The sequence below is a fragment of the Uloborus diversus genome, chromosome 3, assembly GCF_026930045.1.
Source record: "Uloborus diversus isolate 005 chromosome 3, Udiv.v.3.1, whole genome shotgun sequence".
NCBI lineage: Eukaryota > Metazoa > Arthropoda > Arachnida > Araneae > Uloboridae > Uloborus > Uloborus diversus.
In genome coordinates, this window is record NC_072733.1 from 184,394,179 (window position 1) to 184,512,260 (window position 118,082).

Sequence of the window (118,082 nt, forward strand, 5' to 3'; positions counted from 1 at the left end):
CATCTTGTTGATACCAAGTTCACAACTACTTTCATAAAAATATAGCTCTTCAAAAAGATACAATAATTCCTAAAATTAATTTAATTCAATAGACAATACCCAAAGAAAACAGACTGTCAAATTTAAACCAAAAATTATTATTATTCAATAACATTCAAAAACAGAACAATGAAATGTAACAAAGGTTTTTTTTTTTTTTAATGCAAATACATGTTAGTTATAATTGAGGGGGAAAACACTAATGATAGAGGGGAAAATTGGTGTCTCAGACTTTAAAGCATTGTTGAAAGCAATGTAATGATTTTAGATTTAATAACTATTTTAAAGAAACCTCACTTATGTTTTACTCAAACTAATTGAATGCATTCTAACTTCATACCTTAAAATTAAAACAAATCAATAAAGAAACTTGAAGTTTTTTGGTTTAAAGATGCTTTTATTTTATTGCATACATTTAGATTATCTTTATACATACATAAACACTTTATAGAATATACATACAAACACATGTGTGAGTGTATATATATGTATACATTACAGTCCTAAATCTATCATTACAAGATACTTTGTACTATTTATCTTATCTTACTTCATTCACATCAACAATATAGGCACTGACTACATGTGTTACTTTAAAATGCACAAATAAAACATTAGATGAAAAAGTTTTATAAAACAAACATAACATGTAGAGGCCTCAACAATGTAATAGAATGTAAAAAATTCAACAATAGACAACACTACACTCAAATATGAGTGACTCTTGAAAACATAACTATTATATGCATATAAACATTCACAATAAAACAAAATCAGATCCACCATCACCTAAACCATCCTGCAATCAGCTCAGATTTAATGGAGCTATTATTTGGTATTCAAAAATTATATTTGAGCAACAACACAATAATTTACAATATTTCAAAGATTTTGAATTTTTCAACTTAAAACATGAAATTCTGATATGTATGAACCTGTGTATTGAAAAATAAAACTGTTTTTTTTTTTTTTAAAGTAGCATAACAAACTTGCAAGTTGGTGGTGAAAATGGACTGATTATAAAATGTTTTGATTAAAAATAGAGCATATCTAAGCAAATATTATATTTTTGTACATATTCTATGCAACTTCATTTTTGCCTAACAAGTCTACTCTCAAAATAATACTAGGCATATATCACTAAACTATTTCACAAATTGTTTCATTTTTCCTAAAATACAGTTAAGTTCTAGCACATGAGTGGGCAATTAGTAGAACTTGTTCTTGAACAACGAAGGAACTCTGTAAAACTTCTGGTAGTAAAAGAATTAGTTCAGAAGCAAAAATATATCTTACAATGAAATAAATTGTATTTAAGCTTATAGCCCAGTCAATAAAGGTTTCGTGTCACAACTAATTTAGGGAAGGCTGAATTTTTGCAGGATGTTAACACATAAAGTATACACTAAAAAAACACAAAGTCCCAACCCCCACCCCTCTTGCTTTTCTCTCCACCCCCTCCGAAACATTGCAATGTTACAGAGGTGTTCCTTTTTTTATTTCACTCCTAACAATATGAGAAACCAGTGGTGCCCAACTTATGACCCACGGGCTACATTCAGCCCGCGAAGCTGATCCAAGTAACCTGTTTTGTGAAATGTTACAATGCGAAGAGTACGATTAATGACAATGTTCCGAATTTGGAGCCAAATATTTAGAAATTGGTTTATGAAAAACAGGTTGCATTTAACAAAAGAAGCATCAAGTAATGATAAGAAAAATTTGTTTGCAATTTTCCTTCCTTTTTCATATTTTCCCATATCATTTGGAAAAGAGTAAAATATTTTGAAATTTTATATGGGCTCCATCCCGCGAGAACGATTTTAGTATGATCTGCGGCCTTTATGGGAAGAAAAAGATTGGGGACCATGCTGTTATAAACAAATTATGTTACATGCACTTTTTGTGTAGATAACTCAGTTTCACCGTTTCACTAACTTAATCACATACAGAAAACTCACTACAAAAAACAAAAAAATAAATTCAACAAACAACAGCTTTTTATCACTACGTCTTGGGAAGAAATGTAATCTGCAATAGTCATTTAGTTGAAATGGAGCATCAATGTAATTACATTCACTTTAAGGTTTTACAATGAAATGCAATATTTTGTTACAAAAGTTTATAGTTCGTTTGTGTCGCTGATAGTTTTCACCTACAGAATAATGTTTGGTCCAAAAATATTGTTACAGTGCATTGCACTACAGTGTTCACAAATAGACGTGCAATCGAACCCATCTTTACGACAGCTACTGTTTGTAACACACAATGTTTTACAATTGCAAGATTATTAGTGGGAGAAGTTTATTTGGAGTAGGGGGTAATTGTCATGGGCTTAGGTATCAGTCAGTTGCTTGAAGTGTATTGCCAACCCCATTCTTCTGCTGGAAGTTTAAAACCTAACCAAGTGTTAATAAAAGTTTGTGTATAAGCAAGTAACAGCAAAAATGTCCTTAAAGTCAAATTTTGATTTAGCAAAACTTCCACCAACTTCAGACGCAGCTCGTAACATCTTTTCAGGGTTTACCACCAGATTCAAACTTGATTAGGTTTTAAACTTCCCCCAGAACAGTCGGGTTGTCAATATACTTCAAGCAACAGACTGATTCCTAAGCTCATGGCGATTACCTCTGCTCAACCAATATCTTGCAATTGTAAAACATTATGAGTTACAAACAGTATCTGTCATAAAGCTTGGTTTGATTGCTCATCAATGTGTGGACACGGTAGTGGAATGCACTGTAACAATATTTCTGGACCAAACCAACGAAATATTAGAAGATGACCCCTTATAAAAGACTAAAAAATAATAACCAAAAGTTATATTAAACATTAATAATATCCGCTGCGAGAAAATAATCAGTTGAAATATACTATTCCTGAGTTATTTAATGCAAGACTTAAATAGTTAGCCAAACATTGACATTATTTTGTAGACTACTATCGGCGACACAAACGAACTATTAACTTTTGTGACAAAAAATTGCGTTATGGTGGTAAAACTTAAAGTGAACGTCATTATATTGTTGCTCTATTTCAACTAAATGATTATCAATATATTATTACCTATAAATTTTGTTCAAACATTTCTTCCCAAGATGTATAAAAAGCTATAATTTGTTGAAGTTACTTTTTGTAGTGAGTTTTCTCTTAATGATTAAGTTATTAAAATGATGAAACTGAGCTATCTACATCAAAAGTGTATGTAATATAATTTGTTTATAAGAGTGGTCCCCAACATTTTCTTCCCGAGGGCCGCAGATCATACTAAAATCGTTCTCACAGGATAAAGCACATATAAAATATCAAAATTGTTTTACTTTTTTCTAAATGAAATGGGAAAATATGGAAAAGGAAAGAAAATTGCAAATCAATAAAAGTTGTTATCATTATTTGATGCTTATTTTGTTAAATGCAACCTGTTTTCAGAAACTTACTTCTAAATATTTGACTCCTAATTTGTAACATTTTCATTAATTGCATTCTTTGAGTTGTAACATTTTAAAATAACGGGCCACACGGATCAGTTTCGCGGGCCGGATGTGTCCTGCGTGCCGTAGGTTGGGCACCACTGGTATATAATATTGTTAGGGTTGAAATAAAAAAAGGAACTCCCAGGTAACATCATTATAATTTTTGAGCTGTAATCATAGTACTGCTTTTGCAATGCTTCTGAAGGGTTGGGGGGGGGGGAGCAAGAGGGGGGGGTCGGGGCTTAGTGTTTTTTTTTGTATATATTGGGAGTGCTAACATCCTGCAAAAATTCAGCTTTCTCTTAATTTGTTGCGACACGAAAATGTTATAATCATAGCACTGCTCTTGTAATGTTTCGGAGGGGGTGGGGAGGAAAGCAAGAGGGGTGGGGGTCGGGACTTTGTGTTTTTTTAATGTATACTTGGTGTGCTAACATCCTGCCAAAATTCAGCTTTCCCTAAATTAGTTGCGACAAAGCCTATTTTTTTACCTTCATTGACTGGGCTATTAGAGATGACGATATAAACTTAACGCTACAATGTCTTCAATGTACTTGCCATAAAGTAAAAATAGCAACTCATATAATATGTAATTTCATAAAAAATCACATATTTAACATCCTTTATACCACATATTTTAAAACTTTTTTTTAATCAATTGATTCATTAACGATAGATTAACAGCACTTAAAGCAAATAGTCTGATTTAAAAAATCAAATCTTTCTCTAAAAATAGACATCTAAAGCTTGGCAAATATAAGCAAGGCAATTTGATTACATTTAATACAACTATAGTTTTAACATATAGATATCTATTTTATGCAATAATAGTATGAAAGGAATGAATCATGCACCAAAATATGGTTAATCTACTAACACTACTAATATTTACATCATGATGATGGTACTGTTGTTATTACTTCATTTTTTACTCCAATTTTTTTATTAATAGCTTTAGGATATGAAACTTAATCAATAATGATTGGAAACTTAACAAAATAAAAAGTTCAGACAAATGCTAAATATTTCACTTAGATGTAAAAATTTAAGTGAAAGAAGATACATACAATAAAAAGAAAGAAAAAATAAACACTACCAAAAAAAAACTTTATCAAAACAATGCAAAAAATGCACATCAATAAAGCTCAATTGCAGATTTTAACAATATAATTATACTATAACAAAGTAAAATGTGAATGAGATTCAAATAAATCACTGCATAGCTGCTTCTGTGTCATAAAAATGTGGTAAAAATATGTATAATCTCAAAATTGCAAACATATAAGATAATAAAACAGGAAATCTGGGGGGGGGGGGGGATGAGATGCCTATAACTTAATACATGATTTTAATTCAAGCAAAAGGAAAAAAAATCTTTAAATCAAAATAGAATTTTAATAGTACAATTTCATACAGTCAAACCTTCTTCACATAAGAATTCTTGACTTTCTTAAAGCTCAAAACACTGTGCTTCTGTTGTTTTGTCCTCTCCTCCTCCATTTTTTTTCCAGTAATACACACAAAATGATTTTTTTTTTCTTTTTTCATTATTTTTGTCTGAGTGCTTATGTAAAAAAGTTTCATCAAATCATATTTGAAGCAAAAGTGAAAATGCATTAGTAGCTAAGAAAATGACTAGAAAAGCTTTAGATAAAAGAACATATTTAATACAACACACAAAGGAATTGAATAGGAAGAAAATGACTAGATAAGATGAAAATGCAACTTCATTTAATTAATTATTTTTTTAAAATGTACAGTGCAATGTTTAACACGAAAAAACTTAACTGAGTTAACATTAAATTATACAGTGGTCCAAACAATATAATGTACAATTGAGTGCAAAACTTTCAACAAGAAAGTCTGTAAACATACAAAAAAATTGGACTCCTCAGTTTTGTGTCAAACGTTTTTCACTGTTGCAACTGTGTTGCTCATTAATGGGAAATGGAAGAATATTGTACAAGCCATTGTGTACTACCGGAACTTTTTTTTTCAGTGTTAGGAGGAACACAATGCACATAGTTTTCACCTTTTAAATTTCCAAACTGTGCCACATTTGCAAAGTAATGTTAGCCAATTTCAACAAACTAACTGAAGAATGATTTTCAAACAGCACAATGAATTATGAAAAGAAGTTTATAAAACATGGTGTGAGTTGATGAAATAATTTAACAGCTGTTTTGCTCTGGAAAGGCACTTAAAAAACGCCTCTGATTTAATGCTGAAAATAAGTGCACTGTATTCTTATCCCATATTCATGTTACAACTAAACAAAGATTCTCCGAAAAATTGGATTTTAGTGTTCTCCTGTATTTGTATAAATATTTCAGCTTTTCACATGTTTGAAAAAATTGCATAAAGGCTTTCTTAAGTTGTACATACTAGTATTTAAGTGATGTTGGAACCCGTAAATGTTAAAAAGTGAAGTCTCAAAATTTTGTTTTAAATGAATCATGATGCTATATTTTTAGATGAAATTGTTGAGCTATAAAAAAGCAGTTTTCTCAAAATATGGTTTTTGAAGGTTTTATTATTCTTTTCTCAGAAATTATTGTGCATGTATCCATAAAAAATTTTACAACACGTATTTTATGCGTTCTAGTATTTAACAAATGAGCATTAAGTTAAACCATGTATGTTTATTTTTTCAACAATTTTTGAAAGTATGTCTGACTTATAAAAAAAAAAGGCTTGAGAGGATATTTTTAGCAAATTTCCAGAAAAGGTACACTGAAAGTGATCTATTTAACATTACCCATACAGAGGGTTCCAAATTCCCTTAATTTATGTGCTACCCACATTTTATACTTATTTCTTAAATGCCAAAACATTTAAATACATTTTAAAAACATTACCAATGGAGAAACTATGGTACCACCTGATAAATGTTTTCTACAACATTTCTTAATCTGTTGAAAGATGCCTTTTTGTTCCAGAGTTTTGTGTCTCTCTAACCAAAAAGCATAGAGAAGTACCACAGTAAATTATTTTTTAATTGATGGAGAAGTAACAAAATTTTGAGCTCCAAACATTTTTTAGCATATAATAAAAGTTATAGCTGAGATCTTAATAAATTTGTTTAAATATTATAAGTGAATATTAAATAAATTATGCCGTACAATAGAAAAATACATAGGAAAAAGGATAAAGCATAGGAGGGCTTTTCAACTGATAAAAAATATATTACGACTAGACATCTAAATGGCAGCAACAAAGCATAATTTCCTTTTGATTATCAACTTATGTATCATATAGATCTAATGCTGATTGGAGTTTCTCGGCAACCTGTTAAAAGGAAAAAATATTAGATTAAAACCATGCATATTTATCAGTCTTGCTCAAAATTTGCTGACATTAAGATTTAATTTTTTTTTTAATTGGATGAATTTTGTCAAAATTACTGAGGCATAAATGATGAATAGTAAATGTTGTTGTCTCAGAGCAAGAGAGAGACATCTGATCTCAGTAATAACAGTAAAATATCTTACTGTTGCTTTGTGTTTGATAATATGAAAGATAATAAGTTCAAGTCATGGTTTTCGTATAGACATTGTCCATTTGGCAAAGACTATTCAAGAGAAGTTTTTAATGGAATTGAGAGAAAGACAAAACGGTTAGACTTGTTATTAACTAGGATGCAATATGAAATATATAGAAATTTTATGTTGTATTACATTTTTACTCTAAAGTTATATCCTATTCATTTAAAGCTATCTGAATTCCTAGTTTCCTTCAGTCAGAACTAAATGAGAATAATGAATTTGAACCAAAAACTAAGATGAGTATTGCTTCTGCTAATAATGGTCTAAGAAATATTTTAAATATATCATCATTCTGTCACCAGAATGACAGTCAAGATTCCCAACATTTTCCAACTAATGCTTCATTCTGGCTACTGAACCACATATTTCTTTATTATATGATTCAATTTAAGTTAGAGCTTTCTTTTTCCCTTATTTAACTATAAGATAACCACACTATATATTTTCCCTCCGTCAGCATAAGATATTTTTTCCACCTCAAGTTTTTTTCAATCATGTACTTGTGCAAACTAGATTTTCCTTACTAATCATGCATGTTTACTGTTAAAATGAATTAAGTTGTCTGATAAAAGGAGATATTCATAAAAACGATTTTACAAGCTCCAAATATTAGTTAAAAAATAATGAAAAATAAAGAGTAAACGGTGGACATTTTTCTTTTATTAACTCCTCATTTTTTCTAGATCTCTCAGCAGTTGGACCAGTATTGATTTTTAAATAAGGATGAAATTCATTATATTCTTTAAAAAAAAAATTGATTTTCTAGATCCATTCTAAGTAATGAAATATTTAAATATCAGAAATATATAAATATAAATGGTAGGAGCGCATCTTTTACATCTAGTAAATTATAATCAAAATAACTTTAACTCAACTACATTTATTAATATTTAAAAAAAAAAAAAAACAAGGAAACACAAATGCTCTGAAGCAATGACACCTACTTACATAACATAAAACCACAAAGTTTGAAGGGAAAAAGAAGAAGGTTCTTACTTAAAGAACCGCTAATAAAATCTGTGGAAAGATATAGTTACAAAATCACTTCAGAAAAACAATTATTAGACAGACATTTTATCGCATCTTCATTACTTTGACTACTTCAGGGAAATATTGCAATTAGTGTCTTAATAACTCATTCAATTGATAAAATTATACTTGGATTTTTAATCAATGAGATGTTGATCAACATAATGTTGATCACTTGTTGGTAGGGAGTAAAAAAACATTATAAAACAACAAGAAAAAAAAATTTTAAAATTAGTTTTTTTTAAATTTAAATCAGATTTTTTGGATTTTTTGAAAATGCTTTCGGAAGCTACATTAAATAAATGACTCATAATTATTACCACAACTACATTTAAAATTGTTATTTTTTTCATTTCATTTTTTTCATGACCATCATATTTCAGGCAAGTTCACCGAAAACATTTATAATGTGATGTAAACCAATTTAAAATGAATACATATAATTCAAATTAAATTTACTACAGACAACCTAGTACCATACCATTAATAGGGGTACCCCTCCCCCAAGAACAATGACACACTCCCTCCTCTCCCAAATATCAGACCCCAAGAATCATCCCCAAGAGTGGGAGTCACCAATAGAGAGGAAAATACCTCTAAAAACACCTGCCCAAGAAATTTCAAAGGCTCAGTCTGAGCCAGGCACCCTCCCCCCTCTTTTATTTGGAACCTTTTCTATAATAAGGAAAAATAGTGAAGAATAAACACATTAGATTATGCTATATGTGATAAAAATCAAGTGACAGTTTGATGAAGAAGTAACAAAAATTGTTTTTGTTTTGATTAACATCAGTTTATTCATTAATTTTTTTAAGAGCCATCATATAGATTTAAAAAATAACAATACCTTTCAATGTATAGAAATAGTATCTTCAAATCAGACAGCTACCCATTTTTATTTGCCTACTTAGTTGGAAATGTACATAAAATCGATTTATTCACTGTTTATGTGTATAATTACAGTTAAAAAAATATATAAGGGTGATTCTTCAAAAACCGGACATTTTCCACTCACAATTTAAAAAAAAAAATAAAAATGCTTTAAAAAAATCTGAAAAAAAAAAAACCCCTCTTAGTGAGGAACTTATAAAGAGAAAAATAGAGGGAACTCTCTTTAACTATGCTACACCCCTGAAAACAGGGGTTTAAATTTTCACACACCAGGAGAGTTGCAAAATGAGTTTCATCAAAGGTTATCAAAAATTTAACTATAGTAATAAAGAAATAACAGTAACCAAATCAAAAAGTATGTTATTGCACACAAAGCAAATCTATGTAAAACTTCCCTTAACCAACACTCTCCAATAGCAAACATGTCATCAAGTCCTACTACTTTCATATAGGTTATTACATATTATTCACTCTGTATAACTTACACTTCGAATAACGGAGTTATTTTAACCAAAAAAAATTACATTGCTATACTGAAAATTCTAAATTAACAAATTAATGACAATTTTCGTATTAAGTTCTACTGTTTGCTATTTCTAATTCTCTAATTTAGAAAAGGATTTACCTAATTCTAGAAAGTTGTGCTCTAATTTATCTAAGTCAGAAATTTAAAGCATCTTCATTTACCTATTCGAGCGACATTAAAATAACAGAATGTATAACCAACAAATCTTTTTTTGAAAGATTCCTCTGAAGAAAAAAGGGAAAAAATAAATAAACAGAATTTTTCTACTGCTACATTTTTAATTACTGTTTTTGCCAAATTCAGCTTTTTTTAAAAAGTCATAATCTTATTTTCTAACTAATGTATTGGAAATAAATTCCATTCTACTAAATGTATTACCAGTCTGTTATAAATAATGCTAGGAGAGGGATCTTTTTTGCATCAAGAGCATGACATTTTGCGCCAGGAGAACGATTTTTTTTTTTTTTTTTTGCGCCAGTAGAATGATATTTTTCTTACAACTTGCCTGTTACGTAGGTCCAGGGTTATAACTAAGGTAAAGAATGTTATTTTTCTATTCTAACCTCTTAATTCAACAACACACTATGAGCAGGATTATTCTTGTTCTTTTAATTAAAGAAAAAATGTTGTCCAGGAGAATGACATCAAAATTGTTACATACCCATTTTTTAACTTCAAAATTTTAATAAAAATAGCAGACAAATCACATTATCAAAATACTCGAGGAATCCAATAAAATGGCAATAATGAACTGCGTTATAGTACAGCAGATCAAAAATTCCCTTTTTTAATCTATAATAATTGAACTTATTCCCAGGACAGGAGAATGACATGAAAACCTGGGGACAGATTTTAAAATGATATTCCTTGATTTTTTTAGCAATTACATTTCTTTAAAGTTATGTTATTTTATACCTTCAAAGGATGCATAATTTAACAGTAGATATTAAATTTGTGGAATGTTGACTTAAAAATTTAAAATGATTTCAGTATATTTCAGAAACGAATTGGGACATGTCAAAAGCTTTCTGGCTTTTTAAAAAATTTTGGTGGAAAAAATAAATAAAGTATTGTTTTAATAAGAATGGAATAATATTGGAAAAATTATTTCTAACTATTAAAAATAAAAAAAAAATTTCTAGATCAAACAAGTCTTGTGTTAGGCTCCAGGGACATAATATTGTTAGGATTTTGGAGAATCACGCATACACAAACTTCTATCTTTTCAAATAAATAATCTTTATGTTTGATTTAAATTCATATGATCATGCTTTAACTTTATTTATGAACTCATGGTTGAAATAATATCAATTTTAAGCTTCCTCTGTCTATTTTGTACAAATATGCTTACTGTAGCTACAGGCCTCATTTGCCAGGACTTTTTTTCACACAGGGATCAAAGTGACCAACTGACAAACTATAGGGCATTTTTTGAAAAAAATATAGGACACATTTTGAAAAAAAAATGGGATTTATAGGACACCGAAAAAAAGGATATATAATGAATAAAGTTTGCACAAACATCAATAAAAAGTTACTTTTTAGTGCCATTGATGAAAAAATATACATACATAAAAAATTTTTTATACATGTCTTATTGATTCTTTACTGTTACAATATAAAAATTTAAATTTCTCACACAAATAAATAAACAAATAAAAATTGTGAAGTCTGAATGTCAGTCACACATTTGCGTTTAAGGCAATAATTTTAATTTAGTATTCCCCTCATCTATCATTGTCTGAGCTGAATTAATGATTTCCTTAAATCCTTTCAGTTTATTTCAAAAAGATTTTTTTGTTACATCATTCGATTTAGTTTCCACATTTCTCTCCCTTCTTATTTCATCTTTTGAATTTTTTTTCTTTTTGGGTTTAGTTCCCAAGCACTCTTGGACTGAGTTCGGAAATAATCCACCGGTTACACCACGTGGTTAGTCCAGTGTGGTTATGACATATCTGGAATTTCTCTAGGTAGCCTCGTAGAACAGCTGTGTTTCCGAACGCTCGTGGTTACACCGCGATAGTTCTAGTTCAGCAGCAAGCAACGCTCCAATCAAAGCGTAACTTTCGAGATGGGGAAAGTCACGTGCATTACGATCAAAACATGAGATACGACCGGATTGGCCAACAGACTTTCTGACATTTAAGACCTCGCTAACCGCTTCCAGACAGTGGTGCAACAGGCTGCCACCAAGTCACCTGCCAAAAAACGACTGCAGCGTTTCCGAACGCGGTTAAATGACGTCACTAGTTCAACCGTAAACATTTCCGAACGCTTGCGGTGGCACTGAGGCGACCTATCCTTGTTTCCAAATTCACCCTTGGTGTACTCATTTAATCGACCCACTGAAGGAATGATGGGTGATGCGACCCAGTGGCGTAGCTAGGGGGGCGGAGGGGGCGGTCCGCCCCGGGCGGCACTTTTCTAGGGGCGGCAAATTGACCCTTTTGATATGGAAAAAATAAATGTATTTTCCAGATAAGGAAATTATGGTTTTAATCTGTTACTGCAGGCAAAAAGGATTTAAAAGCACTCAAAAGGACAAAATAACTTTTCTGGGGCATAAGTATTCCTGTAGTTTTCAATTATTCCAAGAAAGTGGCACCACAAACGAAGAAAAGTGCGGCTCAAGTCATTTCGAACCAAACTTTCCCAGAAAAATATGCATGTTTGAACACTCAAATCTATGAATGAAAGCTTGATAATAATAAGAAATTCTCTACCTGAATTGAGCCATACTTTTCTTCGTTTGTGGTGTCATTTTATTGGAAGAATTGAAAACTAGAGGAATACTTAAATATTCCATTCTAACCCAGAAAAGTTATTTTGTCTCTTTGAGTGCATTATGAAAAGTGCATAGTATTTTTTAAAAAATCTGTTACTTAGACTGTTGTAGAGGTTAACTTCAGGAAGACGAAAACAATGAACTTTTCCAATTTTTGTTATAAGAAAAAGCTAAAACAGGATTTTAAGAGAGTTTCTTGAAAGCCTACTAGTAAAACAAAAACTTTTTTTTTTTACTTCAGAAAAATGATGACAAGAGTAAGAAAAAGAGGGGGAGGTATAAAATGTTACACTATACAATTTATTGCTCATCACACTTTATATGTTTTAGAGTTTGCTTTAATTTCCCACTCTTTACAAGAAATCTCTTCTTCAAACGAAGTATAAGGGATTTCCGTTTTCTCGCTTTTTAGAGTAGATAATCTGTCCGACAATTTTGGATATGGAAGGTAAGCGAATTTTATTTCTTAATGTTTGGTTTGGACCCTCTACTTATACAAACATAGTCCAAAATGCGTTTTAAAGAATTCAGTTTCAAATAATTCTGGTTGGAAACCTCTCCCACCCCCACTCTGCAGTCTTATAGTACAAAAATGTTTTTAGGTGGTAGAGCACTTTATATCTCATCCCTTTTCCTTATACAGTAAAACCTGTAAAGTTGACCACCCTTGTAAGTTGACCACCTGTTTAAGTTGACCGCTATTTTCAGGCACGGAATTAGATCTATATCATATAATTGAACCTCTATATGTTGACCTCCTGTTTAAGTTGACCACTAAAGTAGTGCACCACAAGTGGTCAACTTACACAGGTTTCACTGTATCTCCAAAGATAGTTTGGAAATACGTTTTTAGACCTCAATGTTGAAAAATTTCTCGACAGAGTCCATTCCCCTGCCGTTTCCTCTAACGTAGCAAACACAGCCAAAAAGTATATATTTAGGACGTCAATTTAGGCCTTTAATTCTGAAAACTTTCCTGGAAAAAACTCCCACTCTCACTTCTTAAGTCTCAACATCTAGCCTAAAATTACGTTTTTAAAGCTTCGATACTTCAATATCAATTTCTGAAAACAGCATTTGAACCCTGAGTGTCTTTGATCCCCTAAAGTGATCAAATATAGCCTAAAATACGTTTTTAGGACTTTAATTTTGGAAATTTTCCGAGCGAGATATCTTAATCTCCTTTCCCCTCTCACCTAACGCCTCCAAAAATTAAAACTGCGTTTTGAAAACTTCAATTTTGAAAAATTTCCTAGGGAAGAACTCTTCACTCCTTTTCCTAACTTCCCCAAAGGTAGCCCAAAATTTTCTTTCTTAGAAATTTGCGTGAGTAGGAGAGCTCGCTAACCCTTCTTTCTGACAGAAAGTCTAAAATGAACTTCAGCTTTAAAAATGATTTTGAGAGGGAAACTTCCCTCTGTCCTCTCTTCCCTCCTAACATTATAAAACAAAGCCCAAAGTCGGACGTCAATTACGGAAATTTTTCAGGAGAGAAATGCCTGGCTTCACAACATTTTTTATGCCCATTAGGGAACCCCTCAACGACGACACCAAAAAACAGCCTAGAATTGCGTTTTCGAGACTTCGGTGCCGAAAAATTTCCAAAGAAAGAACCCGAACCTTCCCTTTCAACCAAACCAGCAAAGATACCCCAAAATTTATTTCAATTTTAAAAACATTTCAGTAAGAAACCTCAGCACCCCTCTCTCTCCTAATGCCTACAACTGTGTTAGAATACGCATACCGCATTGAGTATCCGACCGTTTCCGATTTCCTCGACTTCTCCTAAGTAGCCTAAGCTGCATTTTAAAATTTCGTAAAATTTCCTTTCGTTGCCCACTGATCCCCTAACGTCAACAAAGAAACACTAAAAGAGACTAATTCTGAAAAAAAATTGGCAGCAAACCCAAAGCGCTCTTTCTAATAACTTTAGACTTTACTAAAATTGCAGTTTTTGACTTAAATTTAGCAGTTTTCTCCAAGTGTGGGCCCTTATCCCCCTTAACTTTTTTTTTCTTTTGAAAAACATAGAGAATAATTAAGTCTTATTTTTTCTTCAATTAAATTTCTAGTTTTAATTTAAATACCTTTGACAGTTTTATGTATTAGCTCTTTCACAACCAAAAGGGCGGCAAATTGAGGAACCGCCCCGGGCGGCAAACTATGTAGCTACGCCACTGATGCGAACATTCCCGACCCGGGAATAGATCCCGGGCCTGCAGCGTGGAAGCACTACCACTAAGCCACTGGGCTTCTTCAATGAATGATGAAAATAAAATTCTTTGGAATTGAACTTACATCTTTAAATTAAGATGAAATTCCAATACTTATCAACGGGGTCTAACTGGAATAATTTTTCACCTGTTTTCCCTTTAAGAGCTTCTTCTTTGGTGAAGCAGCACATAGCTTTCAATAAAAAGGTCACACAACTTGTTATGCAAAAGGTGTAGAATTCTGCCGTGTGCAGGTAAAGGGCAGTAACTGCAAATTTTACATTTTGCATTTTTGTCATCCATTGTATGTTATCTTTATTGTACAAGCTTGCTTATTTGGTTTCCGCTGAAAAAAGGGGCGGAAAAAACGCCAAATTCCAACATTTTAATATTTGTATTGAATTAGCCACACATTTCTACAAATATCTCGAAAACTCATTTCTGCAGATACTGCCGTTTACCTGCACACGGCAGAATTCCTCTGGGTACTTAAATAAAGGGAAAAGCTTTCTGCAAACACAAATCCTAGCTAGAAAATTTTCTGCAAATAATTATTTTGCCTAATTCATCCTTGAATGATGAATTAAATTTATTTTCAAATATGAAAGAAACAAAAAAAAGTGCTTCAAAATCATTTAAAAAAAATTTTGCAAAATTGTTTAAGCTTATTTTTCACCAACTGAAGAAAGCGACCTTAACCATTATTTTTTACCCAATATTGCAGTGGAAAGAGCGGTTCCACACAAGAAAAGAGCAAAGACAAGGCAAAAATGGCAGACAGGAAAATATTTGGAAGAAACAGAAATAAAAAATGTGGGATTTTTTTTTTGTTTCCTTCTCTTTTTTAAAAATACACTTAGAAGTTAAAAATTTCTGCAGAGTATCATTAATATAGGACGCTTTTTGACCGTTTTTGAAAAATATAGGATTTATAGGAAATATAGGACGACTTTGATCCCTGTTCACACCCATCTTTAGAATAGAAAATTAAAATTTCCTCATTGCTTTATTTTTTTTTTTTTGGAAATGAAAGCATTTTTTTTTAGAGAAGTCCTTAAAAAAGGGGCTACTAGTGGAAAAGTAATGACTAAGTTAAGGGTTCACTGGTCCATGACTAAAAATTTAAATTTTCAGGTAGAGTAAGTGGAGAGATTTGAGTCGATAAAAATAGTCAAGTGAAGATAAATCCCAGGGATAAAATTAATATAAAACAGAAAGATTGTACTGGAAAAAGAAAATCATAGAACAAGTAAAATTTAGAATTTAACAAGATTTCTAGGGATTTAGTTAAAAGAAAGATTTAAATTAATATTTTTAAAAAACCAATTTGTTGTCAAACCTGCCTGTTGGTACTAACAATTTATCTTTAACAATTTTTTAATGATACTTTTAATTTAGAATAATAGAGTAATGATGAGAAATATGAAGAATTGGAAGCTGAACAATGCTCAACATATCTTCTGGCTGGCTTTTGATGTGCAGAAAGAAATCAAACATTTTTCAAAACCAGGGGTGTAAAATGACAATGGTTTTAAGCCCTTTGGTATTATTTGAAAACAATAACAGAAAAATGAGACAATAAGACAGTTTGAAGCAAATTAACTAACTTCTTTGGTACAGTACAAAAATACCAATTTAATAAAGAGCAAGTATGAATGAATTTTTATGACTTTTTTACACAAACTCGTTTTTTATGAGGATTCAGTTATAAACGAGTAAATACCATGATCTCTTCTCGCTTTTCATAAGTAAGTTCAACTGCACCTAGAGTTTAATTTTTTAAGTGATTATTTTCAGAACTTTGTTTTTGTCAAAACTTTTCCACAAGGGGGGAAAATCTATTTACACATTTAAACTCCAAAATATAAAGTTTGAAAAGTTGACAGTAAAAAAATGAAAACATAACTAGATCATATAGCTAAAACAAATTAATTACCTTTAGATAAAATTGAACTTGTGCTTGCAGAAAATCTTGGATCATGCTTTTAAACTCTCCAACTTGTTCTTGTTGAAAATGAGTTATTTCAGCCAAAACAGCATATGAAATTATGTCCGTACGACGGTTAATGGCAAAGACATTTTCCTGAGAAAGTTTTCCTTCCTCTAATAACTTTTGATGTTCCCGCTTTTTATGTATTGCTCCCTATTTCAGAAAAGAAGCACAGTTAGTTTTCTGCTTACATGTGCAAGGCAGAACTGTTCTATTGACACAAAAATTAGTTCAACAGAATGTAACAGTAGAAAAGACATTTTTGCAAATATTAGACTTTTTTACCTTAAAGCAAAAACGCAATTTAAGTATTAAAAAATATTTGTATGCCATTTTTTTCTGTTTTTAATTATTCAGTAATTTTATTTTGATTAATTAGTCCTTTATTTTAAGGCAAATAAGCACAAAAGTGACAACCGGCAACAGGAACTGATCTCAGCTACATTGCTCTTTCAAATAATAAACCCTTATGAAGAACAACAGCACTCTTGAAACTGTTCACACGATTGCATAAAACAGTTATTTCCCATAAACATTTTAAAATGCCTACATCTCTACTGAAGTATCATTTTTCCTAATTTTGAGATTAGCTTCGGGTTTCAAAAGTTGAAAACAAGGGATTCTGACTCAGCAGTCTGTGCAAAAATTTAGCCTGGCAACATCTTCTGTGTTAATAAATTTAAAAATTGAATCAAGTCCCCTCTGACTCTCCTTTGCCCAAGACTAAACATATTAATGCTTTTAAGCCTGGAATCATAATCTATGCATCTATTGGCTAATCTACAAGCTCTCTTGTGAATCCTTTCCAACAAGGCAGTATTTTTCTAAAAAATAAAGAGATCAAAACAAACAGCATTCATCCTCAGGTGCAACTAAGTTTCTGTATATAGGCAGTAAAACTTGCTTTAAATTATGCAAAAAAACTACTGAAAACTAGTATTCTGCTAGTTTTGTTATTTTCTATGCTACACTTATGACAGTTTTAACTAATTATTGGGTTGTTCGGAAAGTAATTTCGTTTTTTTTCCCGTCAGAGGACTTAATTACGTTTTTTCGAAACCAACTTCACACTTAAGCCGCATAACCATTATATGTCTTGAGAGCTGATATTGCAAGGCTTGTGTGTGAAAAAGTTCTATTAATTCTACGCAGTAGTTTTTGGTTGGTGCCCTTTTAAATATGGAGAGCAATAAGCAGCAGTTTCGTCATATTTTACTTTTTTACTTCAGAAAAGGTAAAAATGCTGTCCAAGCGAGAAAAAAATTGACAGATGTGTATGGAGAAGGCGTGTTAACAGTACGCCAGTGCCAGAACTGGTTTGCAAAATTTCGATCCGGCAATTTTGATGTCGAAGATGCACCACGGTCTGGAAGGCCGGTCGAAGCTGACAAAGATGCGATAAAGGCATTAGTTGATGCAAATCGGCGAATAACCACACGAGAGATCGGTGAGAGATTAAATTTGTCGAATTCGACTGTTTATGGCCATTTGAAAGGCATGGGCTTAACCTCGAAGCTCGATGTGTGGGTGCCCCATGTCCTTACGGAGCGAAATTTGTGTCGTCGCGTTGACGCGTGTGATTCGCTCCTCAAACGTCAAGAAAATGATCCATTTTTGAAGCGGATTATTACTGGGGACGAAAAATGGGTTGTATACAACAATGTTAAACGCAAGAGGTCATGGAGCAGAAAAGATTAACCGGCTCAAAGCGCGTCAAAAGCCAACATTCACCAAAAAAAGGTGATGCTCTCCGTTTGGTGGGATGTCAAAGGAAACGTTTTTTTTTGAGCTTTTGCCGGACAATACAACGATTAATTCAGAAGTCTATTGTCATCAGCTGGACAAATTGAATGATTCACTTAAAGAGAAGAGGCCCGAATTAATCAACAGGAAGGGTGTAGTGTTCCACCAGGATAATGCGAGACCTCACACAAGTTTGGTCACTCGCCAAAAACTTTTACAGCTTGAATGGGACGTACTGCAACATCCACCATATTCTCCAGATCTGGCGCCTTCCGACTACTATTTGTTCCGGTCCCTGAAAAATTTTTTGGATGGCAAAACCTTTACCTCAAATGAAGATGTCAAAAACCACCTGAACCAGTTTTTTGCCAGCAAGGACCAAAACTTTTATGAGAGGGGAATTATGTTACTGCCAGAAAGATGGCAAAAGGTGTTGGACCAGAATGGCCAATATATAATTTAGTAAAATATTTATTCATTATACGAAAACTGTCTTTCATATTCCCCAAAAAAAAACGAAATGATTTTCCGAACAACCCAATAAAACATTCAGATGAACAACTTTTTCTGATTTACCAATAATCTAGCTCGGTAAATAATAGCTTAACACATTTATATCTATGACCAAAATGAAGCATTTGACATGTTCTAAAATTGAACAATATGTAGTTAAAAGGAGGTAACAAAAATAAATATCATATTGAAAAATGGTACCAAAAAGATTTTACATAAAATGTAAGGATTTTTTTTTTATAATTTGAAGCAAAACTTTCAAAAGCCTGAAATGCAAAATGCTCCATTTTGAGATCCATTAAATATAATGAACAAAAAAAAGTAAAAAATAAAGAAACTTATATAGTCATTGTAATTGATGTCTATTTGTTCTTAAGAATCTTATAAGTCAATAAGGTTTTTTTTTTTTTTTTCCCACACTAATGAATGCAAAAATTTATCTTATGGTAACATTTATTTTGATTTCCGCAAGAGAATCCGGAGCTGTTTGGAACAAAAAAAAAAAAAAAAAAAAAAGAAAGTGGAAAATCCTTTAAATAATTCATTTAGCATCAATCTTTTACAGGTTTTAAAAGGCCAAAGAATATTTCATATTGATTTTTTCTTCTGACAGAGAAATTTCTGTATCCACTTTAGTGAGAAAAATTATGAATAAATGGCCGTTGGAAGGTAAAGGGCTGTATCTGCAAATTTTCCATATTTCTTCTTGCATTTTTGTCATCTATTGAATTTGAGCTTTACTGTCAAGCTTGCTTATTTAGTTTCTACTGAAAATAAAACACGAAAAAAGTGCAAAATCTCCCTATTATTAGTATGAAATCGAAAAGGCGTTTCGTCAAATATCTCAAAAGCTCATTTCTGCAGATGTTGCCCTTTACCTTCTCATGGCAGTATATACAAGGGTTATTCCAAAAGTTTTAGGTCTTTTTTTTAAATACTGCCAAAAAATGTTTCAAAATAACCGTTAAGGTTACATTCCTTACATCTTTTTCTGGTTTTCTACGTAGTTTCAAGACAAACTGAAACATTTATTACATCATTCAAAAAGCTTTCGAATGCTTCAGTCAAAAAAATGGGCTGCCAGTGAGGATGACGAGTCTTTAACAGCTTCTTTCATTTATTTGTCTGTGACAAAATGCTTGCCGCTGGGAAACTCCTTTAGGTAGCAGAACAAGTGGAAATTGCTCGGCACCAAATCCAAACTGCACAATGGGTTGTCCATCTATTCCCATTCAAAAGACTAAATCAGAGTTTGGGTTTCATCGCAGTATGGGGACTGTCATTTTCAGAAATAATAACACTTGAGAGGTCAAAAGGCCACATTTTACCATTGAAACATTTCTTGCTGACAAAAACTGAATCACTCGCCTTTCTTCACAATCATTGTGCCAATAATGGAGGTGTTAGAGGCGCAAAGCATGCCAGGAATCGGCCCACATGCATGTTTTTTCCCCCGAGCGAAATTTCAACAATTACGGTGAAACAGACCTTACTTTTGAAATACTCATAGTATTTACGTATGTATTTAATACAGAGATCGAAACATCAATGGCGACAGACAACTAGCTCTCTTTTAGAATGAGAGAAAAAAAATCAGCATCAATATAATTTTTTAATTTTTATTCTACAAGTTATCGTTATCTCTGTCATCTTCAAAACTCCAAGTAAAGTGATATTTTACAAGCAAAAAAATAGTAACACTTGTAAAAATTTAGATTTTTCAAACATCAACATTTTCTACATTGTTTTTTTTTTTTAATGCATCTTTAACATCATCATATGAGTAAACTAGGGTAAAAGAATTAAATAAGTCAATAGTTTGAAATTTAATTCAGAATTGAAGAATTTAGTTTAGAGGACAATTAAAATCAGAAAGTTGGCAAATTTACAAGAAAACAGAATGGTGTTTTACACACATTTTTACAGTTGCATGCATTTATATCCTTCAAAAAACTGAATGGGGAGGTTTCCTTTGAAGTTTTATTTACGTATTTTTTAACATTTGAGGTTTTAGTAGAAATATGTCTTTAAAATAGTTCAAGAAAAAGAGTTTTTTTTCTGCTTCAGTTTTAATTTGTTGCAGTTTTAACTTTCATTGGACTCTGTGCATATTTGTATGTTTATATATAGATATCTATATTTATTTATACATATATTAAATAATTAGCCAAATTATTATGACCACTTGACACTTATATGTAGATTGGCTATAACTCCCAGTTTTTGTCAATGTAAGGCAAAATAGCAATATAGAGGGAATGCCTTTTAATGGTCTTTGAACCGGGGAAAACTTCAGTCTCTTGAAGTGTCCAATTCAGTATCAGCAAAATGGCAACACTTTTGATAATAACAGTTATTAAAGTTTACAAATAGGGAGCTACTAAGCAAGAAACCAGGTTTCAATGTTAGGTTTGTGGTCATAACTGGCCTAATTGGAACGAATTCTTTGCCTGAAAGGAGACTTGCTACAGTTGTTCAGTCCAAAAACACAGCAACAGTACTTCAAATTGTGGGGAAATTGAATTACCAAACAACTATGAAACTCTGTGAATGATATGTCTGCTGCACATAACATCCTTTAAGCTATAGCAACTGATGACCTGTTCGAAAGGCTAAACTATCTACCTTGAGTAAAAACAGACATCCTCAATTTGACAAAGAGTGCACCGATTGGACAGAAGATGATTAATAAGGGCCATCTGATCTGATGAATCACATTTTTTACAGCACCATGCAAGTGACAAGTTGGGAATATAAAAAAAAAAACAGCATGAAAACATTGATCCCTACAGCATTACCAAAGTTCTTTAAGCATATAGAGGATATATCATGATTTAGCACATGTTTCCATGGCATTCTATGGGTACTTTAATTCGTGTGAAACAAAATCTGAATGTCCAAGGATATTTAAAAGTTACTGCAGATCAAATATAGCCTTTCACGTTCATGGTATACCTTGTCAAAGATAGATACATCCAGCAGTACAATAAATTGTACAAAGCTGGCAAGGTTTGCAAATGACTTGAAAAACATGACAGACATTACCTTACTTAGTTGACTTGCACACGCACCAGATCTCAATCTAATTGAAAATCTGTGAGATGAGATAGAAAGGGTCGCCAAGCAGCTGGACCCAGAAGATTTAAATCTTAATTGAAAGTGCAATTTCTTGTATATGATCTCTAATTTCATGTATCCCCTAGCAATATCTCATCCAATCCACGTCAACCAACAGTATTATATTCATTCAGTATTCAGAGCATAAGATGACTCATACCTGAATAGAGGAGGTGGTCATAATTTATCTACTCAGTGTATAACGTGGTTGTAACAAACTTCAAGGGACTAAATTTTGTTCGTTGCATCGGAAATTTTGTTGCAATGGAATTCAAGCAATATAATAGAAATTAAATTAAGACTGAACATTTATTTTGATAAAACAGATATTTTGTTGCATTGTATCCATTATAACAGAATTTCACTGTGTATATTATTAATAGCATAGTACAAAATTTTTGCTTTAGTTTAGAGTTTTCCCTTCGTTCTTGTTTCGTATACAATAACATTTATGGTGACATTGATTTTTTTTTTCACTGAATATCTTCCTTAAAATATTATCACTTTTAGTACCTATTTGTATCAAAAGTTGAAGTGAAATCATGGATTTTGCCATGTTTGAACAAAATTTTGAGTTTGCTTTTAAAATTAAAATTATGAAACAAAACTATGCTACTATTTCTTTTTGATATTCAACAAGATACTGATGGGTAAATTTTCAAATTATGTGACAAAAATAAAAACAAATATCTAAAAAATTTAAAGAATAAAAATGATGTACGACGCATAAAAGATAAATTAGCATATGTATGATTTTTTTTAATAACATAATATCAGCATTCAGTTAAATAAACTTTGCCAATTTTTACCTTCTGTATTTGAATGATTTCAGGCCATGATGCTAAAATGCCTTTGTATTCATGTAAAACGTCCCCGAATGGCTCTAAGTCATTTCGTGGCTACATTCAAATAGAAGAAAAAGAAAATGTAATGAAAAAAACAGAGTAAAAATAACAAAAATGAAACATGTAGCATGCTTGTTTTTTGGATTCAAATTCAATGTTTCAAAATGTAAACAATACATAAAACTTTACAGATGTAAAAAATTATACACTTTTGTGAATTTACAGTCAACTCTTGGTAACTTGAAGTCCCAAGGGGCTGGCAAAACCGTTGGAGTTATTGGTAATTCAAGTTATGAGAAGTTTTCACAACAGTATCAAGAGTTTGGGAAATGATGAAAAATTCCAGATAAAGAAATATTCAAGTTATAAGCTTCGATTTATCGAGATTTGAATGTACTTAACATAACTTCATTCACAAAGTAAAAATTTTAACCAAACAAAATGTGTGAGTTTATCTAAAAATTTTTTAGAAAATCATTTCATTGGGAGGTGTAATGGTATAACTGCAAAAATTATTTTAGTATATCCTCAATGTAAAGTGCTGTGTATTTATTTTTCTTTACTATTATTTTTGCTCTTTGAATAATAATTGAAGAAAAGCTGGCTTTTATCTTTCTGAATGCTTTTAGGATACCTTCAGGCTGGGATTCATAGGAATGAATACAATGAAAGCCGTTTTTTAGCTTTTAAGTCACTGCTTCGGAGCAGGAAAATCACCATTTGACTGCAGGTAGAAGCAAAATAAAATCACCTATTTTGCCTAGGCTATAGCAAAAATGACCAATAATACTTTAAAAAGCGGGGAAAATGAGTGCAGGTTGAAGCAAAATAAAGCTATTTCAGAGCAGGAAAATTTAAGCATTTGTTAAGTTAAAGCAAAAAATACAAGTTTGGAGCTGTAGGCATGTGCAGAGCTTTAACATTTCAGATGCCACCATACTTTGGGTTTAGGAGTTTAGAACAGGGTTTCTTAAAGGGGCCATGGTAAAAACCAAAGGGGCCACAGTATATATTTTAAAAATAGGAGAGTCTTGCAAAGGAAGGAGGGGGGGGAGATTAACGTTTTTAAACTGGTAAACTGTTTTAGAAGAAGACAAAAAATTTCACCTAATTTTGACTTAATCTATAATGCATATATAAATGAAAAAAAAATATATATATATATGTATTTAAACAAAATCATAACACAAAGTACCAAATGCGCATGTCTTTTTTTTTTTTCTCAAACAATTCTTTAAAGTTATTTTGAAATAATAATACATGCAATTTGGAATTGCAAAAAAACATTTATCTGCAAGAAGGAACTTATAATGGGTCCTTAAAGGAAGACATTAAAACTTTACTTATAAGAGCTTACATGACTTGTTCTTCAGAGAAGAAAAATTTACAGAAGTGACTTTGTTAAAACTGCTTGCTTTAGAAAAAGTTCAATTAAAATTTGTCTTTTTTCATGTCACCATATTACTGAGTTGTGTTTTTGAAATATCTCTCTGAATAATTTATTTTGAATTTTACAAAAATATAACTTTTTATTTTTGAAATCATGTGGTGTACATTGCATTTTTAAACCAATTTTCCCTAAAGAGCTTTTTAGAAAAGAAAAAAGATAAAATAAGAGCATGAAAGAAGAGAACACCATCAAAAATATATCTCTGAAAATAAAAATTAGTGAAGAAATAAATTTAAAAAATAATTAATAGAATATAAGTTACAAAATGTTTAAAAAGTTTGAAAGTAGGATTTTGAGACATGAAAAACATTCCTATGAATGTATTTCTCCTAATACTCAATTTAAGGTTCTCCTGAAATTAAAGGCTCATGAAGCTGGAAGAGGCTCATTCACATGCTTTGCAGTTTGATCTAAGCAAAATTTGTTCATTTTTGTACAGTGAAACTTCAGACAATACTCTGGGGGACATTTTTTGAGTTTTGTGTAAAACCACATCTTGACAAAAAAAAAAAAAAAAAAAAAAAAAAAAAAGAAAGAAAAAAAAAGGAAAGGCTTTGAATATAAAACTTATATTATTGTTATTTTTTTAATCTACATTTTCAAGGCTACTTTCAACAGATGAATAGTGTATGTTTTGTAATGATAATATATGAAGGGGAAGTTAAAATATTTTAACTTATAAACCAATAACACCTGTAATAAAATATGTGTACCAAAAAATCAAAGACATTACACAGATTCTGAACATACTTTGTAGTTTTCTGTTCAATAGGTTAAAACTGGGGGGGGGGGGAATCTTTAAACAGTTAATATTGATGAAGTTCATTGATTGGTTAAAAGGATTGATTCTGAAAATTTATCGAAGCATCATTTCAAAGCAAAATAAAAATGCTGCAAGCAGTTTCATTCTAAATGAAAATGTTTATAAAATTATAAATCTTTCCCCTAATTCAATTTCATTACTTGTTTTGTTTGCCAATTAAAGAGATATTTTACTTTTTATAAAATTAAAAATTTCAATTTCAATACAATTTTCTTCTACAGCCAATGTACTTCATTTTATAAAAAACCTGACCTTTAAATATTACTTCACGTTCTTCAGTTTTTAAGATTTATATACTGATAGAATTTTTTGCAATACAAATCTGCATTTTATTTTTCCTACACTTGTATGTGTACACATTGGAAATAAATATTCTAATTAAAATATTTACATTTAAAACATTAATTATCTTGAAAAAGCCAAAATGTAACACCTATAATTTTGAAAGTAGCTTATTTGGCTTCATTTTGATATCATCTAATGCTTTTCTTTTTACTTAATTTTTTAGCCTCACATTGAATGTTTTACAAATCGCATTATATAACATTACATTGTTTAAACATTCCAGTGAAATTGTTCTTTCAGAATTAGGGTGATTACTTCACAATATTATATATGCTATTCTTTATCATGGTGATCTAACACCAAGTAAGCAATTCGCTGAAATTCTCAATTAGTTTGTCTTTTAAGCTGTCAAATCTCTTTTGTTCGGTAATCATGTTTGGTGTTTACAAAAACAAATGCCAGTGTCTATTTCCTACATATGGTAAATAAAACAAGTTCAAAAAAAAAAAAAAAAAAAGGAATCAGCAACACACATTACACATACATACGAAACCTTTATATTATACATGCTGGGGCAACGGAGCAGTATGATGCTCAAAAGGGAGTCACAAGTTAAAAAAGGTTGAGAAACCCTGGTTTAGAGCATAAGTATATAATGGCAGGATCTAAGCATAAAACAGAATTTTTAAGGCAACTGATGCATAGAATTAGAAAACAAATACAATCCCACCCCCCTTCCTGATTTCCAGTTTTAGCAAACATTAATTTGCACAAACAGGGGTAATCTGGCCCTCATTCCCATCCCAAACAGTGTTTAGACTAAATTCCCACGAAAAAATTCCCTGAATTGATATGCGACATAACAAACACCAAGCAAGCATTGAGAGTTGCATAAGAATGTTAATATCCTGATAGTTTCACAACAGAAATGGAAAAAAACAGAAACAGAAAGAAATGTATAATACGGTAATAGAAGTAAAATAACCGATTCAAGTCAAATAAAGCATTAAATAATTTTTGATTTTGTAATCAACATTTTAATATTTATTTTAACAAAAAAAATTTAAAGGAAAATCAAAAATTTTAGTTTCTTTTGTAGTTGAGATATTTAGACATTGAATTTTACAACTTTTCTAGAATCTAGTTTAAGTTTCATATTTTCTTTACAACAACATAATTTGCTATGCTACTTGACATGCATTTGACTCCTTCTTTTTCTTGCGTATTCTTCTGTTTCTAGAGAAACAGATGAATGTGCACTTTTGGATAGCTCATAAATATACTTAACTAAAATATACACATAACAGTGAAATGCAATGTAAAATTAATAAAATATTAATATTTAAATAAACTTAAGTAAAATCTTCCGAAATTGGAACATTTAAGACTCCATCATTATAACATTCATTGTATTCTGTTCTGAGACTAATCAAGGAATGATAGGAAAATTTTTAGTTCCTTCTTTATGTGCTATTAAATCTTGGAAACAATCATTCAACTCCTAGTAGATACATTTCATTGCTGAAAAGAAAAGTTTTTTCTACCACCTCGGATCGACAACGCACTGGATAAACTGAAATTTGTTTTATGTGCCTTTCATTTTTATAGTAATAAATTCATAAAACTACTTCTTTTGAAGTGCCTACTTGCTCACATATTTAATTTGCCTGTTTTTTTGTAATCTTAGCATTTTATTAAGAATTCACAATTACACCTTCATTTTGAAAATTTGGGGTAAAAGTGAATTTAAAAAGGGGGTAATTGTGTTACAAGGCAATACAAGTATGTCTGCAAAATAAATAACATCGATGAAGAGGATGGCGAAGTACAGAGACTCGTTGGGCAAATAACACAAAAAGTGAGTTTACGTAAAGAACTCGATGTATTTTCAGTCCCTATTTTTGACACAGTTGGTGTTCTACCACTTCTTGTGGAAGCGTACAAGAATCAAAGAATAACTTATATTTTTCATTGATTTGTGGATGTAAATGAACAATAGGGCTATGTTTCAAGTCTCATTAATGAATTAAACACATTATTTGAGTTATTAATAAACCAAAGTGATAATTTTTTTAGACTTGTACACTTGGTATCTTAAAAAAAACTTGTTATTTTCATATTTATATCAAAAAACAAAGTCTGAGTTTGCAATTTAAGTTTTCATTGCTATTTTCAATGAATTTGAGAAATTTGTGAACGGTGTTATACAAGAAGAATTGTGAGCGCTAAAAATGAAGGCATCATTTTCAAAGTAGGGTAAAAGTGAAAATCTTGAACATAGCTTTATTAGCACCTACCATAATTCTGTTATAAAACATTCTAAATGTCATTCACAATTACCCCAAAAACCATGTGATTTACACATCTGTTCCAGGTAATTGTGAATGCCTCATAATTTTTTTATTTTTTCAAAGAATTCGTTAAAAATTTGTGTGGTACATCTTGATTGATGTATAAGTTTGAATATAAATTCTAAAATGTGATATTTTTTAATACTTTTTTTAAATTAATGATTTTTCTTGAAAACATCAATAACATTCACAATTACCCTGGTCAACCCGAAGTAGAAGAAGTCTTAAATGGCATCGCTATATTTTTTGGAGGTAAAAAGAAAATAAACTTAAAATTCCCAGCACTTTCCAGATTTTTAAGAAAATTTTCAAAATTCTGTTTTTTCAATAAACTTTTAATTCTCTGTTTTTCAGATTTTCCCCGTGGCATAGCAACCCTGCCAATGTCTATGTTTAAAGCAAAATAAACCCATACATTACATTTGTGGGAATAATTTCATTCCATGATATTATTCTTTGGAAATGTAAAAGGAATAAAAACGAAATACAGGTCCAAAGGTTTTGAAAAAAAAAAATCAATAATAAATCAGGACACAATATTACAGAAAATCAGGATATTTCAAATATTACACATGCATAATTTAGAGGGAAAATCATAAGATTTCATATTTTTTCTATTCATAACATTAAACCAATTATTATGAGATCAAATATACTAATTTATAAAACAAAAATAGTTTTTCGTTAGCACCAGCAACTTGATAAACTAATTATTGTTGAACAAAAGAAAAATAAAATTAATGGTACCTGGTCCCCATATAAAGTTGCTATATCTTCATATGTATCTCCAGTAACTTTGATAGCTTTGGTCAAATCTGTAGAATCTAAAAAAATGCAATTAAAGTACAGTTGTAAAATTAATAAAATTAGTTGCACACAATTAATAATAAAAATACGATTCTTACAAGGAGATGTTTCCATTTCAAAAGTGTCACCAAGCTCTTTAAAAGAAGAAGCTAGCTTTTGTAACTCTTTTTTATAAGCTGAAACATTTAAAATAAAGATTGATGAATTACCAGAACATTAAAAGTCATTTATGTACAATAAAGGGTAAATAAAGTAGACATGTCCAATCAGTTAATATTAAACCATCAGGGGAATTTATTAGCTTCATTAGTAAGGAATGCAATTTTTTATTTTTGTAAATCTAGCATTTCATTTCAATTTTTATTTTTTAAGTGTCGTAAAACACTGAAAAGTTGAAGAGTCAAAAAATTTATAACTACAGAGCTTCCAATTGCAAGATAAATTTCCCTGGCAGACCAAGTTTCCCTTGATTGACCAATTTAGCAATATTTCACTGACCAGTTCAGATGAAATTTTATCAATATTTTCTTGAATAATGTTCTCAAAAAGCCTCCACCATTTTCATAGCTTTCACTTCTTGCTTCTTTAATTTTTAATAGAGTATGCCCTCGTTACATCATGCCTAGTCGTATTGCTTATTCAAATATATCATATCGTGTTTTTCTTTTGTCTCCTGAAATATCAGTGAAAGAAATAAGTAAGTCGAAAATGCAGGGAAAGCAAAAAAAAAAAAATTGAATAAAATTTGGCTCATTGAAAACAAATACCAGTGAAACTCATTAAATGTATATCATGAGCAAAAAAATATAGAATAATTTATCAAGGAGATTGTACATCTACTTGACATAATTAACATGCAATATAATTACTACACAAAATCAAAGAGTTTATAGGTTGGAAAATAAGTCAAATTTTTATGATGAAATATAAGTTCTACTGACCAAAAAAGAAGATACTTTATAAAAAAGAAAAATCTGTAAACAAGGATTCGGGAATATTTGGATGGAATTCTATGAAAACATGTAGTATATCTGCTGCTCTTCTAATATCTTGCATAGACGGTAATTTTACCACAGGCTCAAGTTTTTACTTCTTTTCAGCACAGAAACGTTTTCGCTATTTTTAATAATGCATGATAAAGTCTTTATCAGATGGGTACTTTGTGACAAATTCAGTCATTAACTGCAACAAAATCTATAAAATCTGTTTGATTGACTGTTTATTTTCTTTTGTAAAAAAACTCTACTCCATTTGTAAATTTATGTCAGAGATAAACTAGATTCACTTTGTCCAGATGCCTTTCTTTTTGTTCATACTATTGGAGGGGGGGGGGATTAATTCAGCTTATTAGCAAGGAAAATCTAACGACGGTCATGAAATAAAATTTAGCTTATTAAATAGTTCAATTCAACGAAATTTGGCTTATCGAAAATAAATAACATTAATTACCATTCAGTTAAACAGAAATAAAGATTCACTTTGGTATGTCGGCTCATTGAAGTTCGACTTACCAAAGTTTCACTGTATATCAGAAAAAAAAAATGTTGCTTTACATTTGACATTACAAAAAAAAAAGGTATATTTCTCAGAAAAAAGTATGTGCTTCTCTTTTCAATCAAAGAAAATACTTGTATGTTTCCTTACATCTAAATTCTTTGTAGGTTAAGCTACAATTTTCTATCTGCATTAAACTATCAAATAATAGAAATATATTAATTACTGCTTTTATTTTAATACAATAATTGGTGTAAGCTAATTTTCTTTTGTTTTCATTAAGAAAATCACCCTAATATAATAATTAACTTATATTTTTGCTGGTGAACAGACCATTAAATTTGCATGTTAATTGTATCATTACTTTTAATGACCTTGGTTATATGGCATTTTTGGATATGGCCTTTTTGTTGTCTCCTGATAACCACGGGCCTGTCATTTGGGTGGTCGGGGGGGCGGGGGGGGGGGGGGTTGATCCTCTCCCTGGATTTTAAAATGACATTTTACATATATTTTGGTGTTTTTCTCCTTATAAAATGCATTGAGTATATACCGTTTGAAATCTCCAAACTGATAAACCCTTTCAGAATAAGAATTCCGTTAAGATTTGGGTTGCAGTGTTGCAGAATGGAAAATCTGAAATTCATCGATAAAAGGGGAAAAAAAATCAATGCTGAAAATTACAAACAGGAAGCATTGGCTACACATTTATTACCATATACTGACATATTGTATCCCAAAAATAATTAGATATTTTAGAAAGATTATGCACTGTCCTACTGATGTAAAACAACTTAGGAATGACTCCAAGAAAATTGGCCACATTTTCCACCATATTTAAATTTTTTGGACTATTGCATTTGGGGTATTTTAGACTCTAAAGTAAATGCTAAGAAGCACAGAAGTTTGGACTCTCTCAAAGATTCTATACTGAGTGAATGGTAAAAATTACCTCTTAAAATGATGCATACTGCAATAGGACAGTGGCCCGAGAGATTATCTTTAGTAATCCATAAAGATGGCGGCTGGTTCAAATAAATTTATTTTAAGATCAACTTTCATGTATAATGTTAATCATATTGGTGCATTTTCCTTTTTCTATTTTATTTGTGTGATATTGACTGATTCAATATCTGACACACTATTTTGTAACGACCCTGTAGAAGTGACAAAGGAAAATAAAACCAACAAGGATACCAACGCCGATGACACACAACCAAAAGCTTTCATATTGAAAATTTTGAGCCATTCCTTGACAATGGCAAATGAAAAATGAAAACGTACTTTCAGCTTATTACAGTGCTTTTTCAATGCTAGGTGTCATGCATAACATCACTGTTGGGCTAATTTAGCAACTGCTTTCAGTTTGTAATATTTTTAAATATTTTCTTTTTAGCACACAATACAAAGGATATTGTGAAAATCCCAAGTTATAGTTTATTAAAAATTAGAATTTTTTATTGCATTGATTGGTATGACTGCACATTGTGCAGTAATAAGAAATACCCTATTATCCATGTATCATATGTTGCTACATTTTCATATTATCAATCAACTTTTTTTTTTTTTTTTTTTGTAGCATTTTATATATTTCATGCCATTTGATTAATTTATTATTTAACTCAGAAATATTTCAATAATTATTCACTTTGACTCACTGCCGGTACACTTAATCTTCAATTGAAAAGGAATCCGAACTGAAAGTAGAAGCATGGCAGTATAAATGCAGTGTATTTCATTTGTAATGTTTCTTAAAAGAAATTACAGAATACTTTTTAACAAAAATTTGTTTATTCATTTATTTGCCAATATTAGGCTTCTCATGCCTCAAAAACAAGAAAGAAAAAAACAAAATAATATAGGGGAGAGTGGTAATGAATGGGCCACTAGCAAAATTTGAAAAAGTATTTGCATAAAATTTTTTTAGATGCCACTAATGGATGGAGCTATTAGTTTTACTAAATTCATCCAATTTTCCATTGTTTGAGCGAAACCATTTTTCCTTTAGAGTAGGATAGTCAAGAATCTGATTGAAAAGTAATTTTTTCCCCTTTCAGTAAAATAAATACTAGCTAAAAAGTATCTACTATTTCACTGCATATATGTGCATTAGCAAGTCTTTACATATCTGCCGACTAATTTTAAGATGTATTTTGATGCTATTTGAATTTCATGTATTAAAAATGCCTGAATATATTCCAGAAGTACAGATGGGGCTGAATGGGCCACTATATCATGGTTATGGATGGGCCACCAAAATATGGTTTCTCTTGCTTTTTTTCTGATTCTTTCTTCACTATGAAACATAACTGGCTGTCATAGATTTAGATTACTGTCTTGTTAGAATAGGTTTACAGCAATTTCTAAAATTTGCACATTTTAACCCTAAGAAATATTAGCTATTTATTAGAAACATAAGGGAAATTCTATAAATGATTAAGATGAGCTGTCCTGTTATTGACCACACCTACCAGTATTTCACCATTTGGATTTGATATGAGTGATTCTATCCAGTATTTAATAAATAGGTTGCAGTAGAATAGTGTCCTTTTGCTTTGTAGATTTTATATAATTTTTTGAAAATGTCCTATTGTTTGCTTTTGTAGGTTGGTGTATATTTGAATAATACTTTTTTGGAAATTACTTGTCTGTTTGAAAATCTAGGCAATAATTCTTATTTATTATTAACATTTGGTCTATGATAGTAAGTATTGAATTTTACCAAAAGCAATTATAGTTTTAATTATTAAGTAAATATATAAAATTTAAAAGTAATAGTAATGAAATTGATAAGTATTTCTGCTTGTATTTTTATTTATTCATGAGATTTTTTTTTAATTTTAATTCCACGTGTTTTCATTGAATTCATTCAGTGGCCTGTTCATTACCTTCAATGGCCCATTCAGCCCCATAGGTGGGGATGAATGGGCCAAATTTCTATATTTTTATTTTCTATTATCATTCATTACAGATATTTTCTAATCTGACTTTTATGACGTTTTTATGTAACCAAATAAGTAAAATAACTAAAGAGCCAATTCTGAGCTTAAAAAAAGGGTATTAAAAATTACAAAAATTAAAAACCAAAAATTGGCCCATTCATTACCACTCTCCCCTGCATAAATTATTAGTATAAGATAATCTATAAAAAAAATTTGAACTTAGGGGACATATATGCCCTATGATCCTTAAAAGGTAAAGAAATTTAGACATACACCAAAATGAACGAGCTGATGTGTGCATCACATGACTTCCTTTTACTCCAATTTAATGTCATTTCCCCATTATTCGCTATTTTAATGTGATTCAATATTTATTCTCTAAATATCACCAACAATGGCCAAATTGAAACCAAAAAAAAAACTCCGCCAAATTTGTCGCCAAGTTGGCGACCAAAAGACTGGCGATATATCGCCAAGTGTCCGACAAATTATAACGCCACTTGAGTTTACATCGAAATTAACAATGATTTCCCCCCAAAAAGGTGCAAAAGACCCCCTTAGGAACATCCGAAAGCAACCAAAAGGGGAGGTGCACAACTAGACCCCACTACGAGTCTATGTACCAAATTTCAACTTTCTAGGACATACCATTTTTGAGTTATGCGAGATACATACGCACATACGCACATACACACATACATACAGACGTCACGAGAAAAGTCGTTGTAATTACCTCGGTGATGGTCAAAATGGATATTTCGCGTGTCTATACATTCTTAGGCACTTTTCCGCATGTGGTCGAATCGAAAAAAAAACTCAACATTCATTTGGGGGTGAGCAAAATGGAAATTAAGGGCGATTTTTGAGTGAAAATTTTTTCACGAATACAATACTTCCTTTTTTGTAAAAGGAAGTAAAAATCAGAAACCTCTGTTTGCAAATTGTAAACAATTTCTATTGTGTTTAAATTACACTGCAGTTTACTCCTACAATTGGACAATGAGCAATTTTAATAAAGGTTAATAAATATTTACATTATATACTAAATACACACCAATAAATTTAACAAATAACACTATTACTTACATCCTGAGTATTTCTTGCATAATTCCTGAGCAGTTCCATGCAGTGATTTTACAGTGTTATCCATTTTGGCTGAAAACTTGGAAAAATTTTCAACCTGCAAATCCCTATAAAGAAAAAATCCTGTATTTTCTTATTTTCAATTAAACTATTAGAACATTTGTCGATAACAAAGCACTGAAAAAAACCTACACATGATTAGGATCTAAAACAGCATCTGGAGCTTTAATGGCATGAAAAAAGGATGCACCAACAAGTTCATCCCTCTCTGCCCTTCTTTTACCCGTTTTCCATTGCTAGAAAAAATTTTATGAGTTTTTTTATTACTTTTATTAGATGAATACAGAAATTTTCAGAGTTACAGCAGAATTTTAATTAGTTATACTTAAGAGTGATACACTTTGTCCACATTATCAAAATGTATGCAATCAATTTACTCTTTTGTAAAGAAAAAAGTTTCACAAACAAATTAATTTACAGAAATTATGCTAAGTATTATGTTTAGTCATGTCATGCATTTCTACTGAGTGACTCACATGGCATAAAATGGGAAACCATTGTAGAAGATTTTATCTTTCTTATCGCTACTGCTTAAAAACTTCATTTCTGTCTTAAATCCTGATGCAAAATGTTAAATACATAATTATATACTTAACATCTTTCTACCCTATTTAGACTTCTTTCTGCAACAACAGCTGCACTGCTATTTATATTTGATAGTGTACGTCCCTGAAATTTTGAAATGTATGCAACTTTGATCTCTCAACAAATCAAAGTTTAAAAATATCTGTAAGTTTAAATGTTCATGCTGGCTCAAATGAAGAAGGAAGTGATTTCAAAAAATATTTCAAACATCTTCTGATATAGAAATTTCAGACGTTTTGCAGCTCTAAATATGCAAAAGGCCAATGATGGATACTAAGCTACCAGTTAAAACAAAGTATAGTGCAATTGTACTTTTCTCTGTCTTGCCTCATTGACCAATGTATCAAATTTATCTTGTAGATCTGGACCTGTTTCAGAAGCCCCAGCCAAGCTCTCCTGTATCTTAGCAATATCTGATCCATACCATACAATACCATCCTTGGTGGACTAAGCTGCTCACTAATGCTAGTGAGTAATTTTCTCTCCACCTATTCTCCCCTTTATGTTGCATCTCATTAATATTAATAAAAAATAGTAAAAAAAAAATCAATGACTAACCACGTAAACAGTAATAAAAAAAAAAAATATACTGTCCTTTTTCTTGATGCAATCATTTCTTGCTCTTTAGCTGTTTCAGCTTCATAGCATTTTTTTTTCTTTTTCATGGTGTGGGTGGGTGTGTGTGTGAGGGGGGGAGAGAAGGTGAAATTAGAACTATTTATTGCTTAAAAGAACTTTGTTTTTACTTTCCAAAAATTATTAATTTTTGTAGGGAAAAGACAATGGTTAATGTTTTCTGCAACATTAGTGTTAGTATTGAGCTCAGTTTTCTGTAATCTTCTAATTTAGACAATTACAAAACCATTATTAGTTCATCATTCAGCACAGAGTTACTTCAAAAGCTTGTTAGAAAAAAATCCAATAATTTGTATTACTGTCTCATTAGTAGAAAGATATAAAACAGTTGTAGAAGACTTGGAATCCTTCTTCTCTAATAAACACCCATACATAAGAAGATACCAATGATTGATACCTCATTTTGGGAACAGCCTTGATTCTTGTCACCTTCTGAAAGCAAATAGTAAAAATTTTGGAGGACAGAAAATTTTCGGCTTAGCTTTCATTCACAAATATAAAGTTAAATTTGTAGTTCTGATTTATCTTAAAACAGAATATTAACAGAATATATAAACAGCATTCCTGGCTCGCTTTCATTAAGGAACCTGAGTTTCCAATTAGTCCACCGTCGTCGGTGAAAATCAATCTTGACCTCTTGGAGCCGTGCACCAAAAAAAAAAAAAAAAAAAACTCAAGAAATTATCAAACAAAAATGCTTGAAGACCATCACTAGGTTTTTGACTTCTGAAATGGCAACAGTGTATACAGACATCAGACTCAACCTGTGACAGAAGAGGTGCTGGCATTTTCTACACAAATCCCATTGACAGCAGCTCAAAGCACAAACTCTGTGTGAAAAAGATTGCCTCAAATTTTCCAATGAACTTACAAGTGTTGTCATCAGAGAAGCTCTTTTTATCTACAATTCATCACAAGGTTCTCCATCTGATGGCACTGTCATTTTCTCAGATTGCAAGTTTGCACTACAACCCGCGCAGGCAGGCATCACTTCTTTAAGACAAAAGACTAAAAACACCTTGAACAAAATCGTGGAAAAGGGCCATAAGTGCATATTACAGTGGATTCCAGCCCATGTAGACACAGCCGGAAAAGAGCAGGCTGACTCTCTGGGTAAAGAAGCCAGAACTCTCGATACCACCTCATTGTTACACTTGCCAATGCCAACACAGTTGCAAACATAGATTGTCCATTTGCCTAAGAGAGAAGTTCTCTACTACAAAGTTCAACTACTCCCAAGAGGTCACCCCCACCATTGCAAGACTCAGGATTGGATGCCTAAAAGGCATGAAAATCTGGCCAGATGGGTCCAGAACTTACGATTCAACATGTCCACACTGTCCATCTACACAACTAGACAATCACCATCTCTTCTATTGTCCAGCTATGGCTTTGGCCCTCTTCAGAACCAATATCAACTGGACAAGGAGATTGTTTTCTCTGATCATGCTGAAGAAGCGGCCAAAGCAGTAAGTACTTCGTACCTTTGGCTCCATCCAAACCTTGTGCATCATGAACAACAGAATATTTAATATTTTTAGATCAAGTAGTTATTTTAAGAGAAATTTCCTAATGAAAATTTATAGTGAATGAAAGAGATCATTCCAGCATCATTAATCAATCATCATGATATTTCAAAATACTCAAGTCATTATAAAGATATTGTACCAACTCATGTAAATGAAACTACTAAATTTTACTCAAAGTACTCAGCAGATAATATTAGAGAAAAAAATTTATAGTTATGAACAATCTTCAAATATATAAAGATACAAAAATCAATAGCGCAATATAAAATATTTTTAATGAAAATTTTTTTAAAATCATTGTAGCTGACCATATTTTAATCAAAAATATTTATTAAAATAAACAGCATTAATGAATGTTCTTTAAAAAAACAATCTTTGCCCCTCTCCCAAACACACAAAAAGTATATGCAAAACAGGTAAAACCACAAGCTTTTAATTCACACTGAATGCCTTTTCATCATATTGCCTAAAATGTTCACCAGGTTTATTTTGAATAACAATGATCAACCTTTTTAAATACGGTTGAACTCTCTAAATATGACCACGTTTAATACAAAATCATTTTTAAAGATATATTCTTTCTCTTGTTAAGTTTGGCTTACTATTTAATTGCAGAAAAAAATTTCACGCATAATATAGGCATTAGGGTGGAACGAAAAAAACAAAGTTTTTATTTTCGAATTGTAATAGTGCAGAAAAGTTGCGATTGGTGAAGACTTACAAAACAAAACAAAAATTTTTAAAATCGGATAATATCTTCCGATCCCGCAACGAGCCTAAAAATTTGAAAAAATGGAAAATTTCATGTGTTTTTAGAGATTTTTTAAAAAATTTTCTCCAACGTTTCTTTTTAATACTCTAAGACGGAAAAGTTACGATCGGTGAAGCCTTCAGAAATTTAAAAAAACATATTGAAATCAAATAATACCTTCTGATCCAGGAACAAGCATGAAAAGTAAAAAAAGAGAGAATTTCATCTTTTCTTAGTGATTAAAAATAAAATTTTTCTTGTTGTTTTTTTCCCCCGGTGTTACAGGGAAAAGCCTTTTTAAAAACCCTATATTACACATAAACATTAATTTATTTCTTGACTATGAAAACCTACCATTCTTTACAACAATGAAACATTTTCAAATAATAGAACGTTATAAAATATTTACCAAATTTACAATCCAGTATACAAGTCTTATTGTTTTAAGTGTTAGTTGTTGAAACTAATTTATAATCAGATTTTTTGGAAAATTCGGGCATAATTGATCTGGATTTCAATGTTGCTCTTATGTAGCCATCTCTTGATTTAAATCCACACACTTTGAGTGAAGCCTCCGTCATTAGCTTCACACATCTTTCGACAGCTTGCGTATGGCAGGGGAATAGTTTCATATCCCAGTCGGGTATAGTGCCTGTTGCAATAAGATTTTCAATGTCTTTGTTAGGAACTTTTCGAAGAAAAGGTGGAGAAGATAGCTTTGTCGTGTTCCAATTAATAATCTCTGTGTAACCTTCTGCTTCGAAATTTAGAGATGGAATGAAAAAGTTTCTAATGCTTTTGCCTTTAGAAACAGATTCTCTGGCTTTTAAGACGTTTTTAAAGTTCTCTTATGTGCCTCCTTTCATCAAACACCATTGCCATTAATAAGTTTTCGGGATGCGCAAAGAAAGAGTTTCTTTCAATGACAGGGTAAATTACTTGTTTTAGATTGTCAGGTAAGTATCGACAGGTTTGAGTTGTTCTGTAAACATGAATGGCACCGTCTGTGAAATTTTTGCGGTTCTTTATTTCGCTAATGGGGCGTATTAGATGCATACACTGTACTAAGCGGCATAAACAAATATGAGTATCGCGGGATTAAAGGGCCATGTGAACAATTCACAGGCAGGCTCTAGTACTAAAATATCACATTTGTTTTATAAACAAACGTTCTTTCATTAGTATTTCATACCGAACTTATGAGGATCATTAAACTAAAAGAAAAAAAAAGCTGAAAAGGGCTTAAAGTTTACATTTTTTCAAACATGTAGGTTCGTTGCGCGATCGGAAGATATTGTTTTATTTCAAAAAGATTTTTTTTTTTCGCTTTGAAGTCTTTACTAAACGTAACTTCTCCGTTCTGTAGCCTGAAAAAGTACATTGATCAAAAAATGTTAAAAATTCGGAAAAATCCTGAAATTCTCAACTTTTTCTATTTTTTAGGCTTGGTTCTGAATCAGAAGGTATTATTCGATTTCAAATTTTTTTTTTATTTCTGAAGGTTTCACCAATCGTAACTTTTCCGTCTTAGAGCCTTAAAAAGAAACATAAAACAAAATTTTTGAAAAATCACTAAGAAAACACGAAATTTTCCATTTTTTCAAATATTCAGGCTCTTTGCGGGATCGGAAGATATTATCCGATTTTAAAAATCTTTGTTTTGTTTTGTAAGTCTTCACCAATCGCAACTTTTCCGCACTATTACGATTCGAAAATAAAAACTTTGTTTTTTTCGTTCCACCCTAATAGGCATTGAATTGAAAGTCTCCGCTAAGATAAACAAAAGATTCTGACCTCTTAACTGAAAATGTTCATTGAACACTGATTTTTTATTTTTAGAAATTAGTCATCATTTTTGAGGTTATAGATGCCCATGGTGAGTCAAGAAGAAAATGTTAAATCTTGTCATCATAGAGAATAAAACCCATACACTCATTAACCTGTGGACATTTCAGTATACTTTTACATAGAGCTGTCTGTCTTCTATTGTGGATTACAATGTCTCTAATTTTTCCCAAAAACATTCAGTTATAAGTAATAAGCTAATTTTTTCAGGATGCACTACTGATTTGATTATAATAACAATTAGCAATAACAATTAGTAGCAATGATTTTTTTTTTAAATACAAGTAAGAATTTCATCATTTATTTTCACAGTATCATTTAAAGTTGTTACGAATAACGGCAAATACAAAAAAAAAAAAAAAATTCGTGGATTTTTGGCATTTCATATTAATTGAGTTAAACTGTATTTATATATAATTTTCAACAGGTTACAACTATCAATAAAATATAATTTAAAAGTTTAAGTAGATGCGGCAAAAAAGGTGCAAAATGCAATAACACTTTTTGTACTGATATGAATCTTGAATACCTTCTCATCAGTGCAAGAAATAAAGTGCTTCCAAACATCACTATTGCCAAGAACCGGATGCTTGCAAATACGATTAACCCACATCTGTAACTGTGTCATTCGATGTTCAATAAACATATCTTCGTACCTTCCTGGAATTGTAGAAAAAACACTTTAATATTTTATTTGATTCTGATAAATTGATAAATGTGAAGGTAGTCTTAATTCAGTTGAAAATTCAAAATAAAATAATATAAATGAAAATATTAATGTTTGAGCATTAAATGTAATTAAGTAATCAGCTACACAGTATAACATCCCTGCTTCCACATCTTGATCACGGGACACGGGAGCGTCCCGGCCGCCAAGGAAACCAAACGTCAGGAGCCAGCAAAAGCAAATCCACCGCCAAAGACGAAAGAAAATAAAAGCGACCAAGAATAGTTTACACGACAGAACAAGTTGGGGTTTTCTGGGTTTTTCACCCCCTCTGTATCTCAGCCCCATGAGAACCCCCGGAGTTGAATTTTGGTAAACTCAATCTCTAGTGGTCCCTGACGACGTAAACCAAAATACAATCCCCTGGACCATCAGGGGGAGGAGGAATTTAAGTTATAAAATCGCTGTTCAAAAAAGTTTTCGCTTTCTTTGACAGGGCTACAGCCCAGATGAAAAAAGGAATCAAGCAGAAATTTCGCACACACATTCCTTGTGCCCTACTGATGTGCCTTTTGTGCCATTTGACCCCCCTCCCCCTTCCCCTCATTTTCCCCCCCAAATTGTACCTTCCCGGGGTTCTGTCACAGCCCCCCGGGGACTATGGCAATGATATTTTGTATACATATTCTTGGGGGGCCATTGAGTACATATACAAAAATTCAACCCCCAGGGACATCATGGCCTGGAGTAATTAAAGTTTGAAAATCACTAATTTCCCCTAAATTCCTATGTACTGACTCTCAGTTCATAGGGTTTGCTAATCTCTGACTGCAATTGCAAGGCTAGAACAGATCTAAGATCTAACAGTTATTCAAAAGTTCTCTTAGGAAATGAAATTCAATCAAGACTAATAAAACGGATCCAACAGTTGCAAGTAGACGTTAAATCGCGGATATCACAAATTTGCACAGCGACTGCGCATGTGCGCAGACTTAGATCATTGGGCTTTCTGTTTTGAGATTCTGTTTGTTTATATTTAAGCATAGAAACAAATTAATGAATGAAATTAGAATACAGTCCCCCCCCCCCCAGTTTTGTTGATACGAAATTTCTTTCCTTCCTATTTTTCAGTTTTGATATATTTCAAGGCGAAGAAATTTTAAATGTCAGTGAAACTGGGAGAATATTTTGCGTTGCATATTATATGAAATTGTATGCATATGAATATGATACATCTTAACTTTATAATTGAAAGCGAAAAATAGCACTTATTTATTGGTTTGCTTATTTTCTAAATTAATGCCCTTTTCACAAACGTAACACATTATGAATTGAAAATATATGAAATCTGTGTGCGGATATCCGCGTTTTACAGTAATTTGTTAACAGACAAAATTTTTGCAATTAATTTAAGCAAGACTTTTGAAATGAGCTAAGTTTGCGTTCATGATCAGTCGCTGGGGCAAATTTGTGATATCCGCGATGTGGCAAATTTGTGATCTCTACGATTTGACATCGAGTACAGTTGCATACATACCCCTTCCCCCCTGTAACAGCCCCCCATGACATCTACTAAATTTCAACCCCCAGGGACATCATGACTGAAGTAAATAAAGTTTGAAAATCACTAATTTCCCCTAACGCTGAAGCGTAAGTGAATCAAGTGTGGCCATGCATAGATCTTCTGACACATTTAAAATAGGGAATTTAAAGCAGGGTAATTGCTCCAGTAGTCCGCTAGTCTCCGGTAGTTGACCACAAGGACATAAAACTACTTATAAATAGTATATATATAACTCAAAATCAGATTTGATGCATTCCCACACATTCATTTACTTACTCCCAATTATCATTCAATAACAGTTAAGTTAATCAAATAGAAATTAAAATAAGTATCGAAATACAGCGACAACTTAGCAGTGATGAGTAAAAATTCCTTTTGTAATGTATGTTATTTCTTCAAAAAAATATTTACATTTTCTGCCTTATCGTTTTTTCGACAGATATAGTCATTTCGTCATTTTGTTGCTTCTAATGCTGATTTTAATTTACAATTCTCGAAAACAGGTGCTGCAAATTCAGTTCATTGTTGCGTTTACAAAAATAAGTTCTAATAGCCAACATGTCATTACCTAATGGCGATTTATCGTTTTTCTTATCAAACTATCATACATTGATGAAATTTTTCATCAGGGTTGCCACGGAAGTTCAAGAATGAAATTCCCTGACATTTCCAGGTTTTCCAGGTGGTTTTGAGAAAAATTCCAGGTTATCGATCTCCACCTTCATTTTGCAACATTAATATATACATCTCAAATTTTGATAAAACTTACCTCATTTTCAAACTTTACAAACAATGGTTACCAAATTTAATTTACTCAAGCTGAAATAATCAAAAATATGTACTAAGGGTGGTTCAATTTTTTTTTTTTTCTCTCAGCTCGAGTCCAAGACATCCCTTATTTTTTTTAGACTTACTGATAGTATTGTGCTGTAAAAGTTTTAGCTTCTTACTCAAATTTTAAGAGGGTGCTCAATGACCCCTTAATTTAACATTAGCTCTAGCATAGAAAAAGTCACAAATTTAGAAACATTTAATTTTCCCGGCTGTTTTTTTTTTATTTTTAATGTAAGTAATTATTTTATTGCAATGAATATGCATATAACTCGTGTAGATTACAGTATGTAACATTGTTTTTTCAGTTCAATGTATTTTTTTAACCCCCTCCTCATACTTATGAAGTTTGAGGGAGGGGGTCGAGCACCCTCTTTCAGTTGGAATAGGAAGTTAAAATTCTTTCAGTATTTTACTATCCAAAAGTCTAAAAACATTGAGTGGTGTCCTGTTTTCTAGGAGAAACCTTTTTTTTAAAGTGTATTTTTAAACTACCCTAATGTACTAACACAAGTGAAGCAAGTCACTGTAATCAACAATTAATGTAAATGTAGCATATCTAATTTTCAATAGCGAGGAGTCACTGCCTTACATCAAGTGAAAGAACTGCAAAATTAACAATTGTGACATCTGTATCACAAAAATAAAGTTAATTGCTAAAATAATCTGAACTAAAAACTTATGAAACCTTAACTTTTTCAATTATTGCCTTCTACCCCTCCAATCCATTGAACTCAAAGCGCTTTTAGACTTTGGCCTGTAAAAAAATCATGCATCTTTTAGCTTCACATATATCCCCTGTTTGTTGCTCATAAAACAGGGGTGCTCCCCCCCCCCAATATTTCTGAACGCCTTAGCGCTTTTTTTATTTTTAACCCTCTTTTTTTTTATTTATTTTTTTTTTAAACCTATTTATTTATTTTAAATTATTATTGTTTTGAAAGAAAAGTGTGCTCGCTCCCCAATAAAATACACACACACAGATGAAAATAATAAAGTAAAATAATATGAGTAAATAATTTGAATAAAAATAAAGTAAAATAAATAATTAAAAAATCCCTCCCAAAAATTTTGATGGCGCAACTTGCGCCATAATCACTCCTGTGGGCACCCTGTCATAAAGTTAAATTTTGAGCATTGATCAGAAACTTCTCTGATGTGCAGATTTTTTTTAAACCGGATTACTTTTATTTTGAAAGAAAGAAGCGCATTGAAAGTCTTTAAAGATCACTACCAAAATACTAAAAGATTAGCGATACTTCTGTAAAAAAGAAACTTTCTAAGTTTAAAATTGTCTAATGAACTAAATTTACAGAACAAAATTGTTTAGATTAATACGATTTCATTAATTAATTTAAAGAAATAATATAAAATATGAAAAGATTATTGCAGCTCATTAAAAGCTTCAGTCGCACTCACAGACAAAACTATGTGCTGTGCATCATAACAACTTCAGAACTGCTGACGTAAACAAGCAGCGTTTAAACAGAGCCCGCTCAAACGAGGAAGAAAAGAAGTACCTTCTGCGCATGTCCGCCGCCGACTGCTATGGCGCACGCGCCAATGGCAGAGAGTATTACATTTGCATGCATGGAAAAATTTTTGTACATAACATTTAATGCCATTATATATTTTATATTCTCATCAGCAGATTCCACATTAAAATAATATATATTAACACTGATTTAAAATTTATCTCAAACTAAAAGTCTACATATAATCTTGGTTAGATTTCAGAACTTTTTAATTTCTAAGTTCCGTATCCTTCGCCTCTTGATGGCACAAACATTTGCACAAAAATCAAATAAATATGAAGCAAAAACACCCTAGATAAAGCACAAGTAAAATTTAAGCATGAAAGTTAACTTTGTGCTGATAATAAAAAAAAAAAAAAAACAATTAACAAAAATGAACAGAAGCATTTTTTTTGCAAAGAAAATAAAGTTGAAGCAATGTTTAAAAAGTTTACAGTTCTAAAAAATTTATTAATTTTAAATCTCAATTCTAAGATAGTGTCAAAATATACATCTCCTTAAGATCTCGATTTTTAGAAAGCCTTTTGCATTGAGAAAACTTTATCACCTTGTTAAAGATTTCAATTCCACCCCCTTTTTTTTAATTCTTTTTCGCATTTTCTGTAAATTTTCTAGGAGTTACAAGAGACAGCAGTGGACTGACACACCAGCCGGTGGGCCAGTGCAGCCTTGAACCTGTGCATCTTCGGTTTTTTATTATTTTTATGCCTTGAACCTGTGCTACTTTGTTTTTCTTTGCAACTCTGATGTGGGAATTTTGGGAGTCGAGGTCGACACTCTTTTGGGGGACCCAGTCCTTGAATGCTCTCGAACCTTTGCACCTTTGTGTTTTTTTTAGTGCACTCTTGAACTTGTGCAACTTTTTTTTTTACACCTTTGAAGCTGTGCCCCCTTTTCAAGGTTGGTGCCCTCTTGGGGGAAGAACCAGCATGCCCCTGAACAAAGTGCATACTTTAAGGAATTTTCCCTGGCTGATATTAAAATTGGTCAGCTCTTCCTTATGTCTATGTTACAAACCCCTCCCACCAAATGTCTTTTACAAGCTAACAATAGTTTTATAAATTACACTTCATACATATCATTTTAACAATGTTACATTGTCATACCTTCCAGCTTCATGTTCTAAAAGTACAAAGATTTAAAAAAAAAAAAAAAAAAATAGAGGAAATGGGTAAAATTGCAGATTTATATGACATTATTTTCTAATAATAAAATTGAACTAGTTGTTTAACTAACAAACTTAAATGAAATAGCATTGTATTTATGTTTTACTGACATAACTTCACTATATACTTTAAAAATTTATAACCATGAGTCTTGATTAATTATAATGCACAATGTTTTCTTTATTTACACAAAATAAGTATTTCTGATAGAGCAAAACACAAATCTCAAATAAATAAGCATATTAACAATTTTTTTAATTAGTTCTGCAACGTTTCATCCGATATAAATATACAAGACTTATTTTGATCAGAGTGGGTATATTGACGATATAATGGATTTAATGGGAACCAACTATTTCCTAGTTTGGGATATTCTACAATTACATGGCAACTCTAGTACAACAAGTAGGATAATAGAAAGCCAATTGCAAAAATTAAACATATTTTCCAATTTTAAAGTCATATCTTTATACTAAAATACTCCAGCATAAGCAAAAAAGTCACTGAAAGTATTGGAACAAATAATAATTACCAGAAAATTGTTTTCCTGGAAGAGGAGGTATAGGAATGAGAGCATACTTTGTTTCTAATCGTTCATGTAACCAATCAAAATGCTTAAAGCGTCTGCTAACTTCAATGTTGGAGAACTGTAGGGAAAAGAAAATGAAAATTTTTTATTTGTGCAACAAAAAATTGTGTATACATAGTAAATACCTATCTTATTTAATGTAAGCAATCACTATGACTAGTTTTAATACATAGTATTTTGGAATTAGTAGCAATTTATGCATTAGTGCAGGGATCATCAGTTCTAATAGTTTGAAGATCTTTAAGACCATGGGCCTTCAGTAGGTATGTTATTGACTGACAGCTTACCTTTTAACAGTTAATGTAAAACAACAAAATATCTTACATTTTTTTTATTTAGTAAATTTATTGCAAAAAGGGAATAAAGAATACAAAAATTACAGAAACTAGATGGGAAAAAATAGTGTTCACTTTAAAGAAGTAAGCTAAAATTTGGATTTGAGTTAGTACAAGTGATAACCATGAAATCCTGGAGGTAAGCCTAAGTAAAGATCAAAATAGCCAAAATAATGTAGAGGTGTGGATTTAGCCCACGGTCTATCTTTTGGTAGCCCTTGCTTTAGAGTATGATATCTAGAGTGTAACAAATGATAAATGATAATGAAAATTACAGGTCATCACTTAAAAGGTTTGAAATTTGTAAGCATTTTCTTCCTCTCCATAATGCTAGAAATTACGCAATATAAAGCAATAAATTCAAAATTATGCAGACCTAGAAGTGATATTTGCCCCCCCCCCCCAAAAAAATAGAAAACTAAATGGATTTTTTGAGAAATTTTTACAAAATATAGAAACTTCAGAAACAAAATAGCACAGGAAGTAAAGTTCAGAGATCAAAATTTAGAGTCCTCAGGACTTTGGTAAGTTCAAATCTTGGATTTTTTCTGACTTTTGGAATGTTTTACTGCTTTATATTACATTCCTTTATCAATTTCTACAAGGTAAAAAGAAAGTATTGTGATATATGAGTGTGAGCCATAGATTGAGATGACTTCCAATGTCACTCAAAAATAAAGGTAGCATCTGTATAATATAAAGAAAAAATAAAATGAAGAAAATAGAAAATCCTAAATCATTAAAAAAAATGGAAACAATATGCCCACAAGCATTTTTTTTTTAACCCTTCACCAGCTGAGAAAAACATATAAGATTCACTTCCCAGTTCAACTGCTTTTTATACATAGGCCCGCATAGTTATTGATGAATTAGGGGAAAATGAGCAGGGGCATGCACAAAAATTTTGGGGCCTGTCACAAATGACATTTATGGGTCCCTTCCATATTGTTTACCCCTACTCTAATTTAACCCTTCATTTTAAAAATCTTTGGCCTTTCAGGCTTGGGGCCCAGGCCAACAATTGTCCCCCCTCTCCCTGTGCATGCCCCTGAAAATAAGTGTTATTTAGGGTAGGCTCTTAGGTGGAAAATAAGTTTAACTCTCCAAAAACTCTTTACTTTCGTAAAATAAAGAATAAGAGAAAATATTGAACTACAAAATACCAAATTCTAAAGCTTTGGGAATAGTTTTACTGATAGCAGCTTAAAGCAAATGATAGTATCTGGGAAGGGCATACACATATGCTCAGGACAGTTAACGCTTTGGCTGAGCAAGGTGTATATACACTTCCTGTTTGTGAAAATTGCAACACCACGAAGGACTTCTGCGAGTGAGCTGAAAATTGCAGGAAATGTAAAGTAGGGTATGGTATGCAAATGATGAGAATTGCAGACGGTAGCGCATGCGTAAGCTGAGCAGCGCCCTCTGAACTGTAGGGCTGAAGGAAGCATTTCAGACCTCGGAAATATTTAGTAGGGTAGCAGTTTAAATAAGCACATGACAAACAAAGTCCCGAAGAAAAATATCCTTTTATTTTGGCATGTTGAATGAGCTAATACTTAGACAATGTATTTGACTTACATTGAATCCAGTTCAACAGGAACATTAAAAATATAACATTATACTGAAACGAACAATATCTCGTCAAAAATGGCTAAGAACTTATCTCGAATTACTTTAGAAAAAATGCATCTTCATGAAATAGGATGTTCTAAATAATTACACCATTTTCATTTGAACTGGATAGGATAACACGAACATGCAGACATCACACACAACAAAAATAAGGGAGAGAGAGCAAGCTCTCAAACCTGCAGCATTGAATACCGTGAAAACACATGGTGGAACAACCAACATTCAAAATTAATCGCTTATGCAAAACAACAAGCACTGTTGCCACCCACGAAAACTTTAGAAAGCATCTCACGGTTATCACATGCAGGAACTAACCAAAAACCCAATCCAGTTCAGATGAGTGAATCGCCCGAATGACGTCACTACCAAATCAATGTTGTTTACATCAGAGCAAATTTGTCCGAACACGATCTGCATGGGGCAAAAATGTATTTTAAAAGAAATAAGAGTGGGTTATTTCTTTTTTTATTTTATTTATCTAAATGAAAATTTGACTAAAATACTAACATGAGCGGCGGTTCAAACCGAATATAAATAGACCGCTGTAGCGAAGCGTGTATGATTATCGGTGGTTATATGCTAGATTAAACGTTAACTGAATCTTTACTATGCCTCTTCGACGAAAGAAAGTGAAATTTGAGCAAATTTCGGAGTTTGAACAAGGCAGAATAGTCGGCCTTCGTAAAGCTGGATTGTCTTATCGTGCAGTAGCCGCTCGTTTGCAGTGTAACAGCAGCACAATCATGCGTGTTTGGAAGCAGTGGATGGACGAGGGTCGGACAGCTCAGAAATCTGGGAGTGGACCCCGAGATGTGACGTCAGCTTGCGATGACAGACACCTGGTGCGTATGGCGCTCACGGACCGCACAGCTTTTTCTAGACAATTGGCAGCACAGTGGTTAACAGCTACAGGTGTTTCATGGTGTGCTTCATCAATTCGAAGACATCTGCTGCAGCGTGGACTTCGCGCAAGGATTCCTTTATACAGGATTCCTGATAGCCAAAAAATGTCTATTTGAGAGATATTCTCACCACTTCATTTTAAAAGCTAAGTGTAAACTGAATGTAAATGTTTCTACTCACTTGTATTTCTTTATTAATGAATAAGCAGTTAATCTTGTCCCTTTAAAGGACGCTTGTTTCAAATCGCGTATTGGAAAGCAATGTGTAAACATCGGATCGACTTAGAACGACGTGTTCGTCAGGAAGAAGGATGTGACGTCAGAGCACGAGCGGATGTGTGACGTAATCTCCCAATGACTCAGAGGAAATCGATTGTTCTGGAAGGATCCAGATGGCTCTTACGTAAGCATATCCGGAGTGACGTGCCTAGGGCCGGATTAAGGCTTTCGGGGACCATAGGCATTAGAAGTGTTGGGGCCCCCTCACACATGTATTTATACATAATCTCATATATTATTTCTCTAGCCTGTATTTCTGTCACTAAGCAAAATCTTCCTCATTCCTTTATCAAATTACATAACTTACCCATCATTTTAAACTTTTAGTTTTAGGTTCTGACTACAATTTTAAGTATTACCAATAATGTTTATTAACAATTAATACATTAACTAAAATGTGTTTATGTTTACTTTTCATTTTAGAGCTAGAAAAAACTATGTGTAGATCATTACTCAGTAAAATATTTCTGACGCATTTATACCATTATTATTAACTGTAGCGGATTTGGGGGGGGGGGGGTCCGCTTCCCTCCCGAAGAGATAAAAATAATTTAACTACATTATTAACTAAATTTTAAGTTACTTCTTCAGAACATAAGTAAAAACTAAAAACCCAAATACACACATAAAAGATATACTTCAATAAAGTCCCTTTGATTTTGTTATAAGGGCAATATTGCAGTATGAGGTCAGTGGGGCAATATTGCAGTCTGATGTCAGTGCAAAAAGATACATAAAGCTCACAAATTTAGAACTCAAAGGTATAAATGTCACGAATCACGATTCTTTCATTAATACTTCTTTGATAGAAGAATTTGATTTTTCTGTTTTAACACCCTCTTGTTTTAATTACAATCTTTCAAAGTAATACAGAGCATTATTATACCATTTTGGTGCAATTATTTAAGATATAAGTGGCTTAAAATGCTAAAAAATATATTTTGCAACCACATTTGAAGTAAATTAGAACATAAGAAATATGTGCTTTAAAGTAGATTACTTGGCTTTAAGACTTTGGCTTAAGACGACATAAATTTTTAACGCAGCGGCCAGTCATCATTATACCCATAACTGGAACTGGTTTAGAACATTTTCTCCCTTAACGGATGTACAAATGGCAGTAGCAGTCAAGAAACAGACTTTTCCCATTGAAGGCAGGGGGAAATTAAAGTTCGTTTCGGAAATAGATCTGTTGTTTTAGAAAATGTCATGTATTCACCAAGGTTAAGGAGAAATATATTGTCCAGACCCAAATTTGATTTGGGAGGTGCTAAATTTGAAGGGGGTGGTGGCTCCCCCACTTGTAACTAACTAGTAACTAAACTTGTAAATTGATTTTTAAAGCAAATTTAGAAAATGGTGTATATATTGTTGATTCTGTAAAATCGAACCAATTGCCTGTTTGTAATCATGATAATGAAAATGCCTTTTTAGAGTCCAATCATATAAATATTGAAACCTGGTATAAATGTTTCGGACACATAAATACAGAATGTATCCAAAAGACAGGGAGCTCACAAGCTGTTAATGGTTTACCAGAATTTAAAAATGTTAAAATTAATTGTGACGCTTGTAAATTAGGAAAATTCAGAAGAGTGAGTTTTAAACCTATTGGAGATACAAAGTCTGACAGTCCGTTGAGCTTGCTTTTTTGTGATGTTTGGGGGCCTTGCAATGTTGAGGGTAGAAATGGAGAACATTATTATTTATCTGTTATAGATGATTTTTCAAAAAGAAGTTCTCTATATCCTATTAAGTTTAAAAGCAAGGTACCCGAAATTTTGAAGAATCATATCATAAAAGCGGAAAATTTTTTGGGAAAGAAAGTCAAAGCAGTAAGGGCAGACAACGGGACTGAGTTCGTAAACCATGAGTTAGATGATTTTTTTAAGAAGAAAGGTATTCATCATGAATTAATTAATTTTTATTCTCCGGAACAGAATGGGACGGCAGAAAACTTTAACAGAACAATTGCAGATAGTAGACGGGTGATTTTAAAGGAGAGCGGTTTACCTCAGAATTTTTGGCCAGAGGCAATGAAATATTTCACGTGCACTTGGAATAGGGTTTGCCATGCCAATCAGACTAAAACCCCATTTGAACTTTATGAGGGGAGAAAACCCTCTATAAGGCATCAAACAATTAAGAAAGAAATTGGATTTAAAAACACAAAAGGGTGTTCTCATAGGTTACGCATTTAATAGAAAAGGATACAGAATTTATCTGCCAGACAGCAACAAAATTATAGAATCAATAAATATATCATTCAAAGAAAACTATTTTTTCCAAACTGATTTTCAAAATGAATCAAATGAGGTCGAGAAACGAGTTCTATCATGGCCCATGGCACTTCCGCCTGCAACCTTGAGCGAGAATGAAACGGCTCATGAACAGCAGAGTTCAGATTCGACTGATTCTGAAAACTCGATTGCAAGCGGGGAATGTGAGACAAGTTCTCAATCGGAAGATTCGGACAGGGAAAGTGGTTTACACCTACGCGATGCAGTTTGGGTGCGAAAAGTAGTGAAAAGACCGGATAGCAAACGGAATGATATATATTATTATGAGAAAGAGGAAAAGAAAAGGTTAAGATCTAAACATGACGTTGAAAAGTATTGTAAATTAAAAGATATAAAATACGATCCAGAGATGTTTAGTTTTAAAGGGAAAGATCTAACAGAGGGGCAAGTAAATAATGTGTCTGTACGTTCTAAGAAAAACAATAAGAATTTATGACTAGAAAATGAAATTCAAATCCCTAGGACTTATTGTTGGATATATTTAGATCTTATTGAGTTAGTAGCCTACAGCTAAGCTGAAAATTAGGCAACTCATTACCAACTGAATTTTGAGGAAGTGGTCTGCCCGAAGAAAATAAAACATGAATCATTTTAACATTGGAAAACATTTATTTAAACATGCATTAGTAAAAATAATTACAACACAATAGTTTAGTCCCCAAAAATGTTAGGTATGCTAAGTCAAAAAAGTCTTACAGTAAGTCCAAGTTGAATCAAGATGAACACGCAGAATGTAAAAGTTCTATCGGCTTATTACCGTGAATTCCGCATAGGCAGAAGGACAACACCGCAATTCGTCATAATCGCTCGGTAATCTGTTCATGCCTCGGACACCAAATTCACCACATCCAGGTAAGCCATGTAGATGGACTCGCTCCTTCCCTTAGCACTGAAGACTAAACAACTGGCTTAACTTGAACAATGATAACTTTCCATTTGTGATGAACATCACCACAGCACGCACTTCCGAAGTGGGGACATCAACGAGGAAGCATCTCAATACCAGACCTCACCAGAGAGGCAGCCAAAAATGTTATCAAAACATATGGACGAACACAAACACCCCACAGCACAAACGAGAGGATGAGTGAGAGAGTGAGCTACGATCGGTCCGCATATTTATTGCCAGATCCGACCGTGCTCGTAGTAATGTGACGTTACCTCATTTGCATCTTGCAAGAACAGCTCAACTCCGGAAACACACAGCTTGCAGGTTGCTCAGCGAAAGACAAGTGTAATTTTTTTTTTCTCTTCCTAAACAAATAGTAATTTAGAACTTTGAGCATATCTTGAAAGCAGTGCTCATCTGTGGATCTGTTTGAAATGAATGAGATTTCAATAACAAATGGTGGTTTTGAACGGTTAAAATAGTTGGTATCTTACATATTCTGCTATAGATTCCATCATTGATTCTGCCGAATTTTATAACTCTTTGATGCAAAAGTATTTATTTATTTATTTAGAAAAAATATTCAAAGATAAAACAACAACAATTGGAAAAAAAAAAAAAGAGTCTGAATTAAGAACTTTCTATTGCATTGCATTATCTCAAAATGCAAATTATAATTCAACATTCCTACAAAGCACTTTTCTAGGTCCAGACATCTTTAAAAATTTGATTTTGAAATGTCTATATTGATATATAGCTTAATTCTCTATCTAGTTTTATACAGAGACATGATGAATTTCAGTTTTCTCACTCTCTAATTTCATTTCCTCTTGTACATCTTTTATTTTACAAAGCAGATTTTTTTTTTCTTTAAATGAATTTTTCTCAGGACTAGGGCAGCGATACAGTAAATTCCCGATCGTTGGCGGTCGGATTATCAGCAGTTTGGATTATCTGCAAGTCTTTTCAGAATTTGTTTTAAAAACTGTCATTAAATGTTTTTACTTCCTTTTACAAAAAAGGAAGTATTGTATTCGCAAAAAAATTTTCACTCAAAAATTGACCTTAATTTCCATTTTACTCACCCCTGAATGAATGATGAGGTTTTTTTCCCCCGACTCCACCCCACGTGAATAAGTGCCTAAGAACGTATAGACACGCGAAAAATCTATTTGACGATTCCCGAGATAATTACTAAGAGTTTTCTCGAGACGTCTTTATGTACGTATGTATGTGTGTATGTATGTCGCATAACTCAAGAAACGGTATGTCTTAGAAAGTTGAAATTTGGTGCGTCGATGCCTAGTGGGGTCTAGTTGTGCACCTCCCCTTTTGGTTGCTTTTGGGTGTTTCTAAAGGGGTCTTTTGTCCCTTTTTGGGGGGGAGATCATTGTTAATTTCGATGTAAACTCAAGTGGTGTTATAATTTGGTGGACACTTGGCAATATATCGCCAGTCTTTTGTCACCAACTTGGTGACAAATTTGGCGATTTTTTTTATTTTTAAATCTGATTTCAATTTGGCCACTATTGGTGATATTTAGAGAGTAAACTATTGAATTAGATTAAAATTGCCAGTAATGGGGAAATGACATTAAATTGGAGTAAAAGGAGGTACTGTGATGCACACATCAGCTCGTTTAAACTTATGATCGTGTTAATGCTCGCTTTTCCTACATTTTTAACATTCAGTGTTAGTAGATGCAATGCAGCAATGTTTTTAGCTATAATTTAAATGCATGTGTGAGTGTTCTTCATATTGTTTAGCTATAGTAAACAGTAGTATCGTTTTTCACCTATTATTCGAATTATTCGTGGTTACCGTGCCACCCTATTCCGACAGATATTTAAGTTTGTAAGAATGCATGCTGGTGTCGATATTTTTTATAGAATTAAATCACTCTGCTATAATTTCCAAATAAGAAACCAGAGTGCAATCTCAGCTGTACGGTAGACCCTCATTTTATGTGGGTTTATTTTACACGGATCAGTTTCAATTTTACCCGGATCCAGCATTGCAAACAGATAAAATTTTCACCGCTTTCAAAATCCAGACTCCTGAGATTGCAGAAAACACATAATAAACTGTATGCTGCAGTGCTAATAAGCAGGCTTGTGCCACTAGAAACTTCTTTTGCGATTAGATTCAGAGGTCCTTTCCAGAATTAAAGTTATTAAACTAACGCAATTAAGAGCTCAGTGATGAGGAGCTTTTGTAAATGACAAAGGAGAATGAAACCAACGAGGATACCGACATCGACGACACACAACCAAAAACTTTCACATTGAAAATTTTTAGCCATTCCTTGACGACGTTAAATGATCTTTCCGATTTGTTAGCAAAGGAAGATCCCGTCATGAAAATGATGCGAGTGCTCATGGATACGTTAATGCCAAAAATAATTACCGGGGGTATAGCGTTTTTAGCGTCAAAAAATTCACTTTTTTTACAAATTTTTTTTTTAATGGCTTGATGAAATTTATTAAAACCTTGTATGCACTATTATCTGTGGTTTTAAGAATATTATATAAATTTATAATCAAAAAATATCCACAGACAAGCCAGTGATGGAGCTCTTCCCAGAGCACCCATGGAGAAAGATGATTTGTGATGTTCACTGTATCTCAGCTGACATTTATCTGAAATCAAATTCCATTTGAATTTAGTCAAAGTATTAATTATAAGTATTAGCAAAATAAGAATTCTCCGCCCTATGTTCTCAGATTTTTGTTTCACTTTAAAATTTTTGGCGGCCATTTGAAGTTAAAAGTGCTCTTTCAAGAAAAATTCTATTTTTTTTGGTAAAAAACCCATTAAAAATTTTAAAAAACTCAAACTCATCCTAGGGGAGTTTTTTATATGCAGACTATGTGTGCTAAATTTGAAATGAATCACTCAATTGGTTTTAAAATGGAAGTGAATACAGACTTTGAAAAAGTGGTTTCGAGAAAACGTGTTTAAAGTTTTGGAAGCTAAAAAGCATCAATTCCAGTTCCATAGAGTTCAGTCCCTGTAGCAGCTTTGATCTCCTCAGCATCTTCTTGTTTATATATTTATATATATTATATTTAACTAACCCCAAACAAGCAGCACTGACATTCTGAGCCTCCGCAGCTGTCAGAACTGCTGCATCCTTCAGCAGCTGCCGGAGCTACAGTTTGAAGGAGCAGAGACTAAATACTTGATCTCTTTGAGAATTTTGCTCAAAACAACTTGAAATTTTGGGAATATATTTTTGAATTGTTTAACTACAAGACAAAACAAAAAAGAAAAAGTCACTTTTTTGAAACCCTATTCCCCCTCCCCCCCCAAAAAAAAAAGAAATTTCATAACCAGCTTTATTTTTTAAACACTTTTCTCCGCACACACTCCACCACTTAGCTGTAAGCCTTAGGTTCCACCGTCCGGGGGGTCGGCGTAGCGGGCCCCCCGTACGGCTGTGCACGACGGATTTTTTAAACACTAAGTTAATTCATATTTTCTTTACGCAGATTGTGTACACATATTGGAATAAATACACATTAAAATTATATATATTTAACTTTCACTAAAATGTAGTATTTTTTTTTCATCTATGGAACGTAAACCCTATTTTAACAGTATTATTAAGTCTTAATTTGCGTGATTTGATTTACGAGACATTTCCGTGGAACGTAACCCCGCTTCAAGCAAGGGTCTACTGTATGACTAAAACATGCCCATTTTTCATGCCTTAAATGGCAAAATATCTGGATTTTAATTAAAAGCGATTTGCATCTATTGTGTGGAGAGTGAAAATATTTTTTATATTACTTCTGTTTTTGTAGTAAAATGTTTTAAAGGAGAGAAAAAAAACCAGCAATTTGATTATTTTTTGTGGTTTAACATATGTCAGTGCATTAATAACGATAATAATAACAGTAATAAGTTTGGTTATTCTTTCTCATTCAAAGGGATATTTTACTTTGCATGGAACTCTAAATTTAGTTTTAAATTGCTTTAACCCAAGTGAAGGTACCTAATGGTTTAAATTATTTTTTTTGATTCCTTGCACATTGAATTTAAAATCTATATCAGTTGCCAGTTTTCAATCAATGAATTTTCTATAATCAGTTTTCCATAATATAACAAAAACAAATTGCAGTTACCTCATACAATCCTGGAAAAGTCTTGACATCCCAAAAATTTTAACAGGATGAAAAACCTAAACCATTTGAGTTTCAGCAAAATTCTTTTGCAAGCTTTCTTAAATACGTTAGAGGAACAAACAAGCTAAGTTTTAACAAAACCCAAGACCATGAATGATGAATCATATTTTCTTGGTTGACTTGGCCCAAAAACTAAAATCAAGTTAATAAAGAGTAAAGCAAGCTAACTTAGGGTAGATTTAGTACTACACCAACCAAATTCAATAATAATTAAAACCTTTTACAGGATGCAAAAAGGATTGAAATCTCAAACAAGGCACGTAATTTTCGGCAAAGCACATGTTTGGGGCTGGCATGTTTCCAAAAAGTATGTTTTCTAGTGGAAATCTTGGTGTTTGAATATCGAGAGGGGGGAAAGGAAATGGGAGATACAAGGAAGAAGGGACTGTAAAATATATGAAAATATAGGAATTATGGGAAAATAGGAATATGTTTCCGATTTATAGGAAATACAGAAATATAAGAACGCTGAGAAGCCCGAATTATTTTTTATACCATAATTAACATGATTTTAAATATAACAAAATGTAACACTTACAGAAGGTGTTATTTGATATGCTATGTAGCTTTTCAATCCTCGAAGTTTACTTTCTTTCTTTGGTTTGGACACCGTACAAGTATATTGCTCACCAGGTGACGCTAGCCATCCAATGATTCCATCATCATCCTACATAAATTAATAACATAACTTGATCAAATGTATTTATCACATCAAAATACCTTAACTGTCTAATCAATTAAAATTTTGTAATATACATATATATACATCAAAATATCATACCAAAATTTCTACATAGTCTTCTGGAGAAACATTTACACTTGTTTCACCCAATATAAACATTTCACCACCAGATTTAACAAAGGCTGAAAATCTGAAACATTTTTATTCAAACATTTATAAATCAAAATATACAAAATCTCAGGCATATCTAAAATTTTTTTAAATAACAAAACACACTTAATTAGTATCAGTTAAATATAAAATGAAGGTTATATAAAACTAAGTGTTTATATCTGTAATGTTATTGGCATATTACTCTATAACATAATAAAAATACATACTGTCAGCCCTCTGTAATCAGGTAATGGATAAATAATAACCCTGCTTATAAGAACAACACCTTTGGAAAAGAATTTTTTTCCGACAAAAGCTACGCTAAAGAACCCTGTATAACTGAATACAGTAGAACTCACTTATAACCAGTGTGAAACAACCGTGATATTTGCTTTAAAAAAAAGAGTTCATGCAAAAAGATCACGAACAATTGCTTTTTTTCCCCTGTACACCAAAGGAGTTGCTCAATTTACATTGAACTGTTTTACAGTCTCTTTCTTCTGTTACAGTTTTTGAAGAACACTCATGTTCCATAAAACATTGTCATTTGTATCTCTGCACACAAAAAGCCATTGATTATGCTGAGTCTTCCAATTTTTTGTTATCATCTTCAGATTCATTATTATTATTTTTTTATCTGCATTATCTTAAATTCGAGCTATAACATTCTCAGAAATAAACCTCTTAAAACATAACATTGGCGTCAACAAATATATAATTTTCTTATGCTTCTCGACTCCATCATCATAAAGGACCTTTATAACTTGTTCTTAGGATTTATGACTCATCACTAATTTCTGGTTCAGTTCAAAATGTAAAGGAATTTTTCCAAAAAGGAAAAGCTGAGCTGGAAGTCAAAGGAAATTTTATGAATCGCAAAAATATTGCTCTCTTTAAGTGGGATTTACTAGTTAAAAAAAGACATGTTCCTATAGACTTAACATTGCACCAACCAAATCTTTCTGATTTCTTTATTAAATCTCAGTTTTCTTTAAATTAGGGCTTGTTATATGCCAGTTTAACTGTAATTTCTTTGGTTAATTTCTAAAAATATTTTTGCTATTAAAAATTAAAAAAAAATTTCTTAAACTAAATTACATCAAAGAACAAAAAAGAAAATTTGCTTTATTTTTTTTTATAATTATTTATCATTATTGTTATTTATTGATAATATCGATAGGAAAATGTGGACGGCTCCATAAGGCTTTTGAATTCAAAGAAGATATATCTCCCAGAAAGCACAACAGCCAAATAGAGCAGCTATTTCATCAAGGAGTATGAAAAAGTCAGTAGGGACAATAATGTTCTTTATAGTTTGGAAAATTAAGCACAAAAATATTTCCAAAACACTCTGAGCAAGCAATCCCGTATTACGGTATTTTTCCAAAAAGTAGTGAAAGGAAAATGGTACCAAAACAAAGATTTTACAATTTAAATTCCAAATTACATTTTAAAATTTTTCTTATGTACTTTTAATAAACTCCTGTTATTATTATACTTTGCTGTTTATTGAGCTTTTTCAAAAAAAAAAAAAAAAAAAGTTATATCTCTTACATATTTTTTTTTTAATAGCTCCTGATTTATTATGTTTTTAGACAGGTGCTATCAGTTTCACAAGATGAAGAACATTTTCCCACAAAATCAAATACAGTAAACTCCCGATTATCGGCGGTTGGATTATGCGTGGGTCCTTTCACTTTTTTTTTTTGGAAACTTGTGATTGTGTTGTTGTTCCCTTTTATATTTTACATATATTTTTTTTATATTCAATGTTAGTAGATGCAGTATAGCAATGTTTTTAGTTATAATTTGAATTAATGTGTGAGTGTCATATCTATTGCATACACCAAGTATTGTTTTTTACCTATTATTTGAATTATCCGCGGTTACCGTGCCACCCTATTCTACGGATAATTGGGAGTTTACCGTATTATATGTTAGAACCAAAGATGTTTTGTTTGCTTAAGCGAGGTCGACAAGATGTACTTTTATAAAATATGGGAATAACAGGGACATTGCTTATGATTCAACAAACTTGACTTAGCTATGCACTTACAGGTGCTACATCTTTTTTGAAGAATCAATTCGAATGCTAACTTATTTTATATCACACATGATCTTGAATATTTGGAACTGGTCCATACCTGTCACGCTCTTTTCAAAGGGTAAGGAATAACAAAATATTTCAAATTAGCCTGTGTAAAGGGCTAAAGCTAGACAAGATCTTATGAAGACTCTCTTAGAACCAGTTTAAAATGGAAGAATGAAATTGTCATTGAAGGATTTGCAATATGAATAATGACAACCACAAATATGCTCCAGAGACTAGCTTTATTCCCCATAGTGTGAGAATAAAAAAATAAAAACAAAACAGATAAGTTAAAATCAGCATAACAATTAATGAGGTAAATAAAACTTTCAAAATCTTTGCATCACTAAAAAAGAACCAATAAAATAATGCATTTTCTAAGGTATAAAATTTTGGTTTCATAATCATAATGACTTTCAATACCTATATGTCCTTAAAATAATTTGAATGAGGAAAAAAGTTTTAGACCCAACAAAAAATAATAACTCATACATCATAATGCACACATTTAATTAAAACAATAGATAAAGTAACAGATTGACTTTTGTTTGCAGTTATATTTTTTGTAACTACATCCAAGTTTTTTATAATCTACCTTTAGGCATTAATTGACTTTTTAAGGTAATTCATGTACTGCTTTTGAAGAGTTTCATGAGACATTTACAATACATTACTTAAAATAAACATCAATCCTTTTCTAAAAATCCACTTCAAAAGTAGAACACAGTGTGGCTAAAAGTGATATAGTTGACCCAAATTTCAGCACATAATCTTTAAAAAAATTTTGTTCATTTATTTATTATATTTAATACTTTTTTTTTAAATCGTTTTTCCCCCCAGTTTTACTATGTGAGATGTCCTTATAACTATTCATTTGAAAAGATTCTTCCTGTAGTTCTTTCAATCATTAATTACCCCTGTCATCAAATATACACTGCTCGACATTGAAAATGCAACACCAAGAAGAAGTGGTCAGAAAGTGATGAAATTTGGAAAAAAAAGACAGAGACAGCAAGGAATAATAAATGAACTTAATTTCAAAATGATAGGCAGAATACAGAGCGAGAATGGCGTCTGCTCAGTAGGATGTAGGACCACTGTGAACAGCGATACACGAAGAAACACGTCTAGGCATACAGTCAATAAGGGTGCGGATGCTTTCCAGAGGGATGGCTCTCCATTCCCTTTCAACCATTTGCCACAGTTCGTCTTCTGAACAAGGCAGGGACAGAGTCTGCAAACAGCATCCCATCACATCCTACATATGTTCGATTAGTGACAGGTCAGGAGAGTATGGTGGCCAGGGAAGCATCTGTGTGCCTTGGAGAACATGTTGGCAGATGCGAGCACTGTGTGAGGGGCGTTATCTTGCTGAAAAATTGCATTAGGTAGCCCTTGAAAGTAAGGGATTGCCACCGGCTGCAGCACATTATCCAAGTATCGTTGGGCCGTCATAGTGCCTTGAATACGAACTAGAGGTGATATGAAATAGTATGCAATTGCGCCCCAAACCATTATGCTACGTTGTCGTGCGGTGGGACATTCCACAGTTACTGCCAGATTAGATCTGTCTTCATGTCGATGCCACACACGTATGCGGCGACTATCACTGGATAAACAGAAACGGGATTTATCTGAGAACACGACATTTCGCCATTCTGTCATCCACGCCGCTCTAGTCCGGCACCATGCTAAACGTTGCTGTCTATGTTGTGGGGTCAATGGCAGTCTTCTTAGCGGACGCCGTTATTGCAGACCACGTGCGACCAAACGACAAGAAATGGTTCTGGTTAACACAGGAACATTCAGGGTATCTTGCACCTGCTGCGGAAACGAGAAACAAGTGACTTGTGGGTCTGCTACAGCTTGTCGGTCCTCGCGTTCTGACGTCACTCTGGCTGCCCCTGCACCCCTCAATCTTGCCACATTTCATTGTTCCAACCATCTTTGGCACAGCCGATGCACCGTGCTCGCATCCATGTGGGTATCAGCTGCAATTTGACGTACGGATCAATCTCCCCTTCTCAGTCCGATCACCATACCCCTCGTAAAATCATCTATCTGCTGGAAATGCCTTCATTGACGTCGGCCTGGCATTCTCTCATGTTACACGTATCCTCCAAGACAAAAACAAAATTTCTTCGATAATTCTCCAGTCAGAAAAAAACGACACGAATATTGCCCATTCTGCAAGTTCCTTCCCTTATATCTTACTTCACATGCGTCGAAGAGCTGCGCATTTCACATCATTTACATAACTCAGTGATGTATGTCTACTCTAAAATTTGCATGAATTTCTGAACACTCCTTCTTGGTGTTGCATTTTCAATGTCGAGCGGTGTATTATGACATTAATTTATGCAATTGATACATTTCAACAAATAATTTGTATTTACTTTTTTTATGTTTATATCGGACAGCATATTCATAAAACTACTTTGTTCGAGTAATACAGTTCATTATTCATTACTTATAATTTCATAAATCTCTGAAGTTTAAAAAATCTAAAGTAGACTCCATACTACTCCATTTACGTCTATTAAAACATACAATTCTAAATGATTCAAAAGAATGGGTACGTGTACTCATGTGCATGTGTTAGAGCAACACTTTTTAAATGTATGACATTTTAGCCACTTTCCTGCACCTATAAAAGTATGGTAAACATAGAGAATGGTCCTTTCTTACATAAAGAAGTTTAACCTTTTTGTTAGCATCTCAGGTAAAAAAAACTACATATGAGGCAGTGAGAAGCAAAGTGATGTAAGTAGCAAAATTAAAAATTTGAAGATAACCAGTACAAAGGATAGGAGAGCATTTCCTCTATTTTGGGGTAAGAGATAGCACTAGTAGCCCCGGTAGGTTCTGTTATACAGCATGATTTAGGAAACCTTTTCAATGAAAGCCTACATAGGACCTTAGCAGAAAAACATTTAAAATACTTAAATCCTCAATTTGTTGCCAACCAATACCAAAAAGACAATTTTTAGGAAAATTATTTTCTAAATATTTTTAACTTTAAAGTTGGCTCTATGGGACTTTCACTAAAATTTCCAATTGATCTGATACCTCATTTTTGTAACCAAATTGGCGATCTATTGTGAAGTTGGTGGCAAAACTTGGGGATTCATTGCCAAGTGGTTGTCAATTTACGCAATTTATATCTGTATTGTATCTATTTTATTGTATCTATTTATTGTATTTACGCAATTTATATCTGTATTATATCTATGTTGTGGGGTCAATGGCAGTCTTCTTAGCGGACGCCGTTATTGCAGACCACGTGCGACCAAACGACAAGAAATGGTTCTGGTTAACACAGGAACATTCAGGGTATCTTGCACCTGCTGCGGAAACGAGAAACAAGTGACTTGTGGGTCTGCTACAGCTTGTCGGTCCTCGCGTTCTGACGTCACTCTGGCTGCCCCTGCACCCCTCAATCTTGCCACATTTCATTGTTCCAACCATCTTTGGCACAGCCGATGCACCGTGCTCGCATCCATGTGGGTATCAGCTGCAATTTGACGTACGGATCAATCTCCCCTTCTCAGTCCGATCACCATACCCCTCGTAAAATCATCTATCTGCTGGAAATGCCTTCATTGACGTCGGCCTGGCATTCTCTCATGTTACACGTATCCTCCAAGACAAAAACAAAATTTCTTCGATAATTCTCCAGTCAGAAAAAAAACGACACGAATATTGCCCATTCTGCAAGTTCCTTCCCTTATATCTTACTTCACATGCGTCGAAGAGCTGCGCATTTCACATCATTTACATAACTCAGTGATGTATGTCTACTCTAAAATTTGCATGAATTTCTGAACACTCCTTCTTGGTGTTGCATTTTCAATGTCGAGCGGTGTATTATGACATTAATTTATGCAATTGATACATTTCAACAAATAATTTGTATTTACTTTTTTTATGTTTATATCGGACAGCATATTCATAAAACTACTTTGTTCGAGTAATACAGTTCATTATTCATTACTTATAATTTCATAAATCTCTGAAGTTTAAAAAATCTAAAGTAGACTCCATACTACTCCATTTACGTCTATTAAAACATACAATTCTAAATGATTCAAAAGAATGGGTACGTGTACTCATGTGCATGTGTTAGAGCAACACTTTTTAAATGTATGACATTTTAGCCACTTTCCTGCACCTATAAAAGTATGGTAAACATAGAGAATGGTCCTTTCTTACATAAAGAAATTTAACCTTTTTGTTAGCATCTCAGGTAAAAAAAACTACATATGAGGCAGTGAGAAGCAAAGTGATGTAAGTAGCAAAATTAAAAATTTGAAGATAACCAGTACAAAGGATAGGAGAGCATTTCCTCTATTTTGGGGTAAGAGATAGCACTAGTAGCCCCGGTAGGTTCTGTTATACAGCATGATTTAGGAAACCTTTTCAATGAAAGCCTACATAGGACCTTAGCAGAAAAACATTTAAAATACTTAAATCCTCAATTTGTTGCCAACCAATACCAAAAAGACAATTTTTAGGAAAATTATTTTCTAAATATTTTTAACTTTAAAGTTGGCTCTATGGGACTTTCACTAAAATTTCCAATTGATCTGATACCTCATTTTTGTAACCAAATTGGCGATCTATTGTGAAGTTGGTGGCAAAACTTGGGGATTCATTGCCAAGTGGTTGTCAATTTACGCAATTTATATCTGTATTGTATCTATTTTATTGTATCTATTTATTGTATTTACGCAATTTATATCTGTATTATATCTATGTTGTGGGGTCAATGGCAGTCTTCTTAGCGGACGCCGTTATTGCAGACCACGTGCGACCAAACGACAAGAAATGGTTCTGGTTAACACAGGAACATTCAGGGTATCTTGCACCTGCTGCGGAAACGAGAAACAAGTGACTTGTGGGTCTGCTACAGCTTGTCGGTCCTCGCGTTCTGACGTCACTCTGGCTGCCCCTGCACCCCTCAATCTTGCCACATTTCATTGTTCCAACCATCTTTGGCACAGCCGATGCACCGTGCTCGCATCCATGTGGGTATCAGCTGCAATTTGACGTACGGATCAATCTCCCCTTCTCAGTCCGATCACCATACCCCTCGTAAAATCATCTATCTGCTGGAAATGCCTTCATTGACGTCGGCCTGGCATTCTCTCATGTTACACGTATCCTCCAAGACAAAAACAAAATTTCTTCGATAATTCTCCAGTCAGAAAAAAACGACACGAATATTGCCCATTCTGCAAGTTCCTTCCCTTATATCTTACTTCACATGCGTCGAAGAGCTGCGCATTTCACATCATTTACATAACTCAGTGATGTATGTCTACTCTAAAATTTGCATGAATTTCTGAACACTCCTTCTTGGTGTTGCATTTTCAATGTCGAGCGGTGTATTATGACATTAATTTATGCAATTGATACATTTCAACAAATAATTTGTATTTACTTTTTTTATGTTTATATCGGACAGCATATTCATAAAACTACTTTGTTCGAGTAATACAGTTCATTATTCATTACTTATAATTTCATAAATCTCTGAAGTTTAAAAAATCTAAAGTAGACTCCATACTACTCCATTTACGTCTATTAAAACATACAATTCTAAATGATTCAAAAGAATGGGTACGTGTACTCATGTGCATGTGTTAGAGCAACACTTTTTAAATGTATGACATTTTAGCCACTTTCCTGCACCTATAAAAGTATGGTAAACATAGAGAATGGTCCTTTCTTACATAAAGAAATTTAACCTTTTTGTTAGCATCTCAGGTAAAAAAAACTACATATGAGGCAGTGAGAAGCAAAGTGATGTAAGTAGCAAAATTAAAAATTTGAAGATAACCAGTACAAAGGATAGGAGAGCATTTCCTCTATTTTGGGGTAAGAGATAGCACTAGTAGCCCCGGTAGGTTCTGTTATACAGCATGATTTAGGAAACCTTTTCAATGAAAGCCTACATAGGACCTTAGCAGAAAAACATTTAAAATACTTAAATCCTCAATTTGTTGCCAACCAATACCAAAAAGACAATTTTTAGGAAAATTATTTTCTAAATATTTTTAACTTTAAAGTTGGCTCTATGGGACTTTCACTAAAATTTCCAATTGATCTGATACCTCATTTTTGTAACCAAATTGGCGATCTATTGTGAAGTTGGTGGCAAAACTTGGGGATTCATTGCCAAGTGGTTGTCAATTTACGCAATTTATATCTGTATTGAAATAAATATAGATTTGCCACAAAAAGTGCATTAAGGTCCTTTTTGGAACATCTGAATGCAATCAAAAGAAGAGGCGCTCAAGTAGACCCCATAAAGTTCCTACATATCAAACATTTAACGGCATATGTTTTTGAGTTATGTATGATAAAAACATATGTCCATATCAACGCATATACTGAAGTCATGGGAAAACTTGCTATAATCAACTAAGAAAAGGCCAAAATGGATATTTCTACTGTTCAAACATTTATAGGCATGGGCGGATTTATGGGGGGCAGAGGGGGCAATGCCCCCCCAGTTTTGGGAGGACTTTATATAGTAACAACACATCTTCCAAAAAAATTTTAAAAAATCATTTTTTTTTTGACTAGTTCAAAAGGGAGAATTATTATATTTGGATTATTATTTGGATTTCTTGGAGGGGGGCATAGGGGCAATGCCCCCTTGTTTTGGGAGGACTTAAAATAGTAAGAACACATCTTCCAAAATCTTAAAACAAAAAAAAAATCATTTTTTTCTTTTTTGAATAGTTCAATGAAAAAGAAGAGAATAGCGAGAGCCCTTTTCTGATGGGAGAAAAGAAAAAAAAAAGAACATTAAATACAAATAGTACAGCTGTCATTGGGGTGCTAAATATATGCCTATTCTCACTAATTTGGACTGAAAACCATTTGGGCAAGTATATAAATGAAATTATAGGCTAAACGCGCTATGCATTCAGCTGCAACACTTATAATAATTGACAAGTATTAAATTAGAACCTAAAACAAAAGGAACCCCCTTCCCCATTTGCTCTAACAGAACAATCTACTCGTTATCATTTGTTTTCTTTCTCAGAATGTTTATTTTCAATTTGCGTGACTTCAAAAACGAGATATTTTGTGTGCTTACAGACAAAAGAGTTTGAAGAACCTTCTGGAATTCACACGTTCGGATTGGTAAAATTGTAAAAATCCTTTAACCGTAAAAACTGACGAATTTTCGTAAAAATTACAAAAATCTGCAGGTAAGAGTGAATTACATATAAGGCCGGATTTGCCTATAAGATAACAAGCTATAGCTTCGGGCTACTTCTTTGAAGTGGGTCCGTAACTCGCAAAAAAATTGCATGAAAATGAAAAGTGCTTGAAAAAATTAATTTCATTTTCAAGTGCTTGAAAACCTTGAATATTTGGAAATGTGTGGCTACAAACCTGAAATTTTAAAATTTCTAACAAATGGTAGGGGGAGGAATGCCAAAATATATCAAATTCAGCTCTTTGCTCAGCTCATCCTGCTTTAAAAGTGTAAAAATCATGGTGCTTACGTTTTTAACATATTACTTGAAATAAATTTTTGTGACTCACATGTTTCATACCTTGCTATTTATTTAATCCAAAATGCAGTATTTTTGAAATTCTTTTGTATTGATTGCTTTTATCTTGCTTCTACTGCATATTGTTAATCTGTTTAACCCGGAAAAAATGATACACTACCTCTATTCCTTTTGGTTTTCTGCACTGCTTATAATTAAAAACAAGGTTGTTGTAATGAGAGAATTCTATAGTTTATTTTTTCTTTTAAACTTAAAGTAGCGTTTTTTTTTTTTTTTTTTTTTTTACAAAGTTTGAATAATACTGTACAATTGTATAATCAAGAACTCAATTTCAGAGACTGGAAAGTGCAAATGAGGTGCCTTAAATTATTAAATGTTTTAAAATCCTTGAAAAGAATTGGTGCAGTATAACCTACTAGGGCTCTTGTGCCAAAACACCCAATCTAAGCAACCAAACCTTGAAAATGATTAGACAAGTCTTTGAAGTTCCTAAGCAAAGTGTGCTTCAATTTTATTTCTTATCAAGTGTGTAAATTATGAATTGTTCTAATACATAGTATGCTACTCTCATGTTACATATTTTCTAAATCTGTATAGCATTTCTTTTAAAGTATTAACTTACATCACAAAGCACATTTAAGTTATAAAACTTTTTTAAAAAAAAAAAAATATTTGTCTTTTTTTTCCCGAGATTTTTTCTATCCAATTAACCTTTATAAGGCTTCGAAATGCAGAATTTTATATCCATTTTACAAAATTTCCTCCAGGGGATAAACCCCCGGACCCCCTACATTAGGGAATATTCTCTGTCCTACTTAAAAGGGAGCCTTGCGTCACTCTCTTGATACCAGTCACTTCTCTTAAGGTCAATTCAAATAGGACAGCATGAAAACACATTAATGAAAACGGCACAAAAAAGAGATAAAGCATGGCTTTATGCATCACAGGAAAACAGACCAAAACATTGGGGGGGGGGGATTTAAAATGTTGCTCAAAAAAAAAAAAAAAAAATCCTGCCCCCCCAGGAACTCAGTCCTAAATCCACCTATGTTTATAGGTACATATGCATGTGAAGACAGGTCGTAAAACTACCCAACGTTAATTTAGGAGTGTATGAAATGAAAATTTAGCAAGAAATTGGAGTGAAAGTGTGATTACAATCTTCATTTATTTTGTAAAAGAAATAAAAATGACACTTGAAGTCAGAAAAGCTGCATGTTTAACGATATGTCTGATTGCAATTTCTTACAGTATTAATATCCGTCCATACCTGTTAAAGCTTTTTTTAACACCAAGTTTTCCACTAGCATCTCCTCTAGCAATAACAGATAAGTCCCCAGTGCTGCTGCTTTTTTTCTCCATTGAAGGAATTGAAAGGAAACCAGAAGAAGCTTCTTTTCCTGAATCATCAGTCTTCTACAAAGTTGAAAATTAAATATAGTTCAGTGACATTCCACATATATAATTTTATGAATGAAGTGCCTCAAATATTACTTTAGAGCAGAAGGAGTGCATTCAATTTCAAGGAGGAAAAATAAACATAGAAACAAAAGAAAACATAGTAACTTACTTGCTACCCATTTAAACTATCTACAATGTTATGGATACCCATTTCTATTTATATTTTTACCTGGGAATCACTCATGAATAAAATGCTTAAAAATAATACTTCAGTCTTAATGCCTAATTAGTAATGTAATACTTAGGTCTCAAAATAAAATATCCTGTAAGCAAACAACATTTTTGCTATGTTTTAAGCCAAGGATAGACCCAGTTTCTGGTTTTGGAAGGGGCAATATCTGGGAGTTGTCATATTTAGGCATAAATAGAGGGCCTATGGGAAATTTTTCAAAATACAAATGTGACGACCAGCAACAGGCTCTGGGCCCAGCTAGGCTGGTCCTAGTCAATTAATTAGTCCCCAATGAAGATCAATGGCCCTCTTAAAGCTATCCACTCCCTTGCTCATTAGCGCCTCTTCCGGTAAGCTATTCCAAGTGCCCACGACCCCTACAATGGTCAAAACAATGACCCCTTGTCCTGCTTTCCCCGCAAAAATTTAATCCATTTACATCTTTCATTTTGATAAATTTAAATAACTGAATCATGTCCCCTCTGACTCTCCTTTGCTCCAGGCTATATATGTTAAGCCTATTAAGTCTGGTACCATAATCTAAATCTGAGAGTTCCCTTATTAATTTAGTTACCCTTCTTTGAACCCTTTCCAATACAAAAATATCTTTCTTCAGATAAGGCGACCAAAACTGAACAGCATACTCCAAATGAGGTCTTACTAAACTCCTATATAAAGGCAGAAGAACTTTCTTAGATTTGTTTGAAATAGATCTATTGATAAACCCAAGCATTTTGTTGGCTTTGTTACTAGCAATACTGCACTGTTGACTAAACTTGGAAGTCCTGATTTATAAAGATACCCAGATCCATAACATTTTCTGCCTGATTTATGACTGAACCCTGTAAATGATATCTCATAAGCTTATTTCCATGACCTAAGTGAAGCACTTGACATTTCCCTACATTAACTGCCATACCCCATTTATCTGCCCACTTAGTAATATGATCTAAACCCTCTTGCAGCTGTTTTACTTGTTCTTCATTTTCGACAATCCCCATAACTTTTACATCATCAGCAAAACAATTCATGCTTCCAGAAATATTTTCATTGATGTCATTCATAAATATAATAAACAAAAGAGGCCCAAAAACTGATCCCTGAGGAACCCCACTTAAAACATCACTCCAATTAGAATGATTTCCTCTCACAACTACTCTTTGCTTCCTACCAGTAAGCCAATTTCTAACCCAAAGTAAAGTTTTTCCTCCTATTCCTATGTCAGCTAACTTGCTGAGAAGAGCAACATGCGGTACCTTGTCAAAAGCTTTTTGAAAATCAATATAAACAACATCCACACATTTTTTGTTATCTAAAGCTGAGGTAACCTTGTCGTAGAAATGCAATAAATTAGTAGTACAGGATTTACCTTTCCTGAAACCATACTGCAAACTAGTCAACAGACTATTAGTCTCTAAGAACTTCATGATCTTAATTTTGATCAAAGTTTCGAAAATCTTACAAATCACCGAAGTCAAATTTACAGGTCTGTAATTCCCAGCAATACCTTTAGACCCCTTCTTGAAGAGTGGTGTAATGTTAGCCAGCTTTCAGTCCTCTGGCACCGTCCCCGAGTTATAACAAGCATTGAAAATATTCAAAATAACATCCACTAATTCCTCCGCACATTCAACTAAAATTTTTGGATAAATATTATCTGGTCCTGGAGCTTTAGTTGCTTTAATCTTTTTCAAATGAAATAAAACCTCCTCCCTGGAAAATACAAAATCCTCAAGCTGTATAATAGCTTGTGTCTTGTTAGTGTCAACTGTTGAGAAACAGTTATCGTTAAACACACTGGAAAAAAGTTATTTAGAACATTTGCAATATCCCTATCGTTATGGATTAAATTTCCATACTCATCAACCAAAGGCCCAATTTGACTGTTTCGAGCTTTCCCAGAATTAGCGTAAGCAAAAAACCTCTTAGGGTTCCTATCAATGTCATCTGCCAGCCTTTGCTCCAATTCCCTTTTCTGAATCCATACCAAATACTTAAAATTTCGCCTTGCCTTACCATACTGGAGCCTCTCCGCACTCTGACCAGTTTCTTTAAACTGACGAAAAGTGGCTTGCTTATAATTAAGAGCTTCTTTAGTCTCCCCGGAGAACCACATGGGCCAAATTTTGGTACTAACACCTTTTCTCCTAAATGGAACATAGTCCCCAACCGTTTTAGCAAGTTTATCCTTAAATTCCGTCCACTGCTGAACTACGTCGCTATTTTCCAATCCTGACAAAAAAACCTCTTTCAAGCTCTGCCTAAGTGCAACAAAATCAGTGTTTCTGAAATTGGGCACAAACCTAAAATTATCATCTTTGCACACTTCAAATTTAACCCAGAACCTAATGCTGTTATGATCACTATCTCCAATATGCTCCCCTACACACAACCCCTGAACAAAAATACCTATGTCACAAAAAACTAGATCCAAAATCGCCTCCTCTCGAGTTCCCTGAGTTACAACTTGATCTAAGAAACAGTCACCAATTACTTTTAAAAATTCCTCTTCTTTGCCATTACCAGGATAAAAATTATTCCAATCAATACCTGGAAAATTGAAATCCCCCATTATGATAATGGATCCCTTACTGAACATGTCACTAATAATACAGTACATCTGTTCATCTTGTCCCTGGTTTGAATTAGAACAGTAGAACCTCCTTTAAGGGACACCTCTATTTAAGGGACATTTTTTCTGGTCCCAGTCCCTTTGAATTGGGAGCTCCATGTATTTGCCTCTGAATAAGGGACACTCTATTTAAGGGACAAATACAGAGAAAATTTACAAAAATTAATGTGTAAATATATACAAAGTATTGAATTTACAAAAATTTAAGTGTCTCAAATTCAACTAGCAAAATTTTGACATTGTAAAATTTTTGCTTAAATTTACATCCAAGTTTTTTCCTCTCAGCAACTTATTCAAGTAGGCTGACAGCCAATGGATAGTCAACGACCCATGAATATTTTTGTGTAAATAAAACTTCAAATGTGAACACAGATTGGAATTTAAATTCTACTGAATTTTAAATTGCCTGAAATCAAACAAGTTCATGTAAGGAAATACTTCAACGTAATTCATGTATGCTACAAAACTTTACCATTGTCAAATTTTTGATTAAAGTTTAATTATTAAAAAGATGAATTTTGAGATTTGAATAATTTTGATTTGTATTCAGTGTACCTTAATAATTTTTAGCATTTTATATTGAATATCAATAGCATTTAGTTTTTATGAAATTATACTGAGTTAAGTACTCAGCATGCATCAGTACATCTACCTCCGAAGAAGGGACACCTCTATTTAAGGGACAATTTTTCTGGTCCCCTTAGTGCCCCTTATCAACAGGTTCTACTGTATAAGTTTTCAAAATGCAGCTTCAGGCATTCTCTGATTCCTAAGGAGTGTTCATGAGCCCTATGATCCCCCTCCCCCTCAACCCCTGGATCCCCACCTTGTTTCCTTCTCTAGGATTTGAGTACTAAATTGTGTCTTAAATCATTTCTTAAACATAAAAAAATTACTTAATTTTAGGTGCTTAAACTGCTAATATGAGATTTTTTTCTAAGTTGTAGCATTTTAATGTTACGGTGTAAGAGCAATGACAAAATGGAGAGTTTAAAAAAAAAATAGAGATACATATATAAATAAACAGCACAATGCTTACACTTTACAATGCGGAACACTGCCTTAACAAAGTAAGTGCATTGACATTTGATAAGAACATAAATTTACAATTATAATCAGTTAGTTCTTAGGAACTTATATATATGTTACAGGCAAAGCCCGATATCGGCCAGTTCGCGAATTGGCCAGCCAATTTGCGAACTGGCCAACTTTGCTGAAAACTTACCGGCCAAAGCCCGAAATTTTCTTGATTTCGGGGTTTGGCCAGCCCATTCGCAGAGTGGCTAGGAACGATCGGCCGAAGTATGAAGGAAGAAAGAAAACAAGAGCATATTGTTTTACACATTTTTAAAAATTAAGTATTCTGAAATGAGTACTTCGGTGTACATTTTCTTAAGTACACTTGTTTCAGAAACGAGTTCAACTATAAGTGATACCTCTATGTTAAAAATAAGCTTGTAATGTATAAAAATATGATCTCGTGTTATTTTTTCATATATTAAAGCCATAATAGATATTATTCAGTGAGCGATATATGATGTAACTGTGAAGAAGATAAGATTTACGCCCCTCAAAACAAATGTGTTACGTCAAGTTTATAAATGGCAAAGGCAAATTAAGTTCTCAACTTTTCAACTACCATTAAAGGTGAACCTTAATCTTTTTCTAGTCCATCCTACCTTCTAGTCGTTATTTTCTGGTCGTTTTTCTGGTTCACACCTAGTGATGTAAAATACCCGGGTATTTATTTTTAGGGGTAAATACCCAGGGTATATACCTGGGTAAATACCCAAATTGGGTATATACCCGGGTATTTATTTCAAAAATTTATATTCAACTAAAATACTTTTCTGTATGTATTCCACTATGTATATATATAACCAATCATATACAAAACAATAAATTTTTGCCCAAAAATTGTATTTTGATCACATATTCAAAGAATTATTGTGTGAAACAACTTAGCAATCTAATACGATATTTGCATTAAATGTGTTGGATATGCCTAATCAATGTTGATAGCCAAATTTCAGATATAAAAAGCCATTCTACAAAAAGTAAAAAGCTTAACTGGTTACAAAAAAGCAAACATCATTTTTTTAAGATCCTAGTCTTTTATTACTCAGTAATATGTCCCTGCATGACATCAAAATGTAACAAAATGCCGCTCAATTTTTTATTAATATTTATTTACCTATATCCTACATGCAGAAATTTCCTCCAAACCTAGTTCAAGTGTTGAGGTGTATTCTGCAGATAACTTATCAGTCCTTAGTTCGCTTAATTCATTTTGATATTTTGACTTTCACTTCATATTGTATTTCAAGCATATGTATCGAGTGTGAGAAAAATAGAGACGTTGCAGCTGATATGCTTTAATTTAAAGAGCAAAATAATTTAATACTAAAAATAAATGCAGTACAACAAAAATGTTAGCATAAAAATACTTGATCATTCCTTTTTCAGTAAAATGTGTTTGAAGATGTTTTACGGTTTATGTTTTTTAAAAAGAAAATCATCACTTTTTGATATCACCTAATTTTTTTTTGCAAAATGCGCAATTACTAGGTAATTTACCCTGCCTTAGGATAAATACCCAAAAAAATACTAACCTTCCCACCCAACATTACTTCTTGCATGTATTAAAAATAGTTTGAACACATTTTCCTCATGAAGTACCAAGGAGCAAATGCAAATGAGCAAGGCAACAGAAAACAATATTTTGATTTTTTTTTTTTGCTTATTAATGTGAAAACTGTTTCTATATTTGCCAGGTTATCACTTAAACAGCAGTAAAATAAATAAATAACATCATAGTCTTAATAACTTTTCAGTTTATTCTTCCAAACATCCCTCATGCTTCCTTTTTTTTTCTTTCCTTTTGGATATGACTAACCTAGATTATGATTTTGAAATCCTGAAGTTCATCATTGAATTACTTATACTTCTCCAATTATGACATTGAAAAGAAAGATTCTTTGGTTCACGATAAGTTTCTTTCATAATTTCATCAAATCTTTCAATAAAAATTATTATAAACTGTGTTATACATATGTATGTATCGGTTTTACCAATTATTTCATATTTAGATTTTAAAAACAATTTCCTATTCACTTTTTGCATTTTTTTGTAAAATACCCAGTTTTTGGGTATTTACCCAGGCCTTGGGTAAATACCTGGGTAAATACCCAAAAAATATTTACCTACCCACTGGGTATTTACCCGATCCACATCACTATTCACACCTAATGTGAAAGATCCCAGATCACATTGTCTCCCGTAATATCGCTTCGAAAAATATGAAATATTTTGCACAGGCAAATATAAGGGTTCATTAAAACAGATATAAAGGAAATATATTTTTGTTGTTAATATAATTAAAAGACATTTCTTTTCTGCCATATTCTGTCGAATTTCACCCACAACATGTCCTTATTTATATTTTATACATAAATGTCATTATATTCCTTTTAATTTACTCTTAATGTTGTGTTTTCCTTTATTAAAAAAGCTGGTATTTTATGAACAGACATTTCGGAAGAGAATGTGATCTGGAAAATTTAGCATTTGATTTATGGAACAAAGACGGACGATCATTCTTAAAACAATTCTTCATCCCTCTTGCGCGAGTTAACCTAATTGGCAGCGCATTGGGATGCAGATCGAACGATCTGTGCTCGAACCTCTCTCTGTTCAACTATATCAATCAAAATTTCGTTTGGCAAATTTATAGGCTTGCATATTTTTTCTTGGGGAAACACATACAAGCAGGAATTACTCAAAAATGAGTATATTTCACCGATTTTTAAGGTCTTCAATAGTGAATATTACTAATTAGAAATAATGAAAACAGCGATAGTGTAAAGTGTATCGTTAATTACTACAAGTTGAACCTCCACACTAAAAAATTTGTGTTACTCCATAAAATCGGTGGGAGCATAGCCGCTTCCACTGCTGAGGAGTAACTTAACTGATATAACTGGTGAAAAGTTACACATTGCTTGTGGAAGGTTACACCATGGGAATGTAACTATAGTGTAAAGTCTCATTCACATTTCTGCGTAAGTTTAGACCAGAATTTTCTGTATGCTTACAGAGAAATTGCTTGAAAGGTTACACATTAGAAAAAATTAAGTTTGCATCTCATTTTCTTGAAAACGGTTCTTATTTTTAATGGTAAGTAGACAGATTCTTCAAGTTAACTATTCGACAGTTTAAATTATCTAGATACATTAAATGATCAAGAAATATTTTTTTGTATGCGTTTTAAATTGAAAGTAAAAAAAATAATTAGTAGGTTACTTCAGTTATCGTTATAACAGTATTAAAAAAATCAGTCTAGAAACATTTTGTTTATTGTCTTTTTTACAGCTTTTGCTTTCAATCATTTGTTTATTCAATATTTATCCAGTTCATGCTGTTTCACAACCAATATACACCAATTATCAATTTATTTTAAAAACAAACAAGCAGTTTTTATTGCACTATGAGAGGAAATAAAACCCAGGACACCTGAGTGGTGTCCGAGCCCGCAATGTGAATCTCACAGACAGGTCACAAAGCAAGAATTTTTACCGCTCAGCCACAAAGGCCGGTTTTCATTTTGCTAATAAGAGTTTATCAGTTTTGTACCTATGCTGATATTTACGCATGCGTTTTGAACTCTACTGGCAGCAGGTGGGTCTTACACGAAGCATAGTGCTTCTTCCGTCCCTGCCGATTCCAGTGGAAGCAGTTTCTTGGGCACAATGGAAAATTCACGTCTGAAATACTATGTTTCGAGTACCCCAAGTTTTTGTTTCTAATTTGTAGAAGCCCTTCTAGACTTTCAAAACAACTGCAAGAATGCTTCTTGAATCACCTCGAGTTCTCTCAACAACTAGTAACGGACGCGCATATTATCTTCAACTCCTGCTGGTGGGAATTTCGCATCTGAATTTGTAAGCATCTTCGCAGCTTGGTGACCAAAAATATGCTTACCTGAATACTTACAAAAATATGCTAATTAATATATGACCTGAATGGCCCCTTATTAGTTTAGTTATTACATATAGTTTCAATTGGAAGAAATCACATATAAAAGTAAAAATACTAGAAATACATACTCATAATTTTGCGGATTATCTAGCCAAACAGGCTACTCTTCTTCCTCCTCATATTATTGTTCCTATTCCTACTAAAGTTCTAAAATATATTATTAAAAATATGATACCGGATGATTCGAAATTTTTTTAGAGAATTCAGACAAGGCAAGATGGACATTTGATTTCCTTCCTACACTTTCCTTCAATAGGCTTTACTTAACTCATTTTAATTAACTCATTTTTAGCAAACCATGATATAACTCATTCTTTGTTTTAAAGATAAAACTCTTAAATTCCCCCAACTGCATCTGTGGAGAGAAAGGACACATTTTCTTTTTTATTGCAGATTCACTCAGTGTTTTCTTCTTAAATTTTCTTCTGTTACTGCTTCAAACTGGAAAGCTTTTTCTTTTTTTGATAAGATTGCTTTCAAAAATGGTAATAATTTGATTCACTTAATTTTAAAAATTATAATAGGTTTTTCCCCTCCCTTAACCCTCCTGGCGGCAAGCCCGAATATATTCGGAATTATTTTTATATTAAAAGCAGCAGGCTACGAATATGTTCGGAAACTTTTTCGTACTGAAAACGGCAAGCTACGAATATATTCGTAGCGGCATTTTTCGCTTCCCCCTTAGTCACTCTAGCGTGTTAATAGGAGGAGGGATAGACTCTTCTTCAATTTGAATGGGAGGCGTGTTGCTGTTTGACATTGAGGATAGCCAGCGTGGTATGTAGAACCTTGGAATTTTAGAGACATAACAGAGAGCCAAAAAATGAACTTGAAATCGTTTCCGGCAAAGTAAAAATTTTCCCATCAAGTATTGCAAAGAGGGGTTTATTCTGTGTTTCAAATTCAATCTCTTTTTGAGCAATCACGATTGCTTATTGCTTTCATTTGACTGTTTTTGACGTTCCTTTGATTTTTCCCACCGCCACCCGCCGCACCATCACCGTGGACCGGCTGGCTCCTCACGATGGTGTTCCTATAGCGAAAGCCGTCTTCAGGTTGCATCCATGTCCTACACACATGCGCATACATACACGCACCTACACTCATATACATATATACACCTACACACACATACATACACCTACACACATACACAAACACACACATAACTACTCAAACACTCATGCCTGCACACAGACACAAACACACATGCCTACACACACACGTACCCCCAAACACACGCTTACATATAAACACACACACTCGTGATTGCGAAAAACATAATTTGAAATCAAGATAACAAAATTCAAATTAATTTTTTTATTATTTTTTTCAACTTTCTTTTATTCTAAGAATATGGCAAAAAGATCACTAATAAATCGTAAAATATTATACCATGATACGCAAAATTAGTATCAATAAATAAATTATTTATGCATTAAGGAATGCACGTATGTAATTCTTAATAAAGATGCTACAGGGAAATCCCGATTTTACATTTCTCAAGGGACTGGGTTAAAACATTAAAATACAGGAAAGCGTAAAATACAAGAAATGCACAAAAAGCAAAAATCAAATAGAGAAAAGTAAAAGTGTTGATGATGACTCTTTAAAAAGGTATAATATCTATATTTTAAGAAACGAAAACATTATTTTACACAACATTTTAGATCAGTTTAACACACTAAGTTGTGAATCTGGGTATTTAGGGTGAAAATAGTCCATAATAGTGGATGTTTTCAGATTTACTTTTCACAGCGTAGATTAGCTTTAAAAAAGCAGAAAAGGAAACATTTTGCTTATCTTGGAGCATTTTTTTTTATTTTTTTCTCTCCTCCTTTAGAACACGTATGCTGCAGGAAATTCATAAATAAGGAAACTTTCTTTCCGGGGGTAAATTAACATTATTAAAACACAGAATATATGAAAAAAAAAAGTGAAATGCAGGGTAAACGTAGACTTGGGAGACGTAAGATTGAGGTTTACTGTATAAAAAAAATTGCAACTTTAAAGGAAAAAATACAAACATTTTTTAAAAATACGAAACGAAAGTTTTAGAAAATAAAGTAACTAAAAGAGTTTAATTTAATGTCATTGGCAGTAGCGTACAGAGACTTCGATGCCCCCCCCGGAAATTAATAAGTGTGCCCCCTCCCCACAAGAGCAATTGGTCTTTAATTTAAACACAATGTTCTTTCAGCAGGTGCGCCTTCAAACCTCTTGCGCCCCCACGGGGGGGGGGGGGGGGGGGGGGCTGCGTATGCCCTTTTGGGTTATTGGTGTTCGAAGTAAAATCGATACTACGGTTTTACACCGAAGAATTAGTGAAGAAATTGTTTAAAAAATTCAAAAAGAAGGATCGTTTTCAATGATTGCTTAAATATTTTAGGAAGCAATACCCCCATGAGTTTCCCTAATTGCTACAGATGTTAATGTCTTTTAACTTTTCACCTCCCTAGCTCATCAGAAAAATATTAACGGTTAAGAAATGCTACATTCCATTCGGAATAAAAATAATGACTTTCTATTCGTTGCAAATATTTTTAAGAACTTTTATTAAAAGTGCATTGCTGGCTACTACTCGTTTGATAGAACAGTATGTGAGTTATGCTTCCGTTTCAAAACATTCTGTTTCTCAAAAATCTGATTTAATATTTCATTTCTACTTAATAAACAGTAAATAACCACTCAAATAATTTAGCAGAAAATGCTTTAGAAGAAAACTGTTAGCATAACCCTATATTTTAGGTTCTTGGAGCAATTTCGTAAAAAGATAGAAGGTATTTTAATTGTTTAAAACTTACTTATTCACTCAAACTATCCTAGAAATACATTCCCTTTTTAAATGTTGTTGAAAAACTGGTGTGCGTAAAATCCTGAGCATATAGAAGTCCCCAAGTGACTAAACACCCGACAAGTCAATCACGTGTTTCGCCCATCGGCGGACGTGACGTCAGGCCTCATGAGTTGAGGATCTTTCTGCTGGTAGCAGTCAAGAATGTAAATTTAAGAATTAGCAACGGTTAAAGGATTAACTGTGAGTTGCTTTCAGATGCAACAGATGTAAATTTTGACGACGTCACATATAAGACATATAAGGAATTGTTTCTCAAAACATGAAAAGTTCCCATAGGAGAAGTTTTGGAGGCAGGGAGAATGACTTTGGAATTATTTCCTGGCAGGAAGCCTTTGTATAAGAATTTTTAAGTTTTTGGGCTGTCTTGCAATATTAGGTCTTCCTCAAATTGAAACTGTGTTGTTTCAGAAATCTAATTAATGAAGAGGAACTAAAACTGTTCCTGTAAATGTGAGAAATAAATTTTTCTAAATTTAAGAATTATGAATAAAATTCAAAGTATGGAAAATTTTGAAACTGTGTTTCATGAGTAAACAAAAATTGTTTTGGAAACCAGTATAATGAAAATAAGAGAACCTAAAAATTATTTCTGAAGGTTTAAATTTGGAAACTATGTTTTTGAAACTTCTAAAGTTAGAGAAATGCAAAACTAAAAGAGTTTGTTTTTGAAAAATTTAAAGATTGGAAACTAAAAGTGTTTCTTGAAAACATGAACAGAAAATGTTTGAAACTAAAAAGGGTTTCTGATAGTATAAGATGTTATCTGATTTTCACGAAAATCTAAGATGGGGGGAATGCTGAAATGATTTTGAGAGGGTAACCGGATTGGAATTTTAACCGGCCTCTGTTCGTAAAAATATAAAACTAAAATTTTTAAGAATGTGTGTTCTGTGAACCCCATGTCTGAAAACAAGTATTTTAAAAATGTAGAAACTTGTTCAATGTTTTCATGAAATTTTTCAAGTGTGTTTATACAAATAGTTTGAATTGTGTTTAAGTGTTCTTTTACAAATTGTCTCCAAGAGGGGGGTACTTGTTAGCATAACCCTATATTTTAGGTTCTTGGAGCAATTTCGTAAAAAGATAGAAGGTATTTTAATTGTTTAAAACTTACTTATTCACTCAAACTATCCTAGAAATACATTCCTTTTTTAAATGTTGTTGAAAAACCGGTGTGCGTAAAATCCTGAGCATATATATAGAAGTCCCCAAGTGACTAAACACCCGACAAGTCAATCACGTGTTTCACCCATAGGCGGACGTGACGTCAGGCCTCATGAGTTGAGGATCTTTCTGCTGGTAGCAGTCAAGAACGTAAATTTACGAATTAGCAACGGTTAAAGGATTAACTGTGAGTTGCTTTCAGATGCAACAGATGTAAATTTTGACGATGTCACGTCATTGCATCGGGGTAACAGAGAAGGTTTAAATAGAAAGTCAATCGATCTCTTATGATTTGCTTCCGTTCTGCAGATGGTGTGTTTTGATTTGAGCATGTGTGCTCGAATGGATTGATTTATCCACGCAGAGGACGTGGAGGTTTTCAGATATGTAGTAACAAGATTCAATAGCCTGCTAACAGTGCAGGATGTTCTAAAACTGTGCCCTACAAGTAACGAAGGAGTTTAAGGAATATAAATTTGAAGAGTTGATATCTTTTAAGTATTAGGCCTAACAGGGCCGGAAGGTTCGTCTGGCATATATTAGATTTCAGAGCCGGTCGGAATGGATTGAATCCACTATATGGTGAGGTAGCCTCTGCTAGTGGAAGGTTCCTGTTTTGCTTGAAGCTGGGAAAATAATTTCCTGTGCTGCTGTTTCTGTGGCATGGGTGTGCCTAGGATTGATTGACCATGGATTCTGGTCTGCTGCCCCCGAGTGGACGTTTTCAACTTGTCTGAACATCCGACAGATGCATGTTGCCTTCGTTGTTATATGTGCCAAGTTTAAAGTATCGACTTCCAGTGGTATGATTATTTAAATAGTTTTCTGGACAGCTACCATCGTTGTGGCATGGCGCACGGTAAATTTTTAAAAATATTAGGAACGTTTTCGAACTGTTGATGGTTTTTTTCAGAAATTGAATCTTGTGATTTTTCTCTGTGATATTTGTTTGTTGGGGGGTATTATTATATTTAAATTGTTAATAAGGGATGTGCTCTTTTTTATAAATGTTTGATTGTTTTTGCCTATTTACATTTTACACATGTTTTTGAATAAAATGTTATTTAAATTGAAATTCAGTTTCCATTGCTTCATTTCTCCCGACTTACCATTCCACATCCGTTGGTCTACCTTTAAAGGCCAACAAAAACAACATGATATAAATAGCAAGAATGGGGCTGTTTACAAAATTTTAAAAGTATTTTTTTCTGAAAAAGCATGCTTAAAACATAGGATCTGACCATTTTCAAAATAATTTGTTTAAGCTTAATATTTTCAAAAAATTATTTAAATCGGTCGCTTTCGTTGTTTGTTTCTGCCGATGACATCACAAATGATGAAATACTATTCAGTGTTGCCATTCAAAGAGCAAAATATGTAATTCCCATCTTTACTCATGTGTATTGGCAACGATATAGTTGATTGCAAGCGTAGAGCGCAATACTTAATTCACTTCTTGATTATCATAACGTTTAAATGCGGTAGAAAGATTCGGCAAAGTGCATCATTTGTGACGTCATCAAGACCACGCCTTAATTGAAAAATCGGACATTTTTAAAAATTAATTAAAAAAACACTGTTGGGAAAATGAAAATATTTTCGGGGTCCATGTTGTTTTTTTTGCCTATTCTATCGATTTCAGTAACTAAAACTAGTACTTTTGACTGAAGGAAACAACCCCACTTCCGACCACTGGTGGAAAATATATAACGTCATTAAATTTGATGAAAAATGAATGACTTTACATCATACTTGCACTCTTATTCTTCTACTTCATTAGCTTTATTACCGTTGTGACATGCGACAGCTGTCTTTTTAACCATAATTTTTGAATTCGCTTAATTTTAAAAGAGGCTCCTTAAAATGCCGAAACATGTACCTGCAACTCCTATTACTATATTTGAATTTTTAATATTGTTATTGTGTTTCCCACTTATCGCACGAGTGTAAACATTTTATTTTTTAACAAGTTGAAAAGAAATTCAACAAGAAAACTAAAAAAAAGTTGAAAATCGGATTTTGTGGTGGAGGAAACGCTTGTCCGTTGGTCTGTTTCCTTAGAGACTATTTTTCCGCAAAAAGAATAAATGAATTAAGGAATGGAAACCATGATAGAAGGCGCAAGATTTCGTTAAGAATGTTACTAAAATTTTTAAACTATAGAAAATAATAAATAAACGCAATAAATCCTGAAAAATAACACTTTTCAAAGCATGCTTTTGAGATAGAGGAACTGTACGTCTGTTTTTATCCAAACCCCCGTTCCTCAAACAGCTTGTCACGCAAAATAGTTTACTAAGACATCTTTTTTTTCAAAATGTATAAAATATTTTTTTTCATTAAAGAATAAAGTTTTCCGAGGTGTATTGGTAATAGTGGTACCCAAACGGCTTTGCCCGTAGTTGAAAATTAAAAGGTCATTCGGTACGCCTGTATATTTACAAATAATGGATAACGAATTTCTCGCCAATTGGCTATGTTCCTTCACTCTCCCATTACACGTCATGATAATTTTGGAATTTACTCGTCCATCTTATGATAATTTTGCTCCGGAAAATGTTCTTAAAATTGAAATAGAAAAAGAACAAAATCGAATTTTCGAAAAATTGTTTTGAGGTGCACACCCCCATGCTACAAACTAACTTTGTGCCAAATTTCATGAAAATCGGCCGAACGGTCTAAGCGCTATGCGCGTCACCGACATCCTCCACACAGAGAGACTTTGAGCTTTATTATTAGTAAAGATCCGATGTTGTTGTTGTTTTCGTGTCTGATGACATGCAGAGTGCGAAAGGTTGAGATGCCTCCAAAAGTCTTGATAACAAGACCTGCTAAATCTGAAGCCCGATGGCTGTACAGGATTTCAATTGGTGGTCAATTGGTGGTGGATGATTTTGTTTTTCCTAATTCAGTTTTATCCCAACAAAACATAAATGTGAAAAAGAAGCTAAGTTCGGTTGAAATGAGGTGCGGTAAAGACGGCGTCACTGACAAAAAAAGTTCAGATCTAAACAGTTACCAAGTTCCATAGCAGTTCCTCATAGAAGTTGGATTTTCCCATGTTCTTCAATTCATTTAGAAAACAATTTTTACTTGCTTTGATAATGGATTTTAAACTTGCGGCAAGTTTTAGTCATCACTATTTTTTTTTCAAACTTGCCAAGTTTTAAATCTAATATCAAAGAAAGTAAAAAATTGTTTTCTAAATGAATTGAAGAACATGGGAAAATCCAACTTCTATGAGGAACTGCTGTGGAACTTAGTAACTGTTTAGATCTGAACTTTTTTTGTCGGTGACGCCGTCTTTACCGCACCTCATTTCAACCAAACTTGGCTTCTTTTTCACATTTATGTTTTGTTGGGATATCATTCCTTTTTGAAAAGTTAAATCAAAGGTTATGTTCTAATTTGGACAGTTATAAATGCAAAAGCGTATATTATAAATATATGATTTCCTTTTTTTCCCTGCTGTTATGGTGCACTGGTTTGCGTTTTTTTTTTTTTTTATTAGAAGTTATGAAGATATTTTGATAACTGGGGACTTGGCGCGATTGCCAATTTTGGGCAATAATCGTCTGTTTTCCCATTTATCAGCAAGGCCAACGGACAATAGCTGTTGGACTTAGGCTTCCTCAAATTTGTCGACAATTAGGAATATTGCTAAGACTCATCTCTAAATCTGTCTGGAGTTTCTTTATTGTTGTTCGGGGGGATTATCATAACGTAGATCGTAAAATGTGTAGAATTTGCGAAAATATTTCTCAATTGTTGAAATTATTGCTGCCATTTTCGCTCCTCCTGTAAAATTTTGCATTTAATTGAGATCTAAAAATTTTATAAAATTTTAAAGCTGGTTATTTTTGATTTTAAAGGCTTAGCTCTAGATTTACAATTTTAATTATTTGATGGATCATTTTTCATTTTAGCGGAACTTAAAGCATTGTTTCAAGCCCCATTTTGGTTAGAAATTAAATTGTTAAATTAAAACTTCAACAACCTTGTTTTGGCAACGTTTGGCGAGCCCATTTGTTTTGATTTATTTGGTGAAATATTTTGCAATCGCGCGGTGAAGTGATTACGCCGTGATGCTCATAAAAAATAGCGTAGTTTTTTGCTATTTTAATGTAGTTTTTTGACTTTTTAGATTTTTCCCTTTTTATATGCATGAAAATCTATCTTTATGCCAAATTTCAAGTATGTGAGACACTTGGAAGTTAGTAAACATTTTGATGAGTGAGTGAGTGAGTGAGTCAGTGTAAAAAATGACTCTTTTCAGATAGTAATAATTCCATAACTATGAGAGGTACATTCATGAAATTTAGGATTATAGGTCTGCTAGGCAGCTCTATTAGATATACAAAATTTCAAGCACATAGATTTAATAGTTTTTGAGAAATGAGGGAGTCAAAAGTAGCTTGAAATGCTTCGTGTAAGATACACACTGGCAGATGTGTCGCCTGATTTCCGAACTTGGCTGACACACTGCTGTGTGTCTAAATTAGGAGTAAAAGCTGAATTTAATATATTTTCTTAAAATTTCTAGTTACCCAAAAAAAAACTTGAATTTTCACCATAATGTTTAAATTAAGGATTATTTTGAATCAAACCCTCCTATGAGTTTTTCTTTTCATTATTATTACTTTTTTTAAAATATTTTTCTAATGTTGTTTTGAGGCCAAAATTGAATTTATTGGCGTATTTACTGTAGTGGCAGAGTATTGATTAATAGTATAAATATTTCCATGTTAGCACATTTTGCCCACATTTTAGTAACTATGTATTTTTTTTTTTTTAAACATGAAGTTAAAAAGGTATGGCATAAATAGGGTTTTGAAAGCCTGGACACTAAAATGCGCATCAAAGCATTCTTGATAATTGCAGGAGACGCTTTAGATGTAATGTAAATGGTTACTCACACAACAATTTAGACAGTTGTTCTGATCATTTTGCGATACTAGCGAAGTATGAGGAATATAGGTATAAGTTAACCGATATCAGGACAAGTATGATGTTTATACAAAGAAAATTCTGGAATTTTCAAGACTATGAAGATAAAAATCACTGAAAGTCAAATATTAGGAAGGTTTCCGAGTCCAATAAAAAAAACTTTTATTTGGTTCTTCAAACAAAACTATTGCAGATTGGCATTTTGTCAACTTTTAAAGGTTTCTCAGAGAAGTTTGTTTTTTTTTTACATTATTTTACCCATACTAAAGACTAAATAAAAATATTTAAGAAAAATCGCCACAGTTATATCGTAAAAACAAGATATAATAGACAAAATTAAAGTAATAGTAGCTCTCAAAACATAAGTACACAGGTAATTAGAACATTTAAATATTGCACCAAAATATTTGTTCCCGTGTCTTATTTAGGACATTCGCATTCGAATTTAGAAGAGAATCACAACATGCTCATGCTTTCAAATGGGCTCAGTATTTCCCCTTTTTTGAAATCTAGTTGAAATAGCATGTGGTAAGTTGCAACTAGGCTGGAAATTGCATTCCAAAGATAGTCTTTTGTACTAGCTTTGATGCCCAGGTGAACTGTCGCTCAATGTCACGCGTCACTAATGAAGCAGAAGGAAATCCACACCCTCTGCGGATTAGCAAGGGGGGTAAAATCCCTTTGAGAAAAGACTGACTCTTTATGGGTCCACGTGGTATTTCGGTGGTGACACCTATCAGGAGTTCTAGAAAAACATGGCCGCCGCCAGGGAGGTTAAAAAAAAGAGAGAGAGAGAAAAGAAAAAACTCAGTTTTTGCTGCTTTATTTCTTGAGATCTTGAGCAGTTATTTACAGTTGTGTTTTAAGATTTTTGTTCTGTCATGATTTTAAATGTAATTGATGAGTGCATTATGACTTTGACAATTCAACCGATTTTGACTAATTAACGATAATGATTATTTAATTTTCTTTATAATAAAGTCTCTTTATGTTATGTTTTGAATTATATTTGTAATTTTGTTATGGGACCTTAGCTTAATTTTGTAATTATTCACTCTTTGCAAGTTCTCAAATTCTTTCAGTTTTGGTAGACATCAACATTTCTATTTTTAATTGTTATGTAAAACTTATATCAATGCTTTCTTCAATTCATGCTTCAGAAATATGTAATCAATTTTGTTCAAGATTTTTTTACGATGATGTTTTCAAAATTTAAAATAAACGTTAGTCACTCCACACCCCCCATTTAAACCAAGAAGGTCTTGCAATCATTCAAGGAAGAAGTGGAGGAGTTTCTCCCTCTCTCTCACTTGCACGCTGTCATACCGGAAGTGAAAAAGTGTCGTCTACCAGTCAATCTATGATCTAGCACTATCATTTTGGGCTTTGGCCAAGGATTACTGGCCATTTCGCAAAATGACCAGCCAAAGTAGAAAATACAATATTAACTGCAAGTATTTCGGGCTTTGGCCAAATCTCTTGGCCAATACGCGAACTGGCCGAACTTCGGACTTTGGCCGTAACATATACGAAAAATCCTGCCAGGCACACTGATATTTTAAACAAAAGTTTTAGGACTAAAAAGTTTAGGCCTGTAGCCTTTTCCTTAATATGAAACTTTTAATAAATCATATATTAGAAACAAGGTGTAACAATGGCAAGAAAAAGTACTTGATTAGATCCAACATCTTCATCCCAACTGTCTTCCCAGTCTTGAGCTGCTTCATTGTCTTGTCTACCTAATACTTGAATGTCATCAGCAGAATACTCAGTTTTATGAAATGAACCACTCGATTCTGAGCCGTCAATCACCTATAATTACATTCCTTGTATTTATTAAAGAATGAAAAGCTTCAGCTATTAAACAAACTACCATAACAATTAACCATACAATTAAAAGCTAACGTTCATGTTTCAAGAAAAAATATGAAATTAAAATATAAACACCTTAGTATAAATATTTTACTTTTAAGAATTTTTGAAAATGAACTACATCCTAAATAAAATATTTAAAGTTGGACACAAATAATGTCACTATGTGAGTTTTTCCATTATTAATGAAGACATTTTATTGGGAGCAGAACATAACCCTTCCACTGTAAATTTTAAATTATGCTCTGAAATCACTAAAATGATAAGATGAAAGCCTGCTGTATTGAAATACATAAACTATTTAAAGTACATCAACTATTTAGAGAAGAATCACTTTACAAACAACTTCATTCATCCCTGGATTTTTGAAATGCAGATAATAATTGAGAACAAAACTTCTGAGCAACTGGACATGCCTGGTGGTTGATATATTGAGTAAGCACCATTATTTATACAGAAGAACATGTCTAAACTCTTCTTTACTTCATGGGTAATAAAATGATGATGATGTGCTGCTCAGAAAATGGAAATTACCTATAAATCCTCTTCATTTTTATGCTTTCATAGAAAACTAACCAAAAAATCCAATCTCAAACGTATGCAATATATGAATTTGCACACATTTCTGTCATCTTAAGCTGTGTTCATTGCCCTTCAAAAGAAGATAAAAGTCGAACTGCTTTACTTGTCAACATTTACTTTCATTAGTACCAAAATAATCTTTAAATCAACCAAAAAATATAAACGAGAATTGAAAAAGGCTTAAAAATAAGATGTCAATACAAGAAATGTAGAACTTTAATAATTTGAATTAATTGGGACCATTGATTCGAATTTGGTTATTTTCAACTACCCAAAATAGTGTCGCAGACTGCTAGAAAGTTTCTGCTACTGGGGTTGAGGATGGATAGCGTTACCCTTTTTTTAATTTGAATCTAAGCTCGCCTCCTTTTTTTCAATTTTAATAATTTTTATATTTGTATATGTGTCTTGAACTAGACAGCCAATTCCATCAACATTTCGCCGCATAATCGCCTATTCATAATGTAACGAAAAATATGATGATGTTGAATAGGATTGCACTCTATAATGACCTTCTTGATCATTATAATGGCCTCCTAGCTCATTTATATTTGGGCTATGAACTGAAAGCGGAAAAAATATTTTATTGGCACTTCCCAAATAATGGGTATTGGCAGAGCAACTCTGATTTCTCCACCCCTCTTTTAACAACTAAATTAGTTTATTCCTTCACACATCGAAAGTCATCTTATCAGAGATAGGTTTTAATCAGCTGGTGCAATCCTGCAGGAAGACAAAGCAAAAACCTTACTTTATACTAAATTAGTGCTCGGGGTTTGAAATAGAGCGCGAGATTGTGTAAAACGCGCACAAAATCGGTTAATCCTGCGCAATCCAAAGGTCCGTGCAGGATTCCCCCCCCCCCCATAAATTCTTAAACTCGATAACGAACCCCAGACCGGGAAAAGGGAGAAGAGAAAAAAAAATTTCCTCCGTGCGGTAGTATTGGTGAAGAGTGAATGATTTCCTCCCCCTCCCGCCCCCACCAGCACAGTCTGGATTTCCCTGTCTCATCAAACTTAGAGAGTAACCCTACTGGAAACGCCATGTCATCCATTCTTTCATACAGATGAATAAGAGAGGTCATAGGTTACAACGTATTTGCCCCAAATCCTTTTCGCCATTTTGTCTTTGCAAGTTTAAAAGTTGTATTTTAAAAAAATTTCAAACTCCATAGCTCTTTTTTCATTTTGGAGAGATGGATAAGTATTTAATAAAGCGTCCATCAATTCAAAGCAATTCAAGTTACATCGACGAATTCCGATTCGCCGTCATCAACAAATTCCGATTCTCCGGCATTAATGAATTCTGATCCGCCGGCATCAACAACTGCCGATCCACCGGCAACAACGGATTCTGATCCACCAACATCAACTGATTCCGATCCGCCGGTCGAAATGCGAACCGAAAGCTACTGGAAACGATGGTCCATTTTCAATACATATAGGAAATTTTTACTTTAACTTTTTGATCGTCAGAAAAAAGTCTTTGTGCAGTAGAAATATTATTAAAATCAATGGGGACCGAACCCCATCTGGATAATTAGATTCAGAAAATGGTCTATTTTAAAAAATAATTGAGTGTACGTGTATGTTACTTAGTTGTAAAATATTTTATTAAAAATGAAATAATGAAATAAAATCGCAAAATTACTGAATAATTATTTGAAAATGAGGTTGATATTGCACTAAAAAAATTATAACTTAAAAATGAATAAATAGCAAAATAAAATAAAAATGAATTATTAAAAAATTCTAAAAAAAATTTCAGTACTTATAAAAATTCTCCCTCAAATTCAAAAAATCCCCCCCCCCCTGGAACCTGAAGTAAAGGGGGTCATTCACCCGTAGAAATCGAACCCTATTTCAAACATTGAGTGCTAATGCACCTATTGCTGCAAATAACTCTAATCATGTATTTACGAACAAATGAGGTATTCTTTATTTATTATTTAAATCAAGAAAAGAGTAAAATATAATACATAATTTCACTCATTAAAAACATTTTGTGAAAGAATATAAAGCTTTGGAGATTTCTCAATAGTTTCTTATTATTTACCTATTGATTTCTGTGTGCTCATTTTCAGTATTATAAAAAAATTTCAACCGTTTAAAGTTTTTTGAAAGTTTTTCCACAGAAAATACTTCAGTGGAAATACTGTTTGAGGGTATTTATATTTTTATAAAATTAAATTTCTTACAGACCAACAAACTAACTGGTTGACACAGCGGCTCATCGTGATAACGAAGTTGGGGGCAGGATGGGGGAACACACCCAAAAAATTTATTTTTCAAAGCCCTGGATTAGGGGGGGAGGCAATTGACTTGCTGACCCCCCTACATAGCCGGTCTGGGGGGGGGGTGGCTTTTACGAATTTCAAACACCACCCCCTTGAATAGACTATAAATCCGCCCCTGAATAGCACACATAGACAGAATCATTATTTTGCAAATAGCTGAAAGTTAACGGCTTTTTTTCTCCTGAAATTCTGAAAGGGATTCCAATAATCAGTGATTCGGATAGTCAGAGCTTGGATAAATAGAGTTCTACTGTACATACTACCTGTGGATCCTATAACAGAAAGTATGATACTAATCTTCAGCATAATGGAATTTGAATTCTTTAATTTTTTTTTTTTTAATTAGAGTGGTTTTATACTAGGAAATAGTCCAAATTTTGAAAAGAATTCAAGACGTGTTGCAGCATCAAGCTGTTTCTGCTAATGAACCTGTAACTATATAGCAGATTCATTCCAATAAGATGGATGTCACCACGACGGATTACCTACTGTAACTTTCATTATAACTATTTTCATAAGTACAATTATTCCTGTTATTTTCCCCTAGATACTTGTTTGTTCAAATGCAAAATATAAACAATTTAAAACATCAAGCACATAATATCAACGTAAAAAAAAAAAAACATTGACCCTTGTAATTGATCAATGATAAAAACAAAGTTTTAACAAAAATATTGATGTTTTGAAAACATTAACATCCTGCTTGAGAAAAAACTCAGGCAAACATAAAAAGTATTGCCTCAAAGATAAACTCACCTCAACATATGTTGATGGAAACAATCCATGATCTCCATTACTATTCCTTCCTTCCCACCATCCTCCTCCAACATCCTAAAGATTTGGGATGTAAAAAAAATAATGATATAAAAAATTTAAAATTTTTGGTTTTAATGAAAACTGATAATGTTATATGCATTTAATCGCTTCCTATATGTCAAATAAAAGTTACAGCAATCTTCAGCATTTGCAGATATATACAAGGGCCTAGCCAGAGGGAGGGGGCAAGGGAGGGAAGTTGCCCACCTTTGAAAATAAATATATTTAAAATAAAACAAAAAGTAAAATCAAGAAAAAAAAATTCAATGAATAATCGACGATTGCTTTCGTTTTTAAATTTATTGAGGAGTTAGGTTCTTGTAACTAACTGATTTTGAAAGTATATATTCATTTTTTGGGAGCTCATTGAAAATGAAAAGTTGATGATATTTAGTTCGGTGAATGGAGGAGAAGTATATACTCAATGCATTTAATTGGGAAAACAAAATACACAAATGCCTAATTACATTGTTTCCAAAAATCTGGAGGTGGGACAATTAACCCACTCCCTGGTTACCCAAATGACAGGCTTGCTCCCCCCCCCCACTCCTCCTTTCATGATGAGCTGAATATGCTCTTGGAAATCAGATGTATGAGCTGATATAGATCATGATATACTACTTGTTTATAAATTGATGGGGCTGACTTTGTAGCAAGCTAGCTTCCTTTGGAAACAATTAAAGTAGAAAACAAAAGAGTAGGTTCTGATCTTGGATGTGTCTAAACCTGAACAGCTAAAGCTATAGCTTTTGAATGCACAGTAGTTGATAAATGACAATTAAAACTTAAAATTGAATATATCACAAGAAAATGTTTAGAAAACAGAAGTACCATTCTGGTACAGTATTTTTAGAGAAATTTTCTCCTCTCACGTAAAATTTGCATGTTTTAATTTTTGCAGTTCATTTCAATATTAATCACTTCTTTCTTTTATTTCTTATTTTCCATGCAATTTTTATACAGATGTCTGCCAGCAGAAGTGAACCATAATCTGGCAGCAAATCAAATGTCAAATAAACCAAAAATTTTTGAGCATCACTGAGCTCTGTCATTCTTCAAAAGTCAAAACTGGATAAAAGTTGTTTTACTTTTCAAAATATTAGAGAATTTACTAAAGAAATTAAGATCTGTTAAACCTCCTTATGACAGTTCTGCCAAAAATCAGATTACTGAAGATATTTTTATGAAAAGTCAAAATAGGTTGATAAAAAATGTCTTACTAAAAAAAGATATAGGTTCACTTACAAAAAAAGGTCGAAGTCCACTTCAAAATTTTCTAAATGTTTTGATTTTTAATCAAACAATTTGAAAAAATGTTTCAAAAGAAATATAAGATTTAATTAAAATGATAAAAAATAGATTAGTTAAATTTTGCTCTAATTAAACTGACCTTGATGTTTAAATGTTGTTATCATTTAAAGGTACACTACTCTAGCTTTTCTGGGATCTAACAAAGGTTGGTAAGGTTCAAGCTCTTGGCAAAACACAATATACTCACTTGTCTAGTAACAGTTACTATTTCTCCTGTCCAAACACTCAATTCTCCAGAGTCTGGTTGTGCTTCAAAATCGTAAAGAACTTTTGCCTAAAGAATAAAACCATATGTGACAACAGTATTTTCAAAGGAAAAAAATTATAATTATCAATTAAAATGTGAAAGAAATGTTAACTAAAATACCAGTAACATCTAACTGAATCATCACCAAAAAGTTGATTATGTAACTGAATGTTGAAAAAGCTAGAGCCAGAGAGCTATCAAGAGATAAAATCTTGAACATGTCAGTAGTTTTTGTTTTCCAACTTTTTCAAACTAATCCATAAATTTTATCAGTTTTACTCTTTGTTTCTAGTTTTTGAAACAAGCAGAAATATTATAAGAAATTAATATATATATATTTTTTTTTGTCCCTAGTGACAAAATTTGGATATGTTTTAAAATAATTTGATTTAGGGTGGGGACTTGATGCTTCCAATCCCAAGGTAAAGGAACTCCAAGTTTTGTTTACTTTAGAAAACATGTGGAAATCTTATCTCTAAGACATTGTAATAATTCTGAAAGCAATCGAGTGCAGATTAAAATTATTAAGTAAAGCAATTTTTGACAATCATTCATTACTGACTATTGTCAAAATGTTTTGATACATCTGCTCAAAAATATTTTTTATTAAAAAATTGGCTGGTCTAATGTATAGAAGACAGCTTTAGGTGGTCTAGAAGACAGTATGGGTGCCCATAGGGCTCTGCCTCATCATGCCCCTTGTGGGCAACCATTATAAGACCTGAAAATGTTGTTATTTTTCAGCACATTTTTGAACTTCATTATATTAATAATGAAATGAATCACATACTAGACTGCTGTGGGCAGTTAAAGGGCAGCAACAGCAAATTTTTCAACTTTTTGCATTTTTGTCATCCATTGTACATTAGCTTTATTGTCTAATTCCAGCATTTCCCTATTGTTAGTATTGAATCCAAAAGGCATTCTTCAAATATCTCAAAACCTCATTCCTGCAGATAACTGCTGTTTATCTACAATGGCAATACACCACTTTTTAGCCTGTACAAATATTACACTTCCAATAACATGCATCTACCAGTTTAAATAGACTACCATTTCCTTTTGTTGAATAACTAGTCACCCAACCCACCTATATGCTCACTTGAGTGACTGCTGACCTTACAACAAAGTTTCACTGAATACTATAAATACATGAAATGTATAAAGTTACAATTGCAACAAAGAACTCTAAAAGCAAGGCAAAACAAGGTAAGTAAAATACCTGCAGATCTTTCACCATCCTATTAATGCGTGACTGATCTCATATAAGTTTGGTCAGTTCTGGAAAACCTAAGAGCAATGAAAAATTATACAATGTATTTTAATGTTTGTGCCTATGTATATAAACAAAAATTTGTTTAGAACATTAAATGAAGCACAGCATAACATTTTTAAAATTAAAATTAGGTAATAGTCAAAAAAATGTATACAAATACAAATGTGACAGCAACAAGTCATTTGATATGTATGATAGTTCTATTTATTTAGTTCTATTGAAGTCCTCTGTCGCTTCCACATTAGTAACATTATAATTCAATTCAAATGCTTTAGTCGTACATTGTCAATTACAGTTTTAGAAAAGTCTGCACTTGACAACACATGACTACAGTATTTGAATTTAATTATAATATTATTCATGTGGAAGTGACAGAGGATTTCAATAGAACTATATTATTAGGAAATTTTAACTTATCAAATGACTTGTTTTACTCAATAAGACTGTGATATCTAATATCACATACCTTGTAGGTGATATTTTAAGATTTAACCAGAGGCGTTGTATCTTACATTTTAATGATTTTTGCAGTAATCTGGGTTCGGTTTTTAAAACTTTTTTTTTTTAATTTCAATATTTTCAGTTTAACCTGTGATGCGATAACAAAGAAACAAGTGATATAGTAAAGTGAGTAATATACACTTAACAAACAAGCATTTTAAGTTTGATATAAAAGAATGGTAAATCAAGTTATAATGTTATAATATCAAACTCATAGAAAATTTTAATTATAAAAAGTTGATCTTAATTAATAATATTATAATAGTAATCAATACCAAACGTGTTTTTTACCTATCGATGTTTTCCTTGTAATCGAGTTAAAGTTTTTAATAAATTTATTTAAAACCTGTACTGAAAAAACAGAGTGAAATCAGTTCAAATTGGGATTTACAAGGTAAAAATCGACTCATCCTATTGTTCAACATTGCTAAGTAATATAGACGCAAACAGGTACACCATGCACAGATATATTTGCTGTAGATAAGTGCATTGTGAATGAAACACTGAAAAGGCAGATAAATTAATGAAAAAAGTTCTCTTTTTGCTTTTATGGATACATGATTGAAAGCAAGAGGCATTCTCACTAAATATTTTGCCTACTCACTGTATGTCGTATTTGGGTAATTAAAAATTCAGTGAAATCCTGTTGCAACAAAATTCAAGGAACCTCAAATTTTATTCATTACAATGGAATCCAAGCAATGAAATGGAAATAAACTTGGGACATCCTGACTGAAAATTTATTTTGTTGAAATGGATATTTGATTGTATTGGTATTTGTTGTAACAGGATTTCCATGTATATGTAATGTTTAAACTCAAATGCTGAAAAAAAGAAACAGTTGACTTGCTAAATAACCTATTGATCATAATCTAAACCTTAACTTAATTTATATTACAAGTGGTGAAAGGAAAAGTGGTGTAAGTTGATTTTAGTCATTCTGAAGAATTAAATCTTTCGCTAAGAGTGCTGTAAAAAATCCTTGATAAAATATTAACAATTTATTCAGTTAAAACTGTTAAATTAACTATTACATGCTCATATATTCGATCAAACAGATTCAAAAGTACAGACATAGATATGAATTTAACTGCATATTTTTAAAAACAAGTCACGCCACTTCTGTTTTCATAGCGTCATATTTATATAAATACATAAAATAAAAATGACGAAATTAAATGTTGCAAAGTTGAAATATATATATACTGATTTTTCTTCACAAAACTATTTACGTCTAATTAATAAAAAAGAAGCAGCGTAATTTTCTAACTCTAAAAACGTTTTCAGTTTATTTATAGGAAAAAGCAAACTTGACCCAGTTCACAAAAAACTGCCAGCAAATATGACAAAAAAAAAATAAATAAATAAACAAATAAATAAATAAATAATAATAATCACTTTCAGAGAAACAGGAGCATTATTAATTTCTCTCGCTTTTTTTTTTTTTTATATAGAAAAATTAACATATTTGAACTACGTGGGGGAAAAGGATGAACACTAAAAAAGTAAGTCCCACAAAAGCGAAAAGAAAATAATTGAAGACTGAAAATTATCTCGCTAAATCTAGGAAAAAAAATATTAAAAAAAGCATTTTTGTTCTCAATGTTCTTGTACTATTCACGTTTACTAGTTTCGTTTCATAGATAAGTTACAATAATTCGATATTAAAATATTTTATGTTTTATTCAAACGCATTAGAAGTTTACGAATTTTTTAGCGATCAAGTATTAATAGAATTTAACTACCTAAGAAAATAATTATTTGCAGATATATTCTTACAAATACTCTTCACCCAATTTCGCTTCGGGACTTTTACGTTTTAAAAATAAAAACCCAAACATTTGGAATGCTCAGAAAATTAGCAAAACTTCATACAATAGGAAAAATACAAGCCAAACTCAAAAGGATTGTCTGTACTTTGCATATGGGTTTGATAAACAACATGTTTACCTTTCACGTAGAAATAATTTGCGTTCACTCAATTTTGAGTAATCAAGTTGTCGCATCGATGGTGCGCTTTTATTGCCAACTACTAGTTCGCCAATTCTTGATTCTTATTTCCTTAAGGGTATGTTCGAAAAGAGCAGCTGGTTGGTTGATTTGATGACGTCAATCAGGTCTGACGAGGCAAGAATAATATGTTGTCATGCACGATGGCTCACCGGTTGCTCTATAGAATACGCCTGGTTATTTATTTATTTATTTATTTATATTTATACCGAAGATAAAGAACTTTACATACATCTTTTGCCACAGGAAAGATTAACAGGGTACGGGCGGGAATCAAACACTCAGGATAACCTCCGCCTTATAAGAAGAAGCTTCTACCAGAGTCACGGAGGCTCCCTCCCCCCTTGATTGTCCGCCTGTTAACCACGGCTAACTATCGACTCTATTTGAACCCTTTATTGTAGTCTTGTATGTACTATACTATAACGTCCAGTAAGGCATTAGGAGAAGCAAAAAACCCAAAACCCAACCCATCCTACTTTTGGCGTCCTGATCGAGGGTGTTATATTTTAGTAAAAATAATCTGTAGCGTCGCAAAAAATCCTTGAAAAATTATTTTGAACAAAGGGAATGGACAATAACAGCATTTTTTGTTCTTATTTGAATTACACTCCAAATGACCTAAATGCGTCAAAAAACATGTTTTTGAGCAATCACGATTGCTTACTGTTCTCATTTGACTGTTTTGAATTCCTATCATTTTATTTTCACACCAGCACCCTGCGCCAGCACCACCGTCGCGTCGACTGGCCTCACACGATGCTGCTCCTCTTGCGAAAACCGTCTCCAGGTTGCGTACATATCCTACACACACACGCCTACACACACTCATGCCTGCGCACAGACACAAACACACACTCTTACACACACACATACACACACACTCATGCCTGCACACAGACACAAACACATATGCCTACATACACACGCGCGTACACACACAGCACTGCATGCACAACACGCACACACATGCATACATACACACACACACACACGCACCCACACACATGTGCCTACACAAACACACACGCGCATTCATACACACACACGCTCGTGATTGCGAAAAACATAATTTGAATTCAAGATGCCAAAAATTCAAATTAATATATATTTTTTTCTTTTTTCTGATTTCAGCGCGATATATTTAAAACCATTTACAAGTAAAAATTGATTAGTTTCGTTTTCTGCCAAAACGGGGAGTCACGTCACTCTCGGAAAGTGACGTGGGAAGTGCCCGTTGTCGCGGGAGCTTTAGCTACTAGACGGCGCACCGCTCTGTGTTGATGTATGCTAACGCTATCTGACTGCGTGGCTATTCCTCTGTTGGGATTCTCGCGTCGGTTCTACTTGTTATATACTGTAACTCCGTCCCGTAATAAAATATCTATGTGCTTACATCATTAGTCTTCAATGAAATACGAAACACCCTCGCCTTCAAACCACTCGACATGGTGTCAGAAGTCTATTCAAGTAAAAAAAAATAAGTTTTTGTTTTCTATAATAGAAGACATCAAACGTAAGTACTAGTTTTGTTTCCGATTGCATCCCAATGGAAGTAAATTCAAACAATAGTATTCCAATTAGAGCTCTGTCACCATTTAATTTCCAAAATTCGGCTGAATGGCCCGAATGGATTCAAGAGTTCGAAGACTTTCGGTATGCATCGGGACTTAGTGAAAAATCTGAGATCACTCAAGTTCGCATGCTGTTGTATACAATGGGGCGGGAAGCTCGTAAAATACTTTCATCGTTCGACCTTCCAGTTGATGATGAAGATAAATATACAACCGTAAAAGAAAAATTTGATTCTCATTTCGTAATTCGATATAATGAGGTATATGAAAGTGCTACATTTAATTTACGGTATCAATATGAGAACGAAACTGTTGATCAATTTGCAACTGCTTTATATTCTTTGGCAGCTCATTGCAACTTTGGTAGTTCGAAAATGAGATTAATCAGAGATCGTTTTGTGGTTGGATTACGTGATAAAAGTTTATCTGAAACCTTGCAATTAGACGCAAATCTAACTCTTGATGTCGCCATAGAAAAAGCGCACCAAAGAGAAACTGTGAAAGCTCAACAACATGATCTCGCTCAATTGAATTTTAAGTCATCTGATATAGATTTTGTAAAGAAACTGCAATATGTAAATCATAAGCAATGTGTAAATAAACCGAAATCAAATAAATTTGAAAATTCTAAACCGAAAGTTGAAAACAAAACTTGTGGCTATTGCGGCGGTTCTTCACACGCTAGGAAAATGTGCCCAGCTAGTAATTCTATCTGCCATTCGTGCAATAAGAAAGGACATTTTTCAAACGTTTGCCGGAAAAAGCTAAATAATCATAAAGCCCATCCAAAAATCGATTCTGTTGCTGAATGTGACAGAACAGAACATACAGAATATTCAGTTGGGGTTATAGTTAGTAAAAATTGAAATTCTCTCCATATTCAGATATTATATAATGACTGTTCAGTAAAGTTTAAAGTGGATTCTCGTGCAGAAGTTTCAATTGTTGGTCCAGAAACATCAGGAATCCCAAAAACGTTAAGTAAAGCCCATAAAATCTCTAAAGAGCCTGATGGCTCACGACTAAAAGTTTTAGGGAAATTTTGTGCAAACTTAAAGTTCGAAAACGAAGATTCTGGACAAACAATTTTTGTAGTTGATTCAGTTTCTGAGCCCTTGTTGGGTTGGCCTGCTATAGAAGCTTTAGGCATTATCAAGATAGCCAGTTCAATAGGAAAGTCTCGCAACGAAAAGGAACCTTATAAATCAAAATTTCCTGAATTGTTCAACGGATTTGGTAAAATGTAGGAAACTTATCATATAGTTTTAGATTCAGATGCTACTCCCTCTAGTGTTAGTGTTGCTCGCAGAGTACCATTGCCTTTAAGAAAACAAGTGAAACTTGAACTCGATAGGCTCGAGAAAATGGGGGTAATTCGTACAATAACTCGTCCGACGAAATGGTGTGCAGCTTTAGTTCCAGTTATCAAACCAACCGGAGAAGTTAGAATCTTTGTCGATTTCACTAAACTCAATAAATACGTAGCCCGTGAAAAAACCATAATGCCAACTGTGGAAGAGTCATTAGGACTACTCTTTATTTCCAAAAAAAAAAAAAAAAAAAAATACAGAAAGATATATTACGCCGAATCCATGACGGACACTTAGGCATAAACAAATGTAGATCCAGAGCTAAAGAGTCGGTATGGTGACCAGGTATCTCTCAACAAATAAAAGAAATGGTAACTTGCTGTCCGATCTGTGTCAAAACAAGAATTCAAAACAGAGAACCTTTAATTCCGTCTACTCCTCCAACTCGACCTTGGGAGAAGGTATCTACAGATCTTTTTGAAGTTAGAGGTAAACACTTTCTATTAGTCACAGACTATTACTCAAGATACCCAGAAGTTTGTGAATTGCCATGCTTGACTTCTTCAGCAACCATAAATAGTATCAAACCCATATTCACCAGACATGGCATACCTGACCTTGTGATTAGCGACAACGGTCCACAGTATTCATCATCAGAATTTAAATCATTTGCAGCTGACTACGGTTTTAAGCATGAAACTAGTAGTCCCCGCTATTCGCAGGCAAACGGCGAAGCAGAGCGAATGGTGCAGACGATGAAAAACTTACTGGAAAAGTCCTCAGATTTCAACATTGCTCTACTAACCTATCGTAACACATCGGGGCCAACAGAAAGTAGCCCTGCTCAACTATGTATGGGACGATCGCACCGAACTCGATTTCCAGTTCACCCTAAACAATTACGTCCAAAATGGCCAAACGGGAAAGAACATTTACAAAAAGACATTTCTCGTAAAGAAAAAGAAAAAGTGGCCTTTTATCGAAAACATGCTTGCTTACGAATTGCGTCCTCTAAGCACAGGTGAGAAAGTTTGAATTCCAAACTCCAAAACAGCGGGAATCATTGCTTCTCCGGCAAAGACACCAAGGTCCTACAACGTCCTGACTCCCAGAGGTGAAATTTGTCGAAATCGCCAACACCTAATTCCCCGATGCCGGAACCAGAAGAGACCGAGAAAACAATCAACGTTCCCAAGGCTGTACTAGAGGCGCTAGAAACTGTGTTTCCAGAGACCTTCCTCCAATCGAAATGAAGAATACAGATTAAAGAGGAATGACACTTTCCAGGAATTTTAAGAGCTTGCATACCTGCAGATGGTCAGATCAATTATCACTTGAGTCAATTGTTTAAATAAGCAGAAGGCAACACATAAACGTCAGGGTTGTCAACTGCGCCGTATTTTGCAGAGTTGGTCCGCAAAAATAGTGAAACTACGTAGCTTCGTTAAGAAGGCATTTTGCTCAGCATTTCGCACATCTACTACGACATTCTACCGCTTAGACACATTAATACCTTTCTATAGACTTATCTTCAAACCTTCTTATATTTAATTTCTTTGCTGAGGACTGCCATGATGCCCATTTAGAAATGTTAATTCAGATCCATCCGAGTTAATTTAAGCCGGCACCATTCACCAAATGTACGAGTAGTCTTAATGCATAGTTACGAGTAGTAGGGCGAGATCCCACTAGGCTTGACCTACCCTCATAAAGTTTCCTAAAATTGTTGCCATAGATGAAGCGTAAAAGTTGTAAATGAAACGTGAAAGTAAGAACTTCTATATCTTTCAAGTGAACTAATCAGGGTTGCCAGGGGTTGAAAGGTGGAGATTCCAAAATTCCAAATATTAAAGTCGAGAAAAACCTCGAAAGATTCCAAATATTAAAGTCGAAAATCGTTATCATAAATGAAGAGTAAAAGATAGAAATAAAACGCTTAAGTAAGGTTGTCTACCTTTTTCGCATCGCTAATAAGGGTTGTCAGGGGATAAAAGGTTTTCAATGAGGTAGATAATTTACCTCTCATAGAGTTTCCGGAAATTGTTGTCATAAATGAAGAGTAAAAGCTGTAAATAAAACGTTAAAGGAAGTGTGCCTACCTTTTTCCGAACTCTAAGGCAGGGTTGTTAGAGGCTAAAAAGTGCCCAAAAATGAGTAATTTACCCTCATCAAGTTTCCAAAAATGGTTATCATAAATGAAGAGTAAAAGCTGTAAGGAAAACTTTAAAGTAAGGTTGTGCCTACCAGCCTACCCTTTTCCGGTCCCTAACCAGGGTTGTTAGGGGCTAAAAGGAGCCCAAAAAATGTGTAATTTACCCTCATCGAGTTTCCACATAAGTTATATTAAAAAAAAGTAGGTAAAAATATTACAAAACTAATGGTACTGGGTTGCCCATCAGGGTAGGTCGAAAAAACGTTTTTTTTTTTTTTATTTCGAAGTTGTAATAGCGCGGAAAAGTTGCGATCAATAAAAACAAAAGGAGGAAAAAAAGAATTATGGAAATCGATTGATATCTTCCGACTGAGCCCTAAAGTTTGACAAAATATGAAATTTTTTTTTTTTTTTTGCGATATTAAAAAAATAATAATTATATGTTTTCCTAATGTAATATTTTGTAAAGTCTTTAAACAGAGCCTCAAAACATTGTGTTTACATTTGGTTTCGATTAGAGATGTGTCGTTCATGAACGAAAGGGTCAGAAAGAACGAATCTTTAAAATGAACGGATCCGTTCGTTTACTTAAAAAATGGACGACCGTTCTTTTGAACGGTGAATAGTTTGGAACGTTGTATTGATACACATGTGATAAATTGCATTTTTTTAAAAATTACATTAAGCAGTACAATATATTCATTCGAAACTTTACTTTCTGCTTTATTCATCATTTTTTTAAATCGTTGCTATTCATTTGCAATTTTCCAATGCATTCCATTAAGTAATGTTTTGTGTAACTTGTTTGGGATACCGACAAAATGTTTGCATATTCCACTTCCTGTCCCACGCGCCTGCTAAAATACTTTTCACGCTGTCTCCAAAATTATTTCTAAAAATACCTTTTACCTCTTTTCTGGCGATCGTTTTGTCTTCTATAATATCCCTATCAACTACCCTCTATATGTGTTGGCTTTATTTTTAACTTGTTTGACGACTTCCAAGTCACTTTTTTTCTTCACAATTTTACATTCAATATCCAGAAAATTTTAATTATGATTATTACTGTCTATTTTTTTCCTCCATTAAAAAAAATATTGTATTTTTTCTGTTCTCATCGGCACTGTAAAATAAGTTTGAAGCTCTCTAATATTTTTAAGTAAGTCTTTCTTTTGAATGAAGTTATCCTGTACTCCAAATTAGCTAACGATACATTTGTTGTTACTTTTTCCGTTATACATGGTCTATTGGTAATATTGTATATTACAGTAGGGAGGGCAGGAAAAAATCGAAATTCTACAGAACACTTTGCCTTAGTGCGGAAAATTTGCGACTCCTTGGCACTAATATCTGTGCGAAATTTTGTGACTCTGAGTTGATGTCTTTTGCCCTGGCAAGAGACTAGGATTTTTGAAACTTTTAGAAAAACATCAATTAAAGAGAAAATTTACAAAGTATTTTTAAAGTTCACAAAACTTTAAACTTTAGTGCAGGAATTTCGTAGCTTCCTAACACAAACTACTGCGTAAAACTTCAAGTCTGTGAGTTAATTATTTCTGCTCTGGCAAGAGGCCTCGATTTTGAGAATTTTACAAAAAAAAAAAAAAAAATCCTTAAATACGAGTGACACATTACAATGTAGTACATACATAATACGCTGCAATACTTCGAATATTTAATCACATCAATGACATCAGACCACCCCTTGAATCCAGGTCCGTCGTTTAGAGGGTTTTGGGAGGAAGGCGTCAATGGCCCACCTTATTTTGATAAACTAATGTTTTTACACATAAGTGGGGCGGTTTCGTGGTTTTCATATAAAGTTTCATTGAGTTCATGCCCTCCCCCCTCCCTCAAAAATTTCAAAATTACGGACCATCTTGAACTGAAAAAGGATCTACTTCGTTGTTCATACGGGGGGAAAACAATAAGGAAGTCACGTGGTTTAAATATTTGTTAGAAGTTTCTGCTGTGTCTGATGCATATTTCAAAATATTTTCAATTCACTGGATTAAAATCTGGAATCATTCGTTAATTAGAGCAAAATCTTTGCAGACTCCTGCAGGGGGCCATTTGCTTTTTACATTTTAATGAACCCCCATTGCGGCATCCCTTCCAGCTTGTTGATGGTACAACGTTAGACCCTACATCTTACTCTGGTAAAATCGGAAAAAACCTGTGCGACTCTGAAAAGCGTCGCATAGTTAGTTTTATGTCAGGTACAATGCAAGTTGACCCTCGCAAGAGCAACAATATTTATTATTAATATCATACGCCGTGCGTATGCTCTCCTTATCTTGATAAATGCGAACTGTCTAGCTGTCTGAAAACAGTTAACAGACATAGGCGGATTTAAAACTGAGTTCTTGGGGGGGGGGGGGGGGGGGGGGCAGGATTTTTTTTTTGGAGCAACATTTTTAATTGCCCTCCCCCCTCCCATGTTTGTATCTGTTTTCTGTGATGCATAAGGCCATTCTTTACTTTTTTATATGCCGTTTTCATTACTGTGTGTAATCATGCTGTCCTTTTTGAATTGACCTTAAAAGAGAGGGGGCTGGTATTAAGAAAGTGACGCAGGGCTCCCTTTTAAGTGGGATATAGAATATCTCCAATTTTAGGGGGGCCCGGGGGTCTCGGGCGGAAATTATATAAAATGGATACAAAATTCTGCATTTTGAAGTCTTATAAGGGTTACTTGGAAATAATAGGCGAATCATTTTTTTTAAAAGTTTTACGCTTTAAACGTGCTTTGTGATGCAAGTTAATACTTTAAAAGAAATGGTACACAGATTTAGAGAATAGGTATAAAAAGAGTAACATACTACCCATTTGAACAATTCTTAATTTATACACTTGATAAGAAATAAAATTGAAGCATACTTTGCTAAGGAGTTTCAAAGACTTGTCTAATTATTTTCAAGGTTTGGTTAGTTAGATTGGGTTTTTGGCTCAAGAGCCCTGGTAGGCTATACTGCGCCAATTCTTTTCAGGGATTTTAGAACCAATAATTTGCACTTTCCAGTCTCTGAAATCGAGTAGTAGATTATACAGCTGTACAGTATTGTTCAAACTTTGCCTATTTTAAGTTTAAAAGAAAAAATAAACTTTAATTTCTCATTACAACTTTTTTTCTTAATTATAAGTAGTGCAGAAAACGAAAAGGAATAGGTGTAGTGTGTCATTTTTTTCCCGGGCTAAAAATATTAACAATATGCAGTAAAAGTAAGATAAAAGCAATCAATACAAAAGAATTTCCAAAATTCTGCATTCGGGATTAAATAAATAGCAAGATATGAAGCATTTGTGTCGCAAAAAAATTTATTTCAAGTAATATGTTACAAATGCGAGAACCATGATTTTTACATTTTTCATGCAAGATGTAGCAAGGAGCTGAATTTGACACATTTTGGCATTCCTCCCCCTACAATTTGTTAGAAATTTTAAAGTTTAAGGTTTGTAGCCACACGTTTCCAAATATTCAAGGTTTTCAAGTTTTTCAAGCACTTTCCATTTTTTTAAGGAACGAATCACAATTTTTTGGAAGTTAGGGGTCCACTTCAAAGCAGGGGCCCTAAGCTATAGTTTGTTTATCTCATAGGCAAATCCGGCCCTACATGTAATTCACTCTTACCTGCAGATTTTTGTTTGATTTTTTGTAATTTTAACGAACATTCGTCAGTTTTTACAGTTAAAGGATTTTTACGATTTTACCAATCTGTGTAAGGTTTTATCGGTTTTTATTAAATTTCAGCAAATTTTTCCAAAACTTTTGATGACTGATTTACTCAGATTTCAATAATGACAATAACTGTCTCATTTAGACTTAGATGATTATGACTTACCTTAATTTTTAAACAGTATTTAAGAAAGTAAGGAAAATGGTATTTTCCCTCTAAGTAAAAAGATTCCAATTAATCAGAACGTTCAGATAACTGAAATTTATTCAGTTTGCGATAGTAGTTACTTTTCTTTCTCAAAAAAAAAAAAAAAAGACAAGCCGAAAATTTTCCAAGCGCATGAAGTACAGTTCTAACTATTAGTTTCATATATACAAATTTTTTCCTTTAAAAAATAAAGAAAACACAGTTAGAAAAACATTTCATCAGGTAATAATGCGATCTTACAAGAAATTGTGGAAAGCTTTCGTGCCGAAATATATCTCCCTCACTTTTTCTTTTATTCAGACGTTTTCCTTACAATGTATGATTCTGGAAAATCAGATATTTAGTTTTAAACTGCTGGGGATTGAGATTCCTAATTTTTCCCCTAAAAAAATTAACGCATTGTTTACAGTGATTTTACGTTCTGTTTGTTCAATGGTTGGACAATTTTTCTAGTCTTTTGTTTCATTGTTACATACATTCGTTGAGTATGGTGTTAACTGTTACATTTGATAGTATTTTGCTGTACAAAAACCTTTTAGCTAAGTACTTCTTTTGCAATAGCATACATTTCAAATCAGCCAATTTCATTTGAACGTGTGATCCCAGAAGGTTCTTCAAAATCTTTCGTCTGTAACAACCCAAAACATCTAGTTTTTGAAATCACGCAAATTGAAAATAAGCATTCTGAAAAGAGAGAAAACAAATCGTAACGAGTAGATCGTTCTGTTAGCGCAAATTGGGGAGGGGGCAGGGAGGGTCCCAAACGTCAAGTATTATAAGTGTTGCAGCTGAATGCATAGCTCATTTAGCCTATATTTTCATTCATATACTTGCGCAAATGGTTTTCAGTCCAAAATAGTGAATTTAGACCAATTTTCAGTACCCTAGTGACAGCTGTACTATTTGTATTTAATGTTCGGCTTTTTTCTTTTTCTTTTCTCCCTTTAGAAAAGAACATTCGCTATTCTCTTCATTTTCATTGAACTATTCAAAAAAGAAAAAAGTCATGATTTTTTTTGTTATAAGATTTTGGAAGATAAGTTGTTACTATGTGGACTCCTCTCAAAACTGGGGGACATTGCACCCTTTGCCTCCTCCCCATATAAATCCACCCATGCTCTTCTGAACTATTCAAAAACAAAAAAATAATGATTTTTTTTTAATTTTTGGAAGATGTGTTGTTACTACATAAAGTCCTCCCAAAACTGGGGGGGGGGGGGCATTGCCCCCCTCTGCCCCCCCCATAAATCCGCCCATGCTAACAGATTCTTACTTTTGTACACTTCAACTATAAAATCACCAACTAAGTTTCAAATATTGGTCAAATTTATTCTTAAATGCATTTACTACATCCTGATTTACGATAAAAACCAACCAATACTATAAGAGACAGAACAAAGCACGCGTGGGAATTTATTTATGCATCAAGATACTTGCCAAAAATGTATCAATGTAATTGATCCCGTCAGTTCCACGAAAAGGTACATTTTGTAGTTTTAATAACGCACAGTTAACAATTTTTGTAAATCATTTTATCGGGGGGCACGGCAGTGCCCCCACCTAGTCGAGCGCGAAGGAAACACTACCGTACCATCCTTTACTGGAACCATTTCGCCGCATTTTCAGGCCCCTATTTGAGAACCTCTGGATGAGACCAGAATGCAGAAATTTTCGTCATCCAGTAAACTATAATTACATACTTAAAGTCCAAAATTTTAAGTCTGTAGGTCATTTAGTTCCCAAGTTAAGCGAAAGCAAAGTTTCGCATTTATGACACTCACTCACTCACTCACGATCATCAAAATGGAACTAGTACTTCCCATAAACTCAGAGAGGTGAAATTTGGTACAGAGTTAGGGTTTAATGGCCACATAAAGGGAAAACTATAAAAACTAGGCTAATCGAAGATTTGGAGTGACCCTGATTAGAAAACACAAGACCCCAACCAAACTATTAGAGATCGACATACCGCCTTTACAAAAAATATTCAACTTGGTGGGCCTCTTCATTTGATGTCAAAAATCGAAAGTCAGAAGTATCTAATGAAGAACCCTCAGCTGCTCTAAGCTGTATTAGAGATATGGTAATGCCCTCTTCTACTATTGGTACATAAAAAAATCGACTGTCATTGCAAAAGTCCAGCGTAGTGAGACACATCTTCTAATTTAATCTAGCCTAACTTTAGTCTACTCGAACATTACACAAATTAAATGTTTCTACAAAAAGAAGTGAAATCCCACCAAAAACATTCTGTAAAAACCTAGCCAAGTCTCGATGGAGCTGCTTGTTTATGTCTAAAAAGTAATGAAATCTAGACAAAGTCATGACAAGTCTAAGGTTCCTTACTGCGATTTCTTTATTATTATAATTAATGTTGTGTGACTTGGTCGTTAAAGGGTACACAAGGGTACAAAAAACCAGGTGCTCCATGACACCATTGCACCAATCTGTCGCCAGAACCGCTACCCATTGACGATGGAAAATTGCCACTTGGAAAACGTGTAAACAAAATTGACTTGTACCCACTAACGTATAAAGAATGTTTAACGGCCAAGTCACACAACATTAACTATAATAATAAAGAAATCGCAGTAAGGAACCTTAGACTTGTCATGAGTTTGTCTAGATTTCATTACTTTTTAGACATAAACAAGCAGCTCTATCGAGATTTGGCTAGGTTTTTACAAAATGTTTTTGGTGGGATAATTTTTTCCTCAATGAATAGAAATTTGCATCCTAAATGCAGTTCTAATTTTTGCATATTTTCCAGAGCGTTTTTGCAATCTTAAAAAAAACTTTGTTTTTTAATCGAACTTGTTCCTACATGCTCGATTATAAACTAAATACCTAATAAATTTTGAATCTCCACCCACTTTAACAGTCACACAAGAAAAAAAAGTTTTTTTCCATTGAAATTTAAACCACTTGCCAGAGCAGAAGGAATTTACCCAGAGATAGATGACTTTACATAATATTTTGTGTTAGGAAAATTGGACAAATTAAAGACAATAGGAATTGACAAAATTAAAGACAAGTCCGTTAGTTCGAATTTTACATGGGGGGGGGGGATAAAAGACGTGGACTCCATGAAATTTTATCGGAAAATCACAAAACAACGCCCACTTATATTTAAAAGCATTAGTTTTTCAAAGTAAGTGAGTGCATTTACACCCTCCCCCTAAACCCTCTAAATGACCAGCCTGGTTTAAGAGGTGGTCTGATGCCATTCATGTGATTTAAAATCGAAGTATTGTAGCGTATTAAGTATGTACTACTTTGTAATGTGTCACTAGTATTTTAAGAATTATTTAAAACAATCGCAAAGTTCAGGCCTTTTACCAGAGCAGAAATAATTAACTCACAGGCTTGAAATATTTACGCAGTAGTTTGTGTTAGGAAGTTACAAAATTCCCGCACTAAAGCTCAAAGTTCTGTGAAATTTAAAATATTTTGCCGATTTTCTCTTTATTTGATCTTTTTCTAAAAATTTCAAAAATTCAAGTCTCTTGCCAGAGCAGAAGACATTAACTCAGATCCAGGAAATTTTGCCTATCAATTAATGTTAGAGAATCACAGATTTTCCGTATTAAGGCTAAGGGCTCTGCAAAGGCTAAGGGCTCTGCCTGTAAAGAAGATTTTTTTGAACGAAATCCAAGGCGTTTTTCACATTCGAGGTGGTTGACAAAGGCAAATACAATTCTCAGATCGTGTTTATAATTGAAGAAAGCCTCACCATCGCACCTGCACTTCCAAGAATTAGTTTTATTTATAATAAAAACATACATGCCTATCAAAACCATATTAAGATGGCCCGAAACTTATTTACCAAGCAATACAATATATCAGGCATTTACCAAAACCTTAGCTTTATGTTGTCGACCCTGCGATCGAACGGAATAGTTTTTTCGCCCACCCAGAAAACTTACTGTTAGTTATGACTCAAGCTGAGAATAAATACATAATTGCTCGGGGTTCGAAGAATTCTGAAGGCAAGACAGACAGATCCAAGAAGAAACATTCACACCATCAGTCAGAACATTCACTCCACCAAAAATCAACTTCAATGAGCAAGAATACTCAGATATGGTCAACTTGATGTACGCTGAATTATCTTCTCCCCCATTGTTGGCATAAATGAGTGACGACGACTGATGAGGACATCAAATCACACATCGACAGTGACTCAATCCCTCACTTTGAAGACATATTTGCTGTTGAAGTTAGGCATGGATGATCTGGACAGCAGGTTCTTTTAAATTCGTCTCGAGATTCAGCTCTACAAAGTTTTCCTGATAATACCGTGACAAGTTTTACACAGCGTTCAATAGTCCGTGTGCACTGGGGAATTGTTTGAAAGTAATATTCCAGACGGTCAACTAACTTTTCCCCAATTGGCCCTTAAGAGGTACTAGGCTCTGTTGTCTTGCTATCCAAGAGCTCAAACATGTGGTGGAATGGCAACTCATTGAAATGGAGGAGACAAACTGTCCATTGCAAAGGCATATATCATGCCAGAAACCTACAAAGCTTGCAGAATGAAAACAGCTAGATCGAACTAAATAATAGTGCACTGTGATCACTACCGAGAGATGCAGACTTAAACAATATAGGAGAAAATAGTGCAGTAGCATGGTTTTAGGAAGTCGGGGATGGAGTGAAGGGGAGCAACTCTTCTAAAGTTTTGCGCGACTGGAAAATATTGACTGAACCTGACAGATTTTTTTCTCTCCCATTTTCATTTCGACTGCAAAAATACTTCATCTAGTACAATTTAATACTGATTATTCATCAAATGCCAAAAACCCATAAAATTGTAACTTTTTCATTATTTTGGGAAATTTTGAAACTTATGCGTGGCCAGAAAATATAGGCTGATCGAAACCAAATTTAAACACAATGTTTTGAGGCTCTGTTTAAAGACGTTACAAACTATTACATTAAGAAAATATCTAATTAAATTTTTTAAAACAAAATCACAAAAATTATAGTATTTTTTTTCATATTTTGTAAAACTTAAGGATCCATGCGCGATCGGAAGATGTCAATCGATTTCCATGATTCTTTCCTTCTTTTGTCTTTATAATTCGCAACTTTTCCGCGCTATTACAACTTCGAAATAAGAAAAAAAGTTTTTTCGGCCTACTGCGTATTGCCCATGCGAAAGTGGTCCAATCATAGGGTTGCCGTTCTTCGAAGTTTCAATGTTGAAACTTCGATTTAATTGAAAAAACATTGTGTCTAAAAGGGCAGACTAAAAACGGATGCACGCGGTAGTCTATCCATCTATGGCTGTCAAAACCACAAACGTATTAACTTAGCCTATTGTCTCTTTATATCATTTGAACTAATTTTCAGGACTTACTATACATTCTAACTTTAAAAATAAACTAAAAAATTACACCTTCAAGCTTTCACATCTATAATTTCAGCCGAGAAAGAATGCTGATTTGCAGTAAAGAACAGCATAATCATTTCTTCTGGTATTTTCGTTAAGTTATCGATGTGAGCTTTCTGAAATCCTATTTCTATCATACAATAATCTTTACAATTCGAAAATATAATCCAAATATTAAACCGAAAAATAACAAGTAATGAAATTTAGAAGAACCTCGCGTTCATCTCTCATTGTAAAACGCATTTGGAAGGAAGGGGCGGAGCTTACGAGGGCACGACTACGTCAGGCCTTTAGTCGTTACTTTAGTTACCACATTGATAGGTTGCGTGAGTATACTACTTTTGGCCGGGAACACTTCTTAAAAGACGATAAAACATTTTTGATGAGAAAACACTAAAAAACATTTATTTAGTAAGAACAGGTAAATGCTAAAAACATTAAGAACACTTAAATTGTAGCCGCGAACATCACGATTCACGAATCGACACGTCGCTCTGTACGAGTGCCAGTGGCATGAGCATGACCAACAAACAAAACGTGCGAGGAGGAACTGACTGACAATTCAATGGCGGCTGTTTATCTGCCGCATCATAGACTAATAATAAGAGTAGACCGAGCTTTCTCATTCTTGCTGATGAAGAAAATTGGTTCATAGATGTATCATGTGACTAGTGGAAGGGATTGGCGAAGACTTTGGCAGCATGGTTGCTAGATGGCAGCATTATCTACAGTTTGGCACTCGACATGTATTTTACGACAATGTGTTTTCATTAAAAAAAACTTCCAGGTGCAGAGATTGAACTGTTTTTCTTTTAGTTATGCATTATTTTGACATTAGTAATAGTTTTTGATCAGTTTTGGGTAACTTTTATTTCATTTGGAGCTGTCAGCGTTGGCGTGAACGAAATGGCGTAAACGTTTTGCGTTAATGCAAAAATGTACTAATCGGTATCTTAAATTGAAACTGTAGGTAAAAATCTTACCGTTTGCTGATTCTTCTTGGTCGCTTGCATCTTTTATTGCTTAGAGAGTTATTGAAATTGACTAAAGAAAATGCACAATGCTATCCAAACGAAAAACTCACTATATTAACAAAATATTTACAACTTAGAATAACAAATTTACAAATCGGACTCCATAAAAGATCATTCTTCCGTGTTCCATAAATTCTATTTATTTTATTTCGCGCTGGCGTTGATCGTCTGCTACGATTAACGCCCGCTGTTGCTAGGATATCCACCAGTCACATGGTTTGGTTTATGAGCAGCAAAAGGGTTGCCATAGCTCGGTCTACTCTTATTATTAGTCTATGTGCCGCATTGATTGCTGAGTGGAAGTGGAAGTTAAAGTTCGTATTCTTGGTAGAAGTTAAAGTTCATATTTCTGCAGAAAGTCAAAAAGTTTATAATTTTGAGTCCACCACAGGCCAATCAGGGATCGCTTCTTCTAGCTGCACGTTTGGGGCAATTACAATGCTTAATAAGTAATTAAATAATTTTTTTGTGTGGAAGAATAATTGGATCTTCGGATTTTGGCGATCGTTTTTTGATAAGTTCGCATTAAAATTCGGAAAATTTAAAAGAAGCTGTTTATTGTCCAGTTCTTTAATTTTCACTATTTAATTTAAGTTTCATGCGCTGAGAGGTCTGGACCCGGGGACCACCCTCTTTCCTAAGTCACTGTACGTAATTAGTAAGCTACATTAAAATGCAATTTAGCAAAAATACATATGAGGCACCGAGAAGTGGGGGATTTTGAGTTTTGAGAGAAACGCATTCGAAGTTCAGATCCTACGTAAGTTTTCTTCGATTTTTTTTTCTAAATCAGGCTGCATAGCAGCACCTACCAGGGCTAGTAACACTATTTCATGCTCCATTACAGAGGAAAGGTTCCCCCATCATTTGTACTGATTATCTCGTACATTTTTAATTTGGCACTTTCACTCCTTTGTTTCTCACTGCCTCATATCTTGTCCTTCTAAAAAATGCTAAACTGCACTCCGTGTGAAAGGTTGAAAAGTATTAAAGCTTGTGATTGTAAATTGTGTGAACTAAAATTTGTCAAGCGTTTTAAATAGACATTTTTTGTGTTCTGTATCCTTAAAAAACGCTTCTTTGTGGCTCACCTTGTTGATTTTTCTGCTTCAGTTTCTGTCTGTGCTACTGAAATGAGTAGATGAGCTTAAGAGGGGGGGGGGGGGGTAATTTGGGTACAGGTTATATTTTGTTGAATAATTTGAAAACTAGTCATTTGATATGTCTACAAAATTTCAGTTATAAACATGTATATGCTGGAAAAGTTTCACTAACAGTATAATTGAAATTGATAAGTTCAACTTTCTGGAGACGCAACACAAGGCAAACCAACTACTCCCAAATAGTGCTGCTAATTAACCTGCTGCTCAATGTTTTCCAAATTTAAGTATGTAGGCATTATACAGGGTGTTCCGTTTTAACCTGCAAGACCTTTAGTTTCGCAACATTAGTTCTAAATATATATACTTCCAATTGCAAAAATGTTCCAAATCAGATGCAGAGTTAAGATATGGAAAGTTTGAAGCAAAAATAAAAATGAGTCAAAAAAGTACAAAATTTAACTTTGTATACGGGCCCTAGGTCCCCTAACTAATATTTAGGGAAATAATCTCCATTGAAAAATAATCCCAATACAAAAAGTTTGAAATAAGTACGCCCAATATTCACCGAGATATATAAAGCACAGCGTTTTATGACTTACACCACTTTTTGCTCGCCCTTAATAACACCTTTTGGGGGAAAATATAGCGGTTAAAAAGTGCTTAAAATTATTTGTGTGCAGAGTGTGGTTTTTCAACTTGTTCGAGATTTTGTAGTGTGTTTTTGCGTAGCACGGCGTAACATTTGCATTTTTTTTTTTTTTGAATAGCAATGAAAATATGAATACCTTGTGTTTCTTAATTTGCCGACCTGTCATTCTTCTGAAAGATCGATAAGTTCCAATCTCATTTTCTATATGGTCCCTTAAAACTTTAAACTTGAGTATCTCCTTGAATTTTGGTCGCACAAATATCAAGTTTTTTATGCCAGTAATAGTTTTCAATGGAGATGCATTTCTCTAAATATTAGTTAGGGGACCTAGGGCCCATATAAAAAGTTAAATTTTGTATTTTGTGACTAATTTTTATTTTTGCTTCTTACTTTCAATATCGTAACTCCGCATCCGATTTTGAAAATTTTTGCAATTGGAAGTATGCATGTAGGACTAACAGTTACGAAAATAAAGGTCTTGCAGGTTAAAACGGAATACCATGTATATATTTACTTTACTTTGTCATTAATTTGAAACATTTATCACAATTAGTTTTCATTTAATTAATGATTTAAAATCATGGTGTAATTTGGATATACATTACATTTTACTTATCAGAAGGACAAATAATAGTTTTATTGGACTACAAAAATAGGCATTTATGTGCATCCTCACTGCACAAGGTTATATATGCTAGAAATGAGTTGGAAGATTGTTCAAATTTGCTTGAATGTTCAATTCCAAAAAATTACTTTCCGTCAAAAAACGGTTTGCCATTTTGTGCTATTTTTGCAGCATTTTCAGTCCAAAATACTTTTTAAAACTAGAATTCATACTATCCCATTTTTTTTATTGTTCCTACATTCAACCTAAGTTTGAAAACATTGAATAAGATAGTTTTAAAGCTATTCTTTGCTTTCTAACCATTACTATACTCAAATTACCCCATCCATGAGGTAATTTGGGTATAAACTTATGTTTGTAATTTATATGCAAATGGGTCTATCAACATGAAATTTGTAGAAAACTATTCTAGAAAATCCCAATGCTAAGCAGAAACAAGAAAAGAAAAAAAAAAAAAAAAAAAAGAAAAGTAAATTTTTTACAGGACTAGAAAGTTTAAAGTAGGTCATTTTTACACCCTCCCCCCCAGTCAATTTATGCACATCTGATGCAGATATTAAACTTTTTTTTATTTATCTGTTTTGCAAGCAGATGCTTAATTTGTAATTAAAAGCATGTGCGTCGTTTATTTACGTCGAATCGTTAATTTATTCAATAAAAACAATGCTTTATTATTTATTATAGAAAAGAAAGTGATGATTTTGTTTATGATTAATATATTGACAAAGTAGAAAATGAGGACAAAAATAATGATTGATGTGTATCATACAATTTTTCCTCATCATTTCGAAATTGTTGCTTTAGTTGAATGCGTTCAGAAAGAACAGAACTCGTTCACAGATTTAATTGGATTTGTTTTTTGTGGATTCGAAAAAAAAAATCGCTTTTATCTCCTTTTTGCTGTTTTACTTTGCTGTTTTACTTCAATAAAACACAAGGACGGATACAAGGGAGGGGCGATGGAGGCGATCGCTCCTCCCTTGATGCTCCCTACATCAGCAATTTTTCCAAATTGAAGTTCTAAAACGCAAGTTTATTCCTTCTTTGACGACATTAAGGAAAGGAATGGGGCTCGAATCTCCCTCACGAAAACTTTTTGGAAATGAAATATAAAAAGAACTATGTATTTCAGACGATCTTTGGTGAAGTTAGTAAGACGAGTTTAGAGGCCTTACCCCCGGATATTTTGCAAAATTTAAGTCTTAATGACGCGATTGTAGACACTTCTGGCAGTGTTAGGGGGGGGGGGGATGGGTTCAGAGACTTTCCTCCGGTAATTTTTCGAAACTGAAGTTCTAAAAAGGCGCAATTCCGGACGACCTTCGATCATGTTATGGGGAGGGGGTTCCGAAACATTCCCCTGGAATAACTATGAAATTGAAGTTCTAAAACGCAGTTTTAGAATAACTCTTTCAATGGAAAAGGAAAGAAATAGGTTCGATGACCTCCTTGGATAAATCTCTATATTTTAGATGTGTCAGATAAAAATCATGTGTTGACCCATCCTCTAAGCATGTGTAAATTAGATACATGGTAGAGGTAATCTAAAAGATCAACTGCCCCCTCCTTGAACAATTTCTGGATGCGCATATAGTAAAACACCGAAGTTATTGGCGAGATTGTAAAACGTAATAAATGTTAACTGCTAGCTCTATTGATCTATTGTTACAAGTATTTGCAACAACGAAACATTTTCGAGACTTTCAAGTGCATTTGCCGTTAAAAGGTTTGGATCAAATGTGTAAGAGTTCAATTTAAAAGTTGTTATTCCATTCTATAAGTATCATAGAATTGTTAAAACTACAAATCTGATGAGCAGATATTGATGAACTGATAAAGAGTCACTGTTCTCTGAGAATAAGAAAGAAATTGATGGCATAGGGCGAGAAAAAGTTACAAAATATAATAAACAAGATGTTTAAATCACGCTATTTTTCAAGAGAGAGAGACAATAAACAATGGACTGCGTCTTTTTATGTTCAAAATTAAGAGAAAATGCCTGGCCAGAAGTAAACTTTCACTCAAACTTATTTTATCAGCCCTGCATCCGCCATAGGTAATATTCAAAACATTTGAAATTAGTTTTCATCATGTTCTTCATAATGTGCGACTAATTTACCTATTACCAGTGTACAGAAGTTTGAGACAAGCATTACTTTCCATAAGTACGAAAATGCAAGCAAACTTTTTGTTCTGAGGGTTGAACCACAAAAAATGCACTGAAATACAATGTACTATATGAACCGTTTTTTTTTAACTTAATCATCTTCTTTCTTTTAATGTAGAATAATTTGGCCACTTATATTCACGCCAATTTTTGGAGCGGAAGCATTGTTAAGCAATCACTTTTGATCCCAGGATCCACTTCGATTCATAAACGTTTTAAAATGGTTGTCAACTTTGTAACAGCCATTTAAAAACATTTATGAAACGTTTAAATGTTACACATGCTAAAGCTTGACCACGGAGAGATGGCGGATGACTTTGAAGCAGAAGCATCATTTGTAATAAGTAAAATCAGCCAGAAAGCGATGAGCAGTAAGAAGCGGGTTCTCGCTGATCCTATCGGTTACAAAATAATAACAAACAACCTATTAGAAATGACGTTTTCGCGCCAAGGTCATCCGTCATCTCGCCGTGGTCAAGCTTTGCATGGAATTTGTTCTCTTCCGAAAACTCATCGAAAGTAGCAATTTAAGCATTCTTTAACCTTGCAGTTTTATTTGATCAAGTTTGTTTGATGTGAAATATTGTTTGTTTCACGAGAGAAAACTGGATTTGCATGTCAAATCAAGTTGGTGTTCCTAGAATTTTACTTGCTATTTATTTGTTATTATGAAATTTGTATGGAAGCTGTAAATTTGTTCAATGATACAATCCCTGTTTTATGCAATATGACAGAAATATCTGTAGGAAAAAAAAATATATGAAAAATATTTTGTCATAAAACTGTCATGGTATTAAGAATTACATATTAACGTACTGATATATGATTGTATTATGTGCAGTTATAAAGTGCAAGAGTTCGATAAAAGCATTAGACCAAGAGCTGGCTAAACAAAAATGATGATCATAAGGTGAAAGAAAATGCTTGCCATAAAGCCGAACATTGAGCGATCAGCCCGCTTCGGTGCATGAGGAGCATAAAGTAAGGGCGGCCGTCAAAGAGGATCAATTGAAAAAAAGTAGGGGAATGTAGGGCATAGTGAAATGGTTAACATGACTGAGTTTTTTCAAAATGAAAGAATCGGGAATTTGTTTTGGAAATTACAGTACATACTGAAAAAACATTGTATTTTATAATAAAATTTACGTTAAAACGGTATTTTTTTAAATTTTTGACAGTAAATTTGAGTCTTCAAAAAAAAAAAGTGGAAAATTTTCACTTTTTTTTCATGGGGCAAAGTGAAAAATAAAATATTTTCCTCATGAAATATTTTTTATTCGATTATAAAACATATTTTTGACAAAAAGAATCAGTAAATAAAAGGTCGAATGAATAAAATATAATGAAACAAGAAACGAATAATTAAATGAATAAATCAATTAAAACATGAAGAAAAATAAATGAACGAGTATAAGAATGAATGAATAAGAAAAAAAGTGAGTGAATGAAAAAATAAGTGAATTACTAAATGAAGGATTGTTAATGAATTAATTAATAAATGAAACATAAGTGATTTATATAAATTGATTAAGTGAGTAAATGAAACAAACTATTTCACTTTGCCCCATCCACTTTGCCACGTATGTACTTGACTAATTGTACAATTTATTTAAAATACAAATAAGCTCAATATTAACTAAATTAATACTGCATTGAATATTAGGAGGTCTCAATAATTATTTAAAATGTTAATAACAAAAACTTTATGATTTTATAGTAACAAAAATAATTTTTGACTTACAACAAAGTATTTCAATATGAGTATCATTTTTTAAAAATTGCCTGTATTACCAAATGCTTTAATCTTCGGCGGTATTTTATTCCTGACTGGAATAGACTACATTTGGTACTATATAGTTAAAATAATACCAGATAGGTGGAGCTAAAAGCAGAGTAAATATTTCACCATTTCACTTTTCCCCGCTATTTCACTTTGTCCCATGTTCCCCCACATAGTAAAATGAAGATATGAATTAAAACTTAATATGTAAAAATATGTACTAAAATTATAAATTTCTGGTTTTAATCATAATTAATACGTTTTATAGCTGGAAAATATAACAAACGATTAATCTCGCCATTACCATATTGTTATTCTCTCCCTTTAAAAAAAAATATGTTAAATGAAAGAATACAACTTTTTTAAAAAAGTAAATTGCTACTTTCCATGCAACTGGCATTTTTCCTCTTTTTCGGACTGTTTGAGGAAAGCATTTTAATAATCTGATCTGTTCAAAAGGATTCGAGATTTTGAAATGCATGCTTTCTACTTTGTTGAGTCGTTTAATGTTATTCTTAGATATCTTACTATCGC

At 33.0% G+C, this 118,082-nt stretch overlaps 1 protein-coding gene across 2 annotated transcripts; it reads right to left on the reverse strand.

Moving 5' to 3' along the window:
* Positions 1-4,615: 4,615 nt before the first annotated feature.
* Positions 4,616-95,868, reverse strand: LOC129218436 (sorting nexin lst-4-like). Of its 2 annotated transcripts, XM_054852701.1 has the most exons (17): positions 95,816-95,868; positions 93,311-93,378; positions 92,029-92,115; positions 90,471-90,545; positions 86,633-86,773; positions 67,962-68,107; positions 57,014-57,104; positions 56,771-56,899; positions 45,649-45,763; positions 39,883-40,013; positions 34,140-34,243; positions 33,951-34,054; positions 28,527-28,604; positions 28,369-28,445; positions 22,677-22,766; positions 16,441-16,647; positions 4,616-6,800 (listed from the first exon to the last, which is right to left on the reverse strand). In XM_054852701.1, the coding sequence occupies exons 2-17, from the start codon at positions 93,326-93,328 to the stop codon at positions 6,756-6,758; spliced, it is 1,638 nt and encodes a 545-aa protein (XP_054708676.1). In that variant the 5' UTR covers positions 93,329-93,378; positions 95,816-95,868; the 3' UTR covers positions 4,616-6,755. The 2 variants fall into 2 exon arrangements, with proteins under 2 accessions (XP_054708676.1, XP_054708675.1); XM_054852700.1 differs by having other exon boundaries at positions 6,401-6,800; positions 28,369-28,604.
* Between the last annotated feature and the right edge of the window lie 22,214 nt (positions 95,869-118,082).

What these genes read in the sequence shown, in the direction of transcription:
- LOC129218436 (XM_054852700.1), bottom strand. An exon ending in TCCAGGAAAACAATTTTCTG is followed by an intron (nt 40,014 to 45,648) that starts GTAATTATTATT and finishes CTACAATTCCAG; the next exon opens with GAAGGTACGAAGATATGTTT. An exon ending in AAGTTCAATTTTATCTAAAG is followed by an intron (nt 6,801 to 16,440) that starts GTAATTAATTTG and finishes TCCTTTTAACAG; the next exon opens with GTTGCCGAGAAACTCCAATC.